This window comes from Bradysia coprophila, unplaced genomic scaffold (assembly GCF_014529535.1).
Source record: "Bradysia coprophila strain Holo2 unplaced genomic scaffold, BU_Bcop_v1 contig_232, whole genome shotgun sequence".
NCBI classification, from domain to species: domain Eukaryota; kingdom Metazoa; phylum Arthropoda; class Insecta; order Diptera; family Sciaridae; genus Bradysia; species Bradysia coprophila.
In genome coordinates, this window is record NW_023503493.1 from 16,756,548 (window position 1) to 16,878,242 (window position 121,695).

Below are 121,695 nucleotides of genomic sequence, written 5' to 3' on the forward strand. Positions count from 1 at the left end.
GTGGCTATAGCCATGTTAAAAGTACACAAAATCTAATATCCATATAAATGTGTCGTGTAGCCTCGGCTGGTAACATTATCACTAATTTTCTCATTTATACTGAACTTTATTTATGCATGTAAATAATTTGGAAAGGGCCAAAAAGGCCTATATTATATCTAAAAGTTAATTAACATTGTTCGTTGTCCTATTCCGTCCGACAACCATAGTTCGTCACTTTTATGCATACGTGCGCGAGAAAAATGATGAAATATAAATATTGATAAGCTTTTGTATTGTAGATAATAATTTAGTTGTATTTATCCGCACAAACAAAGACCGTATTTTTAGTTGCTTTATATGATCACATGCATCAACAACATAGGTAGATAAAAATCGTTGAGGGTTTTAATGCGACGATAAATACATTTTATTGTCTATTTAGTGTTAGCATATAGCAATAAATATTGCTTTTCAGTAGCTAACATTAGGGGTAAACTCAAGTCTCACGCGTTTTCGCAAATTCGTAAAATCCAACACACCATTCCATGCTTCGTAAATTTGTTTTACAAACTAAATGAAACAACTAAACTAAATGAAAAGTTTTACAAAATCGAGCAATCTTTGGGTTTACCCCTATTGTATCACCTAAATCTTCGATTTTACTTTACAAAAAATAATTTGATAAATAGTTGCTATGGTAACATGGAAACAAAATCAACAATCAAATATCTCATCCAAAAGCGATTTCTTACAGTTTCTTAACATAAATACTAAATGGCTCGTTTATCTGTTATTTTTGTGAACAAAGACCAATTGCACATTTCCGTAGTTTGAGACACATATTGAAATAAACGAATTTGTATGCAACGGTTTTGATCTAATGAGTTGTGAGAGTAAATTAGATCATTGGATTAAGTTTCCCAATAGGTTTCTACCAAAATACATCCGGGTTTTATCAAAAACATAAAACTACTGACAGCAACTATGTAACTGATCTTTTTTGATTGAATGTCGCTCAAGAAATTTGTGCCTCTGAGTTTAATTCATCTTTTCCGCTACGCATTTTTTTGAGATGGAACAAAAATACCTTAAAAAATGGCCTCACAATTTAAAAGGAGAAACACACACTGCTAATAGTTATTTGTTCACCGATTGAAAAATAAGTCGGAAATTGCTTTTCGAGGATGTTGTCACTAGAAAAAATGCAATTTCCACGACCTTTTCCCCAGGTAAACAAAACGCTTTTGGAGTTTCACTTGAGGGAAAAAATGATAATTGTTGAGAATGGTACTTATGGCAATTCTTCCACCGTAATCATTAGAAATTACGACAATCCCACTAATCAAATAACTCCTGAACTCCTGTCCAATTAATCATGTACTTAATTCGTTTTACTACCTGCCCCATGCGAAAGTTGACCATTACATAGCAATTTTCTCCCTGTCAAAATGATATCTTACATGTGGACTATTTTCGTTTAATTTTTTCATTTTCCTATGTGGAAATCAATTTTCTCATGAGACAGGTGCAAGGTGCTGCTACGTACTTCATTACTTCGGAAACAACTAAATAACTCATTTGTATGTTTCTGAAAAAACAGTTACCGAAGTTTGTTGCTGAAAAACACATTTGTTACTTTCACCGTATCCCATATGGGTATTATATTATTATTAAACATTTATTCTGCTATCAAAGACCACACTAACCGAAGTGAAGGCCACTTTTGGCGGTAATGATGATTGCAAATGATTATACGTTTCTCTAAGTTTACATCATTTGTATTGCATAGTTGCACGGAGGTCATGTAGAGCGCATTTACCCCAAAGTAAAGTGTTATTGTTTTGTTTAGGGTATAATAGGCAACACTTCCGAATGGAACTTGTTATGTCGTTGTTTTTATAACACAAAGTCGTAATTTTACATGGCTACATCAAAATTTATACATAAAAAAACGTACAACCCTTACTTAAATCTTTGAAGTATATAATTGGCAAAAGTGTCCTTGTGAAAGGTATACTTTGTAAGACGTTTTATGCGCTAGCCCCATAAATATTTAATTTATTTTTCAAACAATAGGTACGAAGTGAAAAAGGAACGTTTGTTATGTGTTAACAGACTTTTTTTACGTGAGTGTCTTCATGTGTTGTGATGTTTATTTTTTTCAGCGAAAATAATAAATGACCTGAGAAGAGTGTTGTACACGGTGAATGGGGTGAATGCCTTTTTAACAGCTTGCATAATCTTTATTAAATTGTACTATCTGAGTTATCTGAACGAGATGGTAATTCGAGATATTCTTTTCGGTGTTAGAAGGCTGTTGTAGTGTTGTATACACAAAGACTTATTGCCGTTTTAAAATGACGATAGTTGATTCACCAGTCGTGACACATTATAGCATGGATGTTGTGGAACAAAGTGAAAAAAAAAGAGAAAAATTTATCAATCGATGTTAAATCTTATAGTCGAAAAAAATGCCATTTATTAGATTTGAAGAAATGTGTAAGCCACAATAAGTTTTCCATTTTGCTCTTGTTTCATTCTAGAAGTTGTCCTCGATCGAAATTCTCTCAGCCCCGTCTCTCGACTTCTCTCGGAAACGAAAGAAAATTTAAAGATAGAAAATGGGAATAGCGCCACATATATCATGCTGTTCACACGTTTTACCATTTAATCAATACATTGATGAAGTTTCTTTTTGCATTTTGCACAGAATAAATTCAAATGGTGAGCTCAACAATATGGGACATGAAACATGCATCGATTGTTATAATACGCACCTTGACTCAGTTCAGGGAAATTTCGTTCAGAACCAAACACACACACACAAAAAAACGGAATTATTTAAATGATTCAGCTTAGACAAAAGAGGAAATTTTCATTACATAAATTATTTTCAATGTTTAAACAGACGAAAAAGTCGGAAATGTTGGAAATGTGTTTGGTTAATTTTTAATGTTTTTTGTGATTCATATTTTTTTATCAAATCCTAAGCTATGGTACATGAGTAGTAAATGTGCGGATGGTAGAAGGGGTTATATGTACAAATGAATGCTGGCTTCAATAAATAATTGCTTAATTAGCAAGAGAGAGTGATAGACGATTAAGGATAAAAATAGACTGCACAAATTTAATTTACTAATTTCCATCAAATACCGTTTTGAATTTACCTCGTCCGTTCACCTCCATATTCACAACAATTTTGCTGTGTAAAACATACGGATTCGGATTTTTCCATTGCAATGGTTTATATTTTCTTTGCCAATATTTTCCCTCACACATTTCGACACTCGCAGTCGATATAAATTCCATTCATTCATTTGGCATTGTAGATATGTACAAATTGATTAAGTCAATGTATGCAAAATGAAAATATATTTTTCATAGACGAGATATTGTTGTTCCATCCTGAGACGCCATCTATATTCGACTTGAATATTAAGAGCATTTCGGTTCATGATAAGAATATACCTTTGCCTTACCCTTTTAATACCTACTCGTACACACTACATTCACAATCCCGCAACAAAACAACCAGAAGAGTGTAATCTCGCTCCAGTTCCTTCATTTTAATAAAATTTTATACGAAAAATTGAGAAGATTTCTCATTAATTGATTTGGTGCGCGCGCAGAAAGTCCAGCTGAAACATGTGGAATATAGCTTCCCTTACTACACGTGCTGAATCAAATATGCATACAGACAGGGATGATGGTAGCACGAGTTTAGAACAAAGACGTCCTATATTCTTGCGTTTCGGGACATTCTATATGTACTTTTTGTGCAAAAATTTTTCGTTAACATTTTCTGTGCGTGCGCAGTGAGAACATAAATCATATTGAAATGAAGAAAAAAACAGCATTCAAGGCAGATGGAAATTGCAGAAATTATTTACTCTACCTAATACGTGATGGGAATTTAAATTGACTTCTTCTTTTGGTTTTTTTTTTTGAAGATGAAGATAAAAATGCTGTGAATATGCGATATTTTTTTTAATCCTTCAGGAAAGCAGATAATGAAGGGCGAAATTAACTACGAAGTGTAAAAATCAGAAACAATATTTCTAATGCAAAAAAGATCTTTGACAGACGATTTTTCATCTAAGGAAATTAATTTCTTCTTTTGCTTCTTTTGCCACATCTGAATTGAGTTTTATGGTTGATTCTCAATTAATTACAGATTTCTTAGGCAAAAGAGTACGATTTTTCGTCTTCGATTTAAAAGCCAAAGTTTATTTCTTCTTTTGCAAAAGGTAAATTTTCAATTGTCCACCATAGAGGTTCGCTACCTTTCACATAATTACGAATTATGTACCAAATGTGTCAATCACCACACTTCTAGTAAATTAAGATTTCACAGTTTGCATGAAAATAAATGTTTTTGAGAAAAAATCAGTTTGGTAACTTTTATGTAATTGCTGCCAACTACTTTCACCTTGTAGATTATAAGTATGACTTCTTCTAATTCAAATCATTGTTTTGCTATTTGAATTAGAAATGGATTTAGTTCTAATAGGACCGTTAAATAAACAAAAATGCAAAAATAAGTAATAAATGTAACGTTTCAAAGCTCTAATACACCTCAGAGTCCAAGAGATGAATCTCTTCGTTAAAAAAGAAAATGATCTCTCAACCGGAATCGATTAAGGCTCACTTAGAATGTATGAATGGACAAATTAGGGTTAAGATAGACACCTACTGTTCTTTCATTCGTAAAAAAGTGTAACCTTTAAAATTAACTTCCATTTGTGTTCCGATTTATAAAAGTCCTTATGGTGCAAACGTGTCATTAAAAAGTGTGAAACTCCCTCCAATCAATCTATTATAATCTATTGTCTCTCTCATTTAAAGGTTCGATGCAAAATCTATTACTTCATTAGTTTGGCATACGTTGTGGACAACAGGTGTGCCTTGAAGCGTGGCACAATGTGACTGATTTAACAATGAACATATCTTGACTCTTCTCGGTAAAAGTGCCAAAAAATCAAAATACCAAAACAATCGACTACAATTCCGATCAGAAACTTACGAAAACACTTTCCAAATCCAATCACCCACATCATGAACCATCGCAAAAGCGAATACACAAATTTTCACTTTATATACTCTTAGCTCTCCTCTGCCCTGGTTTTTAGCCAGCCAACAAATGATTCATTGAGAGATTCCGGGTAGTTGGTGTTCCGGTTTCGGGTCGTGCAAACGTAAATTGCAGACCATCGAAAGAAATGTCTGTAAAAAGTTTTAAGTTTGTGCTTTTAAGTTTAGTAAAATTTGTTAGCTTTAATACTTAATAAAATTAATACAAAAAAAAATTAAATAAAAAAAAAACCAAAAAGATAATACAATTCGTGTGAGTTGGTATAAATTCGTGTGTTTGTTTTCGGTAGCATATTTTCTATTTCAAAAAAAAGCAAGTTGGATGAATTTGAGAAAGGAGCATAGATCCTAGAATCGAATGTAATTTTTCCTTTTCTGCGAAAAAGTTTAGAAGAACATACAAAAAGTGGTTTGTGTTGAAGGGAAGAAGAAAAAAAGAACGGAGAAAAATGTGAACAAATGAAGTCAAGAAATTTATTAAAACGAAAAAGATGAGAAAACGCCTTTATGAGATTCAGTGTTGCAACCGTGTATTGTGCAAAATTATTTATCACAAACACAATATGTAAATAGATAAACTCAAGAAAATATGCACACGTAATTGAAGACCCTGGTTATTTATGAGACGTTTTTTTTTCTGTCGTCGTCGCAGTTATCTGTTTAATCTTATTTGTAGTGTGTTTTTTTTGCCTCGCACAATTTAATTGCTTCCCTTTTATTTCATTCAACAATTATTTTTTGGCATATTAATTTTATTTACGCATCTTTGTCTCTGTCCTCCATCACATTTATATTCTTATGTGGCATGGATGACAAAAAATACGAGAGAACTTTTTTTTTGTATATCCATTACTGTGTAGCTCTGTAACTGGTGGTGGGTTACCATTTTCTAAAGTGTGTCCACAACAGATTCATCGCACATGAATATTTCGGTATATATTCATTTTCCATATTAAATGTTTATTTCGAGCTTTTCAAGCATTGTTTTTGGTTAGCTCTCTTGGTGAAGCAGCCCTAAGGTGTATTTTAATATTTCCCGCCTACATGCATGTGATGTTACAGTTCGGAACAAAGAAGCTCCTTTATATGGGTATATTGTACCCCGAGCATACAAAATAAAAATGAAGTCTTATAATGTCAAAGGATGCTCACGGTAGTACATTTTGTACATATGTATATGTATAATAATGCTAGCAATGGCAAATTATACATTGCCAAACATGGAACGTTTCTCTTCATTCTGTAAATTATGGCCATTGTTGATCGGTGAAACCGAGTTGTTGGTGCTACAAGTATAACTCAATATGAAAATTAAAAAAAAGACGAAACGATGTAATGGCTTCAAAACAAATAAATTTTTCTTTCGAAATAAATACCCCGATTTATTTTCGACCTATTCCTGGTATAAAGTGAACAGATAAATAAAATCGATCAAATCCGAGAAGATTTTATTGAATATCGAACATGTCGTTTTTTTTACGGCCATGTATTTGAAACACAATATTATACTTTCTACGTAAAGCTGGGGTTTCGAGCTAAGAAAGAATGAAAAAAATCAGAAGAAGAAAAAAACGACGATTTTTATGAATGGGGGATAATGGTTATAAATAATGTAGGTCAACTAAACACGATGTTTAAATCTGGTCCTTTTCCTTTGTTTTATGAGTGATGATATGGTGTGTACCATGTATAAATAATACATTTTCGAATTAAATTCATACACTGAAGTTTGTATGGGGACGTTACAGATGGGGTACAATATATAAGCTGCACTACGCCATATGAGTATACACCGAGCAAAATGTGTCCTTACATTAGATGTGACTATATATGTGATGTTGTACAACAGAAAACACTATAGCCATATTGTACGTGTATAGATAAAAGTCCGTACAACCAAGAGCACAAGGCTATACACATTCTCTATCACACAGAAAAATCAATAAATTGGAGGCAATGAAGTTTTACCCCGTAAAAAGAGCTTGAGGATGATGTGGTGCATGATGGAAACTTTTTCGTATTTTTTTTCTACTTCTCCGTCTTCTTCTTCTTCTTCTTATATTAGTGTGTAAATGATGATCGTTAAATTGTTGAGATGTATTATTAGGATATTGTGTGATGAAGAAAAAAGAAAATAATAAAATAAAATGGAAATAATTCGTATTTTGATTTATGGTCGATGAAATTTCTGTTTGAAATAGAGATTTATCTTGCGCTTAAGTTTTAATAAAGAAAATTAAAGAAAGTTCGTTTCGATTATTGTAGAAATTTTGTTTTTGATGTGAATGGAAAATGTTTAGTATAGTTATGTATATGGCGTCGAATAAAAATAATATTTTTGTTTATTAAAGTTCACGCAAAATGTTTACGTTATCTAACAATCTCTCTGTTGTTTTGATAAGTTTCGCAATGAGGGTCTACACAAAGCAGATTGGATGATTAAAAGTGGATGTTAGTAGAAATGAGCTGATGACATATGGCTGGCGAATAGTAGAAACTTCTACACCCATTTTGATTGTGAATGGCACAACACCAAAAGTTGAGCTCATTCCATCCACAGATATTGAGGATGATCTTTTCGAAAGAGAAAAAAATTCAATGAAATTTTCTGTGTTGCGGAAATGTTTTCAATTTGCTTCACAGTAAGCTCTAAAAATATTTGTATCTAAAAAAAATTGATTGAATTTTCGCTATTGGAATTTAAATCGTTAGTTATAACATCGACACACCCTCTTCCGTCGATATGTTTAGGATTATATGACTTCAGTGCGCTAAGCTTCAATAGTACCTTCTTGCATTTAATACGTCGATTACTTCATCGACTGTTCGAAAGTTCTGTAATTTTTCGTTTCGTTTAATAAATTCCAAATACAAATTAGAACAACGGCACAGAAATTGACTGCATTATTGAACTAAGCTTTTGTGGAGGTAACATTTTAAGCCGAAAGTCTGGTGCATAGTTCGGAATTTATTAAATCAATAAAACCTCATTGCTATGAAATCGCATAATGCTGCAAAAATATGTATTACATTATACCTATGCCGTATCGTCACTTCTGGTTGGCTAATATAAAATGCATTCACTTGTTACTCATTCATGCTTAAAAGGGCATTGCACCTTCAGATACATAATATATGTAAAACCATAATGTCAGTATTGCTGTTTACGCATTGTGTGATTGTGACTGAATGTGTTTCGTTCGAACCAATTATCGGGTGGAATAGTTCGACATAAATTAGAACACAATGTAATTGTATCCAAGTTTGCACAAATGCAACCATGTGAACACACCTTTATCGCCTGTAGTCAAATTGTGATTTCGCTTCTTCTTCTTTTTTTTTGTGGCCTAAATGCCAGTTATACATTAACAAGCAGTGGGTAAAAGCGATTTGAATTGAGTCGAGGGAGGAATATAATATACGTATATCGCCCCACAAAGAAAATTGACCACAGCATACTTAATGAACCCAACTTAATAGGTGTTACGAGAGTCTATAAATATACATCTAGACAGAACACTGGATCGGTCGGGATGAATCGGAATTGTATGGAGTGGTGGTGTAATGACAACGGTGTCATACAGCATTCTATCTATATTTGGGTTATGTTTATTTAAAAAAAATTGTAGATGGGATGGATACAATCGTGTGAGTAATGGTGTTCGCTTCAACATCGATAGAACATTTTCAGAAAATGACTATTAAATAATGAATAAAATTATAACTTTTTGCCGGATTAAACGTATCTTTTAATCCCATTTCGGATGGTTGTTATAAGATAATAAGTCCGATTCGGTAATTTATACATCAACAAGAGTGTCAGAATTTTACGATTAATGTTTTAACTTGAAATCGTAATCTCCGACATGCTTACACGCTCATCCTGGCATGATTCTATCCACATTTTGTTTGAACGCAAAAACAGTTTGCTTTCAGTAGCCGTGTAGCGCACCACGAAAATGTTCTAATTAAATTCAAAAATTTTCAACGACGAGAACGTTGTGCATATGTGTATCCCACATCCCAATGGGAATTTGTTTGGGAAGTGCAAATGGAAAAGTAAAACCAAATCAATCACATAAGCTGACACGTATTCTTCCGTATTTAATGATTCTAGTACACACACATGTCGTCAAAATTTATTGCAAACAGTTGTTCGGTGTAAGAGCGTCTAGAGAATGGTGAATGAAAATTGGATTTCTATGGATGTGAGGGGACAGAAAATTGTAAATTGTTTTTATAGAAGTAATGGCTAAACAATTAATTGAAATGAAGATATTATTATGAAGGTCATGGGTATTTTGAGTAATGAAATTTACGAGCAGCTAATGCGCCGTCAATCCAACTGATCCATTTTGTTTTACCGAAATCGTTACCAATTTCGTATAGAAGATTTAGCTTCTGTTTCGAAATGTTTGAGAATTTAATTCCTTTTATTTGGAACAACTTTTATCTGCATCTTGTATCTGATCCAGCTCCAATATATTAACTGTTGGCAGTAAGTAGTACACTGCATGCATACATATTGAAAGTGGAATAGGTCATGGCGATTTTCTTTTATAAAATAACCGCATCTGCATAGTACAACCCAACCTATAAATATCCTTTAAAATAGTAACTTTAACCAAAGACTGCAACTTAAAAGCGAATAAACATTGATTTTATCGTCAAGTTAACTATAAAGTGGCCCAACTGTTAATATAGCTTTCATGTAGTTGACCATTACCCCGATACAATCGTGGTCAAACTTTGTTTTCAATTAAGATGACAAGAACACAGATTTTGCAAACATAAAATGAAGTTCGATTGTAAATAAGCTCGACTTCCACTGAAGTCTTTTCTGCAATAACGAACTGTCTTTATCGGTTAAGTTTACCATAGAAAATGGAAAATTATTTTTTATAGCTCTTTCGAAATAGGAGAGCACAGCACCATAGTATAACATCCGAACATTTTCCATCAAATAAAAGTTAACAAACTAGGAAAATTTTTATTCGAGTCACAATATCCATTTCGTTGAGGTTTAAATGGAATGTGTATAGTAGACGTTCATGCAATGTAAACTTTATAAAACAAAAACCGTTTTTCGTATAGAAGAATGTCATCCGTTTTTATATTCGAAATTTTTGTGTTATAACAACAAAATCTGCAATGCTACATTTTGTAGAATTATTACCATGAGGGATAACTTTAAAGTTAATTTATCTTGCAAAACCATTCTTTTTTTTCTGTTTTCTTTCGGTACAATATATTTTTCATCCGAACTGAATACCGGAATTATGTGCTGCCATCCAATTTAACTGGAAGAACAATATTCTCTCTTGCATAAATGATCGCCAGTTTTTTATCTTAATTTTTACCATCCATCCATTTAGAATACAGAAGGAAAAAAAACTATTTCCAAATGTCTTTATAATGTATGCTGTATCCAGTCAAAAAACACACACACCGAATTCTCTTAGCTGCAAACCATGTTGAACAGAAACGTTTTATAGTCCTTCACTTTATATAACTTACAGTCATAACATTTGAGCTTTAACTTATTCGTCTTTTTCAAACAATTTTCCGACATCCAACAAAACTTGGAATTTTCGTTTCGGAAGATAAATGGCACGAAACTTACGTCCACAATCTTTATATATGTATATTTTTGTGGAAGACAGTGGTGTACACACACAGAAGACATAACATGACAAGCGAATATCTTCCATCAAATATTCAATCTAATATGAATATGGGAATATATGGGTTATTATGATGATGTTTCCAGGGATCTGACTTTTACTACAGTTAAAGGTAGATGTAGTAATCATTTAAATTAGTTATCTCTGGGAAAACTGTTATATTTCATTTCCCGTAAACATAAACGAAATATTACCGTAGTTTCAGTAATCAGTAAGATATCGTTACTAATTTGGATTTATGGCTGAATGTTTTGTTGGCACACTTGGGTACGCACATACTCATCATCATTTGGTTATTAATAATTGAAGATAATTGGTCCGAAGGGAACGTTAAGGGAATTCTATATATCAAAGTTAAAAGATTTGCTCACATTCGTTAACAAGTCGTTTCGCCAGCCAATCCTATATGACTGCTTGGAAGTAATCTTACACGTGTTTCTTGATTGTAACACTTTTCGTATGTTTTGCAGTGTTTTGTAGTGTACAGCAATTAATTATGATCGTGCCGGTGACTATATCTGCAATAGAACACTTCTTTAATTGCAATAAGTGTAAGATTTGGAGATAGAGGTTTCCTCCTTAGGAAGATAACAGACATCAGCTCAAGCGAAAATTGCGGGATTCACATCTGTATACATCTCACACATTTGCAAGTACTCACCAGTTATAATACCAACCGAAATATTCCTTAATTTTTCCGATGCTTATTTACAAAGAATCAAGTAAAAGTTCGGATCTGCAGTAAAGTGCACTAAATTGGGTAGTAGGACTTATCACCTTGCATGTATCGGTTTGAATTTTTCGACTGTGTTTTAGCTAGAATTGATCAATTACTTCAAGTAAATTTTGACGGTCAATGACCGACAAAGATTGTTCTAATTATACGAAGTGCGAGAAATTTCTGCATTTTTTTGAAATTATAAAATTTTCATTAAAGATACCGTGAGCTTTACAACTAATCAGGAAGCTGCTTTCCACTCCGCTAATTAAATATTTTCTTTTTCACTTCTCAATGATTCACTCAAGTAGCACATATGTAAGTAGACAGACAGGTCTCTTTAAAAGTGCTTAGCATGTGTGTTTTATCATTAGAGTGCAGGAAGACCTGTTGGTGCATGGTGAAAATATATAAATTGTTTTTATCCAAACTCCTTGGATTTCAAATTGCAAAAGATAAATTGTAGTCATCGAAAATATACAACTGTGAGGTTTATGCCAGTATTTAGGAGGCTGATTGCAGCAATTATGTTGTTCTGACCGAAAATATTTGATTTATAAGTACTAAATACTCAGCTAGTAAAATCGCCAGTTTCGAACCTTGTTACGTAAATAACTTTCTTAATTTCTTTGGTAATTATAAACCAATTTTTCAACGCTAATCTACCTTCATTCAACACACCTTTTTTATTTAAAAAAAAAATCTTCATTTTTTATATTGTTGTTACTTCCTCGCATGTTGTGAACTTAACTAGAAAATAAATTGATATTAAAAACTGGAATGGGAAATACTATAACGATTTTCCTTTGATAATTGCGTCAAAGCACATTGGCTAATCATCATGAGGAGTGCTTCATAAAATACGATCAAAATTCAAAATAAAAAAATGATATTCAAATAAAATAGAAACATTCAAAAATGGGTGAAGTAAATTTTGGAGAGAAATAAAAAAACAAAACAAAAATATTTAAATGAAGTTCTTATGAAACTCGCACGATATTTGACACGAAATATGCTGAAAACAGGATTTAGTGTTGATGTGAATTTTATAAAAATTAGAGACAAAGGAAAATGGATACGACACTGCCTGTGGATGTACTTAGTAATAGGATTTTGCTTACCAAAATGTGAGTATGGTTTTCTTATATTTTACCTAAATCCACACACCAAAAAAAAAAACTCAAAGGTCAGCGAACTAATGCTATTCGAAAACGTGTACGGAAGGCGTATCTCCTTCCTTCCATTTGGAGTCTTTTGAGTGTATCTTTTTTAATAAAAGTTTTTGTTTGTTTTTCTGCAAAAAAAACACAGAAGTTGCTTTGCATATTATTAGCGGTATACATTTTATTCACACTGGGTGGATATATCACGACATACATTTTTTTTATTTGTGTGCACCTACACAATAAATATACCGCTAGCAGGCCATATTGCCTGAAAGCTATTAATATCAAGGCAACGACAAGCATATCATGTTTTTAACTGGAAAGTTGATTCATAGTGCAGCTTTAGTGTTTTGTGGGAAAGGAATAACTTATGTGCAACCACAGGGTTGTTGAACATTATGTATATGATATGCACTGGAAATGGTCGGTCTCTTCCCTATTTTTTTTTAATGCGATGTCAGACAATCTAACAAAGCTGACGGAGAAAACATTTTTGATTTGCTGAGTTATATTTTTGTGACATAAGTACCACGAAACCAAAACGGTCAACAATTTGATGATTTTAAAAATGTTTTTTTTTTAAATGTCTGTCGTTTTGTCATATCCTTCTGTGATCCTTCTTTTATTTTAAAATAATAAATGTATGTCAAAGACAAGCTTTTGTCCATTCTATTTCAACGTTGACCATTTCATAATTGCAATGAACTGCATTTTGAATGTAAAACGAAGTGGTTTAGTTCTATTTTGATTTGTGTTCTCTTTGAAGGGCTGTTAATATTAAAGAAAATAATCTGATTTGATCGTTTAAAATCTCACTAACAGCCTTTTACGGCAAAAAATAAGTGCATTCTGGACCTGCTTACCGTGGCTTTCGAGCTACGCCTCGAAGTATGCAAATACTCTCTATCAACAAATAATTTATTTCTCGCCTAAATGCAGGGTACATACATATGTACACAAACTAATCGAATTTGCGTTACGTCTACGAGTGTGTAGTACATCGTTGGCGCCGCCAAACACAATGTACTAGCACTACCCAAATTATAAATATTGAGTAAACCTCAGGACGCGACCAATGTGGTATGATCGGTAGTATGTAGCCACTGAGCCATCCCGTCCGTTCCAAGCGAAGACATTCAAGTTGTAATTATTAGCATTTGGTGGTTGTGTAACCAATGCACAAACGTTTTGCAGCCGTAGTTGCGATGACGACGTTGTAAGCTAGTATCATTTTCGTGATTAAAGTCGTAGCAACGTTGCAGGAAAATAAGATAAATAACGCTAAGCCCTTCTATGATATTATAAATATCATATATTGCTACGGTTAGTGCCAAACCATTTACATTCTAAAAGTTTTCAAAAGGTTGAACGTGCTGTAGGAAAAATTTAAAATCTGGAACAAAATACATTCTTAAAAAGCTGTTCGATGACTCCATTCAATTTAGAACCAACCCTGACAAATGTTTCCAGTGTCAGCGGATATAATTTAGCAATTACAATCGTCTGTGGATGCTTTAAGCATTCGCCGAGAATAATAATCATCATTTTGGTTGATTGTGGCTGATCGAACCAGTCCGATTTAAATAGACAGTACGAGAGGCGATTGCTATGAAGCATGATCTCGTTTCCAAAATTTGTGGTAATGAATATTCCGGTAACATTGTACAACAACGACGAAAAGTGAATCATACGTCCTACGTTGCTTTCACTAATGTCCTGAAATTTTTTTTTATCCAATGGATGACAATATGAAAAGTTTAAAATATTTTACAAAGGCCAAACAATAAATCGATCCGCAAATGCACAAGCCACTCGTACCAATTTCGATGAAAACTATAGTAGAACAAAATGATTCAAGGTCGCTTACCAATCTAATCAAAAAGGTATGTACATATGAAAGAATACTGATGTACGCTTGTCGTATACATACTTTCTTGTGAGTAGACATTCCTTAATTAAAGTCGATAAGTCATCACGACAAACATTTTCCTTGTCTAAGATTCCTTTTGACTCTTCGCCCAATCTGCTACCCATCTTTGTTATGTGTATTCCCAGAACTTGATATCTCAAAGAGCAATTGAACATTATGTACCATAATAGAATCGTATTTAAAACACAAAAACATGAGAGAATGATTGCACTGCAAATATATGCATTCGCTAACAAATAATTCAAATCATTTTTCCGCCAATCGAAAGGCAACGCAATTTTAAAAAATAAATTTTTCTCGCCCACAAATGGTGCGATTACTTCGAAAGTTGCTAGGACTGCAACGATCCAAATAAACAATTTTGTTACATTGCTAAATTGTTTCAACTTTTCATTGACAAACACAAATGCCTCTCGATCTCGAACAGTGAAAGTACAGATCTGTTCCAGTAACTCAAAAATTTGTCTTTGCTTCCACATCGTTAGCCAAAGTTTCGCTGTTAAAACTGCATTTACGACAGCAGTTTCAATTAACAAAATTCTATCGTCTTTGTTTTCATTGTGCAGAGATCCGGTCACTGCTGATACCACGACCATAAAGTGATAAATCAAATAAAACCACTTGATACGCAACTTTATGGGTGACTTTTCATCTTCTCGATTCCAAAAACCAATTCGATAAAATACGGAAAGTATTTGATTAATAATCGTATGAACTTGAATGTGATGCATTCTTAAGTCAATCAATTTTACTTGTTGCTTATCTCAAAGCAATAAACTAACTAAATTTACATGTTGGAAGTGTGCAATTAAATTGTAAAGAAAATCGTCCTTTGATGAATAAAATATCAGTTGAAAAACCCTTACAATAGTGACGCAAGTCATTGTGTCTTTTCCTACAAATTGTCTGATGGCATATTCTGCAAAAAAGAAAGAAAATTTAACCACAAAAAAAATGGCAAATGATTCGGAGGTTTTCTTCAAAGTCTATCTGTTTGTACTCAAGGACCCGCATCACCTTTACCCCTTAAGGTTATTTTTACCGATATCAGTTGGGAGCATTGTTCGATTCCCTATATTGAATGTTTGATAAATAAATTATTTCGTTATTTATTTGTTAACGTATAATAAAAAAAGTTAAACTGCTCCATCCTGCGATCGAATCCGCATCTGTTCTAACCAATAGTCCAACGAAGAACTCATTTGAAGTCTAATTTTGAATCGTTCCACACAACGTTCATGTTCATTGACATTCTAATCACCTGTTGACTCATGTATCCTCAATTGCACATTGAACTACACTGATTAGGTTAACTTTTTGTCGAAATAATTTCCTTCACAAACAAATTAGTCTGGATGCGTTTTGTTTCAGTTATTTTCCTAACGCATGCTAAAAGGCTACTTTAGCGAATGAGAGGTTCGCTGGAAGCGAGTTCTGGAATCGAATTCGCTAAACAAAATCCTTTTAGGAACAACGCTTTTCCTAAACGATGATGGAAGTACGCAATACACGAAGTCTTGATATTTCAACAATAGTTGGGGAAAAGTACATTAAATCGCTGGCTCTCACTTTCACATAGGAACTAACTAACTAATGAATTTTTCGTAGAATGATCGTTGAATAGAGTTATTAAAAATATGAAATTTTGCATTTTTCCTTAAAAATTTTGAGTCTTTTCAACTAAATCTTAGTCTGTTGTAACGTGAGATAGATAGTTGAATTTGTACGAATGCCTAAATTATGAAGAACGCAGTGGATCATTAGGTTATGTACTGTAACTGTAAATGTATTCTTAACTCTCAAAAATCTTGTTGCTTTGTTTGTGGTATAGAACTTGCGTCACGCCCGCTTACTAAAGTGCGGTAATGATTCTAAATTATAAGAAACGCATGCAGCTGTTTTCCAGTAAATAAATTGTAAAATCAATAGTTTGTGTGGCGGAGACACTTCTAAAACGACGTAGTACACTATGTACACTACTATGGAAATCTAGGGGGAAACTATGCGAGCAAATACTTTAATAGGCTCGTTAATAGGTGCTATTTGCTATTGGTTACCAATAGCAGAAAATGGTACGTCAATAGAAGGAAATATTGCGCTAAAAGATGGAAATAGTATTCCAATGAAAGTAGGTGGGACAGAGTGTAACAAGGAAGTTTTCGTTCAATTTTCATAATAGCCATAATAGCCAAGACACCTAGAAATTTTAGTGTAAGTTTATTATTTTTGTCGATGGTTTGTAGCGGTACTGAACCCTTTGTTTACAATACAATGTCATTTTTATTTAATTTCTGTATTGACACCTTAAGGCCAGGTTATGGTCGAATATATCGCACAGATGTAAGCGGGCATAGCCTGGTCCTAAGGTCACAACTGTCAAGTTACGAATTCTTTAATACACAAGAATCGACGCCTTGAGCATAATCGTCCCTATGTAAACTCCAGCCATTTGAGAAAAAAAAAACATGCAGAACCATCATTTGGTGCCAAAATATGCACATTACCAACGCACTTCAAGCATAAGTGGATACTCTAAAAAGAGTACACTGAAAGTGAACTTTATAAAAATACAGATTTGTGTTGCAATTGCGAAGTAGTCTCCGAAGAAACTCAAACAGCGAACTGAGAAAGTTTTCGTGAACAATTGAGCTTTCTCGGATTATGCTACTTTACCACACAAACCCACATTTTCAGTAAAAAACATCGCATTTCGGCATCAAAGGATGGTTTCCCCTTTAAGTTATCCTGGAATGTATATTTATCCTATAGCCTCCACACAGTCAAGAAACACCATGATCTGATGACAGACGTTTTTGACGCTACATACTCCCGATAAATGCTCCCATATTAGGCTACCATTAATTTATCAATTAATGTGGATCGGATGTACTTTAGGCATTACGAAATTTGTAACGTCCGAATGAATCGCACCATAGGTGCGATACTATTTTAAAATTTTTGTATATCATTAAAGTTAACATTTTTCATCTATTTAGAAAAATTTGGTTCGAAAACTTTCTCGAAAAATTTTCTCCTTAATCTGAACTTCATAATTCCTTATTTTCTCATTATTTTTGCTCAAAAACCTCGTAAATTCCTCAATTAGGAATTATGCGTGGGAGCGCTGAATTTACTTTGCCAAGGAAGAGCTGCTGAAGATTATTGATGTTGTCAAATCTTTTAAGTTTTTTCAAACCACTCAAGCATTATAATAATTGATTGAATTGTCTTCGGTATATTTATTTTATACTTTTAATCTGTCAAAAACACTCAAAGAGTAAACGTGACGCAAGTCCCTGGGCATACTTCCAAAACGGATTACGCTTGTACGAAAAAATTGTCAAAGCAAAAATGAGGCCAAAAAAATTCTAGAAGAAAAAATTTATCAAAAAACTTTTGCGTCACAAAGTGACACCTCATTTATATCGAAAATAAGCCAAATCCATCGAAAAATCCGATCTAAGTTAGGAAGTGCCGGAGGAATGATCTCTCATCCCGAAATTTAGGAACCAACCTTTGAACACCTCACTTATATCGAAAATTCCGATGGAAGTTAGGGAGTGCCAGTGGAATCATCTCTCATCCCAAAATTTAGGAACCAACCTCCAAACACCTCACCTATATCAAAAATAACCCAAATCCATCGAAAAATCCGATGGAAGTTAGGAATTGCCGAGAGGAATCATCTCTCATCCCAAAATTTAGGAATCCACCTTGGAACATATCACTCATGACGAAAATAACCCAAATCCATCAAAACACTTTTTCCAACATTTACCAAACATAATTCAAAATTACTAGCTGAAAAAAAATTACTTCTGACACACACACACACACTCACACACAAAACACGCTGTTATATGGCATTGTATGGAAACTTCCGGGAGTCCTAGCTCCCAAAAACGCTTGCAAATGTCATTTTTTACAATCTTATTTTGATCTAGGGAACGCTATTGACCTACTACCAAAATTTCAGTCAACGACATTTTCGTAAATGCTGTCAAACAGGCAGTCAGAAGGCAGTGAGCTGCTAACACAAATACATTTAAGCAAATACAAATACGTTTTTTTTAAAGAAGATAGTGTTGTGAGTTTTGATTTCAATTTTAAAAATGAAAAACTGCGTTTTTTTCAAATGTCGTCGAACAATTTTTATCTTAAAATCTTAAAATAAGTCAACGAATCAAAATAAATTAAAAAAAATTGAGTTATCTGAAAATACGAAATTTTGCTTATTTTCATACAAACATCAATATTTCGAAGTGCAATATCTCGGCCAATTTTGAAGCTGCAGTAACGTGTGATAGCTCGTTGAATTCGTATGGATGCCTAGATGCCTAAATATCTAAGTTTGAGGGTCGTTGGAGTTAAGGGGGAGAATTCAATAAGTTGTTGTAAATATGCTCCGCCATCCTCAACATTTTTTTCGTAAAACATATTTGGTAGTGGACTTGCGTCACGCCCGCTTACTAACCTGCGGGCTTGATTTTCGTAATAACACACCTCGATTGTAAGGCTTGTTAGGTTATTCAGTCCATTAGTTACTATGTCCATTTCGAAAAGCAACACATGTGTAGTTACAATCGTACAATAGAAATATTGGTTTTATTGAAATGAAATTAGGTGAATTATTTATGCAATTAATGTAGTTTAAGGTATTCACTGCGAAGTGTGGCTCGTTGTATGAATTAAATTGCCGCTTTTTTATTGTTTCTAATTATTTCCAATTTCGTTCGAAGTTGACATTCATTTATAAAAAAATTCTGCTCAATTGCTCATTAGGGTGGATGTATCGATTCTCGGACATGCATACTATATGAAAAAAAAAAGTTTCAAATAGCCAGAGAATTGGTAAACACTACCATCTCTCAGATTTAATTATTATTATTATGAAATATTCAATTTACACTTCTAAATTTGTCATTTGAAACCAGGAGCTACATATTATTACAAAGAATTATTAATGATAAAAATCAACAAAGTTGACAAAGCAACCAATCGTCCGAAGATCGGTACATCCGCCCTACGTCTAAGTGGTGAGAAAGAAGGCATTTTAAGATGCATTTTAGGTCCCGTCTAAATTTCAATCGTAGTCGGTGATATGCTGATTCAAGTTCAAATACCAATTTGATCAAAAGGGTATGTAACGAATACTGATGTACGCTTGTCGTATACATACTTTCTTGTGAGTAGACAATCCTTAATTAAAGTCGATAAGTCATCACGACAAACATTTTATTTGTCTAAGATTCCTTTTGACTCTTCGCCCAATCTGCTACCCATCTTTGTGATGTGTATTCCCAGAACTTGGTATCTCAGAGAGCAATTGAACATTATGTACCATAATAGAATCGTATTTAAAACACAAAAACATGAGAGAATGATTGCATTGCAAATATATGCATTCGCCAACAAATAATTGTAATCATTTTTCCGCCAATTGAAAGGCAACGAAATTTTAAAATAGTATGTTACATTGTAACATATACCAAGGATCAAAACATAGGGTCGAAAATGACATAAGCGGGAATGAAAATTGAGAGAAAAGAGTAAGGGAGAATGTTGCTCTTTTGGTACTAAATTTGGTCCCATTGGTGAGTGAATGTGACGTTTTTGGTACTCCTGGATGAAAAAAATAGTATGTTACATACCAAGGATCAAAAAGGTGTGTTTTAGACCCAGGTGGTGAAAACGTCCAGGGATGGAGCGACGCGAAGCGGAGCGGAGACTAAGGACGTTTTCACCACCGTGGTCTAAAACACACCTTTTTGATCCGTGGTTTGTATACTATTTTTCTTCCTGGAGTACCAAAGTCACATTCCGAACAAAACATAACAACAAAACTGAACAACATACCGGTGCAAAAGCATTCCATATTAATGCCGAAAGTAATCCGTATGAATGCCTAAAGAAGTCCGTTCCGTGTGCATGTATTCTCACAAATGTCGAAAAATAAGCAATCTGTAGGAATGCCGAAAGACATCCGAATGAATGCCGAAAGCAGTCCGTATGAATGCTGAAAGCAATCCTTATGAATGCATTGTCACAAAACACTAAAAACATTACATTCGCGTACATACAACAACTTGGGAACATACACATTTGGGAAAGAATAAAGATAGGATCGAAAATGACATAAGCGGGAATGAAAATTGAGAGAAAATAGTAGGGGAGAATGTTGCTCTTTCGGTACTAAATTTGGTGAGTGAATGTGACGGTTTTGGTACTACAGGAAGAAAAAAAATTTTCTCGCCCACAAGTGGTGCGGTTATTTCGAAAGTAACCAGAGCTGCAACGATCCAAATAAACAATTTTGTTAGCTTGATAAATTGTTTCAACTTCTCATTGACAAACACAAATGTCTCTCGATCTCGAACAGTGAAAGTACAAATCTGTTCCAGTAACTCAAAAATTTGTCTTTGCGTCCACATCGTTAGCCAAAGTTTCGCTGTTAAAACTGCATTTACGAGAGTTGTTTCAATTAACAAAATTCTATCGTCTTTGTTTTCATTGTGAAATTATCTGATTAATAAATGTATGAACTTCAATGTGATGCATTCGTAAGTCAACCAATTTAACGTGTTGCTTATCGCAGAACAAAAAAGTAACTAAATGTACGTGATGAAAGTGTGCAATTGAATTGTAAAGAAAATCGTCTTTTGATGAATAAAATATCAGATAACAAACCCTAAAAGGGTAAAGGTGACGCAAGTCCTAGTGTCTTCTCTTACAAATTGTATGATGGCACATTCTGCATAAAAAAAGAAAATTTTACCACCAAAATCTGTTTGTATGTACTCAAGGACTCGCGTCGCCATTTCCCCTTCAGGTTATTTTTACTGATATCAGTTGGGACCATTGTTCGATTCTCAATATTGAGATTATTTCGTAATTTGTTAACCTGTAATTCTATAACCTCGCATTATTTGAAAATAACTTTGAAAATAAAAAGTTAAACAGCTCATTTGGCGATCGAATTCGTCTCTGTTCTAACCACTAGACCAAAGTAAATTTAAATCGTTGCACACAACGTTCATGTTCATTGACACTCTGATCACATGTTAACACATACATGCTCATTTAAAACATTAAACTAGGCTGTTCGGTTGCAATTTTTTAGCCGCAACGAATCCTTTTAGGAGCAACACTTTTCCTAAACGACGGTGGAAATACGCGACAAAGTCTTGATATTTTAACACTAGTATAGTTAGGGAAAGTACATTTAACCACCATTGGACCATGTGATCCAAATAATCCAAATCTCCTCTACTAATAATCATTTTCATTTTAATAATCATCACGAAATATATAGTAACTGAATCCCTGAATCTCACTTTTCCATAAGAACTAACTTGAATTCTTCAAGAAGGTTCACCCCGTTTGATGTAGCTTAATGAACATAGAATCGAGTTACCAAAAAGTATGAAATTTTTGCGTTTTTCCAGACAAATTTCGATTCTTTACAACTAAAATTAATATCTCGGCTAAATCTTAGCCTATTTTGACGTGAGATAGATAGTTGAACTGATTGTATGCTTGAATTATGAACAACATAGTGGGTAATTTGGCCAAGAACAAATATGTTCTTAACTAAGGTAAGCGAGGTAGTAGCTGACCGTCTAAGCAATTTTTCAACTTTGGTCATCAGTATCTCAGGATGATTTCGATGAAGCTAAGTTTTTCCTTCGTCAGAATTTAATTTGATCTGTTCCCATTCCGTAGAATATCAGAAATATTTACAATTAATTAATTTTTATTGTAAAAAACTGATTTTACTGAAGCACTGTTTTTGATGCAGTAGCTGACCACTAAAAAACGGATGTTTTTATACCTGACCAGTCTTGTTGCAGTAGTTGACCGCTATAAAAATAAAACATTTTTCACATTTTTCGCAATAATTTCGCATTATTCGACACATTTTCACTCTTAATTCATTGATATTAACCAATTTCAATGATAAAACGCATAAAAACACAAAATATCAACGAATTTTAATCACATCATTTTGTACACAACAATGCACATGGAAGGTGAATTTGTCACATGAAGAAAAATGTACGGAATTTGGTGCGGTCAACTACACAAACATGGCATATTTTTGATGCAATGTTTTGACCACCATGTAATTAATCAAATATTAACTTTTAGACGCTATTTATGTTAATAATATTAATTGTCGAACTATTTACTACCTAAAAACACCAAAACTTTGTCCATTAATAATTCTTTTGTCAATAAAAACCTTAAATTAGACCACACCGATCTTACGATTTTCTTAAGAAATGTGCAACTTTGTACTGAGATGGTGCACTGGTTTCATTTTATGGTTTTATCAAATAAGTAAACATAATAATCGAATTATTTTCATGAAAAAATTAATCTTTAGGCTCTAAAGATTAATTATAACGTTAATTTGCGTATTTTCATTTGTAATTATTTTCCAAAACTGATAAATAATGTAGCTGGTCAGGTACACCTGCACGGTCAGCTATACCTCCGCTTGCCTTATATAAAATTTTGTTTACGTTTTTTATAGTGAAGAAAACGTTGCGTCACGCCCGCATACTAAAGTGCAGTAATGATTATTAAGAAACGCATGTAGCCGTTTTCAAATAAATAAATTATTAAATTAATAGCGTGTGTGGCTGATACATTTAAGCGAAGACCATTTGTAACAAGGAAGTTTTCGTTCAAATTTCTTAGTAGCCTTATACATGTGACAATGTGCTTATTGTCGCTTTAACTTCACTTGAGTTATGATAAAAATCATGTTGAAGATAAGTCCAAATAATTGGATTTGTAACTGAAAGATCTTTAACCTTTTACAAACAAATGAAGTAAAAGGTTTTGTTACACACATTCTACCAGGACCACATATTGTACTAGGATCAAACGTTCTACTAACACCACCCGTTCTGCTCGGTCCACTTATTCTATTCGTTCCAAACAAGTGAAGTAAAATATATTTTTTTCTCACGACAGAAAATATTGTAAAGAACTGAAGTAACAGAATTATTGATTAAACCAGTATAAGGTAGTTGTTTGTAAAAGGTTCTACATTTGCACTTCTTCTTTTTCAGCCTGTTTCTATCCACTGCTGGATGTAGGCCTCTCCAACTTCCTTCCATTTCGTACGATCCATTGCCATTTGCTGCCAGCCCGCACCTGCAATATTCTTAATTCCGTTTGTCCATCTCTCTGGTGGTCTACCTATAGCTCGTCTTTTATATGGTCGCCAGTTCATGATCTTTTTGGTCCAACGTTCGTCTGTCCTTCTTGCAATATGTCCCGCCCAGCTCCATTTCAGAGATGCTATTCTTTCCATGACATCAACGACCCTGGTTTGTTGTCGAATCCATTGATTCGTCATTCTGTCTCTGAGTGTTATTCCAAGCATACTCCGTTCCATGCATTTGCACTCCCGACTTAAAAGTATGTGTTGGAACTAAACAAATGCTTCAAAAAGACGAATTGTCTTTTTCATAATTTGTCTAAAATACAACTTAAAGTAACAAATCGTCTTACCTCTGTCGTCTGGGTCCAACTTCTCATTTTAAATCAATTTTGTTTTATCAACGTAATGATTTTTCAATTTTCTCTAAGTCCTTCAGTACGAGAAACAATTCTCACCATCCAAACTTGGTAACTGGACCGTTCCAAAAGAATTCTCCGTCTCTGGCTTGAAAAGTCTATTCGATCCGAAGTGTTATTCCCAATTTCTCAAAATCTGTATCTGTAAAAAATCTGTAAACATCGGTTCACAGACACGCATTCTCATGTTACAATACCCTCTCAGGTCACACATACACTTCGAATTTAAAAAAAAAAAACGTTTTCGCCTCTTGTGATTTAAATAACAATTAACTATTTTGAAACTTAAACCAAATTTCCCTAGGGAAAAAAGCATGTAAATTCATTTTAAATGCAACACATTCTACTTTTCATTTTTGTAATAACAGACCTCGCTTGTAGGGCTTGTTAGGTTATTCGGTCAACTAGTTACAATGTCCATTTCAAAAAATCACACCTGTGTAGTTACAATCGTACTATAGAATTATTGGTTCTAATGAAATGAAATTAGTTGAATTATTTATACGATTTATGTGTACAGTTAAGACATTAACTGCGAGTGTAGTTCGTTGTATGAATTAAATTGCTGTTTTTTTATTGCAAGAATTCAATTATTTCTAATTTCGTTCGTCGTTCACATTAATTTATAAAAACAATTCTGCTCTATTGCTCATTGTGGTGCGGATGTACCGATCCTCGGACATGTATAATGACTTTATGAAAAAACCAAAAAGTTTCATATAGTCCGTGGACACGACCATCTCTTAGAATTAATTAAATATTCAATTAGCGTCATAAACACAAGTATTGAAACACTAGATAAAATAATATCTGAAATTGATAGAAAAGGGACTGGTTGAATGTTGAACCGTATATTCAGCTATAGAAATACGTAGATGTCGCCACTAGAGGCGCACAAAGGTATATAACAATAGTATCACTCTTGTAAGGTTTAAATGTGTATGTTGAGAGATTAATTCTGAACTATAAAAACTGGAAATCTTTTATGAACGATGGCTGTTAAGACTCAGCCTTAACATAACATTTCACCGTTGGAAAAGCGTTTTTAAAGACAATTATAACAGACAGTCATTTTACGATGCTGTACTTGTTCGACTATAAAATTTGAAGTGTCACCGATTGATAATTTTTTTTCGTTCGACAATGGACCATTTTTCAACTTAATAACTTCGTGAGACTGCTTCTGAGCCATTTAAAAGAACATAATTTTAAAACGATTTTCTCTATTAACGAGAAGATTTCGTTGTACTGTACACATTATATTTATCGTTATACAAGCGATAAATACATATCATACTACACATGTCACATGTTTGACTCGAAAACTTGAAAACATAAAAAAACTTTTTCTTGATTTCTTGTATAAGAGATGTTTGTTTCGATACCAGAGGAAGACGACGAAGACGAAGAAAAAAACATAAAATTGGGGATGAAATGTATTCGATATGTTGTGTGCCTATGGTAAAGTACTTACTTATTTTTATATCAAAAAAATTGTTGCCATTTATAGATAGTATCGATTTCTCAATAATACAATTTTCTTCAGACGTATCAAATGTCTGCAGAATGTTACAAATTATTCATCTTTTTGTAGAAATATGGTTGGCTTATTTTGATGGAAAATATAAATAGAACAACTAGATAACAATTAACAGAAATTTACGACTTCACATACGTCACGTATAATATTTTCTTACTTACAAATACACTAAGATGACCTCATATCTATACCGCCGAGAAAACCCAAAATATAATTTAAATTTTGTAACAATCTCCGGAGGGAGCGAAAAACATTGCTACTTTGATAGATTCACTCTGGCTTATCGATTCATGTTTTGCGAGAAATTACAATATGGTATGTACTACCAAAATTTGTATAATGCAGACTGCTGACCTTTTCTATTTGAAGTTGTTAGCATAAGATAGTTTTGACATTAAAATATGGTGTTTGAAACGCCACGTCAATACCAGTGATTGATTTGAACACTCTCAGATGCTACAAATGTGAGCTTTTCGGTGTGCAGACTAACACAAAAGAGTAACTTCGTATCAACCAAAACGTGAAGTTTTTGATACGATTCAAAGAAAGGGCTCCTTTTGTTACAAGAATATATTTATAATGTCGTATCCTTACGTACACTCTACATATTGCGCACACAACTTTCTGATTACAAGATGATTCATAGCGACAGTAATCAAAAGATTTTATGAATGTATGACCGAAAGTGGTGTGTCATCAATAGAATTGATATGTATCAGCATAACCTCCTAATGTGTCGAATTTAACTAAACAGCGAAATTGGTTCAATTCACACATCCATACTTCTTGTCTAATAATGGGAAAACTAATTTAAAATTTTTTGTATTCTATTTTACAGTTTGCATAGCAGGACACCATGAAAAGCGACTGCTGCAGGATTTATTGGATCCATATAATACACTAGAGAGGCCTGTCGTTAACGAATCTGATCCATTGCAACTTAGCTTCGGCCTAACACTAATGCAAATAATTGATGTCGTAAGTAAATTGTAGCGTTTTCGATTTGTAGATTTAATTTGTATTTTTAGTGAATACGTTGCCAACTACATTCAGATGAGGTTAAATTCGACATAAATAGCTCCAGCGCCCAGTTTCAATATTCCGTGTATATTACACTAAAATGTTCATTTGTTACTGATGGATCAATAGAAATCCATTGAAAATCACAAGCATGGTTATCGTCGTGAATTTCAGAAATATTTCTATAGGAACGTTCAATTCAATTCATTCCACAAACAAACCAATCTTAAAACGATTTTCGAATTTTCAACCAGCAGCACAGCACTGCTGCTAGCGTGAACATATAAAATATTCGGATTCAATTTTCGGAGGCTGATGCAATCACATGCGTTTCTTTTGTGAGGATAGATGACTTATTTTCGTTGTATGAGTTAAAACATGCAATACAAACAATCCTAAGCGGTAGCTCTTATAAATAAAACCTCCAAATTTGACATGTGTCAATTCAGTGTTTATGCTAGGAGAAGAGCTGTGCCAGCAGCCAAACTGTATTCACTCGCTTCCGTGTTTCCAAATTTTGGTTTTGACGTGTTGAAATATTGTAACAAAAATGTTTCGCATTTTCTTAAAATGTAGAAGTTTTCTCATTTTGGATAAACTAAAAAAATTGTCATTTCCATCCACTCTGGCTAATAATCCACTGACGAAGAATACAAAGAAAAATAAAATAAAAAATTAAGTGAAAAGTGAGCTACAATTTTCTTTAATTTAAACCGAAAGAATCTTAATGGAAAAAAATTGTATTTCACCCAAGGACATTTACACATTGTAACGTTGTGGTACGATGTTGAAATTTGTCCCTTTGCTTTGTACAGAATGTTCATCTAAATTCTAAATTTAGGTCATATTGTTATTAGCCCATTTGCTTTCAACACATCGAATATACAGACCTGTGTATATATGTTCGGATAGTTTTTTTTTGCTATACTCCGCTATTAGGGGTGGTCGATTTTGTGGGATCGGAAATGGACCCCTCCAGAAAAAATGAAAATTTTCGAGTAGCCGATTTTTTCCCATTCTAAAAACCACCACGACCAGGTTGTACATTTTTTTCAACCTTCCCTTTCCAAAATATTTGTTTTGTATGGGCGGAAAACTGCAAACGTTCCGCCAGGCCAGAGTTTTGAAAATTACAAAAAAAATATAAAATGAAAAAGTTTAGCAAAAAGGCTGGCGGATCTTTAGCGCTTTCCGCCCGTTACACCTCCAGAACAAACTATATTTAAAAAAATAAAAATATTTTGTATGAAAGTCGGACCACGTCCGACAAAAGATTGGAAAGGAACAGCATTTTATCTTTCTATGAGGTCCACTCTAACATATGAAAAAGAAAAAAATTGAAAAAGTTTGCTGGCCGAGTTTTTGTGAGTCATCAAGTTTCGCCAAAACTTGTCTTGAGATAGCTCATTGGAAAGGTATTTCCATAACGGAAGCAGAAATAGAAACATTACCAGAAATAAATTTAAATTATTTTGAGTTATACCTGTTACAATACAATGCCTAAAAACAGGCTAAATTTATCAGCAAGGAGAAAATTGGATGTGCTAATGTACTAATGTACTATTTCATACATAGGACCAAAAAAGTGCGACTTCATGTGCATGCTTTGTTGTTGAAATATCTGTACGGCTGTTAGGAATTTCGCGCCGCGTAATTCACAATAATTGACAATATGACACATTTTGCATAAGGAAAATGTCACTTGTGGGTTATTGTGAATGACGTGGCGCGAAATTCCTCAACACCATTTCTTTATTAATTTTGTCGTGATTTCGTCTCAATTCAGTTTTCAAGCGCAAAAATCGTCGTTTGTGACTCGTGATGAAAGCTGAATTTTTCGGTACACGTCGTAAGCTTGTCCTAACGAGGCGGACCCGAGACTAGTGTCAAAAATTCAATTTTCCATTAGTTGTTACAAAATATAGTATTAGAAATTGGAAGAATTATCTGGAGATCCAAGATCGAAAAACTTCATCATCCAAAGATTCAGCATTGCTTTACAACGACACAATGCTGGTTGTATTATGGGCACGTTCCTGGATAATAAAGGTTTTGAAGAAATTTTCATTCTATAATTGTTATAAAAGCATCAATTATGTTATAAATAAATGATCGAGTATTATGTATTAGACTGCATGTGCAACAATATAATGAACAAATTAAAAGCGGTTATATACAATATCTATACGTTTATATACCCCGTCGAAAACAATCGAATGTTCGAATTTCTAACGACATTATTTAACTGAAATAGTGTCAACGGGTTTTGTATTCTTTCGGTCTAGATCGTCGAAATTGTGAAATTAAATTACTTCGTATCCAAATAATGCATTAAATTGTCGCCGTAAGAGTTACTGCATGAATAAAAGATTTTCGGACGACCTAAAATGACTGTATTGATTGAATTTCAAATCGTTAGTCGAAGTTTGAGCGATCTTTTACTCTCAGTGTTCGTATTCAATATATCTACGATTCCATATGCTAATTTTCACAATGTAATTGTCCCATTTATCTCAACACGATGCACCATCCATTTCGTATTGTCGACAACAGATCAAATAGACAGTTTTCGAACTTTGATTTGACAATAAAGAAAAACTCGGAAAAACTAAAAAAAACAACGATTACAGCCTGCGGAAGGTCTTTTTACGGGCATATAAGAACTTGCTTTATGCCACAAAGAACTTTATTTCTCATCCGAGAAGAGCGTTATTTACCTGGCTGGAGACTATTTTTACTGATATACAATTCTGAAGAATGAGTAATTGATGGACGTTTCGTAAAGCTTGTACATTCCCGTACTCCAGGCTTGAGTGGGCTGGGTACTGCCCAGTCCAAGATCTGCTAGGTACACGAGTAAATTTAATTTTGTTGGCTGATCGTGACTGTTGTAAAACGGTACGAAAGAATTTATTTTAAAATAATGTTTCGCTCAACTAATAGTAAAACAAACAAAAAATGAATAATTCAAATGAAATAAGTTTTCATCTTTGCATAGTATAATATACAATTTGCTGAGCTAAAACCATTGCGAATTATTTACCATGCACAGAAAACGAAATATTATCCCCAAGAATATCAACTATAGTTGAAACGTAGCTACCCATAGCTGCCATACTCTCATCTGTAAATTCATATGTTGCAAATGTTAATAAATGAAACTAAAACTCAAATGGAATTTCCTCGCATTCTGAAGTTAACACACACAGAATGGAAGTGCTGCTTATATACATTTTCATGGAAACAACGCAATTTTGGAATGGCAATTCATTTCAAATAATTCAAACATGGGGTTTGTTTTTTAAGTTGGTGAAATTCTATTTTTGAAATTCTACCAACTAATTTATTTGGCTGGAGGTGGAGCGGTTGCGCCAGCTAAAGAAGTAAAAATCAATTTTTCATTCAGAAATTTCATCACAAAAGAGTGATAACATGAGCAGATGGAGCAGTATTTGTGTTTGCACTTTTCACCAGATCACTTACATTTTTTAACCTTTAACAAACGACAGGCTATTAAGACAATTATCGAATCTATTATTAATATGACAACAGATTGAAATCTCTTGTTGTCATTTGTTGTCGTCGTTGTCGATAGCAGGTGATATAGCCTTAGCTACATCCTACATAATGGTGGATTTCCAATCCGTGGATAAAGTTTATGAAGATTTAAATTTTCGGACAATAAAACATTTATTTTGTATGTGCCTTATTGTGACGGCAATATTGTTTAACTAAGGAGTTTAAAATAGGTATTTATACAACAAAGTGACAATTCACATCGTATGCCTAAAAAAGCATTTATCATAGAGTTGTATACAACATTTTTCGCAATAAAGGCAACGGAAAGTCCTACTTTTCGTCACTTGTTGCGAAAAAGACATTTATTGTCTTTTTTGCATATGCTTCGCTTGGCAAGCCTCTATTGTTCCCCTCTCATTTATGTATGCATAATCTACTATTCCACTTACAAAGTTGATCCCGTAGAGCGCAAAATCGTACCAGCAGGTCTAATACAAGAAATTACACAGACGACGACGTTATGTTTTAAGGAGGCTCGGCTTAAATCTTGCGACAGCGATTATATTTACTTGCAATTGCTTCGCGCTGAAGCGTCTTAAAGAACGCCAAAGAGGTAAGAGGCGATCAGTGCAGTTAGAACAGTGTTCTCGAATTTTACCTCGCCAAGCATTTTACCACGGCAGCGTAAAATACACTAGGCATGATTTGACGTGGGACCTGATATTCATTTTGTGTGGGCTTCACAAACTAATTAGTTTTCCGGAGTCCTGAGATCACGCGCTACACACTGGCATTTTGTTTGATCAGAATCCGTCTAGTCGAAATTTAATTATTTTTGCATTTGCCTTTATCGTTTGACATTTGCCTTTATTGTCAGGATTTAGGGTTAGCGTTATGGTTCGGCATTTATGGACGAAAAATCTGACGTTACCTATTGATCAACAAGCAAACAGGACTTTCGTAGGCATAATTTTCGACGTTTTTAGTGGTGGACACAAATCACTGAGCGAGAAGTAACACTAAAATAATTTATTGTCGTCCATAAGAGTATAGCCTCAATATTACTAAGAAAGAAAATGTCAGTAGTAGCACAAAACAATATTTTTCATGCTTCGGGGCCGAAAATGAGGGCAATTTTTCGAATTTTCTTGGGTTTCCGGCCCTCTGCATGAAAACTTACATGTGCACCTGTTTGGGACGGTTGATTTAACTCTACACATACGGCTGGTTGCTGGTATCATCTATTTTTAGAACAAAAGAAGAAGAATAGATTTCCAAGAATTCTGTAAATTCGTTATCATTGAGTTAAGGCGCTTTCGCTTGTAAGCCTCACTTCGTTCGGCCTACAATCCGCGAAATTGCCTAAAATCAATCGTCCAAAACAGGTACACAAATAACCATAGGTTATGTTTCTATATAGATGACGGTAGTCGGTGATAGTTATAGTTGATGATAATAGTCGGGTCGTGCTTGGATCATTTTGTTCTGCGAAACCGTTGCTTGGAAAAAATCTATAATTTGTTTACGAAAATAGTTATTTATGTATAACTTGGTGCGTTAATAAAACTTCAGTTGCACATAATGCGTCTTCGTTACATAAAATCTAGTTTTTAGTCTTGATATTATGGAAGTTTCCACGACTTACATTCAATTTGAATTATTCAGACTGTCATTCGTTCAGCTATATTGTACATTTTACATCTCAATAGTACTTTGGATCTGTCACAAATCATGTACTGCTCTGCTGTACAAATTCGCGACAAGTACATTTCGTAACTTAACAGTGCAGTAGTACATCTTAGCTGTACATAAAACTATCATTCGGTTCAACATTCAGCAATTACGTAGAATATACAGATATGCTGAAAAATAATGGTCAGCAGTGTTGTAAAATGAACAGCACAGTTACCATACGCAAATATTTTTGTTATAGGTGTATTGGACAGAGGAGCATATGCTATTTTTCGCAATTCCGGTCCATAATCACCACCTTTCCATGCATCCATTTAATGTCTTTTTGAAGGTATTTATTTCACTGTATTCCCGGACACAGTGCAATATGAACTTTTTTTTCGCACGCTGAAGAACCTATTACCTTCAACGAAGGCTAAATTTTTATAAATAAAAGTCTTGCATTGACCAGAAATCGAACCCCGGACACCAAAAGGTTTTTGAACACAAAGCAGCGATTCGGCTATAGAGTCACACAATTATACCGAACGTATTGTTGAAGCGTATATACTAAGCATTGACTACTCGATTTCATTCAACACGTCTCTTTACATCACATTGCAATGTGTATTATAATGCAGCTTTCTTGATAGTTCAAATGAATTTCTGTATACACAAGAATTTTGGTACAAAATGTAGGACATGTTTTGCATTGGAAAGGTGATTATGATGATATCAAGAAACAGCTACGACGAATAAATGAAACACTTGTGCTTGTTACTGGTCTAAGCAGAGAATGACTTTTTATTCACGAACTGAGATGACATTAGACAGATAACAGTATGGACCAATGGTCCCATATGAACAGTGATGAATGGATACAATTCAATATTCAACAGTGATTATGGCCCGAAATAGCGAAAAATGTTGTATCTACCACGGTAGGTATGCCGGTATTTTTTCGCACACGACAATCGACATCTAGTGCGAAAAAGTACCTTCATACCTACCTTGGTAGATAAATAACTATTATCTGCTGAGAACAGATAAACAGTCTTAGCGGAGACGGATAAAATACGAGATTATCGTTCTAGGCAAATACAACATTGTGTTCTTTGTAACTTAAATTTAATTCCTTGATTATCGACCTAAGTTTTTGCCAACTGATTCAATTCCATTTTTGCCAAGTAAAACTTCCGTCATGTCAGCTGTAATGTTGTGCTCAAAAGTTGTGTTGTGGGGTACTTAAATACCTGCACCTAGATTCAGATTTTCTGAGGACGCTGAGCGTTGTTTGCAGTGGTTATATGTCGGCATCTGCCATGTGAAATTCACTTTGTTTATTTTCATAGTGTAATGCTGAAAACAAACGAGACATTGAAAACGTATTTTGGTCCTAGTTTTCATTGACAAATGCAACAATCGCAATTTTCGATAGAGAAATTTCTAACTTTAATTAACAGTTGCGACAATTTCGTCATGAAAACAAGGACCAAAACATGTTTTGAATGCCTCGTTTGTTTTCAGCATAAACTGGTCGTAGGTCCCTTATTTTGACTTGGCAAAAATCACTTGTGCCTGCCTGATTTATTTTACGCTGCCGTGGTCTTAAAATTTTCTTTTCTTTGAATTTCAGGTCAAAACCATATTTTGTATGAGGGAGGTCGCGGCGATCGATATTGAAACTTTTATATTTTCTACCTACCCTGTAGTTTAACCTAAAAAATTCTAGGCGCTTGAGAAATAACTAACCTTGAGATAACTTATTTTTCAAAATAATGTCAAAGTAAAATGGATGTAATAAAAATGTTGTTAAAATTTGACTTTCTTTCTTTTGCAGGATGAAAAAAATCAAATGCTTGTAACCAATATTTGGTTGAAATTGGTAAGTTATACGCGCTTGACATGTCATTCTTCATTTAAATCGCATTTTTCCCATCGAAAAGGAATGGAACGATATGAATTTACGATGGAACACGTCCGAATATGGCGGCGTTAAAGATCTCCGAATTCCACCACACAGAATTTGGAAACCAGATGTATTGATGTACAACAGTGCTGATGAAGGGTTCGATGGAACATATCCAACAAATGTTGTTGTACGGAGTAACGGCTCCTGTTTGTATGTTCCACCGGGTATTTTTAAATCAACGTGTAAAATTGATATTACCTGGTTTCCATTTGATGATCAAACGTGTGAAATGAAATTCGGTAGTTGGACGTATGATGGATTTCAGGTAAGAGACGAAACAGCTGCCTTTTTCTTCCACTTTGCGTTCTATTTATAGCTCAGCTATCGGAAAAACGTTGTATTGGCTGGTATAGACTAGATGCTCAGCATTTATTTTTCCTTATTTTCACATTCAATTAACTTAATTCCTCTTAGGCAGGAGCATGTTGTTATGTACGTGTTTTATGTCAAATTTAATTTCAAAAAACCGCGGCGACACTAACATTCATTAGCGTTGACTATACTTACATTAGCATAAAATTATCCATTAAAATAGATTCGTGTTACAAGACATTTGATATAACATTTTAAAAGTTTCGTTGTTGACATCCGATCAAATTTAGTTTATTAAATCATCATCATCAGGACGGTGTTTTGTTGTAATGTTTAGATAGACGAACCCAAATTTAGAATTAAAAAATTTTATATTTTGACGAAACACAAAATTATTATTTGTAAAAGGATGGTGGTAACAGTAAACCGACAGAACAAAACACAGGCGGCATGGCAGGAGCTTTTTGGAAATTACATTTTTAGAAAATTAAATGAAAAACATTTCAGTTTAATGAGTTTACGTCAGGACATTACGTTGTTGTATCATTTTAGTGAAGAGAGTAAATAAATGTTTGTGTGTCATGTGTTGAAGTGTACAAGCAATCATTCCCTTTGCACAGAAAAGCAGAAACAAAGCAACTTGCTTCCGGATATTTTTCTATTCATAATTTGTACGGCTTTAGACGGACTAAACTACCGATAACATTTCGGTCACCAATACCAAAATCCATTAAATTTTCCCACATGAAATTTCACTGAAAATATTATCATCCCTGGAAGATAGATGTGCCATCAATGTGTCCTGAAAGAACATACATACATCTCCAACATGTTCACAGCATGTCTAATTTTGTGATCAAAATCAAATCACGAATGGTGTCGCACAAATCTATTACTTTTCGTTCACTTGCTATATCTACATTGTGCTGCCACAATTTCCACCCCAATTCCCCAAAGTGTCACGCTTCCACTGCGCGTCTTTAGAATGCCACATCATTTTTTATGTCTCGCAGAAAGCAGGGGAGAGACAAAATCGTTTCAAAGTTAATATATTGCTAACGAGAATGCCAACGCATTCTGCATTTACTGAAACACACTTCCTTGCCATTACGTTCGGGGAAACGTTTATGTTTTTGTGTGTTCCCTTTCAATTTCTTTTTTTTCTTTCTTGTTTTATTCGTATTACTCTTCCATTTTATTTCGAATCCAATTCAAGTACATAACGTTTTCGCTGTCAATACTGATAACGTTTTTAACTTTACATATACTAGGTACTTCGGTTATATAATATATAATATTTAGTCAAATTGTATGAATTTTATGAAAATTCTTATTTTTTTACGGTAGCTTATAGCTGGTGTCTGCACACCTCAAGTGGAACGAAGATTTTTTGTTCGTTTTCTATCGGCAGAGTCTATTTTATACAGTCAACTAATAGTTATTTATGCAACTGAGGATGGATTTACCTTTTTAGGCACTAGAGTAAATTTATCATGAGAGTACACATAGTGTGTCCAAAAATGTTTAACATACGTTTTCACACGGCGCCGGCAGAAACTTTCATTTTCGTAACCAAGATTGTAAAGAGCAAACTCTCACATTTCACCATACACAAGCATCACCGCAACATGATTATCAAGTGTATTTCGTATCAACTAAGAAAAATAGAAAATCTTTTACTTCATTGGTTTTATCATTCATTATGCCAAATAAGGCAACAATCAACGATGTGGGAGACCTCACCTCTTTTAGCTTACGAGAGGAAAAACAAATGAGAAAAGAAAAGTCTGGCTAGTGTTCTGTTTTAATAGCAAAATTTATACGTAATGTTGCTGTGCTATACGCATGCCGTTTTTTAAGGTTAATTGGTCCTGAAATTTCAATTGTTTAACGACCATCAATTAAATTAAATTTTTATTGCTTAGCCTATTGTACATAATAAACATGTCTCGCGCTTCGATGTGTTGCTTTGTCTGCACTCTTGTCGATAGATCAATACGCTCGCCACTCTTCGTTTAAACGTATACCTTCGTCATCGCTCTTATTTAGAGAAGAAGAAAAAAACGAACAGAAAAGAAAATTCCTCCTTCACATTGTAATGCTATAACATCGACATCGTTAGTGTTTAAGTGTTTGTATTCAAAGCATTTTATTTCAACAAGTTTCATTGACTTTTTCTTTCTTGCTCATTTACAAAGACTTTCCACTCCATACGCTCAATAGAATAACTTGTATCTTGTTGCATTCTTTTATGGAATGTTAATCCGAATAATTTAAATTTTCATTTTAAATAAATTTATAATGAACAACAACAACAACGAAAACTGGTCGCAATTTTAAAAATCTATATCAATTACTTATGTCACCAAAGGCTTTGGTGGTGGAAAATTTGAAAACTTTTGCGAAACAAAGTTAGAAAATAAAGACGAAGTGAATAATAAAAAAAAAGTAAAAATAAAGTTCCGAAGCCACAAAACCGAAGACACCACTCGCTTCATGAAGATGATATTATGTTGAATTTTTAACCAAAAAATTTAACACACTTTCGTAACGAATATTTTTAAATAAATTGTCTGCGCGTTATATTTCATTTCAATTTTTTTTCCCGTAACACTTCTCTTGTCATATTCTCCATCTCTAACACTATCTCAAAAATAAAAACATTTTTGAATAATTTTGAAAACCAAAAAAGAAAAATATACAAAACACAACCACAAGAGTATGAATATTTTAAAGCTCCGCATTCAAGCTTTCGCAATAAATTTTCCATGTACGTATATAGTACACCTATATATACACGAGATGATTTGATGGTGCTTATAGGTTGTAGATGAATATGTATAAAACATGATTTTTGCATAAATATTTCTATATATGTGTGAGTAATTATGTGTATGTGTATGCTCACCAGCTTCAATATGTGCCCGTTGTACCCGTCGTACGACATGAACGACTAAGACGACTTTTCTTTTAGTTTCTTGAACGCTTTACTTCATATAGATATACACATGGGAAAGGCAACATTATATACCAACATTTTCCTTCGAACACAAACCCACACAGAGAAACGTATATTTAAACGGGTATCCACTTTATATATAAAATATAACCATTTTCGTCAAGTCGTTAAGTAAGCCGAAATTTATATTTTGAAATTCACTCTACATTGCTGAATGAATCTCAAAGCTAAACGGAATGATTTTAAAATTCATCCGAAATTCATTTCATCGACGTAGTACCGTAGCATTGAAACGTTATGTGTGTATATATAGATTATGTATATATACGTAAAATATATTGTGTATTAGGCAATGGATTCTCTCTTTCTTTTCGTATATTCGTTACATACTCCCCTAGGTCCTGTCGCTTACATTTATATCCTTTTCGTTTCCATTTAAGCTTTCATACATTTTCATTTTGTATTTTTTTTCTGTTATTGCTACATACTTAAATGTATATAATAGGTACAATATATATGTATCCCGTCCATTTTTATTCTCGTGTTGGTGTGTGATTGCAAAACAACTTTATTTTTGTTTTGTCGTGTTCGTGTATAATTGTGTGGGTATTTGATAAATGTTTATTTAAGTTCTAATAAGGGTTTTGTTGAATGGGATAAGAAAAAGTTTAATATATAATATAATGTGATTTGATTAAATAAAATAAAATACAGAAAAAAAGGAAGAAAAAGTAAATTCCCGATTATAATGTGGAGTGTTAATTCGTTTACAGTTAGATCTACAGCTGCAAGACGAGAACGGCGGTGATCTGAGCAGTTTCGTCACAAACGGTGAATGGTCGTTATTGGGTAAGACGTTCATTAATCAATTTGTAATTTTTCGAATTGTTAATAATACTTTAGTTGGGACAGTGTAACATTACAACTATATATATTATTCACCACACACATTTCAAAAGAAATAATTTTCAAAAGTTTTTGAAATCTAATTTTGAGTATAGTAGAGCGTTCCCAGAGTCAATGTAACCAAAACTTTTTATTTAATGAAAATCCGTATACGAAAGTTTTCTTTACATTGCATCTGTGCAATAGAGATACATTATTTACTAGAAATCTGCACTAGAAATGAAACTAGGGAAGAAAATATTTAGTTAAAATCTCATTTGATTTGAGGTTACAATTATATGTCGACTCAAAGGACGTTGAACATTCTTTCATTACATTCTATCCATCCTTGCAATTAGAGAAATTATTCAGACTAGAAAAAGTTATCTTCAGTTTGATGATGGCGAAATAAAATTTTTAATTTTGATTCGTTTACCATAAAAGAAAACTGCTATGCTAGGAAGATATATTCAGAAGACAGTGCCGTAGCTACTAATGAGTTCAGGTGGGTCTTTTCGGTTCAACTTAAGAACATTCGAATGATAATTCAATTGTGTTCAAACAATCGCATGTGACTATTAAAATGGTCTCGGTCAAGTAGTTGTAAATCGGCATACATTTCAGTAAACTTTTCGATAAAAAAAGAATTATAAAACTTACTGACATATTTCTGGCCAAGACATTCTTTAAATTGATTTTTCACTATGAAACCATGTTGGCTCATTTTTGGCCGAATGGAGAAAAATGTAGATCTGGTTGTGGTCTACATTTTTCTCCATTTGACCAAAAATGAGCCATCATGGCTTCATGGTGAAAAATTGATTTAAAGAATGTCTTGGCCAAAAATATGTCAGTAAGTTTTATGATTCTTTCACAAATCGTTGCAATAGTCAAAATTGTCTTGTAATCTCAAAGTGATTGCTGATTGTGATTAATGCTGAAGGTAAAATGTAATTGCCGATGATATATATTTTGTTGGAATAGTTCGGATATAGCGAACAATTTTAATGATTTCAATTAAGTAAGTGATACAGTGACATTCTCTTTGAACTATCATTTGGGACTACATTAATATATGTAATGTTTCACATCCTTCTAATCAATAATCATATGGGTCAGACCCACCCTGAATTTGATTTGTTGCTACGGCACTGAAAAGAAAAGACATAAAAGCTATGGTAACTGGTAACTAGCTTAAAGTATCGATCATTGTTCCAGCAACAAAAAAGTATGGCTTTAAATGAGAAGAGTTATGCACTAACCGTCTCAAAAAGATATTTTTCAAATGATTTTTTTTCGTTTCATGCATATCTATTCTCAAATAGTTGCAATCAATCATCGAATCATTTATAGACTGAAAAATAGTTTAATAACAGTAGTAAGATAGGTGTGCGTTAAGTTTTTAGAAGAAAATGAAACAAGAAAATTCGATATTTACCTTGCTTGTATTTACTGCTTAGGAATGCGAACACATTGAACCAAAAGAAGCCGTATGTGAATGAAGACATTGTTAGTATTTTATTACCAATACACGGGTTGAAGAGTTTCCCTTTTAAAAACAGAAAATTTTGTGACTTTTCCATGCTGCACGAATTGTCAACCGTTTCAATCGAAATTACGCGCAATTCCATGCACCGTCAATTTTACTCGACAGTCTATCTCCGTGCTAACTTTTAAAAATATTTATGCAGAAGTTGAATATTAATTATTGTGAAAGCATTTTACTTAAAGCTCTTAAAATACTACGTGAAAAATCATCTATCCTTTGTTACGTTTGTAACAGCAGAAGTAATGCGTTTTTTTCCCTTAAGTAATGGAATTCTGATTCTTACAGAAAACACTCGTAAAAATATTTTTGCCTGTGTACGTGCCGTGTACATATTTTGCATATTTAATTGAACACAAAGCACCCGAACAGCATTCTTATTTTACATGAATCAACACTTTCTTGCACTATAAAATATATAGTTTTTTGTTCAGAGATTTTCGTATTTCAAGAGATTCCGTTGATTTTCACTTCGATAAATTGTTACCATCGAAATAATAAATGTCCATGACTCCTCTGTTCAGTTCCAACTAACTTAACATTTTCATGGAAAAGTTAGTCCGTCGGGAAAATAGCAATGTTTTTCAAATCGTTATCCGATTTCCGTACTGTTGCTTTGTTTTAAGTCGATCTTTCGAGCTATATAGCACAGCAGCTCTCTAGCAACTGCATCCACCCCATACACCTTTAAGAGAATTCCGTGGCATAACATCGGACACTTCAAATATAGCGAAACAAGATGTATGCGGTTCGAAATGTCTTTTCAGACAAACACGTTATTTTCCAAGTGAGGAACTTAACGCAAACGGCTAGTTAGAACGGATGGGCTCTTATTAGAAAGATTAACAACATAACGCTCACTCAAATCATAGGGTTAATCACAGAGTATGTCGAAAATAACATCAGAGCCCATTTTTGATAATTTGTTTCCTAAAAATACCAAAATGTCCTAAATAATTCCTAAAATTCTTAAAAATTCCTAAAACTAAATAAAAAAAACAGATTCTTAAAAATAGGCTCCGGTGTGGACGTCATAAAATTACAGAGACAATTTGGTTAACAAGTAGTTCAAGCTTTGCATTTTGCCATGCTTTTAATCTAATTTTTTCGTTTTAATCTATCATTGACGGCAAGTCAATGTAATTATTGAATGTTTTACTTCGCTTGATCTAGGCATTTTAAACAGAATGATTCAAAGTCTTCTTTAGTTTTAACATTCATTTTGCTATTACAAATCAGTTTTAGCCCGAGCTTATTGCCTATCTTTGTCGTCTTTTCCGTTACCAAATCAAATATCTGTCCGAATTGTTGTGCAAGCTTAATGTTATCTCTTCTTAATGCAGATGCAATCATCCATGATTAATCGGCTGTGCTAAATTTACACAAGAAAATTAAAAGTTTGGATGGATTTCGCTTTAAATTTCCCTCAGTCATATTCAGACAGCATTCCTTTGAGGGCATGTGTCTGCGTCAAAAAATGCATTTAACTTTTTTATCCCTTCAACCACAGCAGTCCCGCAGGTGAAATTATGAACGGTAGTTATCTGCTTTACTATACAGATGTTTCGCCATACTGGATTTTTATAACAGTAATAACAAATAATTAAGAGCTTTCTGCTTTTCAAAAAAAAAAAATGCATTTTTTATCAGGCAAACTTTGCAAATTGCTTCACATATTACGATATATTTTTGTATGCATTATAATAGTCGTCAGAGGTTTATAGCCATCCACAACGTTTACTTTTCGTAGTAGTTTTTCTTCTTCTTTAATTCTTTTGCACTGCGTAAATATATATACAAAACTCTTCAACTGCATTATGTCATGGTATTATAGCGAATGAGGCGAATGGCACGATTTAATTGAAGAATTGCACCTGAAGCTATTTAATTGTTGACTAAAAAATAAAAAATTTCAGGAAATAACCCGTAAAAAGGAAAGCGATAATGAAGTATAGCGGTGGATTCGGTATAGCTATATATATAAATATATATATATAAAAGAGAACAACAGCTAGGGCATATATAATAAAAAAAAGCGAACAAAAAAATTGTATGAGAAATCAACAACGAAAAATGAACTCGTCTTTGAAATAATTTTTTTTTTATTAATTTCACAATTACAAGAAAAACTAGAACAATAAACTTTAATGAAATATTTTTTTATGCTACCCATACAGAACACCCAGACGATAAAGACGTAACTAATGAAAATTTTCTTTTCTCTTTTTATTTTCGTTTCATCAATCCATCTTTCAACGTTAAATAAATTTCGAAAAAAACAAAAAAAAATAACCAGCTGTGCCAGGAAAACGTAATGAAATTTATTACAATTGCTGCCCGGAACCGTACATAGATATAACATTTTCGATTATAATTCGTCGCCGAACACTGTACTACTTTTTTAATTTAATCGTTCCTTGCGTTTTAATTGCATCAATGGCGCTACTAGGATTTGCACTGCCACCGGACTCGGGGGAAAAATTATCACTCGGTAAAAATGGCATTGATTTCATTTTGTTTGAAAATATTTGATTTTTTGTTTCTTTTTTGTCTGTTTTGTTTTTATTGGTGTTTAATGTGTATTAATTGTGTAAAAGGTAAGCCATTTGTGTAGTTTAATGTTTAATATACGTTTAATTGTGTAAATATTATTCTGAAATGAAAACTGTGTGTGTAACGGTATGGTATAATTGTCGAAACGGATTGTAGATCATTTCACCAATTGAGTTTAGTTTTCGTCTTAGTATCGATTTTTTTCCCATGTGAGATGTGTATCCGGCAAGGAAATATTTCTAAGAATTGTTACATATTTATAATGAGAAAGAACATTTCGAACGAACGATTTTCTTGTACTGGAATACAAAATTGTTAAACATCGGAGATATGCTTTGTAATGCACAAACATAGGTATAATATACAATAAATAACAACGTAGTTAAGTGAATCCACTCAAATACGCGCACGTTTAAACCGTCTAATATTTAATTTAGTTGAAAATTTATGCTCATTTTGATGTCAGCTTTTATGTTTTAATCGATATATGGAAATGTAAGTTTTTTTTTTCGTTTTCATTAAATCATTATCTAATCAAGCTTGAAATAGAAGGTTTAACGGATAGTCATATGTGTGTGTGTAGAATTTGCAGGAAAATTAGTTAATCAATTTTAGATTTTCTTTACTCAAACGTCTTTTGAGGGGAAGAATTATTTCGTCGACTTGATAGACCCTCTATCGTTACGATAAAACACCAAGAAATGTATTAGATTAGAAGTGGTTAAGATTATAACCTGTGGATGAGTTTCATATTGGAAAAGCAACTCACATGTTCATTGGATTAATATTTCCGTGAGATGGGCGTTAGTCCTTAACGACTATACGACTTTTCTAAACAAATTTCTTAATGCCAACAAACGACACACCGACAATAAATTTAGCGCCAATCACGTTCTCGGCGTCCTATTTTTTTCCAGATTGAGGAAGGTACCTACTGAGTTAATTGTTTGCCACGTACATGTCTGTATATTTTCACTCGTAAGGAAAGTAGAATACTGCTGGAGAAATAAAGGAACCAACAATTTCAATCCAATTCTTCTTATTCAATCCATATGCGTTATCACACGATAACCTGTACAATGTTAAGACAACTTTACATATAATATATGTCGTATATGTGTCACAATGTTGATATCGTATGTGTAATACATTGCGGTATGAATAACATGAATTGGGTTGAATTTAAAAAAAATTCATCGATGTAAATATTCTTCAAAAGGGTTTTTGTTTTAGATTTTCTTTCGTTCGATCATTTCCTGTTTAGTTGTTTTCATTCGTTACAAAATGCATGGAAGTATCATCACGGCCAAATCAATGAGAACATTGGAATCTACGGAACAAGTCACTATTAAATAAATAGGAATGGTTTATATGTTGTTAATCTCGACGCATTTGTAGATGTGTAAGGATCTTCAGAACGAAAAATAAAAGGAGCCGCTTGTAATGAACATAAAAACTTTAGCATTCAGTAAACACCCATATTTCGCTTGTGATTGTATAAAACATTGACGAATAAATTATGTCTAAGACATGGATTCAACTACAGTTTTTCAGCTATTAAATCGGACTGAGACGAATAGAGACTTCTCTTCGCATTGAAAATTAAAACAAATTCGGATTATTTGATTTGCGTTTCACACAATGAAAACGACATAAATCTTTTCTTGTGTAAATTTTATAATTTAGGCAAAATTATTCTCTTCATGCACACCGATCAACCTAATTTTCCATTTTCAATGCCACGGAAATCGGATATATTCCGAATATAAAGACCTCATCGGAATTGTAAAAAAATAAATAAAATGAAATTCCCGTATACAATCGTCTAATACCATAGTAGGTATAATGTAATTAAACAATTGAATAAGTTACCAACCCTATCAACTTTTGTACGAAAAAAAAAGACAAAATAATAAGCTTTATGCGGTGAAGTCTCTCTCTTAGCATAAAAGAAGAGGAAAAAAGATTTAAATTTAAACATACATTATTCTATATTCAATATGAGTATGGTATGGTATACATACAACTATACAACATGCATAAATAACACCATTTCTTCTCTCGCCGTATATATTCTGTGGGAAATATATATTTTTTATCCCTAACAAACAATATAAACTTTTTTGTTTTTTCCCTTTTTTGTGTCATTGTAAGAAAAAGCAATCACGTTAAAGGGAAAATTTTTACATTCAAGCGCATATATGGGGCTTTTTTTTCCTCTATATTTTGATACAAGAATTTCTTACCAAGTTTCAAAATTATACAATACACTTTCCGATAATTTTGAAATATCAGAAATTTGAAAAATATAAAACTTTTTTTTAGTTACATATTTCCCCTTTCTACTCCAAATTTCATTTACTTTACTAGACTGGTATACTTTTCCTCTTTTCTCGTTGAGTTTGCACTTGTGAGGTCAGAAGATTGTGTTGTCCTATGAAAACTCTTATGTCGAAGTTCTAAACACATTCCAATTTATTATTAATAGTTATTGTTCTCATTGATAGACAGAGAGCGTACGTGCTTGTCCGTCCTTCACGTCACACGGGGGAAACCATTTGTTGTACAGCCAGTGGATTTTGAGCTCTAAAAGAACTCGAAGTGTACTTCAGTAGTTTCACATCACAGAAAATTTAAATTCATGTCAAAATAGTCCAATCGCATGAATGAAATTTTTCGCTAGAACGTCGAGAAAAAGTTCAAAGACACTCTTTATATTATTAAAAAATAGTATATTACTATACAAGGGAAGGAATTTGATGTTTTGTATCCAGCTAAAGCCCTCGTACACTTTTACTCATCGCGATACGAAATATCAAATTATTTCCCGAGTGTGGTATGACGTTTTCCTTTACGAAGGAGGGAACAGTTTTCCCCTAAGGATGGAAAGTCCATTTTCCCTCCCTATTAAAGGAAATACTTTTAAATTTCATACGTTATCATGGGATACTAATGCCCTCATTTTGACAATACTTTAGATCTTCCACGATATTAGACATCCGACTTATAAACATTTCCTGATTTTGGGTGTCTACATCTACAATAGTGCTCAAAAACAAAAGTTGTAGATTAGATGTCTCCCACTTCGCGAAATATTAAATGAGTAACAATCAAAGGACGAAGACGAACGTTAGCTTTGTGTCTATACAACGTTCGAATGGAACTTTAATTGTATAAAAATCGTATGCTTAGGAATTGACGCATGTATAACAGAATATATAGCCTGTGTAGAATATTGTGTAAATTTGTGTACGCAACATCAGAGCAGTTACTAGTATTTTCCAGTCTCGCATCATTTTAATGATCTCAAATTATTTTCCAGCTATGAACGGATATATATGAACGGATTGAAAATACAAAATTTGCCATTTTCGTCATAACACTTTGCATATAAAATGTAAATTACGTTTCATTTTCGCATATCACATCTCCCCTCAACTTGCGGAACATGAAACCGAAACCCAAACAAGGAAAAAAATATGAAAAATAACATTTGATAAATTAATGGACTGCGGTCCTTTTTCGAATTTTTTGTTGCTGTTTCTTTACATGATAAACAACGGAATTATAAAAACAGGTTTTTTTTTAAAGCAGAACTGAGCTGAGTAAGTCACTTTTTTCAAATCTAATTGAATTCGGAGGTTCTTATGCTAACTTGACAAAAAAAATCCTCAATGTTGTACATTCACCCTAGAAAACTGAACGCATAACAACATACTTCATTTATAACCTCTTAAAAATCACAGTATGATGCTAAGTGGTAACCTTTTACAAACTGTTACCATAAGAATTACTATTAGAAACTTTCATATGCTTTCCATGAGCAGTTTGACTGTCGGATCTATTACTTCATTTGATTTACGTATTTTCAAGAAATTGATTTCAGAATGCTTTTCCCGTATCTAGACCGTATTAATCAGAACTTGTCGTTTATTCCTGAAGTCCTTATCAATAAACTATACCGTTTAATTATTGAAGTAACACGAATAGATACAATATCGATATCAAATGATAAAACTTATTTTGTGTCCACTGTAGTTAGGCAAAAAAAAATTAGGACAATAGTTCACATAACTACCGTCCTGCTGTTCAAATTAGAAAATAATGCAAATGTGAAAATGGGTCAGACTGAAATATACTACATTGACTTTGATTAATATTGATACTGTTCGGACTGACATCAAAATGATTTAATTAATGCATGCTTGTTGTGTGTGTAATGCGAATCGGTGTTATTCAGTTTCAGCAAAATATACAAGATTTTCCGGACCACTAAATTTACGTTTATCAACATTTTGCAGGTGTGACAATTTTACTATCGTTGACTGTGTTTCTGAATATGGTTGCTGAAACGATGCCGGCGACATCGGATGCAGTACCACTGTTAGGTAAATTGAATTTAAAAAAAAACTTTTAATATATCGAAAATAAATAAAACGTTTGGAAATCGCTAATTTCCCAAATAAACCCTGGTACATAGAACTGAACCGCAAAAAAATCGATTCCATTTCCTGTGAATGGATTTTCGTTTTACAATTTTATGAATGGTGTAAACTAGCCCCAAAAGGTCCTTCGACATAAATCACAGCCCATCTCAATTACTGTGAAGAGAGAAAAAAAAATCGAATTATTTTCGATTCGCTTCAATTCCTCAATGCCCCAACTTATATCCATTCTTATTTCGACAGAAACAAAAGAAAAGAAATCTTATCCACCGTCATTCATTGATGGAAACTGACAAAATTTATAATAAATGAACTGGTGGTTATATGGTGAAAGACGAAAGAAACAAAAAAAAAAATAAAAAGAAAATTTAAACTTTGTCATACGAATAGCTGAGTCACTTTGAAACATTCTAACGAAATGTTTCAGCTCACTGACAAAATGGAGCTTTTTATTTATGTTTCTCATCTATCCTAAAGAGTACCTAAAGACCATTTACTGAAATGACTAAGCTTTTTATCGTTCACTGTATTTTTTCTTCTTCTTCTTCTTTTCCTCTCTCCTATTAGCTTTCCTGTATTGTGCAATGATATATGCCCCATAGAAATAAACTGTTCTGTAAAAAAAGCGGAATGTAAGCTAAATAATTGACCATTACGGACTGGTGTAGAATAATTTTCCGAATCTCTAAATTTAGCCAGGCATACTATAATATCGCCATGAAGTCATTGAACAATTAATAGAGCCGTGTTCGTTAGGGGTTTCGTTTTTTTATCGTACAATTATGGCGTAAACAGTAAACACCCCCTAAAAATTTCAAAAAAAATTAAATTAAAGAAATTTTCCCACCTTCTCTGACTGTGACTAAAAATAATGTCCATTTGTATGAGAGAAAAAATGTGACCTACTTGACATTTCAATTTTACGAAATGTCGGTAACCTTTCATTGATCGCATCAGTTTTCTATTTAAAACCCGAAAAGGGGTTTCTTTCGAATTATACCGAGCTAGTAATACTTTGTACCCGAACGTTGAGTACCTATCAATGAGACAAACGATGCTTCGTCTGTGGAATTTGTCGATACGATTCGTGTTTGGGTATAAACCAATAATTGCGCGGTATGTGAATTCTTTCGATGAGGAGTTTACTAGTTCTCAATATAATAAAATATGAGAAATTTGCACGATTCGTTTGGATGATTCGACAGATTATTTCGCACTAGTGCGATAAAATCGATAGTTTACCATTCAAAAGCGTGTCACTGCACAAAAACTATTCCCCTTTTTTTTGTGTCCCATATCGCTATCGGCATTTTTCAAAAACGTTAATGCAATTATTCTTTTCATTTTTTGTTCATGTTGTAAAAAACCAATATTACGCTGCACCAGGAACATATTTCAACAGCATAATGTTTATGGTTGCCTCATCCGTCGTATCAACGATATTAATTTTAAATTACCACCATCGAAATTCCGACACTCATGATATGTCTGATTGGGTAAGTTGGTTATTTTTTTATTCGTTTTAGCATATATATATATATATACAGAATATCGTACTTAGCGTTAAGGGAAACATTACGGAGACGTGGTGGAGAACTAGCAGCAGTATATATAACATAAAAAATTCAATCTCTTTTTTTTATAAATTTTTCGCATTAGAGTAGAATATTGCTGCTGTGCGCTATTTTATCAATTAAATGTAGTCATATATATGCGATACATATACGATGCAACTATATTGAAATTTATGTACAAATTAATGGAGTTTATTTAGTAGACTAACAGTTTTGATATGTAGGTTATATTTGTTATGCAGTCGACCCATTTTATTTTCGTGTAAAACTAATATTATTTTTCGGCAAACTAAATTTAGCATTTCTGGTCTACGGGCACATTATATGCATATATACCGTATAACGAGCAGCTTAATAATGTGTACATTGTGATCAAACTTATATAATCATGCTGGAGGGGGTTTCGGGTTGTCGACATTATATTGTGCCATCAACATTATGAGCACATGCATACTTTTATCATAATAAATTAAAAAACAATAAATGGGCAGACGACAAACTGAAAAATGTGTCTGCCAAAAAAAAAAGATGTGCCTAACATACCCGCAGTACGTAATGTCTGTGTGCAGTGAAAGGTTTTTACTTGTACGATACCATGCTGTGCCTTTTCACATTATTTGTACTGTAAGCTTTTAGGCCGGAGAGATGGAGATTAATCATCATATTGGATGAGACACAATTGGTGTATCCTTTCACGTAAACTAGCTGATTAGTGTTGCATACGGCATTATAACGGAACGAAAATAAATGCTTTGAAAATGGGTGTTCTGTTCTGTTTTCGGATATGATTTTCCGTAGATGAGGATAAACCCTTGGACCGTAAAACAGGCCCATAGCTAAAGAAACTTTGTTGACGGTAACAAAAACTAACGAAAACTAAGATACATTGTTTGGACGGAAAAGTGAACCAGTCGCTTAGATAAGTCCCCCAACGCTCGGTGCTCCAGTTTCCCAAGCGCCTGACTAACATGAAATTCTCATTTTTTCAAAATTGATTTTATCATTGTAAGCTTCAAATCGATACGCTTTTGAAAATTTCGTCTGCCTACCATATCTCAATTTTGCATGCATTTTTTATACAAAACGAATTGAGGGGCCCAGATTGTTTTAGAGAACAGGTATGCTGCAAGTAAAACAAATTAATTCATCAACGTGAACAATCCAGTCAATTGAACTTTATATAGTTAACCAGTGACCTCGCCAGTGACTAGTTCTTATTTCCTTGGCTGAACGCCAGACTTCTGTCTATAGTCAAAGTGTATATAAATATTCGTAAAATTAATAAGGAGAGGAAAAGTGCGGAACGACATTCCTTCTTTTGTGAACTTGAACCATCTCAATTCTTATTTTAAAAGTATTTTCAATTGTTTCAATTTTTGCAGCGTAGTACGTTAAATCGTTTTGTTGGAAGGACATTGTCGTAAATATCAACCTTCAATATAAGGAAATGTTCCATCGTAAACGCATTTTTAGTCAAGATTTTTTTGCTCATTACACCCACACATCTCTTTTGTTCTGAGCTTTTAGCCCTAACACCCAAAATACGAATATTTTCTTCTAAATTTTCCAAATTTTCGCCCTTTCGTACTAAATCCTCCAGTAGTAAAAAACCTTAAGTTTGACACTGGACAAATCTCCAGAATTATCTAACTACGACTGCAAATATGCGATTTAATCAAAAGAAAGGCGTACCTAACTCATGAACACATACGGCTGGTTCTCAATGTTTTGTAATCTAGGACACTGTACCTTGTGTAACATAGTTCTGAATAAGCCGACAAAAGTTTAGTGTAACAAGCGAGTCGGAGCCTCTAACTAACATAATACCACCAAACTTTAATCATTTCCTTCATAATTCAATTTGTAAACCAAATATTTGCAACAAAAAAGCTCTTGCATGTGCTCCGTTTCAATATCCTTCTAGATCTGTGTAATATTCCGTTCCATGAAATAACCCAAAACGTTCTTGTCGATACTCATATATGTAAATTCACAAATTAATTTTTTTTTATTGAATAACGAAGAAGGAATATTTCGATGAGATTGTTGAATATGTTCAGCGATTACCCCATAAAAAAAATTGTTACCCGTTCTTCCTCTTCAATTTTGTGCAGTTTATGTGGTTTCTGTGCAGTTATCTGTAACTAAAAACATAAAATCGACGAGATATTTTAATGACTCAATTCAGCCTTTGAATTGAATGTTGATAGTTATTTCCATTTCGTATATAGATTGACGCTTAACAACCCATCAAGTGATTTGAAATAAACTTTCTTTCAATTTCTACACCATCTGGTGTTAAGTGACATGGGTACTACTCGTTCAAGTGCAATGTTCTCAGCACCGTGAAAGCAGTTTTTAACAAGCATAAAACATCGATTTATATGCTTATATCGGTACAAATCAATTTGAAAACAGAAAATTTAATTTTAAGTAGGAAGATGTTGGCGGAGGTAGGGTTTCAACTAATAAAAAAATTCGATATTCGAACGTCTAGAAAGTTTGAAAAAGAAATGGGAAAATGGTTGGATATTTGCGATGCATCGGATAAATCAAACAGCTAGAATATTCATTTATGCATTATGTAATTTATGACCGGCTCACCAGTTCTATAATCATCTCTTGAATTGAATTAAATTTAAATTAACGTCCGACAGAAATTGTTCATTATTTTCTATTTTGAGTTCGACACACTATACCGTGACGGTAATAATTTTCAATTGTCATCACTGATTCGAACAATTGAAATTTTCTGTTTTTAATTTCCATAAGACTGAATAACTAGAATGGACGAATGCATAATCAAATATATCAACTTCATAAGGTTTAGCGAAATTATATACCAAAATCTAATGAACAAACCTTTCGTTTTCGCATAGGTCAAAGTGGTATTTCTGTATTGGCTACCGTGCATATTACGTATGAAACGACCCGGCCGAACTTATTCAATGGAATATCCACCAACGCCATGTTCAGATAATTCGGAACGAAAACAGCATATTTTAACTGACGTCGAATTAAAGGAACGGTCGTCCAAGTCATTATTAGCGAATGTACTTGATATTGACGACGATTTCCGACATAATTGTAGACCATTAACTCCTGGAGGTACACTGCCACCGAATCCAGCGTATTTTCGAACGGTTTTTGGGTAAATTAATTAATTTTATGATGTTGAGCAATTGCTCCCCCACCAGATATATAACACAATTTTATGTTTTGTCATTGCAGGCCAGGTGATGACGGCAATAGAATACCAGATGCAATAGCACCGCATGCGTGTATAAAGTCATCTGCTGACTATGAGTTATCTTTAATACTAAAAGAGATTCGATACATCACAGATCAGGTGAGACGAGACATTTTTTTTTGTCGGAAAAATATTTTCAGATATTCACATTATTCCCATCTGGACAATCGGACGTTCAATTATAATAAAAACGAACGTCGATTTATCTTCTCGACGCTTTTATATGGAAAACAAAAAAAAAATATCTCTCTAAATCCAAACGAATCACATCCGCAACGAAACTTTATACATCCGTACACTTTAACCCCCTTTGCATTATTCACGATTTCGCTCGAAGGTATAAATTTTTTAACATGCTGACCACCCATCAATTCGCTCTTCAAACTTTTTATTTTCCGAATTTCGTGGCTAACTTTTAAAGTTTTGTTATTCTCAATTCGAATTACATTTCCTTTTAATTTACTTTCCTGTTAAGATAAGGGGCGTGCATGAGCGATAAATTCATTTGTGTAACGAGAAAAGTGTCTTGATAATCAGATTGGGTCGTGTGCAACTGACTGAAAATTCAATTTATTCATTTTGGTTTTGTGGTTGCATTTATATTTTAAGCACCATAGTTCAAGTCGAATATATATTTTGCTAAATGTTCGTGTTGTTGTCGGCAACACAATGTAAATGGGTATGAAAACCACTGTAAAATGGTATGTTGAACAATAAGCACAACATTTTAATGTGCATTATGCAAAGATGAAAAATTAAACAAAATGCACACCCGTTGTTATGAACTATATTCCGAAAATTTATTGAAAAGTCGTGACAGAATTACAGGCGCTCACTTCATCAGGAAGTAGTTGCGGTGGAAAAATGAAAAGCTTTCTATGTGGTGGGTGCTACTTCAGCTAGGAAATTTAAATTTTCAAAATTCTTCTCGATTCACAGAGAAAAGAGTTAACATTTCGTTTTGCTTTATCTACATCTTCTCCCAATGAATGGTTTCCAGAGAACACATACACTAAGAAATAAGTCTACAGAGTGGATTATGAATCGAAACTAAAAAAATTCAAAAGCTTAAACCTCAAATAATCTATATCGACTGATAGAAAATCGAAAGGTTTATTCAATACGGTCACACAATCGGTGCAATCTTTCTTTGTTAATTTTCGTAGAAGTCTGCTGGAGGCGGCCGTCTCGGCAAGGCATGTCCATCGGGCCCAGTGCAATACTTTAATGTGCAAGCTACGTTTCCACCCGAACAAAAGCAGCTGTTACAGCCATCATAGTACTGTTTTCCACTAACACATTTTCGTTCTTGTTCTAAATCAAAATATCTTTAAAGTTAAGCTCTCTTGATTTTTATCATTTTTCCGCTTACCAGCACTCAACATTGAGACAAAACACAGCATCAAAATAAATACAGCGAAACACTTCTTCATGGTTGCAATTAACGTCGTACGATTGTAACGCCCAAAGTCAAACTAATTTCGAATTGGAGAATCGTGTGACTATTTGACTAATTGTGTTATCATTGCACACAGTCTTTAACAGGGCAAGGTTCATTTTGTGGATGTATAGTTTGTGCAATGGTTAGTTGATAACATCGACCTTCACTCGTAAACATTCGAAAAATGCCATCTCGAAACAAAATTTAATTTAGAAGCAAGATTTAATGGAAATTCAACTAAACAATTTCATGTTATCAGTGAATTACAGAGACAAAATACTTGCACGTCGCATTTGTGTAAAATGTTGATTTACGACGACCTGAAAAAGAGTATAGATGTATGATACTTGAAGCCATCTAGATTATGAAGGAACAAGTTTCTTACATTGTGGTATAATGTCCGAACGAATGCCTAATGATAACAATTAGTACTCAAGTCAGATTCTAAAAACTCGGTCTCACCGTCAAACATCAACTTCTTATCGGTTGTCTCCGGTAACTGTACCATTGCTCTCTTTATAATAAAACAATTTTTCTAGCTTCGCAAAGATGACGAGGATAATGACGTAGCACGTGATTGGAAATTTGCAGCAATGGTCGTCGACAGACTGTGCCTTATTATTTTCACATTGTTCACAATAATTGCAACAATAGCTGTACTGTTTTCGGCGCCGCATATTATTGTCTCGTAGCCATATGAGGGAGGTTATTGTTATTGGTTTTATCATAAAATCAATTTGTTATTAATTAAATTAATATCGAAAATTTTTAAATCAATTTATTATTACTAAAAGAAAAAAGAAAATAAAGACAAAAAAAAACATTAAAGAAATAAAAACAAATAGAAAAAATTATTTAAAATGGAAAACTAAAAAAAAAAATATTTAAATTGCAGCGCATACATGACATATATTTTGTATGTTTGAGTATGTTTGGAAATGATCCGGAAAAGAATATTACCGAAATTAAATTGTAAAAGTAGCAAAAATCTTTAACAAATTTCCCATTTATATTTCATCGTACTATACATGCATAATAACCTCGTATGTACGTTTGTATGTACACTTATGCAATCGTAAAGTATTTATATATTTTTCGAAGCGAAACCACTTACTTTATGTTCAACATTCAACCGATTAATTTTCCGAAAACATTATTCGGTTTCTCATTTATAATAAATAAAGGACTTTAAAGCGCTGCGGCAATTACAAAGTATTAACTTTGCAAATAGAACTTAACTTTATGTAGCTGTTGCACGAAAGAGATGATTAACGTGTGTAGAAGTGCTTTGAACAATATCTGTAGATATGAATACTGAACTTACATATATGGAATAAACAGTTTGTTTAGTGTTCAGGATTTAGTTGTCTTAATTACACAAGAGTCTAATTTTTGAGATATGCAAACCAGAGGTGGCATAACTTTATATGGTCACTTGGAGACAAATTACTTAACTATAAAGCGGTGAAAAGAGATTATTATAGTAAAGCTTTTTCCCTTTGCTAAACAAAGACCCATGTAATATCGAGTTATATATGTATAAGAAGCATAAAGGAATTAACGTTGAACGTCGAGTTTACCAATTTGTCGGCTTCAATCTCTGAGAATATTATGAGAAATATATTACCAGCAATGATAACATGTCTTAGTTTTTTAGTCGAACTCTCCCGACTAAAGTTCTTTATAAGTTCCATGAAAATATAATTAATGTTTTCATGTCATGCTATTTGGGAAGAATAAACTATTTCATGGGCTGATTAAAACGCAATTGAGTTAACTAAATTACATAAATTCACGCTAATATACTAACCGTCGAGTGTAAAATGATTAACGAAAATTATCTTAGGTAATGATATCGCTCGAGTAAAATGCATTGTGTTGAAAGACACGTAACTCAATTCTGTTCAAAGTTAGTGTTGTTAACTTAGTTTTTGGATGGCATCTTCGCGATAGTAATTAAGTCTCGCGAAACTTTATCTCACTAGAAGTTTGAGTTTAAATATTGTTATTGAACAATACAAAGTTTAAAACGGTTTTTTCATGGTCACCAAAGGTATTTTCTTTCGTAAGAGAGATCAATTGTGGTATTTAGAAAACTAATTAGCACAACAGGCCAAACGGCAGCTTTTTTGATCTTGATTCATTTTCTAATCGTCTATCGCTTTTATTGGCGACCCAATGAGTTTTTAATAGCGAGATTAATTCGTGGTGTATCGTACTCATCGATGTTCATTTCTTGTAACTGGAATTCTGATAAAATGTCGTATAGCACATGGGTCATATAGTTTGATATCTAGTATCACGATAGGGTCTAGATAGCAGATATCAAATTAAAGCCACTGTGGTACGCAACATTTGTCTTTTTATACTTTTTCTTTTACTGTTGCATATAAAAATCAATATTAGTTTAAAATACTTCTTAGTTTTAGAAACAGCAAGCGCGTCGCTGTATAATCATTGAATCGTTTACTGTGGTTGTTTAAAGAATCGCCTAGTGTTTGATACAAAATCTAGTACCTCGTTTGTTTTAACATTCACTTGGCTATAGTGAATGATTTTTCGAAACTACAGCTCAAACGTAATAGATTTTCGCACAATTCTAATACATTTATAGTACATTCGTCTTAAATTCTATTTTTTGTGAACTGACTTGACTGCTATGACATTTTTCATGTATGAAGTTATTTCACTTGAAAATATAGCGCAAAAAATGCAGTACTGAAAACAAATGTGGCGCCTCTACAGGTCAACCGAGGTTTCCTATAATAAGACTATGGCTTATAGACCGTAGAAACGTAGCTTATTTCTACTATCGTTGTCGGTAATAGATAAGTAGCTGTTTTTGAAAGATGATAATCGAAATGACGAAAGTGACTTTTGCAGTTGATGCCACAAAATAGTTATGACTTGGCAAGAGATTAGGGCTTAGGTGAGGTTAATAGTGCTAGTCAAGGGCTTCCGAAAACACTTTTTCCATCGTTACGAACATAACTTTGCTGAGAAATAAGTTAGATGGTTAACTAACAATTGGAAGCGTGGACGGGTTAGCAGCTCACGAAAAAGAGTGTGTTATGCGACCTGACTAATACATTCAAGTTCGTCTTAAGTTTTGGGACGTAACATTTTGTGTAAGATTTTTGCTACAACACATAGTCAAATTTGAGCAAAAACATGATTTGTAAGCAATATTTGTTAATAAATAAAAAAAAGAAGTGAAAAAAAAAACATTAAAAAAATTGACTTGAAAACAAAATGATTTAAAAATATCGATCGATTTAAAAAAAAGCAAAAACTTAAAACAAAAAAAAATATTACTCGGAAAATAGCACAATCATAATTAAGTGTGTAAATTACAATAAATTCGAAAAATATGTAAACGATACACAAATATGTCGTCGGCTAATTTATTTGAGTTATCAAAAATGAACAGAGGAGTAACTAAATAAAATTTAGTTGGTACCGTACTATTGTTGTGAGTTATTAAAACAATTATTATTATTTATTTATTTTTGTAACGATCCCAGAGTTGCAAATGATGGCAAAAAAAAAACAGTTAAACTACAAGCGAAAAACCGAAAAGCAAACAAACAAAAAGTGTAAATTACAAGAAACACACCTATATTTAATTGTAAGTGATTGATTGATTGATTGGGTACCTCGTAGCATTTCGAAAATTGTAAAATTGCAAAAAAAAATTAATTCAAAAAACGAAATCCAAACTAAAAACAATGGAAACCATAAATAGGACAATGTGTATTTCCAACGATATAATGGAACCTAAATGCCTAATTTTGATGGTACACAATGCAATTCATTTTCCATTCAAACCAATCGAGTAAAATGAACCAAAAATAAAGATTGAAATTGGTCGGATAATATTCTCAAGCATACACTGTTGGCCACAGTTTATTTTAGAACAATGTCGATTTTCTTGGATGAAAATGTTTCATTTTCAATTTCTAATTTGATACTTCCATCACAGTGTGTGAAATAAAAAAAGTTCCTCTCTCTCCATCCACTTGCTTAGCGGCGGATTAACTTTGTGTCCGAAAAGTTGTAGCGAATAAAATCTAAACCGACACGAAACGACGATTCTTGAGGTAACTTTACGGAATCTTATTCAAATCGCGTGATATTTTTAATGTTTTTGATTCTTAGGCGAAAGTTTGTTGCTCTTTTAGTGAAACAAAGTAAAAGCTGTCGCTTATGAATCAAAAACACAACAAAAATGTCGCGTCATTGAATGCAGGTGATACCAAAAATGTAAATTGTTGATTAAGCTTTTATTCACGCCAAGTTATCGAAATCAAGACTTTGTCGTATAAGCGACGTGGATTATGGTCACGGAAAATTTCTTTTCTTTTTCTTGGATAAGATGAAGATGACATGTAAACGAACTCTCATTGCTCCTATTTTACGCAAACATTTAAATCGAATCTATCAGATCTAACCTAAAATTCATAATCGTCTGAGCAATCATGCATTAAACTTGTTCTACCACGGTACCACTTGTGTTTTGCCACATTTTCTTAAAAAAAAAAATAATTAACACGGCGGACGTTTTATAGTAACACTCTCAAAGATCTGGGAAATATGTAATTCTTCTACGGGATTATCGATCTGTAACACAATTCAATAATTTCGCTTATATCCGATTGAACGAAATTTCCAAACTGGAACCTGTTAAACCATTTGTTCCAAATATTTTCATGAAAGATTTTTTACTTCATCAGTTTAAGACATATTTGGCTGTACGCAAAGCTAGGCGCTAATTCTGTCATAGTTGTTGATGGATGATCCAATTGAACATGGGTCGATGATAAATTTATCTTAGCAGTTTGTGAAAAATAAACGTAAAATTCGTCTCATCAAGCTTATACTTGACCTTATTTCAGGTTGATTTATTTTAACTGTCAAACATAAACGAGTAGATTCGCTATGCATTCAGAGATTTAAAAATGTTCCCAAATGTTGTTGCGTTGAACATTGTCAAAACATTGTCATCCACCTCCCCATTCTTAATCCAATGAGTAGTTTCACTGAAATTTTCTTAGTTCCAAATTAAACAGCAAAACTAAAAATAATTATCAACAGCACAACTGTGATATACATATTTATATCGTTAATCATTTAAAATGATGTAAAAAAAATTGTTAATGGTTTGGTATTTGCTTGATTTGATGTATTTAAATAAAAAAAAATAAAAAAAACGATAAATAAACACACAAAAAATGAAACTAAAATCTATCATTAAAGAAATATATACGAGATATAAATGAACATTGAGAAAATAAAGAAAAAAGAATAAAAAATAAACAAAAAAGAAAATCCATCGATGAATTATAAAAAAAAACTATAAATTGTATTAAAACTAAATTAATAAATATTTAAACAAAACACAACTATTTAAAATGGAAAAAGTCGATTTGGCGATAAACGTGATACAAAAAAATATAAAACTAAAAATTGAAAAACAATGAGGAAGATTTTTTTATTTAAATAAATGAAACTAAATAAAATATTTAAAAGAAGTCAATGTAATAGTTTCGTTTTTTTTTCTAAATAATGGAATTTAATAACAAAAAAATGATGACAAAATACATGAAAATTCTACAAATTAAAATAATTAAAAAAATTCTAGAGAAATCATTTTCTATTAAAAGAAAAGCTTAATAAATTTTACATTAAATTGAATTGTTTACATGAATGACGTATTTCTGGGTGTTATGAATTATATTATATATATTATATATGGAAATTACACAAATTGAGAAAAAAAAGAAGAAGAAAAGAAAGTAATTTTAGTTAAAAAGAAAATAAAGAAAAATTTAAAAGAAAAAGAAAAAAAATTTATGAATTTGTTATAAAATTCTATAATATTTAATCAAGCAATTATTCAAACTGATGGATCTAATATATCTATATTATACATAATGTATATTAATATAGTGTATAAGATTGTGCATTTATTAGACAAATTTGAAAAGAAAATAAAAATTTCAAAATTCTTGGAAAACCAAAATTACTTCAACTGAATTGTATGAAACAAAATGCAACACCGAAATTCTCATTCTTATAAATATAATTCAATAAATTGTCACAGACTCTTTATTTATTACAACTAAAAGCTGGTATCCATATCCATCAAACAAAACTTCATACATCGTCAAGTTAACTTGGGCTGCGTTAACATGTCGATGAATCATTTTTTTTCGATTTTTTTTTATTTTCTCGATTTTCACTAGAAATAGTTTTGAAATTTGTTTCGACTAGAGCTGGCTCTAGCGCAAGGAAATTATATTAAGAACAATATTGACAGTCCACGAATTATGATTAGAGCGTGTACAGTAAATGGTTTTCGTTATTCATGTCTGCTATATAGATAAACTTGTTACAAAAGTTTCATCAGCTAACGATAAATCGAGTTGTGCTCGCTCTATACGAAATTTGATTTGGTTCTTTCTTTTTCTGCAAATTTACAAATAAAAAAATTGCAGCAACGACTGATCGGAAATGTATACCACTCGTCCCAAAACTTATCACAATCCCAATATACACAGACCATTTTCGGTGGTTAGACGACAAACATACTGATACTGGTGGTTGTCAAAGGAGTGAAAAACGAAACTGATTGAGTTGCAATAATGGAAATATAACAAAAACCAATCCAAACACATTTTCAACTGCAGATCGCCTACGTTTAAAAGAAAAATATACAAAATATGAGACTTCAGCAACGATGCCTCGAAGATGCATCGTATCTATTCAAATCGCTAGAACGACACTATATTCTCAATCAAATGATTTGTGTTAAAACTTCGGTTTGCTTAAGGGGAATTTAATGAAAATAGTTTAATGAACTTTGGTTACTTATTTGCTTGATCTACAAAGGAATTTTAAGAGGCGTAGAAGTAGACCTATATGTTCGTTTTGGCGTTCTTACAAATAATGTTTTATTCTCAAACGAAACTCATTATCGTCTGATATAATTTCTGAGTAACCAAAAATGTTAAAAAAAAGAATTAGCCCTCAATTCATTTTCACTGTTGACCCAGTACTAGAATTCGAAATGTTTGTTCGTTTATTAATGCATGCGTTCATTACCATCGACATATTTTCCTACAAAGAGTCCACGTTTTGTTTTTGTTTATTTAATTTTACCCGAGGAAAAAATATTTGCAAATACCGAAAATGAAAGACAGTTGCACTTTTAACTGAGTGCTTAATTGGTAAAATCATTTTTGATTCTTAAGATTAAATAAAAAGATGAAGAAGAAAAATAATAAAAAAAACGAAATAATATTATTATTAAACAAAAGAAGCTAAAGATATAAATGAAAAAGCACAAAGACTTATACATAAAGAAAATGAAATAGAAGAAAACATTATTTTCCAATTTGTATTAAAAATATTTGAAAAAAGAAAAAAACTTGAAATTTCTATTTAAAAAAAAGGAAGAAGAAAGAAAGAAAGAAAATGATCAATCAGTAGAACGTAATTACTTCATTCAATTTATAATAAAACAAAAGTGAATTATAACGATGTGGTAATTCAAAAATAAATTTTTAATTTTTCAAAATTTTAACAAGTAAAATAAACAAAGAAATGATTTGGTTTTTGTAAAAAAAAATTATGATGGAAAATATCTTAAATTAAATTAAATTTAAAAAAAAAACTTTCAACATATCTTAAGAACATTTTTCTGTAAAAATAAATTATTTTATGAAACCCAAATTTAAAAAAAAACGTTAGCTCTTTATAAATAAATAAATTTCACTTTTCACTAAATGGTCATAAATTATTGAAAAAAGAAGAAGAAGAAGAAAGAAACGGAAGCCCAACTTTGTTAAATTACCACATCATTAAAAAAAAAGAAAAAAAAAACTTCATGTAGTTAATAAAAGTAAAAAAAAAGAAAAAAATTATAATTACTATTAAAAATATATTTAAGTCCCGTTTCACGATAAAACCTTCAATAGATCTAAATAATAAAAAAATAAATTTAAAATGAAAAGAAAGAAAATAATAAAATTAAATTATTACATTGAAAATTAAAAACTTTTTGTAATAACTTTGTTTATTTGTTAAAATAAAAAAGAAATGAAAATTTACAAAAAAAAACCAAAGAACGTTTTTCATCATCAAGTATATTGTTTGTTTGTTTTTTTTTTTTAATAAAAAGAAAAGAGATTATAGATTTAAATATATCACAATTTATATTATATTATAGCAAAACCCATAAAAGAAGGAAAGAATAAAAAAGATAGAATTCATAAATAAAATAAATTACATAAACAATAATTAAAACAAATAAAACGTAAATTTAAAAATCACCACACACACATACAAACACGTACGGTTTTTTATTTAACAAAAAGAAAATGGAAAGGACATTAGTTTTTTTTAAATGAATACCATAATTTTCATAACTGCATAACAAATATTACCGAAAATAAAAAGAAGCAAACAAACATGGATATAAAAGAAGAAAATTAAATAACATGAAAAATATAAATTGAATTTTGTATCAATTAATTTGTAAGTTTATATATTATTTTACAAAAATGATGTAAAAAAAATGATAAAAATAAATCAATACAAAATTTAAGCGAATTAACTTTCGAGTCACAAATGAATCAGATCGAATCTAGGTCCGAAATGCATCCAGATGTTGCAAACCACCATTTTTTCATTGATACAGTACAGTGCCTATTTTTGAGAATTGGAGTCGTACAAATTCTTAAAATTTTAAAAATTCTTAAAACTTTAAGTTTCTAGCTACAATAAACAACAGTAAACTAATTCTCAAAAAAAGCCGGGCAGTAAATCATTTCAAGCTGGTTTCCTTCGAAATCCGTAGTTGGAATGACGCAATGTGGTTCTACAATAGATTCTTAATTTTCACATCCCTAGTGTCAACGCTTCAGTTTTTACAAATGTGGAAAATGCATTATTAGCAGGATTATGATATTCTCAAACGTTGGTATTATACCAAAATTTTTGAAAAAACTTGGCACAACATTTTAGCGGTATTTACACCTTACCTCACACATTGTCGAATGTTTGCTTTGTCAGAATAAAGCAGATCATCCAATAACCAGTATTCCAAACGAAGTCAATAAACAATTGAACGGAAAAGCTCCTAAATACTCAGGGCAAAAACTACTAGGGACTATTTAGAGCAATAGAAGCCGGTACCGGAAGCAAATTACTGCACTACCTTTTTTAATTGACCAAAGTTTAAAACTATTCTTAATTTTCTATCGCAGTTAAATTGACATTGACTTGGGAACGCATAGTCCTTTCATAAAATGATATCGATCTAAAATAGATAAAATCAAAAACATTCGATATGTCCATCCGTTTACAAAGAAAACATCTAGTTAAAAATTAAACACAAGATTATACCCGTAGAGTTAGTTAAAATACCATAGGTGCTAAATATCTAAAAAAGAAATTTCGTGCCATAAAATCAATAAATAAAAACCAGACGAAAAACTTTTGCTTGCAATGGATTTTCTAATGCATGGCGTGACTTTCGAAGTAAGTATAACCGAAAAAAAATTGAGTGCCCAGAATAGTAAATAGAAGTTGTGTGTTTTTACATTTCTCGTTTCTAAAAATATATCAACACTTAAACATGAAATCGAGAAATAAACTACCGTCTTATGTTGTGACTGTTCACGGAAATATGTGTATACGTTTTTCATTCATCGTTTTCCATTTATAGGCCAATGTTAGACCTTTTACTATGTCATCAAAATTGCGATGGTCAACTCGAAAAATAGTTTTTGGTCGGTATATAACGGAATACATTTTTAATCATTTCCATTTCAGTAAGGAATTCAGTCAGTTGTGTTATGTTTGTCGTCTAGGACGTTTCAGACAAAATTACTTTGTTAGTGTTCTTGTACGAGAGATAGAGTTAAGCAAGTTAAGATTTGGTAAGTTTGATAAATCATTTTCTATTGTCTCTTTTATTCACGAAAATAATTTTCATTTTGGAATTTTTGATTCAATTAAAATTAAGAAAAAGGTCTGGAAACTGTTGAAACGATGGAAATATTTGTAAGATTTTTTTTACGTGTCTCCCTGCTATAGATCGGTGATGTTTTGAATCACTTGAGCAACTAGCTCCAAGAACTAAATTTATATAACGATAGATGTTGTACAATCCAGTTTTCGAGTGACCATTATCGTTCCGAGGCGAAGCCGATTTCAATTATTATTTAATTATATTAGAGACCCTTCTTCACTTTGATCCCGACATACTTATTTAAAAAATAATAAATAAGTTTGGAGGGCGTGAAAAACGAGGTAAGTCCTTGAATTGGGAAAATAACTGATATAAAGACAAATCATTGACTCCGATAATTCCACTAACGATATGCGTTAAAGGCACTGATTAATGGATAAACTCATCTGCAAAAAGTTTAGTGCGAATTAAATTATTACTCGCGGTTCATTTTTTAATGTTACATGAAACATTGTCTTTTCATATCGAGTGTAGTGTTTATAATATGACGGGAGATGAAGGCTACACATGGTAATATGTTATCGTCAAGTTTGGTAGATTTTTGTCTTTTCCCAATTTGTAGCATAATTTTTGTTGACCAATTTTATAAAACGATAAGTCTAAACTTGCAAGTTGAGTTATATCGGTACAACTTTCAATCAGGACTACATGTATCTATACTAACTCTGGAAAATTGAGAACTGCTTTCTGCAAGTGAAATACAGAACATTTGTTTTGGTAATTCTTGTGTAACAATATATTCGCGGAAATTCCTACATCATTTATAATTCCTCTTTTTAATATGTTGATTTAAGCCTGCAAAGAATGAGTTAGTAGTACGACCAGCCACTAAATTATTTTCATTTCTTTGTCATCCAACCTTGTACTTTTCTTACGATAATACATACTAACATAATCTCAACATACCAAGTCACGTGTTGATATAGTTAACATACGACTCAATTAATTAAGGACAAGGAAAATGCAAATATTGCGACATTACGAGGAAAAAAAATGTTGTGTTGAAGTGAGCGTATTTTGATTTGTAAAAAGAGCACACAAGTGGGGAGGTTTTTTTTTTTGCATTTTTCATGAAAGCCCTGTGTATACATTGTATACATAAACAAACAAGAAAGTTTTTTTTTTCGTCGTCAAATTGAAAAATATAAATTGGTTTCGAGTCAAGTTGTAGCGACATATATATTCGTCTTTAATGTCATTCAAGGGAACGGAAAAAATCGCATACATTTTTCGGTTACATAAATCTATTTTCATAAAATAGTTCCAGTTATTAAAAGTTGTGTTTTCATAATGAGAGACTCTTGGAATTATTTTTAAAGCTGCAATTTACTTCCGACTTACAAACCTTGAGAACTCTTGCTGAATGAGGAGTTTTTTTTCGGTAAAAATGGAATTAAATAATTAATGACTAAGTATTCCCAGGCCATTAAATGTAAATGCGAACGGTAGCGGATGTGCTGGTGAGTTTGTGGAAATCCTTCTAAAAGCCAAAGTTGTAATTCAATACATTCCAATGTAACGGAGAAACTTAAACATAAAAGTATTGCTTTGGGCACTATTTCTGCATTCAATTCACATTCTGTATAATACACAACTCACGTAATATATTCATAGATGCACGCCATATCAACGAAAATTAATAACTAACTTTATGGGGTCTTATCTTTAGCATTTCCTTTTGAACAAATTTGTACTTACTCCACTATATTATACGATCATGTCTACACACTTATACAAGCTCTGAACTTTCATGCTTTCCTATGCCATGCCAAAGAAAAACCCGAAACGCAATGACTTGCAGAAATTCTATTTTCTTCCCTACTGGTATTCGTATCCAGTAATTATATCGCATCCGGACATTTAGTCTCGCATATATATAAGCTATGAAATAGATAAGAATGGTAATACAGTTAAAAAAAAGACGTCAATGGTAATTGCTTTTCCATAGTATAAGCTATTGCGCGCTCCTTCTAAACATTAACATTTTTCTTACTGTAATTCTCAATCTCCATAATGTGATAAAAATCAAAGAAAGAAAGACACTGAAGAAAAAGTCGATAAAAATGAAGATATAGTTTACCACCATGGATTACATAATAGTTATTTATACAATCGAGATGCAAAGTACTTTATTACTGCACATCGTGAGCCTAATAAAGTACTTTGCATCGAGTTGCATACGACGTTTTATGCCACAAAGGCATCTAAAGTTTGCAAATTTTGCATATTATGATGCTGAGTGGCGAGAGTAATAATCACATGACAAGCAATTTTGATCGTTTGACATGAGTGTAAATAACATTAAATTTCGCTCCTTGTAACAAATACTATCATCTGATTGTCTCAAGCTCTCTGTGCTGGTACTGTTTAAATGGCTTGTTTATTCTCCTTCTCCTTATAAAAATGCAGTTTTTGTGACTACTTGTTAAAAGCCCTTTTAAACTTCTAGCCTGTTAACGAAAATGACGACTGAAATAAACTGTGATCTCTTGTTGTCTTAAATAGCAACGCGTGTGTTAAAGTTAATGAAGTCAAAGACTTTGTATCAAACGACAGATCTAATTATTATACCGTACATGATGTACAGGTCGTTTGAGGAAGTTGATGGCATGACACGAAATTAACCATAGTAAATAAATGCAAATTCGGACACAAATTGATTCCATATTTTCATTATTTCCATATTAAATTCCATTTGCCAATTGTATTTCATCAAAAGTGACATCCACTTCAGCGTCCTGTCCTGATCAGAATGCATTTCCAAACAATTTCGTTTGTCATAAAACATTTGTTTGATTTCCGAACCACCATACCAACCACAACACCAACCATAAATTTAAATATCTCCACAGAGGACAGTGTACCGGTTCCGCATATAGAGCAAATTATTTATTGAAACGAATTTATAGCCTTCACTCTGGTGAAGGACACACGTACCCCTGCGAAACGATAAACTGATGGTAAATTGATGGACTTTTAAAATGTAGAAATTATTTAGCATTTTGTCGACAAGACACTTTTTAAGATGTTCAAGAGTACACGATTAGGCAATATTTGATTACTTTAGGGTAGGCAAAAAGGATGGGGCGCCAAACAAAGTTCTGATGATTAAAGATAAACATATTTCATATGAAAATCTGTTGTCGAGAGAGTGATTCGTACGAAATCGATCCAGAAAACTTTTTTTTTGTGTGCTACACATTCAAGTGGATATTCTTGTAAAATCGAAGAGTGTGTGAGCGTTTGTTGAAAACTCAATTAATCTTCTGAATCTTGCACCTGTAAAAAATGTTTACGTAACAGGCTTCACACACCCAAAAATGTAGTTATCATGTGCATACTATCATTGCCACCGAAATTATTATTAATAATACTCACTCATTGATACAATTTAAGTAATTAAACGTGACGCGAAGCAAATATTAATTTCGAGCCAAGTAATATAATTAGCAAGAAGCAAGCAAACATTTTTTTAGTAAACAGATTAATCTCTGACTATGTAAATTTTATCTGATCCCGAGTCTTTTAGGTCACGTAATCCATTTTTTTTTTCAAAAGTATAGAACTGAATAGCATTATTGTACTTTGTCAGCAGATTTTTATGGACGGCTAGGCTGTGGTATCTTTTATTGACAAAAAGAACGATGTGGCCTGATTAATGTTTTTTCACAACGCAGGCGAGAAAAAAATCATTTCTCACCTCAGCTGTTATGAAAAAAATTGTGTTGACCTAGGGAAAAATTGGGAAATTTCACTCGCTACGCTCTGGTCACAAACAACACCCTCAAAATGAATTTACAATTCTTTTGCCTCTGTGAACAAATAACTATTTTAACTATTTCTTATAGCAAAATGTATGTTTCAGCAAATGAAATAATACATTTTGTTATTGAGGATGTTGCAGGTTACAATTTTAATATTTATATGTTCGCAGAATTTCTGAACATTCTCAAAAGCTAACAGGGTTTTTTTTTAAAGTGGACGAGGCTCCGTCGGAGCTACTTTTTGGCGACACTCTGTTTACATAACCAGATAGCCCTTGGCCCCAATAGTACAAAACCGCAGTCGTTTAATTTTAATAATCTGTTATTGGCCCGGGGAACTTAAACCAAAAGTCGAAAATTGGTGTTTTTTGTACGTGATTTACTGCCGCTACAGGCTATTCAGGGGGTTCATTGGATAGTTATTGTCCAGGAGATACGGGGCAAGCACAGATATCTTCCATGTCCTGTTCCATTGTTCGAAAATAACAAACATAATGTTTCAGTCAAAGGCTGGAAATTTTGATGAACTTCAAAAGTTGATATCTCGCACCTGGCGAATGTTTATTTTTAGATCAGTGGATGCCCTGATACAGACTTAACCTAGCTTCACAATGATTCCCCATTTCCCTTAGTAGTGACAGGTTTAGGATACTTTTTTGGGTACAAAGTGAATGGCGTTCCTATACACGAAAACAAAATATTAATTTTAGAAAAATACTCGAATTATTCTGTTTTTGATGTCTGCGTCCACTGATCGAAAGATAAATATTCACCAGGCACGATATATCACCTTTTGAAGCTCACCAAAATTTCCGGCCTTTGACTGAAACATTATTTTTGTTATTTTCGAACAATGGTACAGGACATGGAAGACATCTGTGCTTTCCCCGTATCTCCTGGACAATACCTATCTAATGAAACCCCAAACATGTATGTCCATAGCCTGTAGCAGCAGTAAATCACGTACAAAAAACATCAACTTTCGACTTTTGGTGGAAGTTCCCCAGCCAATAAAAGAATATTTAAACTAAACGACTGCTTTTTTAGACTATTGGGGCCAAGGGCTATCTGGGCATGTAAACAAAGTGTCGCCAAAAAATAGCTCCGACTGAGCCTGGTCCACTTTAAAAAAAAAACCACGCTAAGTAGATTTGCAATTTCCAGATAGGACAATCCGTCGTAAAAGTTGAAAAGAAAAATCAGTGACCTTGATCTACCATCAACGATTCCTACATTACTCACAATGTAATAGTTAGTTCAACCGGATACTCTAACAAACCAGTTACAGTACATAACACGCAAATGTGTTACCTAACGCAATTAGGTCAAACTTCATATCCACTAAATTCTGTTTTCGTCAGTGTGTTCTGTTCTTTTCGAAAAACAAACGCATACCATCCATCAACATTCTGACGCTGGTGCCTCTATGGCTCGTCAAAACAAAAAACCAAATATTCCATTCCCGCTTGGTAACTGATAAAGTTCGTCGAATATTTTACCGCTTCAATATGACATGTTTTCTTGCGTAAAAATATATTTATGCGAACGAGCTCCGTACCATACCTAATGCTGTTGGGTTACTATTACAAAAAATGTGAAACTTAGTCATATATTTTGCTTCAGATTTTATTATTTCATAACAAAATTTATCGTCGTAGAAAACACTTCGACCTGCTAGACGTTCATGGTATACATACATGACATGTATAGCTTTGTTATTTATTATGCTTCCCATATTAAATCAACGAGTTTTAAAGTAATATCTTAATAGAGCTCTTCTTCACATATGCTCTTCGTCTATGCATATGTACGAGACGAAATGTACATTTACCTCCAAGAATTAAATCGGAGATGGAAAACGCTTTTCCGTTTTGTTTTAAATTGCAATCAAGAAACAGAAGCTCATACAAACATTCAAATTGCAAGTTTAACAATATTACGTTGTTCGTTTGTAAATAACTTAAATTGAGTCACATGTTTTTATTATGCATAGCAAAGCATTATCGTAAAACATTCCTTGTTTGGGATGGACGTAAAGTTTACCCGTTGGAAAATTCGTTCGAAAATTAAAAGCGAAGAAAATGTTAAATATGCGGCACCAATATCGGATTTCGAGTGACTTTAAACTGCCACTGGTATAATAACAAGCTTTCATTTCATTAAGAGTGATATCGCCAAAACTTGAACCAATTTTGGGGAAAATCAATACTAAGGTTCGGCGATCCGGGCGAGCTATAGCGCGTTGGATTCGTCTTTCAATTCTAGACAATACGTATCTTTTCCTTTTTTTATTAATTGTGTACTCTTGGTGTAAATTGGTAAAATGCAGGCACATGTCATAGGGTAGGGAAAACACTTTTTTAGTATTGACTCGATGAGACGATTTTTTAAAAGTTGAAATGTTGCGCGAGTGTGCGCCTCTAAAAGACCTATCATTAGAGTATAGGCACGAGTCGGTACCACTGTACGTTGGCGAGTAAACAATGAAAGTATGGTCGATTTTTGCACAGTACTGCTGGCCTGCAACAGAACGTTTCCGTGAAACCGACTATGGGGTGTTGTAGCTGGACACACTCACTATCATCCCACGTAAACTAAACCTCAGAAAAATTGTGTTGCAGGCCAGGAAGTTGCACGAAGTAAAAAGTTGCCCAAATTTAACAAATTTTTTCATAATTTCGAGTTCAACGAACGGCGTTAAAGTCTGATTGTGATCAAAAATTATCCTAAAGTTATGCTATTTGCATTTAGTGATCATATCATGAGTCCAGGAACGAACAATGCCATTATTCTTTGTGTATACTCACTAGAGTGGTTTTTTTCCGTTTGTCTGAAAATTTCAATTTCAAACCGCCTCAAAATGTGGTGTTAACTAGCTTATTTCAAATTTTTTTTTTTTGATTTTTGGAAAAATCATCAAAGTTTGTATGGAAAACAAACTCGTGCCTATACTCTAATGATAGGTCTTTTAGAGGCGCACACTCGCACAACATTTCAACTTTTAAAAAATCGTCTACCTCGAGTTAATACTAAAAAAGTGTTTTCCCCACCCTATGACATGTGCCTGCATTTTACCAATTTACACCAAGAGTACACAATTAATAAAAAAAGGAAAAGATACGTATTGTCTAGAATTAAAAGACGAATCCAACGCGCTATAGCTCGCCCGGATCGCCGAACCCTTGTCTTCAAATTGGTTCAAGTTTTGGCGATATCACTCTTAAGCAACAAAGCTAGGAGTCCGTTGAAAAAAACTTTGGTAGAAAAGCGTTTGTGCGTTAAGTGTCGTACTGCAAGCGGCAATAGCCGAATGTAAAAGGACCTAATCTGTTATCTGACAAAGTCTTATTCTTCAGAAAGAGGTGACAACTTCAAAGGCCATAACACCGTACCTTTGACATAATACCGATCCGAACGGATCAAGACTAGTGGTACATACAATGTTTTACATGTGAAAGGAAACGTGAACAAGTCAAGATCAGCTCTTCGCATCCGCAAATCACGGTCAATTACCTTAGTTTAGTGGATGTGATATGATTTTAACAGAATCGAAAGCCGCAACCAACAGTACCGTACGCAATGAAATAGGTAAACCGCATGCATAAAGCATTTAATTTGAATTTAAGATAAAGTTGAGCGTTATCATTCGTATGACGAAAACGTAAACATACAGCACAAAGCCGCAATTTTATTCATCACGTATTACTATGTATACGGAAAACACCGTTTATACGTACACTTTTTCATATTATTACCATATGACTTAGCTAATACACCAACAACAACAACAAAAATCAGCAAATTTACTTTTTTTTTCTTCATCATGTTCAGTAACGTGTGCTATACGGTGTGGAAACGATCTTGTTTTCATTCAATTTTTTTTTGTTGATTATGATATATAGTGAAGCGAAAGTTTCATGATAAAAAAATTTCCTTAATTTTCGGTTCGTTTGTGATTTTTCCGCATTTACAGAAATATTAAACTTAAACTGGACATTGGTGGCATAGTGAACGATTAGTGAACAAGATTTTATAGTCATTTACAACTGGTTTTTGTTAATCAGCTAGTTTGTGAATTCTTATTATTTTTATTTAAATTTTCCACTTAAGGGAGCTCAATAATTTGTAAAAATTTTCATTCTTCATAATACAAAACAATTGCCTGAAAACATAAACTGTTTACATAACGATTTTGTGTTTAGTGAGAAATATTGTCATTATAAATAGTTACTGTAAATTGACTGAGGAAAGTGGTGTATACTGAACGTTGGTTTCTGTTCCGAATTCAAAATTTTCATCCAATTTTTTTTATATAAAAAGAATCACGGTTCATCAGTGTTACATGGTACATCACACCGTAAAAGTGTTAATGATCACATGCTTTTCGGTACATTCGTTAATAGCAGCGTCAAAGAACGTGGTCTATTGAACAAATAATAACTTAAATGTACCACAACCAACAAGAGGTGATTATGACTAGTGTAAACAACAATAATTTTTAGTTGACCCCAGACAATAATTATTTATTGAAATAAATTGAAGTTATGGTCAGTGGTTAAATATTTGCCTGGAAAGAGGTTTCGGTTGATAATGATTCTTTGTATATGTGATTAGTAAAGTGATCCCATTATCATGGACATAGTTTACTTTAATCTGGTTGAGTAACGAAATCACTTAGTTTCAGTGCACTGCATAGCGAAGTCAGTTGTTTCCAGCGCAATGTGGATATTTGTAGATTTGGTTCTTAATTTACTATTCGCTTGTCACATGTACTGATATATGACGAAAAACATCTTTTAGATTTTTCAATAAAGGGTTAGAAAATTGGGCACCCCTACCTCGGTCATTATTAACTTAATCCGAAGCTTAAATCCATTTCTCCCACACTCTCCAAACGTATAAATTTTATCAGCCAATTTTCATTTTATTAGACGCGAGACGCGACTAGTGTCTGTCATAAATTTTACTAAAATTTAGACCAATAAATGCGATATCAGCTCGTAATAATAATTAACCACTAAACTCCAATTGCTGACATTTTATTTATTGGAACATTCGATTCAAGATAATATTCTTTTTCAACAAATATCTACATATGTTACTGTTACCATACCGATATACCATATAAGTATATATGTGTATCTTACGTGATTACCTTACCATATATTTCAGTTAAATCAGATAACATTTTATGTATGTTAATTACACTCAGATAAGAGAAGGAACATAAATTTTAAGAGATCCATATTGTGGAATATATTTTTAAATTAAAACGGAAACAAATAAACTCAGCACAATTTTCGCGACTGGTAGACTGGTTGTGTATGTGCCGCTTTTCAAATATTAAATGCGGAATGAACGCAATACAGGAATTTGATTCTTATCAATTGAGCGATCATTTGATTTGTTAAATAGTCTTTTGCTCATTTAACAAGACAAGACGACGATGTTCATCTAGCAATCAAATTTCTTTTTACAAAACAATTTCAATCACAGTCATAGCCGGATATGCTTCGCCATTTAACTAATTTAAGTTCAAATTTGATTTTTATATATAATGTGATCTGTCCGCTTCTGTAGAACCATAAGATGTGATTTAGCGAATTTAATATCCACAACGATATCCATACCGAAGGAAATGTGCACTTGCTGGGATTTATATTATAAATTAATATAAATTGTATGCTGCAGTGGAGAGAAGATGAAATCTGATTGAATTTTGTGAAATAGAAATGATTATGCATTGAATTGATTGAATGATGGCCAATTTTACGGAGATGAGGTTATTACACAATTTTTATGCAATTCAGTGATGATATTTGCAACTTACGCCGCCTGTGTGCAATGTCGTATGAACGTATTTTATCGCACTAGTGCGATAAAGGATTTGCAAGGATTTGCACTAGTGCGATAAAGGCCACGTGTTCATGGAATCACACTAAGATTATCTTCGGTATTTATTTCATTTTCTTCATTACACAAAACGTTGTATGCAGCACGAATCGTATTTTGGTATATTATCGCACACGATGTCTTGCCAACTTCGGCTTCGCCTCGGATTGACAATCTGACATATAGTACGATAATATACCTCCATACAATTCTTGAAACATAAATAACTATTATCAATTCTACTTTGTCATTTTTTAACTGTGTTCAATAGAACAGATTTTCTGTGTGTCTTCTTCTTCTTCTTCTTTTTCAGCCTTTTTCTATCCACTGCTGGACGTAGGCCTCCCCAATTCTCTTCCATTGCGAACGATCCGTTGCCACTTGCTGCCAATTTGTGCCTGCAATTCTCTCTACACTATTATTCCATCTCTCTGGTGGTCTACCTCTAGGTCTTGTTTTAGGTGGTCTCCAATTCATGATATTTTTGGTCCAACGATCGTCCGTCCTTCTTACAATATGTCCCGCCCAGCTCCACTTTAAAGACGCTAGTCTTTCCATGACATCAACGACTTTTGTTTGTTGTCGAATCCATTGATTTATCCTTCTTACAATATGTCCCGCCCAGCTCCACTTTAAAGACGCTAGTCTTTCCATGACATCAACGACTTTTGTTTGTTGTCGAATCCATTGATTTATCATTCTATCTCTGAGCGTAATTCCAAGCATATTCCGTTCCATGGTTCTTTGTGCCACTCTTAGTTTATTTTCGAAAGCTTTTGTTGACGTTAACGTTTCCGCTCCATTTGTGAGCATAGGAAGGACACACGAATCGAACACTTTACATTTCAGACTACTGTTTTTGAAAATTAGCCTGAGTTTTCCGAACGCTGCCCAGGCAAGACCAATTCTGCGTTTTATTTCTGCAGTTTGGTTGTCCAGACCCAACTTCAATTTGTGATCTAGGTACGCGTAACTGTCGACTCGTTCAATTTTAATGTCTCTGTCATGTTTGTCATGATTTTCGTTTTCGACAAATTCATCTTGAGACCGACTTTGTTTGACTCCTCATTCAACTGTTGTAACATAATTTGCGCCTGATCTGGTTGAGCTGCCATCAGGTAGATGTCGTCTGCGAAACGGAGATTATCCAGGTATTCCTGGGCAATCTCCATTTATGTCGATAACCATTTCACTCCAGTCTTATTTTTTCAATACTCTCCAGAATCGATGTGAATAACTTAGGTGATATGGTGTCACCGTGTCCCTGTCGTACACCTCTGCCAATTCTGAATTTTTCCGTGCTTTTATGGAGTTTTATACACGACATAGCGTTTTTATAGACGTATCGAATTGTGTTGAAGTACCTTGAGTCTACTCTGCACTCGCTTTTTCAAAGTTTATGAATATCAAGACCACAGCAATCTTATATTCATTTCATTTCTCGATTAACGTTCTCATTACATGTAAGTGGTCGTTTGTACTGAATCCTGATCAAAAAGCAGCTTGTATGGAGAAATGGAATTGGATTCTCGTCCTTTAGTTAGACTGCTTATAGGTTGAATTAATATCTTTTACTGATTACAGAAATAATATTGGAAAAATATCTCAAGCTAATCCATCGAAGCATTTCGAAAAATCAGATTATATAGGATTCGTCCATGGTATCGCGTCGTAATATAACCATTAAATCTGCAGTACTGCCTTGTCCAGCTAGAATGTCACATGAGAAATAAAGATCGTAAGAAGTTGGCTCTGTTTATATTTCAACTTTTGTGCTTTAACATTTTAAATTCTAGATTCTTGTTTCCGAATATTTAAATTTAAATTATTGGCATTGTCGATAATATATGACTAGCCGTATGTAAAGGGTTTCTGCTACTCAAGAAATATTAGTTTTGTTCCGAGGCCGTGATTGACCTAAAGTTAGCAAAAACCTCTACAAAAACACGTTGTAGATCTAAAATGGATGTACTCAATCAGCGACGAACACAAAACCCGTGTTGAATGTTCGTATGTTAATTATTTTCACATTTGGATCGGATAATGAGCCCATACATACTTTTATGACACTCAATTATTAATGAAACAATACTTACAAAACCTCATCAAACATTTCTTCGTTAATTATTTTGCGACCTTGTCGACGAATAATTTTGTCATTATTGGCTTAATGTGGACAAACATTACTCATCTTTCCGAATCGTAAACGACTTGTGTAAATGAAGCTGCAAGCTCGATAAAATGCAGAGGAAAAACCAATATTCGACTAAATATTTGGGCAAGTATTCTCTCTATTGTCGTTTTCCCCACACATGTTCCATACGGCGACATTGATTAGAAAGAAAAGTAGGATCTTACAGGTAGTGCCGATAGAACGGAAAATGATCTGATGAAAGAGACGTTTTTCAAAATTTGATGTATGACCTTCCTAGCATTTAACTTTTAGTCAGACGTTTAAGCGAACACTTTTCATTTTGTTTAAAATTGATTTTTGAAGTCTTGATTGAAAAAAAAATTAAAATAAGGAAATACAGAAGAACCAACCGTATTGGCTTTACAATGCTATATATCGACAAGGTCACAACATATTTAACGAAGAAATGTTTCAAGAGGTCTGTAACGCTGTTTCATTAATAATTCAGCATCATTAAGTGAGTATTATTCGATCCGAATGTGAAAAGAATTAACATACTGAAGATTCAATGCGAACGAATAGAACAGTTAAGTGAGCGATGAAAATCATTATATATAGTCAAGAAATGAAAACAGAAACAGTAAAATCTTAATTAGTGAGTGTTGGTTTTCCCGCCGGCCAAAGTCATTAGTGATTATTTATTGAATGTTTCTTGTTATATTCGGAAAATATTCGAATTTTGATGAGTTATTTTCGTTTACAAAAAAAACCTTTCCAAAGTAGAAGTGTGACGCAAGCCATTGCATGCACTTTTAAAACAAGTTCCATTCACCCAAAAAACAGTTGAGATCTAAGGAAATTAGATTTTCACATCAGTATTAACTGATTCTTTCGCCTGAACTCACATGCTCCAAAAGCGTTTAGAAGAAAAACGTAAATTATTAAACATTGTTTATTAAACAAACGGCGTGTAAAAATAGACACTTTTTATCTTCACACCATCTCAGAATCACATAAATCATTTTAATTGCTACAGCAGATAATGGCTATCAGTCACAGTGATTTCAAATCTAAATACAAGTTTTAGCTTGTCTTGAACAAGGCGGTTCACATCAGCATTTAGTAATCAGATGGAGTTTCAATGCCAGTGGCGTAGGCTAAAAGCGACATAATTTTGAAGGAGATTACTAGAAACTGTTATCAGAATTTGATAACTGAACATAGGTCACCGGCAGACAGTACTAATACAAAAAATATTAATCTTTGCGGTCGGCATCAATGTGTCGAAAATTGTTGATTGGAAAGAAGTAATAGATCCGATAATTACAATGCTGTTATATGATTGATGTCTGTTAAATAAGTGTACAGAACAGTTTGTATCCTAAGGAGTATGTTTTGTGGATGCGGTTCTGTACGTCGTTGTAAGTTTTTGTGAGAAGACATTCAATAATTTTGCATATACGAATTTTGGTTTCCGATACTGAAAATGGAACAATTAACATAAAATAGCCTGTTTAATGGCACGAAATGGAATGTGTTGAGTAAACTTATTTTCCGCCTTTAATAAAACTTTGTACGTAAACAACAATTACATGAGTCATCATGTTAGTGCACAGATAGAATTGTTTACGCTTTACATGCTTAATCTAACAATTTTGTTTTTTCACTATCAGATTATCTTAATCTTATCAAATTGTGAATCACATGATCTGTGGAAAGACGGGTACGAAATTGTATAAATCAAAACAGAGACAATTTTTTCATCGGCACCAGAACGACTCGAAATCAATCTTCTTATCACTTACACAATTAGGATCATTAAATCTCTAAGCGAGGTCGTCGTTAAAACGGTTTGTGTTAAAAGCTCAAAGAATGTAAATAACTGAGGTTCTAATTATCTATTCCATTTTCGTGGAAGTGAACTGAGAATGGCATTTTAGAGGGATCGGATGTCAGAAGAGATTTTGTTTACATCAGTACAAGATAATTGAGATAATTTTGTGGAGACACACTGGAAATTTTTGCATTTTTTTTATCGTCTTGTCATCTTGTTTTGGCTGGTTATATTACGTCTTAAACATTCGTGTAAAAGCGATCCATTTATAGTCTAAATATAATTCCGAAAAGAATTCAGCGTTCGAAAATATACTTTTAAAAAAAGATAAATTTAAAGCAAACGAGTGTCGGTCGATACATAAAGATTTATGATTCGTGCATGCCGAACTAAAATATTTACACAAAAAATTCAACTTTGGCAGATTACCGTCGAGTACACACACTAAAGAAGATAAAAAAAAGTTAAACTAACGATCGGCGTAAACAAATCATTTGTTTGATTGGAAAATGAGTACATACGAAGAATTGATTTACGTTTCCAAATTCAAAAAGTTTATTTGAAATGCAAAAAATGTTTATTAACGCCAAGGAAGTAAATACTTACAAAATTTATGGAAAAGAGATCGGTCTTGAGTCTTGATCGATTTTTATTTAAGACTAATTTAGAACAATGTAAACGTGTGTTTGAAGAAGCCAAATATTGATTTCGGTTCGAGTCAGGCATGATTCGAATTTATTTTCAGCAAAATTTATTTTTTTAAATAAACTTGCTAATTGAGAATGACAACACCATACTGGCATACCATATCGAAATAGTCTTTCGTAAGTGAAAAATCTTAATGAAAAGAGAATAGAATATATAGTCAGTTATGAGATGAACTGAGAGCAGAGTTTAAAGACAACCAATGAACGCGATATGTGGAATTTTTTGTACAAAAATAGCGTCTACAAGATTTGGCCTTCATGTTTTTGAAGTATATCGGTTCGTAATCATGAAATCTGTTCCTTCTTTTTTTAAATATATATAATTAATATATGAGAACAGAATAACTAGACTAGTTGTTCTTTAGGGATAAATAATTCTTAATAATATGAAAGCTAAGGGAAACTCTTATGCCTGTTTTTAGTTTTGAATGTTCATCAAAATCAATCAGAGTCTATGAAAAATCTCGTGTAGCTTTTCGAACTCCTCTTCTATAAACATACCCATAACACGAGCTGAATTCGAACGTTTTAAAGCTATAAAAAAAATCTTAGATTTCGTTTAAACAGTTATGTCAGAAATGAAATTGCCTATAGCTTCGTCACACACACCAAGGACCTAGTAAGTGTATCTATTGCGAATGGGACAATGAAAAAACCTTTATCTGACATCACTAACCATCGATCAACCATTACAGCATGGTATTTAAATGACTTGACTACGTCCTCTCTTTTCTTATCGTCTCTGAACATTCCAGGAGGTTCCTCTCATCGATAGGAGGGATTCTTTTGAAAAACAGCCTTTCGAAATCGGACGCATTTTCTAGTGGATTTTTTGATATGTGCATAGGGCAATCGGTCGAAATAACTAATTTTAAATAACTAACTGCCAAAATAAATAACACCAAAAAAACTAACTACAAAAATAACTACTGGACTAAATGACTAATGGTCAAATAAACTAAGCTAGAAAAAACTAATACCAAAATATCTAAAATGTTGATTAGAGAAAGTACTCGATTTTATCATCTCACTGGTTTTTATTTTTCGGTAAAATGTGAACACTGCACCGGAATAAGCAAATGTTCTTTTGTATGAAAAAAAAAACTCTCCCAACATTGTTACGACTATTGTTGCTGTTAGTATTACAATTATCATCGCGCATTGAAGAACAAAAACTGTGTCATTTATTTTAAAGTGTGATAATGTCTACGTTAGAAATTGTGCGTAATCAAAAAGGTGGTGAGGTTGCTCTCCACAAAGGATATGAATACACTAAAAACGGGAAATCTACTGAGACCCAATACTGGAGATGTACACAGTAATTAAATTAGAAATATTTTCACATCAAAAGCCATTTTTAACGATTTGAACTCTTTTGTTATTTTTATCAAAAGATATTCCATGACTCGCTGTCCTGGGCGCATGAATAGTGTCGGTATCAATGTGAAAAAAGTTCTCGATCACTCGCACGCACCTGATGTTCGTAAAGGAAATGTTCGAAAAGTACTTGAAAATATTCGCAATCGAGCACTTTCCACAACTGAACCACCAAGAAAAATTCTACGCAACATCACATGTTCGATTGGCAGAGTGTCCTCGGTAGAGCTGCCCAGTAATATCAATATGACACGTGGTATACGCAGGATTCGTAACAAAACGGGAGTTCATCCGAAAAATCCGAAAACATTGGCTGAATTAGTAATTGATGGAGACAATGCATTGACCTTGAAGGGCGATCTTTTTGTTTTGTACGACAATCAATCGGATACGAAGCGAATAGTCATATTCTCAACAAATACAAATCTTTCGTTCTTATCATATTGCGATGAATGGTACATGGATGGTACGTTCGATGTGGTTCCAACAATATTCAAACAATTGTATACGATTCATGGTAAGAACTAGAAACGTTAAAAAATTGAGGCCATTTTTCTGTATCTATCTGTGTGATTGATAATTAGGCAGACGAAATAAAACTTATGTTCCGTGCGTGTACGTCTTGGCTAGTGGTAAGGATTTCTTCACCTACGCTGAAATCTTTCGCAAACTTAAGGAATTACAACCAAGACTGAAACCGAAAACCGTTATGGTAGACTTTGAACAGGCTGCCATGAAAGCCATTCAACAAACATTTCCTGGAGTGGAGGTCTACGGATGTTTTTTTCATATGTGCCAGTGCATATACCGCCATATACAAGCACAAGGTCTACAAAGTATTTACGGTGAAGATGAGAATTTTGCCCAATACATGAGATGCTTAGCTGCATTAGCATTCGTTCCACCCGAAGAAGTGGTTAAACGATATGAAGAATTGAAAGGATTAGATTTTTTTAAAGCGAAGTTAAGCGGTAAATCAGCTGTTGATGTTGGAGTACAAAATTTGTTGTCATACTTTGAAAAAACTTGGATCGGCCACTTCGCGCGTAATAGATTTGTTGAGCCCCTATTTTCAATTGATTTGTGGAATGTTTACCACCAAACTCTTGCTTTCTTCCCAAGAACCAATAACGCAGTTGAGGCTTGGCATAATGCCATTACGATATTGTTCGGTGTGCATCATCCTTGTATTTATAATTTTATTGAAGGCATTAAAAAGGAGCAAGATGCCGCAGAGATTTTAATTGCTAAGATGATGTCTGGCATACCAACAGACAATAAACAAAGTAAGAAACAAATAGAACTCGGTGAGCGATTGGTCGCAGTGGTAAAAATGTATAAAATTGATGATGCTACTTTCGACATAAAAGATTATTTATTCGGAATTAGCAGCGCAATTTCGTATCCATCTACTAAGAAGTGATGCACATCTAGCAATATTGTAAGTGCTTTCAATTAATTGGATGTGGAATTTTAAAATATTTAATTTTTTTTGTGATAATGAAGTAATTTATAGTTTTTAAGTCTTTTCATGAATTTTGTTGGTCGTTTAGAAGTGGAAATTGAAAATTGGATATTTTCTATTTGATAATGATGTTAGTCATACTTTGCTTTTTTCGGGCGTTTCGATGTAAGGACTAAATTTAGTGCTTGTTTCACACTTTAATAAATATTTGAAATGTATTGTTTTTGTTTCCATTGACTAGTTAACATAATTTAGTAAGAAGATTGAAGTTTGCCGTAAGGCCGCCTGCTGTAAGGCAGTTTAAATTTAGGTTTTATAACTGTAATTTCGTAAGTACGTAAAACTAGAAGGTGCTAGATCTTGAAAGTTGAAAAAAAAAAAAAAAAAAAAAGCGGGGTCAAGGGGCGGCAGCCCCTGCATAGGGGGTCAAGGGGGGAGTATCCCCCCTTGCGAGGTTTAAGGGGTGGAACGGGGTTTGGGGCAGAGCCCCATGAACGTCTGCAAGGCGGTAAACGAAAGCTCGCCGCAGGCGCGGGGGTTTGGGGGCGGAGCCCCCGTATTTTAAACTAATTCATCTCATAAAATAATTGTGCTAGTTAATTACGCTACATGAACGTCTGCAAGGCGGTAAACGAAAGCTCGCCGCAGGCGCGGGGGTTTGGGGGCGGAGCCCCCGTATTTCAAACTAATTCATCTCATAAAATAATTTTGCTAGTTAATTACTCTACTAATTATTTTGGTCATTCGTTTTTTTAGTTTTAGTTATTTGCTTATTAGTTATTGACGTATTAGTTATTTAAGTATTAGTTAATTTGGTAATTAGTTATTTAAAATTAGTTATTTCGACACCAAGCCGTGCATAGATAGGTATTGGTCCCTAGATGCCAAAACCTTTTTCAAAAAAAAAAAATTCGTCTAAGCTTGTGTGGCTAGTGAGAGGTGACCAAAAAATGAAAAAATGCACTTTTCTTATGGAAATTTCTCGTAGGCCACGAAACCTACAAAGTCGTGTGGGTCAAAAAATCCACTAGAAAATGCGTCCGATTTCGACAGGCTGTTTACCGATGCATTTTGTTATTAAGTTAGAAAGACACACACATTTCATAATTTAATCAAATGTTAATGGCAGAGATTCAGAGACTGAGACATGGAGGATTGCAAAGCACTAGAAGGGGCCGTGCTTTGAGGATTTTCAATTTTTTGAAACGGTAGTGTATCCATGAGATCTTTTGTTTCGAAGTTTTAAGTCTCATAAAGGAGACGGTGTAGGTCAGTTTTTGAAGTTGAAACAGATACTTCACATTTTCACAATCTTACACTCACGGAACTTTGAAAACCGACACATTTTCTGTTTCTGTGTTTTACTTGAGTTTCTGGTTTCTCCATATAAAAACACATACAGAGTTCACAAAAAACCAGTAAACCACGAAACAAAAAATGTGTCGGTTTTCAAAATTCCGAGAGTGTATGTTTCACTCATTTGGAATCACGGTCATGTTTTTGTTTGTAGTCATTTTCCACGATGAAATAGAATGAAACGTTTTTTAGATCGTACTACGCGTAGTAATGAAGATTCGATGAAAAATGAAAATGCTATACTTTCAACGGGCTCAACAACAATTTCAATCTTTGTAAACTGATTGATTGATTTTGTGATTTCACACCTCAGAATTTGGCAAATAGTAAGTAAAAAGCAAACTTTTAGTGAATTTGTTTTTTACCACACACTCGAAGTATATCAGACTGACTCCACGGCAGCATAAAGTTAACTATTTTACTCTGCCATGAACTGATTCAAATAAAATCAATTATTTTCTCTTGGTTCGCTTCGACGACATTACTTTTTATTTATCACTCAACAGCACCTCACGGCTAAGAAATTTTGCGTCCAATTTTCGAGCAATGTTAACAACATTTGTATATGGGGCAAATCAAAGAGCTCGCTACTTGTGTAATTACTTATTGACCTCGCCACACAAAAAACCTAATTCCCATTATTCATGCCGTAGATAGGTAACGTACTATAAAGTTGGAAATGGGTTTCTCGTTACGTAAACCATATAATTTACATGACCATTCCGTGTGTCTATCGTCCCATTTACAATGCGTATATTGGTTTAGATACTTAACATCTGAGTAGGTTCTTGATAATAAAACCGAGTACTAGTTTCATATACCTGAACATAAAAGAAACTCCATTAATTACGATTTGAATGATAAACTAAATACTTCTGACAAATTAACTACCCAAATAGCAATAATTTCGTAGGATTAAACCCATGACAAAAACCATAAAAATAATACATTTTATTGCATTCTATTACAGCACAATCAACCGCCCCCTACCACCAAATCACATAATATGCTATCGAAGCCGTTGTGTCGTCATTAGATTTCCTCTATTCCACGGCCGTTTCAGTGTTGTACTACTGTCTTATCATGTGAAATCGTTTAAGCCAGCATAAGACACCAACTACAAAACCAACGACAAAACAGAAAACAAAACACCACTAGACAATCGTATTACTATGTTTTGGGTGAATATATTTTCCGAAGTCACGATACCACGTTTGTAGTTACATAGCTGTAGCTATATATACATATGTATCTCGTCTGTGATAAAAAATATATTTTATCAACGAAACAATATAAGTAACAACAGAGCGCCTACAAACTATCAACTGTCATATACGACACAATATATATTCACTTATGTGGCGTTTGTTTCAACAGAGAACTTTATCATATACAACGCCAGTAATTTACATTTTAGTTCTGTTTATGTTACACTACACAGTTTTACCATAAGATGGAAAAAGTGATAAGCGAAAGTAGTATAACATCGTCAGCAGGTGAAGGTTTAATTGATAAAGCAACATGAATTGAATTTTGTTTGAATTAATTATTTTTGTTTTCCCAAATTTAATTTCACCAGCAATACAGAGTGGCCTACCAACTGCTCCGACTAGTCTTCTGTCGCGTCAGAATTACAAGAAATCTCACAACTGTGTCAGCCTATTCGCCAAATGTAATTGCAAAGATGATCGGCGAAAAAAAGTTTTACAGTCGTACGTTCATCCGGACACGGCGTTCGTTTTTACCGATGAAAATAAAAATGCGGCGGTGTCCAGAGAACGGAAGTACACAATGAAAAATCGATCCTCACAGCTGCCCCGAAGTAAACGCTTGTCAACGCCGAATATCGGCAATTATACGATACTCGATGTGGCTGGTAAGTGTTATCGAAAAGTGTGAAAAGTGGTGCGCGATAAGCAAAGTGAACAAAATCCATTTTCCTTTGTAGTTCATCCGGAAGTTGTGTTGGCTGTGTCCCATACAAACGGAATGATAGAGCCGATGTATGCCGAAAATACAATGCACAGCAAGCCGAGACCAATTTTGAAGAAAAGTTTTTCTGCAATACGCAGTGACTCATTAAACAATTCGTTAGATTGCCTGGAACAATTCAAATCGAAATCGAACGGAAATAGTCGAGACGGAAACTTAAACAATTCGTCGTATGACGCGCGGGTATCGATTCGAAACGCATTCTTTCGAAGCGAATTGGAACGGAAATTTTCCAATCTATCGTCGGAAGATTTCTCGTCCACACAAACTGATAATTTGGAATATCTCAAGTATAATGCATTGAGCTATCAGCAGAATAATGTGATAAACGATTATGAGAAAGAGATTTATAGACAGATTAGTGATTCATCGTCGCCCCGATATTATGAGAACGTTTCTCGATCAAATTCATGTGAGGACAAAGTTGAGGTAAGTACAGAGTTTTGTGATTTGTTAGTTCTATTTAAATTGCTCTATGCAGTCTGTCGGATTATCGTTGGCAATATGACTAAAGGGTGTATCTCCGATATCTCAGGAACTACTGAACCGATTTTGAAAAACTTTTTTTCCGTGAAAGGTAGTACCAAGTTATGAATTTTGAGCATAAAAAAAATTTCAGTGAAATCAGCACTTTTCGTCGTATTCTCTAGAGGCTTTTCAGTTTTTCCACAATAACTTCTGAGCCTTATGGCCAATTGACTTCATGTCGAGCTCAAAATTCATTACTTTTTACTACCTTTCAGGAAAAATTAAATTTAATCAATTTTTTTTTTGCTCATAGTGCGTCCGCTAAGGCTGGGAAATACACTAGGATCGTACAAATTGAGGTAAAATTGATTTTATGATCTGTATGGAATGCTGATTCCAAAATCATCAGGGATAACTCCGGCAGTCAACTGGTTCCGACGGGAGCGGCCGTTATGTAACTTTGGCTTCACTGAATTTTAATGCCCATTTCCAAACAGATATCGATGTGGAATAAGCTGTAAAATATTCTTAAATGTTCAAAGTTTTTGACACTTTTGAAATAGCCTATGAAAAAGTGCACTCTAGCCGGGATATCTCTTGAAGTTTTTGACCGATTTAAATTTTTTTAAAGCATAAAGTATAGGATTTTGAATTGGCTATAAACTTCCCGAAGAAGGCTTTCACGATTTTTTAGTATTTCGATTGAATTTCAAGGCTTTAAGCAGAAAAAAAATGAACCTCCAACTTCCGCCATTTTTTTCGGCCATTTTGGATTTTTTTTGTCAACAAAAAAATTACTCTAAAAAAACTTTGAACATTTAAGAATATTTTACAGCTTATTACACATCGATATCTGTTTCGAAATGGGCATGAAAATTCAGTTAAGCCAAAGTGACATAACGGTCGCTCCCGTCGGAACGAGTGAGCTGCCGGAGTTGCCCCTGATGATTTTGGAATCAGCATTCCATACAGATCATAAAATCAATTTTACCTCAATTTGCACAATCTTTTGCTTTAGCGGACACACTATCAAATGTCTTACAAATTTTGTTTAAAATAAGCTGTTTTTCGACAATATCTTCCGAACCATACGGCCGATTGACTTTACGTCGGGCTCAAAATTCAAAACTTCTCACTGCCTTTCAAGGAAAAAAAAAGTTTATCAAAATCGTTTCGGTAGTTTCTGAGATAGGGATTACAGCAATTATCGTAGATACGCCCTTTAGTTTTGTTGCCGACGTTATGTTTGTTAAGGTTTTCATTCGTTTCTTAAAAAAAAAAAAAAACAGTGACGATGACAGAGCTGCCCCTTATAGTAGTCGTTCAAAGTCAAATCTTGTGCTACAACTTTTCTTTCTAGTACATTTCGTCATAAAGTTACTACTGTGAGCGATATATTATTCGTGAACCAACGTCACTGCTATGACATTTCATGGATTTTTTTGCATGCGTCGAAAACCGTACTTTTCATGTTTCAAGCACTTCTTTCGACGCTCTCAGCATGTAAAATCCATTACGTAACTCGGGATAAAAGTATCGTTTTCATGTGTTTATTGACCTCGGCTTCGCCTCGGCTCAACAAAATTCACACGAAAACTCTACTTTTCATCTTTTTATCCCTAGTTATGTAAAATACTATTGTTTGTTGTGTATCTTTGCCGATTATTATTGCCGATTCAAACCAAGAAAAACAACCCAAAATTTCATGGATATTGACGTGAGTCCAGTTATTCCACGAGAAAATAATACTCAAAAAAACTTGTGGCGCCTATAAAATTATTCCAGTTTTCCCGCAACTCTGACTATTTATTGCATTATCATTGCCAATGCACATGTGACTTCATTGCAAATTTGAAAAATGAGATTAAATATTTGTTTTTAAGACAATATTGCTAATCACGTCTTGTCACAGTCAATTGAACAAAAATAACTTACGATCAACGTAATTAAAGAAGCATCCTACATTTCCACACTAAAACGAAAATAATTTCTTTGTTTTTACGATGGTCGTAACTTAAAAACGATGAGAAACACTTAATCAAAATTAATTTTCAATTCGAAAAAAAATATGAAAATATTGGAATCTGCCCAAATTGTCAGTTCCAGTTGTCTCTGAAACAACAAAAAATTTTATTTATAGATTCGCAACGAAGGCAATTTCTTACGTCCAAATCAAAAAATGGATGTCAAATCGTCCGAACGAGAGTATTTGCGGACAATTAGCCAACATTATGAAAATGAATTGAAATTGGAAGAAGAGGTGATAAGACTGAAAGAAATGCTGGCCGATCGCGACTCAGAAATCGATAATCTGAAAAGGGAAATACACAAACTCAAGGTTAGTTGCAACGAATGCGGCGATCTCAATATTTAGAATAAAATTTATTTTTATCTGATTTTTCTGCTGTGTTATATTCAATTTGCTATTCCATTTCTCTTCTTTGTTGAGCTGCTTTGTGGAAAACCGAATGAGCGTAAGCGGAATTTATTCTATTTATTTTGTAAGCGAATGTTATCTATTGAGTGTAACGAGTGATATACCTTTACCTACTTTGCAAAAATTATTTGAGAATACCATTCTGTTTACTTACTCCGAAAATAATCACCAGCTTAACAATAAAAAATTATCATCACGAACAAATATTAATCTTGCATATAGTTACGTGATGCCGTACATACTCTACGAAATAATAGCAACAATACGCAACAAAGTCAAGAAGAAAGGAAAAAAAAACTTAAGTTAAAAATATGAATTCGTTTTAATTTGTTTAAACGACCATAAAGTTTTCGCAGCACGTGTGCGGTATACATTGTTATGAACGTGGAAATTTTAGTCGAACATCATTTTTGATATTATGCCGAAACGAAATTTCATCTTTACTTTTCTTTTCTTCTTCTTATTATTATTACATCGTTTATAGATTATGGATCGCTTATTTTTATTGCTGCGTTGTTATTGTTTGTCGTTGTGTTTATTTTATACCATAAAAAGTTATGCAATAATTTCGCCCTCGCTCTTGTTACAACATGCGCTAATAATAAAAAGATTTCCACATAAGTCATTCCACTCTTACTGGTGGGATAATGTTTTCTATGATTTTTGTGCCTACCGAAACCAACTTTTTATCCGCTTGGTAATGCGATTTAGACGAAGAAGTACTAAATTTGGCATTTACCTAAAACAACGAACATTGGTATCCCACATTGACCAAAATCTAGTACTTCCATCACAATAAATCACCAGGCAAACGTTTTTAAGTTTATTTACGAGTGTGAGAAAATCTTCGCCGTCCAATGTAACACGGACACATTCTTTTCCATGGTGAACACACTTCAAGCATGTACTACTCAAGAGTACTAAATTTGTATTACCCAAAATTCTGGTAATTCTTCTTGATCGTGTTAGTAAATAATGAGGATTGGGTGTTGTTTGTTTCTATTGATGGATCGAAAAATTAAGCGACACCCAATCCTCATTAGAGTACTAAAAAATTTGGAATCTTCTTTCATACAAAAAAGTATTCTATTTGGCAGCTGTCATTAAAAACACTTTTGCTTGAAGTGCATTGCTGTGGCTTGTATTTTCCGACATTTCTTCGTAAATAAAAAAAATGAAAGTTTTTGTCTTGGTTTACTTTTGCGTGGAATGTCCCTACAAATAGTTTGTGTGGAATTTTTGAAAGCATCTTATGGTTCGTAAAATACAATTTGTCGTTCAGAAGCTACTACTGATCTGTTATTGACAGCAACGACAAAAAAAGCTTTGAAGTCTTGCTAATAAGGTTCTATATAGCAAAACACATTTAAAAACTAGTGAAGCCGACTTTAAACAGGAGAATTCACCGATTTGATGATTATTACAAAATAGGCAACTTACGCAAAATATGCTGCCTTGGCCTACAAAATAGTCATTGTCCGTAGTTCATTGCCATATTTTTGCCCTGCTCTCTGCAGCTTATGATTAGTCACTACTGAGCCTGACAGATGTAGGTGCTTTAATAGAAGCATGATGGGGCAGCATAAAATGAACTAAGATTATCTTCCTTTCTATATTGCAGGGTTACAGTCTCTCGCGACTTCATGTCTTATATTTAACTGAACTAAACATTTTCAAAGATGAAACACACTCCTTTGAGTGAAAACCATTTATTGAAGTGAAAGAACGTCAATTGATGAGTCAGTTATTTCAGGTCACCGAAAGTTTCTACACGTGCTAGACATTGTGACGTTCTAACGATGTCTAGCACATGTAGAAACTTTCGGTGACCTGAAATAACTTACTCATCAATTGTCGTTCACAAAAGCAACATCGAAATTCACAACCAATTAAAAAAACGATTTTAGAGCTTTCCTTACTGGCAGTTATAAGACAGCAGAACGTTTCACTCAGTTTTCGGAAAGTGTTTCATAGTTTTTCATGTCGTTTCATTAGTAATAATGGTGCTGTTACATCAATTGATTTAATAACAAGCAGAGCATAGAGAGAAAAATTCAATCGGACGTTTCTCGTCAACGGAATTAAGGAGTTTTTTATTCGGAAAATTACACTATGCACATTTCACATTTCAATAAAAAATATTAATATCGAGAAGCGCTCGCTAAAAATTGGTTTTTGTAGCGTCATTTAACTTTACGACCCAGTTTGTACAGCTCATAAAGCCACTACATATTCTCCATAAGCCATTGATCATTTTGTACGCATTTTATTTAAATTTTATTGATTTTACATCTGTACTGAAACAAGAGAGCATTAAAAATAGAAATGGATTATGGAAATCCAACAACAGCTATTCATATACGAAAAATGATACTGCCAAATCGAGACCATCTTTGACTTATTTTATTAATTTGTAACAGACAAGTTTTCAGTACAAACACAGACATTTTTAAAAGTTCCAATAAAACAGGTTGAGACACTCACGAAGACGGCTGCCATCGAAACGTGAAGAGTTAAGTCGATGTTTTATTATAGCACACAAAACGTTCTCTTCTGGCGAAGCCACGAGAAGATTCCAGGACCTTAAACTTTTCACGTAATTCCTCCAGTATACACTGAACACGAACACCTATTATCCATAATATTACCGTATTTCTGAGCCTGTGCCTGTTACACTTGAGTCTCTTTAAAATAAAGTTCTTTATATTCTCCAATATGTCCACAGAGTGTACTCCAACAAACAACTAGCAACAATTCCATTCATCGTGGCGATGGAGACCTATTATCTAGGTAAACATTTGTGTATATTACAGGTACTATTTTTGGGAATAACATTTACTGAATTTACTGAAAATTATTCTTAAAATTACCGAAATTGATAGACCCAAAAAAGACAAACCACAAGTAGGATAGCTTTCGGTAATTTTAAAAATTTTCGATAATTTACAGTAATTGTCAATAATTTTCCGTTATTTCCAGCCAATCGAATTCCCACAAGTAGTCCCTGACATTGTGATACACCAACAGATATTCATCATACGTCGTTCTACGGTCTTTCATTGATTTTCTTTTGTAGCTTACATTCAGATCATCGAATGGCTGGTCAACTGTTGGCATCACCACAATTGAATCACAGCAATTCCAATAGCAATGTAAATGCATGTACACAAAGCCAGCAACAAAGCGGTAGAAGCGATGCCGGCGATACTGTAAATAATACCAAAATACCATCATTATCCATTTCGACTGTTGCTGTTAAAAAGCAAGGTGTTTCGGGAGAGAGTTGTGATGCAACTGGTCAATCGTCACGGGACATATTAATTAGAAAATTCGAGAAGGATTTCAGGTAGGCGAAAAGTTAATTGTGATTTATGCGGGTGCGATTTTTGCTGAAGTTCATAAAATTTGGTTAACGTATGTTGGGTGTCGTTATAAAACGTTATTTATAGCGGAAAATGAATTTCTGTAAAATATTGGGTGAACCCAGGCAATAACTCCTCGAGACTGTGTCATGTATCAACAATGGCTTCAGTTTTTACCGACAAAGTTTTGCATTTCATTTCTCTTTCAATTTATTGCTTTAATTATTTTCAAGCCTTTTTTTCATTACAATTCCCACGGTTGTTGCTCTGAGAACGGTCTAGGATGTTGGTGCTTCCTAGTAAACAAAATTGAATTTTATTTAAAGGTCGAAGCAACAAATCAAAGATGCTATTATGGGCAATGATTTCTTAAAACATATCGACTCATCCCAAGTTCGAGAATTGGTTGACTCTATGTACAGCCGTGATGTCGTCCAGGGAGAGTATGTTATACGTGAGGGTGAAGGTGGCGCTCATTTGTTTGTTGCAGCTGAGGGAGAATTTGAAGTTATCAAGGATGGTAAAGTGCTCGGTAAAATGGGTCCGGGGAAGGCATTCGGTGAACTGGCCATATTATACAACTGCACGAGAACAGCGTCTGTTAAAGGTAGCATCTGGTTAAAATTTCCGCTAAATGAATGGGATTTGAAATGAAATTCTTCCTAGTTCTATGTGATTCACGGGTTTGGGTACTAGATCGGAGAGTTTTCCAACAAATAATGATGAGAACGGGCATGCAGAAAATTGAGGAAAATGTAAACTTTCTGAGATCCGTACCATTGCTGAAACATTTGAGCAACAACCTTCTGGCTAAGATAGCTGATGTACTGGAAGTGGTAATATATCGATAAATTTGCAACATCAACTGACCAATTTAGTAAGAATCTTATTGCATAGGAATTCTATCCAGCTGGTGCGTACATTATTCGGCAAGGTGCCAGTGGTGACACATTTTTCTTAATAAGTCAAGGAAGCGTAAAGGTTACTCAACGTATTCCCGGGAACCAAGTCGAGGAAGAGATTCGTTCACTGGGTCGAGGTGATTATTTCGGCGAACAGGCTTTAATCAAGGAGGACAAGCGAACAGCCAACATTGTTGCTATGCCACCTGGAGTAGAGTGCCTAACATTGGATAGAGAATCGTTTACACAACTGATCGGCGATCTATGTGAATTGCGTGAAAAGGATTATGGAGACGATACTCGAGTACTGTCAATGAAAAAGAGTGATTCAAAGGCGGTGATATTTGGTTCGGACACAATGCAAGGTATGTAGCGATTTCAGCAACGGATCTCAGGATATCAAAAATTTGATTTTCCTATTTCGTTGAACTAGAATTGCTTCACGTCGAATTAGATGACTTAGACATCATTGCAACTCTGGGTATTGGTGGATTCGGTAGAGTCGAGTTGGTCAAGTACGAAAAAAATAATGAAGTGCAGACGTACGCCTTGAAGTGCCTGCGTAAGCGACACATAATCGATACTAGGCAGGAGGAGCATGTTTTCAGCGAACGCACTATAATGCTCTCCTGCAACAATCCGTTTATCTGTCGACTGTATCGAACGTATCGAGACTCTAAGTATGTGTATATGTTGTTGGAGGCTTGCTTGGGCGGTGAAGTCTGGACGATTCTGCGTGACCGAGGTCATTTCGATGACTTCACAACGCAATTTATTATCGGATGTGTTCTGCAGGCATTTGAGTATTTGCATGCACGAGGCATTGTTTACCGAGATTTGAAGCCAGAGAATCTAAGTACGGTTTCTAATTCCTTACAACTCGATTTCGACTCTAAATTGTTTGTTCTTTTCAGTGTTGGACTCATCAGGCTACATAAAATTGGTAAGGCCGTGTCTATTTTCCCTCAATGCCAACAATGAATTAATCAATTTCCTATTCCTCCAATAACAGGTCGACTTTGGTTTCGCTAAATACATAGGATACAGCAGCAAGACGTGGACGTTCTGCGGCACACCCGAATATGTTTCGCCAGAGATAATACTCAATAAGGGACATGATCGCGCGGTTGATTACTGGGCTTTAGGCATTCTCATTCACGAGCTGCTAACTGGAACTCCGCCATTCACCGGCAGTGATCCAATGAAAACATACAACATCATTTTGAAGGGCATCGATATGGTCGATTTTCCGAATCATATGTCAAGATCTGCAATACAATTGGTGAAACGGCTCTGCCGAGACACTCCAGCCGAACGACTTGGATATCAACGAGGTGGGACTCAGGACATTAAGAAGCATAAGTAAGTGCTCCGAAGTGAGAATCGACAAATTTAATCTAAATTTCATTTCAACATTTTTCACGATCAACAGATGGTTCGCAGGGTTTGATTGGGATGGGTTAGCCAATTTGACGCTCACGCCGCCAATTTTACAGCCTGTAGCAGGTCCACTGGATTTCAGCAATTTCGATCATTTTCCCATGGAAACTGATTTCCCCGATGACGAGATGTCTGGATGGGATGAAGGATTTTGATGACAAACAAAACTAATGTGCCTTGCGTCGTTGTACACGACTTGTACGATAAATAATAAATTTTTGTTAAAATAGGGTCGAGATTCTCCCTTTTATATCACACAATATTGACAATTACGTTAAACAAATGCGCTTATGGCCTCCACTCCAATGTTACGATAAAAGTTCGGATTTCCATTGGCTGCAAAATTATATTCCACGTATTTCTGCCTGCGTCAACATCTCTGCTGCGATTGCGAGTATTTTGCTCATCATCTTTGAGCAAAACTCTAATTCTGTCAAGATCGGCCAATTCTTGTGACGGATTGGACATGCTCTCATTGCTTGAGCTGTTAGGATTCTGAATGTCATCATTTTTGAATTTCATTCTTGTTGCTTCGTCCTTCCACTGATTCGCTGATAATGTCGTTTCACGAATCTCCGAAATGTCGAAATTGTGGAAAACATCTTTCAGATTAAACATCGCCGGTTTCGAGTATTCGGGATCGTCGTGTCCTTCGAGGATGTGTTCAAATCGCAATAGAAAGCTGTTCTCTTTCCACGGTTCGAGCGTCATCAAATTAACGTTTTGCGGTAGAGATAGCGAAAGGGCCGAGTACTGAAAAGAAGACAAATTATTTTCATATTTTGCACACGTACGAAGAAGAGGTGAAACTTTGAATGATTTTTGTATAATATTTGAATCAAAGAGAAGGCAGAAATAACATTAAAAGTGCATTGGAAAACTTTTTCGTGCATCTGATTTAGTTTTGCCATTTTAGGTCCATTTTATGTTGTAAAGTTATGTAAGCAAAAGTTTTAAATGTGAAATATGACCATCGACAACATCATTGAGGTACAGGTACACGTACACTTCTTAATCAACAATATTTTGGAAAGCTTTGATGAACTTTGTTAAAGTTTCACAAATCAACATCAAAACTAGGCGATTGTTAAAGGTAGGTTGAGTATCGTATGAAATCATGCCACTTACAATGTGTGTATAGGTTTTCTGCCAAACATCAAACGTATACTTGGTGGCATCGCTGAAGAATATCCAACTCGGCAATAATTTTTTCAATTGAATGAAACGCTCTTGAGCGGCCATCGTCGGTCGAGATTCTGTTGTAGATCCAAATGTGAGGTAATGAATACCTCTAACTACCAACCCACGTCCAAATGCCGTTTCATTCAATGCTTCATCCACCCCGAATGCATCGTCATGAAGCAAGCGTCGGTGAATCTACGAGCGGATAATTTCAATGATTTCAATAGCATGAAAAAGACACTGATTTACCATTAAGTCTACGGATCCATCCATCAAGCTTGTGCCGCCTTGTGAGCGATCCGTTAAAATTGCTAGTCTCTCATTTCTGTCCTCGATAGCAATTTTCGTTGTGACAGGATAGTAGTTTCCGGCGATTTGTTCGAGTAAATTCACTTTCCAGGTGTCTCGATGGTTGCGGACTCGTTTCAACATTTCGCGACCATTCGAATCGGTGAAAAATTCGCCTAAAATTGCAAAAAGGACAAACGTTAGGTCACCTTTTTTGCAGTGTCGATGAGACTGTTGCTACAATACCAGCAGAATTAATGTCCGTCTGGAATCTTGCAACGATTTCTTTTCCCATGCCGTCTGTAATCGGAATTTCTCCAACGAGCCATTCGAATTCGGCGAAATTGTCGTCTTTGTATATGCGAACAACTTGACTAAGCCACTCGTTGAAAACCTATTTCGATTAAAAACTTAGACGGTCGTCTTTGAGTTAATTTAGTAATAGAATGCCTCACCTGATGTACCTCCTCAACAACAGGTCCCTTAATTACCGTTGTCATGACCTGTATGTCAGAGCAAAGTAGAAATGGTCGATAAATGTAAGAATTGGAAGGAAAACTTTCGGATCTACCTTATCAGATACAATTCGCTCGGTACTGTTAGGACGAAAGATGTAAGCACCCGATGATCGGTTGAGAAATTCTCTGTTGTTTCCGACTGCACCTTCATAGTAGAAAAATGTTTGTTTAAGTCTGCTGGTGGCACCATTCGAAGTAACCGATGCCAGTTGTCCATTTCCATCGAAAGTTAGATTGATGTACTTGTTGCCTATCGACACTGTCCCATCTTCGGCAAAATAACCATGTCCATTATGCGGTTGGTCCATTAAAAGCGCTTCTGGTTGCTGATCATTCGAAGATGAAGATATGAAATATGACTTAAAGCCAAGCGGTGGAAGCTCATTAGCCAAAAATACCATCTCTGGAATGAAATGTGTTAGCTTTCTCGAACGATTTTCAACCGTTGCATTATTTTACCGTTTGTGGCGTTGCTTAGTCGATAATGCAAATTTTTAACCGATGTCGGAATGGCAATCATTTGGAATGGTGTTGGAACTCCGCGGTAGTCAAGAATTGAATAATCTGCACCGCTTACAGGTATTCGGACGTATTGAAACGTTGAATGTGGCAATGGATTGTAGAGAGTTACGATGAAAGTTTGAGCTCCCTCAGTCTTTTCACACACGCTAATGTTCAACGATGGGCAGCTGTCGAAATCGAACTCATATTTGCTATCCATCACATTATCGTCATGGTTCCATGGACTCCTCACTGGATTTTTACCAGTTGTTATTTGATTCAGTACGTCACGAGTGTTGGCACTACATGCTTCCATGGCTTGATTTAATAAGCGAGCATAATCTTCGGCAACATGCTGCTTTTCAGTTCCAGTAACCGCATCTGTTACAATGCAAGCAATGAGTTGTTTGAAGTAAAAAGATTTTCTTTTACTATACTAACCGTGGTGCTGCATCACACCCATCGCTTCACGGAGTAGTCTTAAATGCGGTTCAAAACCTGCGTTCGTAGCTGGCGTTAAGGCGGTGAGTTGTTTGCAGATCTAGCAGAATCGAACATGAGTTAATACATCTGACGGAACTATTTCCGTTACCGTACCTGCAAAAAGTGATTTCCCACCCGTTCGAAACGTTTTATTGCCGGGCGAGATGTAAAGTATCCGGTCCAAAAAGCGTGTGGGTCAGACGAATACGGAAAGAAGTCGTCGCTTTTCGTTGACCATGTTATGTTCGCTTCGTGAAGTGACTTGAGGTAGCACGATGGTGTTGAATAAAATAGGTTGAAATTTGAACCGTTCTTCTGTCGTTCATTTGAGTATCTATTTGATGAAATGGATTTTAAAATTTCTTCCAACGGAGGGCTAACCATTAATTTCTGACGAATTGAATATTGTGATTGTGTGATTGATGTGCCACAGTCTTTTAAGGAAGAATCATGCTTCGAGTGTGAAAATGGGTAAAGCTAGTCCGGCAAATATTCATGAATATACCAAAGTGACGATAACCATTCTCGGTGAATGCTTAGCTTACAGAAACCACACCACATGAGATGATACTTGCTAAACTGTAGCAGTGTAGTCATTGATATTGGAAACCTTTGCGGTAAATCAAATCGAGCGGTCGACATTTTTAATAAATGAATTTTGAGTCAATAGAAACTTTCATATAAGGCAGGGCAATAAAACGAGCACATGCGATGGCCAATGTAATCCACTTACAATATCAATTTGTCAAGGTTTTTGTACCACATTCGAGCGTCTTGATAATTGAAATCTTCTCCCATTGTAATCAGAACATTGTTTGTGCGATAGCCTTTTGTCATTTCATTTACATAAGACATGAAGTCGTCAACCTTTAATGAAAGCAATTCAGTATTTATTATAGGTCAGATAACAATTTTCAGTGCTGAATTTTGCTTCTGTAAAAACACATCAATAACATTGTGCCTCAGTAAAAGTAACATTTTTGTAGAAATAAAATCTGTGTATAATGATGACGCTTATCCCGTACACAATATACACTACCGTTCAAAAGTATTCGATCATTGATTGTTTTCAGTGTAAATTGACAAACTTTGCGAGGGCGCCAAAAATCGAAATGGTACCGGATTTTCACGAAAGATGGCGCATTGGATAGCTTGATCCTTAATCTTTAAAGGAAAAATATAAAAAATGTTTTCACCAAATGAGAAATCCTAATTTTTGCAAAGGTCTGCGAAGTCGGGGAACAAAGTTGTTCCCAGGCCATGCAGACCTTCGGGAAAATTGAAAATTAAAGATTAAGGATCAAGCCATCGAATGCGCCAACTTTCGTGAAAATCCGGTACCATTTCGATTTTTGGCGCCCTCTTAACGTTTGTCAATTTACACTGAAAACACTCAATGATCGAATACTTTTGAACGGTAGTGTAGGTTCGATCGAGCACATAGAAAAACATTACAAATCTAATGTGGACTTAAATGGAGCTAAATTTGAGATAATTTCGACTGTGTTAAACTGTAGTCTACCTTTATGTGATCAACGGAAATTTTCCTCAGTAGGTTCTGGCTTACGAAATATTAAGCTTGAATACGTCTAAAGGTAGTGAAGCAGGAGATCCTTCACAGGTTAAATAGACAATCTTCCCGATGGAAAATGGGAATACGTTTCCACCTAATCAAATGAATCGTTGTGCACAGCTCAAAACATTCAATTCAATCAGAAACTCCGAGCCGACTGACCGTCTTACCTAATTAGCTTGTCCATGTTCTTATAATATAGATTGGCATCCATATAGGTGAAATCGCCTCCCATGGTCAAAATGATATTATTTGAACTGTAAAACAGCACCTGTTCCTTGACATATGCGAGAAACTCGTCGACCTTTTGGCAATTTTACCATTTCGATACTTATTTCGATTGACTTATTCCAACGCAACGTTTCGTAAACTTACCCGTCTATTCACGTTGTTGTCTGGACTCCATTTGTCATCGATAATTGGTTCATCCGCACACAAGACATCGAAACAAAATCCAGGTGGCGGTCCATAGTTATTGAATAATACTCCGGTGAACAGATCGGCATTCTCTCCTAGTCAGAACAAAATTTAGGAATTGAATTGAAATTTTGTCTCTGAACCCTACCTAAGTTGGCACTTCCATGCCAAACAAATTCAGGTTTTCGCGTTACCAAGCGGTTTCGTTTATCTTCGTGATCCAAACGACCGAAGAATAATCCATCGTAGCCCATTTGAGCGAAAATGGAGGCCATCTCGCGACTATGACCGAACGGATCGATTTGCCAGCCAATTTTTGGTCGGCCGCACTCACCGAATGTGTCGTTTAACTTTCTACACAAATTTTCTTCTCAAACTCTCATTCTGAATGGATATGGGAAAGCTATTACCTTAAACCCCACGTAAACTGATCGATAATACTTTGATAATGTGTCGTTGCTTCGTCGTTCATGCTGAGCAAATGAATTTTTATTTAACTGATTCTGTGAATTCGTAAATACTAGCAATTCTAAGTTACCTCCATGCTCCGCCAATAAATTCCAAGCGACCCTCCTGAACTAACTGATTCACTTGACTCTTCATTGCATCTGTTTGCTCGTGCCACCATTTAAAGAAGAATGCAGATTCAACATAAATGAACCTTTTTTCCGGGTCCGAAATCAACTGTTGAACGACCGAATCGAGAATGTACTGTACACCAGCTTTTTGTATTGTGGTTTTACCTATTCGCGACATTATTTTGTTTCCCATTGTAAAAAATGAAAATTTAAATATTTTCATAGGGAAAAAACTTACTTCCGTAATAGTATTGGTCCACGGTTTTTAACCATCCCACATCATCGTCTATCGAATTCATAAAAAATTTAAGTTAAAAATGCAATATTTAGCCCGAGGTTTAAAGATTATAGTAGAAAACTTACGCGTATGTGGTACAAGGTGCACATTTATCATGTTAGGTTGTGGCTTGGGACATCCCTATAAAAAATAGAGTGAAAAATTCTAGTGATTCAAATGGTGTGGTAAGTGTTTTGAAACGGAAAACATAAAAGTGAGTCAAAGTCTGTCATTTGTTCAGAAACGGCAAACGTATCGTGACATGACTAGAGGTGTGCGCCGACCATTTTTAGTTTTAATGAGGCGGCGCGATGCAAAGTTAAAAGATTTAACGGTTACGCCAACAAATTTCGAGATTTTCCTTAAAAAGCTCAAAAATTGTATTAAAAAAATTGATTTGTTGGTTTATTGTCTAAAATTATTCTGAAGATAGAGCGGTGTCACGTCGATCGAAGAAGAAATGGTCGGCGCACACCTCTAGACATGTCACTACTTTTGTTGAAAGTATTGCTCAAAGTTTGATATCAAGTCTTTTACTTCATTTGTTAAATCCATACATTTTGCTATATAAAAGAGGACACTTCTCAGAACACATCGTTTACTTTTGTCATTTTTTGTCGATACCAGATGACTAATCGTTCTTGAAAGGAACACTGTTCGTTCTCGGTGAAACATCTATCTATTTAACTTTTAGTACTTAACCTGAAATAACCATTCAAGATATATTGAACGTTGTTGCATTTATGATCACTACCTCTAAATAGTCGTAGTTTTTGATCGAAGAGCATTAATATTGCCAATAAGGTGTAAGAACGGAATCATAGATGAGCTTAAACAATATAAGGATTCGTTTGAAACAGCAATAATATCCTCTTAAGATCTCGTTAGTTCATGCTTCAAAATCAGGAGCATAATATGCAGCATTAAATGCAAAGTTGGCGATCATTTAGTGATAATATATCTTCTCGCTGGATATAATTTCGAATCTAGCGTATTACAGTGAGTAAAGGTATCTGAGTATTTTGATTTGATTTTGGTTTTTGAACCCTAATCTGAGGTTTCGTAAACCTGAATACAAGTTATCAACTTACAATCCGTATGTCATAAATATACAATTATAAATCAGACAAATTGAAATAGAGGAGAGATTAAAAAAATCGATGAGTCAAAGCTCGCAGCTGTTCAATATACTGAAATTGAATATTACTAATTATGCGTATGCGAAGTGTTGATTTATAAATTTTCGCGAATTACATCTGATTCATAGGAAAGTACTTTTTGCTGCGAGGGCTTTTTTTGAGATAGGAATAAATATTGTTTATTTTTTTCTTGTTGCCTCTTGATAAACTGGCAACGATTTTTTTTAATAATCTGTCATATGCTTATTTAAATTGGCTATTATGTATACACAAACGGTCAATTTAGAATGTTGTTATCTTCAATTTATTCTACTTTAATACTAAGTCGACTCGCCGTTTCGATTTCCAAGTTAGATTTTCTTGGCGAACAATGTATCGCCAGTAGTTTTAATGAATTCTGTTATAAATCTTTTGTTCTAAGTATTTTTATATGAAATCTTTTACTTCACTAGCTTTAACATTTTGATTCTACTATTGATCTTTTCTTATTTTTGTTCAAATTATATTCCTAAAGACGACATATTACACATACAAAATTCAACCAAATAAAATCATTTCAAATTGTACCTCATAGCCACATTTGGCGATATTCGAATAGAGATAACGATCCCGCTGACTTGACATATATTTCTTTCTACGATTTTTACGTCGATCATACTTGCTAGCAGCACATAATTCACAAATCAATAACAGAATGCAAAACTTTACGAAATTCATTTTTCCACAATTTCCGATTAAAATAACGACATTAAAATCAGTAAAAATTCGTAGCTCAAAGCAAATGTTATATGCGTACTATAATTAGTCCGTACTCATTTAGAGAAAATCAAAGACTAACTGACAATGTTGTCATTTAAATAAGCGATCGTACGAAAACGATGAGTACAAAAATGTTGATAAACAATTGATTTGGAATGTAAATTTGGAGATTTGTTAGTATCGTAAATTAAATAAAAGAACGACCAAATATTTGGACGCCGCGGGATTCAATCTTCTTAGTTCACATATTTTGGGTACTGTGTAAAAAAGGCATAGTTAGATTTAGATACAAAATTCCCGCTTAGTCTGATACTGATAATATGGCACAAATTTCCGTTGAACGTTAAAAAATTTAAAGAGTTTTGTTTTCAGATTGGAGTGTTCCGACCCCGGAAAGAATATGGTGTTCTGCCGTAATTTGCACAAGAAACATTTTTTTGAGAACAATACAGAGTCTTTTGTTCTAAAAAGTTACGTTTCTTATGCAAACCACGGCAGTGTTGGTCTATTAACTGTGTCCTTAACTATTTACCGTTTAAATTCACTACATTTCTTCAAAATAAAAGAACGTCGAAACTCCATCATTTTATACATACTCTCTCATCTTACCTCGTATCCACATCTTCTCGCCTTAAATCCATCATCTCGATAATGTCTAGACAATTTCTGCGAACTTTCTATGTCTTGAGGAAAATGTTTGAAACGATTTTCCATCAAATGAACACTATATGGTGTACATATTGTAACGACACTCAGTACGACCACAATGTGAACGTTAACTTTAAAGATCATCTCGACAACGTATTTAACTACCGTTTGCTGTCGCGAACAGTGCACAACTGATTGCAATTGAGCATCATCTTGACTGGAGCAATTTAGGTTTGCTTTTAGTAAATCGATCGGTATGTAGCATTACAAAAAGAAATATGTATGCAATCGGTGTTCGTGGTGAACATAACAAAAACGAAGATCACTTTTATGACAGTTTTTTTTGTTGTTAAAGAACATACCATAAAAGTACTACCGGCATTTCAGACAAAAACAAAACTCATCACCAAGTCGCTGATTGAAAGAATGAGTTAATGAATAAGAAGAAGGTTACAATTTTTTATCATTTCTTTCACTCTGTGGTACTACGCTCTGTTATATTATGACCTTAAAAATGGTATATCGTAGCCTGTAGCATCTACCTACAAATTTGAATTACATTTTCATTTCGTTCGTTGTTTCTCTTGACACCTATTTTGAATCGGTATTGTAGAACGTTTTGATGTCTTAAAGGACACTAGTAAGAGTATTCCTGTAAACACTTCAACTTCAACTGAAAAGAAACAGTGAAAAATACTGAGAAAAGTTTTAAGAATTGACCCTTCTGTAAATAATGATACGCTTGCCAAATGCGAAATCTGCATAAACTGAAGTTGATGAATTGGGAAAGTAAAAAGCCCTTAGATGATTAAGAGACAACTCGCCAAAACTTCGAACAGTAGGGATTCAAGCCGACAGCGATCCAAACGAGCTATGGCTCAAATGAATCGTCGTTCAATTCGTGGAACAACTTTTTTGCTGGAAAAATTTTGTTGGGCTGACATGGCCCTTAGAAAAATTTTCTCTGGAGTTGTCGTGAAAATCGTTTTTTATCAATAGCTCCAATATGCAAAATGTGAATAATGTCAAATTGTGTACGTTTATGAAGGTCGATGAGCTGAATATTATTGACGAACAAACGCCGAAGTTCGACCCACCCAGCCGCCACAACAAGTGAAAAACGTCGAAAAAACCGAAATTGTTAAAGGGCTCTGGGCGGTTGGGAAAGTTAGTAGCAGGAAGCTCTAACCCGGAGTTTTGTAGCTTACTTCTCGCCCTATCCATTGACACCCCACTCGACCATACTCACCGTCCCAGATAGAAATGGAGTTGATTTTTCACAATGTATCTCAACCAATCAAATTTTGGAAAATCTTCGAACTTTAAAGTTCCCCAAATAACGTTTTTACGAGCGAATGTTATTAATTATAGTTTTACGAGATAATAGTCAGTAATGGTTATTTGTGTACCTGTTTTGGACGATTGATTTTAGGCAATTTCGTGGACGAAGTCAGGCTTACAAGCGAAAGTGCCTTAAATCAGCCGTCCCAAACAGGTGCACATGTAAGTTTTCATGCAGAGGGCCGGAAACCCGAGAAAATTCGAAAAATTGCCCTCATTTTCGGCCCCGAAGCTCACTTCGTTCGGCCTACAATCCGCGAAATTGGCTAAAATCAATCGTCCAAAACAGGTACACAAATAACCAATTTATAGATCAAGCTAAAAACTTTCGACACAAAAAATTACAACAAAGATATCAACCGATCCCGCAAGTTCGAGATCAGATTCATATGTTCAGCAATTTACGGTTCGTTTTGCCATGATATTTTGCAATGAGACTACCTTCGCCTTATTGACAAAATCGCGAATGCGCACGTTGTTAGGCCACGCATTGGAATTCATTATCAAATCATATTTGTCGACAGGAACGATCACCTTGTATTGTAAGAAATTCATGTCATCAACAGACCGGATCTTCAATTCGTCCGCCAAGTAATTTGCTTAATAGATAGTCAATGGAGATGCTTTTGCCAATATTTGAAACAACGACCATTTTCACGGGATCAACGACAGGGTTATACTGTTAATTATGTGTTATCGACAGTATCGAGAAACTAGGGGATGATCTTTACTTAGTGTATTGTTATTATAGAAAATGGTGCACACATGTGTCGAAACAAATGAAGTAACAGATTTTCTATCAAACATTACGGAATGCATTAATTAAATGAAGTAATAGTTAGATCGATTACATCGCGAAACGTCTGCTGTTTCTATAAGGTTACAAATTCAGACGTGGAACAAGAAGTCAGTTTAGCTCATATCAAATATGGATATAAAATCAACAGATAATTTCTAAAACTTGTGGAGAATCATATACATGAAACTTTTCATGAACAAAAAATAATAAAAAATGAAGTCAAGTCTACGAACAGCCTAAAATTTCCAACTACAAACGTTAAAAGCATGAGCAAATTTCAAATTTCAGTTCTAAAATTCTACTACTTCATACTTATACCACATTATCTTCAAAACATAGATTGACGACCATTAAAAATTTTCATCGAAACAACGTCATGTGTGTGATGAGTAATTTTTGCTTTAGTAACTGGTTCTGTTCAACGTTTTTTTACAAGCCTTTTAACACATCCATAAAAGCAAATTTAATAGAACCTTCAGCATTCTATTTTCTTACTTTTTTCTATATCATTTACACACACTCAAAATGTCTTATCAAGACAATGTGTAACACTACCAATCGGATGTAGACTTAAACCTCCTCGCACACATTTTACTCGTTATCACACTTTAATTGTATTAATTTTCTATGTCTATAAACTCTTCGAAAACGAAGAATATGTGAACAAAATCCAATGTATTTTCATGTTTTACGCGCATCGCTAAAAAGATAACACTCACTCAGCTCCGAAATGAAATAAATTTATTAATTGTGTATTTTTTCACATCAGCCAGCGGTGATAAAGACAACAAGCGCAATTTTATTGTATATCCAACTCATTGGTAATAAATATTTTGATTTCAAATTATTTTGTCGTTCATAAGAGTTCTAAGTGTTGAATAACGCGAGCCGCGGCTAATTTTTGTTTACTTTCATTTTTGTTGAGCAGACAGTAGAAGTGATCTAACTCTTCCGGACATAAAGGTTAGTGACTAATACTATAAATAGTAAATTAGCCGCAAAATTCTTTCAAAATGAGCCTCAAATTGATAAGTGGTGCTTCAAAGCAATATCAAATCAGATCATTTATCTATGAGACAATTAGGATCATCCCATTGATAGCACACTGCTTACGAACAACACACCTGCTGCCGTATGTGCACTTCACAACCAAATTGATATTTTTTTTTTATTAACATTTTATACATTTCTAACATTTTTCATTTTTTTGAGGTGTCCTAAATTGACAAGTCTCCACTTTTATCTTAAATTTCTCCTCGATTTTGGAACTATGTATTAAGAAATCACTTTTTTTAAGAATAAAAACGCAGAGTTGACCCACGTGAACCGTGAGGTGCTGAACTCCGACTAACGAGAAGCGGGGCTCTTGGCCCCTCGGTAAACAAATAACTCCTTCATGTCGGTACGCTTATCACCCAAATATTGATCAAGTGAACCGATTCGAGCTTGCTACCCCTATATCCTAAGTTTTGTGAATAGATTCATAGATTGTCTAGCACATTTGAACAGTTTTTTAGGAAAAGAGACCTTCCGTCTTCTGTGACAACATATTGGTGGTAACTGTAGCGACCGACATGCATTGTGTTTAGTTCCTTGTACTACGTATTTGAAAATGTATTCGTGATGACAATTTTCTTTTTCTTTTTATATTTTCTAGCACGTCAGAGTAAAATAAACCAGGCAGTAGCGGTTTCATTTTCGAAACGTCAAATAAGGGACCTAATACACTGTATGAAAATGAGGTTAACTTTGCTCTGTCGTGTTTCTAGGCTCACGTTCTAAATATTTCCAGACCCTGCATTGAATTATATCTGTTTTACCATGCAATTTGTACCCATTGCCGTGGCCTCGGCCGTGGCATTTCATCTGATTTATTACGTCAGTAACAATGATTTCATGTTGTTCATAAAATAAATTACGTCATCAATTTCAAAGTAGCCATTTAATTCAACCTCTTGTAATAATGGCAAAATTTTCATCAATCTACGCAAACTCAATGGTCCTGGCACGCAGGTTACACTTAAGTTTAACATACTTCGATGCCTCAAAATGTAATCGTAAAACATTTCGGGGGATTCTGTTAAAGTAAATGTGTTATTAGCTTAGAATTGTAGGTTAAATAACTTATTTTTAATTGATATAAATTATTATTCTGTAGAATGAAAGTGTAAACAGAATATCCCAAAATGTCTGCTTGATTTTATATCTCACTTTAGCTAAAAGCTGTAATTTGAATGAGACTAAAAGAATATCCCGATCCATTCTAATTCATTCTAATTCATTGGATTCTTACTAAGATTCTAATAAGTGGGATGGCAAGAATATTTTTCAATAAATTGTATAAATTAAATAAAATATTTTTTTCAATGATAAATCTTCTTTTTATTAAAACATGATACTTTTTTCTCAAAATTGCACACGGTCTATTCCTTTAAGTTATCAAATGAAAATGGTATACTAGGCCACGAAAATATATAACATGAAGGATATAAAATTTCTAACTTATTTACAATTTTCAAATGAAAATGTGTAACGAAATCCGTATCTATCGAGAGCATTCTATTCAACTTTATTTCATTTAAATTAATAAAAGAGTCGAACATAGATACGCTGTGAAATATTGCGTTGTACCACGACAGAGTAAAGTTTATTTTACTCTGCCGTGGTTGTACGGAACGGCAAAACTGCAATTGTTGAATGGATTGTTGAAGTGGTGCATCGGTATACGGACACTCAATCAATTATAATTTCTAAATGATCAAGGATCGGAACATCTCTTTCTATAGCTGCAAGTTCATCCATTTTTGTACAATGATATGTTAGACGCCGCATTTTCGGACATAATGCAATTAATGAAACGTTTTTACAATCAGATGATTGAAGACAGACGCTATGAATATTTGGAAATGGTTTGACAAAGTGATCTCATGATCCCCCCGGCAAATCCTTTCCTAAAAGTGTGATTTCAGTCAACGAATCAACACAGTATTCTTTAACACAGAATATTAGATGATTAAAGTTAGACATTAAAATTAGTTAAACAACTCACATAGTCAATCAATCTGTGAAACAATTCAATTTCTAATCGGGATACCAAATGATCAAAACAGCGTAATAGCTGAAACATAGTTTTTAAGTTTGCTGTTGTAATGTGATGCTCTCCCTTACGACCATTGTAATCCGGATGAGAAGTGAAGCCAAAGATTCTTAAGAATCTTTTTCTACATGGAATCTTCAATTTAACTGCCGAGAAATGTCAAACAACTTACAACACACGAAAATTTTCCAATCATTTCAATCTCCTTTAAATGTAGACTTAGCTAGCATAGTATACATAATAATTTAAACGGGATAACCAATGGCACTCGTTCGAAACAATAAAACCTTCCCCGAAACACACATAACATCTGTCTTAGGTAGACATGGGGAAGCGATGTCATGCACACAGGGCGTGGGGTAATTTGGCACACGATGTTAAAACAACGTATTTTTCAACTACGTAAAAGGTGAACTCGCACACGATTTTTCGATACCAAAATTTTGTGAAAGGAGTCATTAAGTCGATGACATGGCTAAAAAGCATTTGCAGCAATAAACTTGCGTGTACGAGTTCACCTATGACTTAGTTCTTTTGGCACCGTGTGCCAGATTCCCCGATACCGCACACATACATGTGCTTTGACACAGAGTTATACTCGGCTTGTCATGACGTAAATCTCAAAAAAGTTCTGTGAAATTCTGCTAAAAATGTTATTTACGATGGCCCACGATTATCATCCTATAATATTGGTCTGTAGAGTACTTTACCTTAGCTTAACAATAAACCGACACGTTTCGGAATTAGTATTTGATAATTTTACATGCTTTTACATTTTACATCCCTTCTGGGCTTGAAAATTCTCCAAAGTTCCTACCAACTGCCCTGTTGCAAACTTCAGTCACTTTGCCAATTTATTATTTTTTGTAATAAATTAATTCTCTTTATTCTGACGGCGCATTAAATTGTCATAATGAAATTTCAAGTAAATAAATAAGAAATGATTCACCCATTTCCCTGATAATTTCAACGACTTGTTGTTAGACCGTTAGAAATAAAACGACATGATAATATCACATGCGAATATGTATATAACTATAACATTCAATACCTCAAAAAGATAATTATCGCACAATTGCGATAAAAGTGAGCTACGACATCCGAAATTCTTGCTGAATAAAAATATATGCCAACTCATCTCAAATGGCCCATAACCCCTCGATATGATGAGTTGAAAATATGAAAAATGTTGAGTCAGTTCGCGGACATATAATTGTTAGATAAAAAACAGCACAGACTCGTCAATCATACTAAGTAAAAGTTTAAAAATTCTCTTAAATTTCCAGCATTTCAGCGATAAACGATAATGAATTATGACAATATAGTGCTCACCTCCAGCCATAATCATACTTGCACAGAGTACTAACCTTAATTTCCTCCGAAATGGAAAAGTTGAACGTCAACAAGAATCCCACACTCGAAGTTATATCCGAAATAGAGCCTCACTCGTACAATGCTGGACGAACGAGTTACAGCCGGCAAGCACAAATGACTACTGCGAACGGTTATAGAACTTCAACCAATCCATTGCCATTGCAAGCACACGGTGGCCGCACCAATCAAGGATACACTGGTAGTTCACAAAGTAGCATTAATCGGGATTCACAAAATAGCATTAATCGGGATGGCAGTTCGCCGAGCGTTGGAGGGTATGTTATACGTTTTCGATAACATTATCGCTTCGATAGGATGGCTTACATATTAATTGATTGTAGAGTTTACCGCGAACAATATTGGATATGCTCCGAGCCTTTGCGATGTAGAAATTGGACGAAACGAGAACGAATTTTATTTATCGTTTTATTTGCTCTGTCCACGATTGTTTTGGGATTAGTTGCTGCTATTTCATTGATCACACGGAGTCATGAAGACAATCAACAGTCGCCGCCCGGTTGGTTTCCGTGGTTATAGGGATAGATGGTAATTTCTATAAAAATATTTTTTAACGTTTGACTTGACTAAGTGTTGTGTTGTATTAGATTTTGATAGATCGTAGAGATAGTTAGTCGTTAGCTTTGATGTTAGTAAATAATGGAGAGAGTCGATCAGTAAAATATGTTTTGTTCATTTCTATATTGGTGGTCCGTCTTTTCGTTGATGTCATCTCTGATATACTATCTGATAGAGTAAGGTTCAGGTTCTATCCGACTGACTATTCTATGTATCTTGCTCAAATGCATAAGGTAAGGTAGACAGATCTTTGATTCTAAATTCATCCATTTAAATCATACTCGTTTATTCCCTTGACTGTAAGTCATGGGTTTTACAAAAGAAAATACAACGTACGTAACACGTTCACTATGATTAAAAATGTATGGGAATGTGATGAAAAAACGTTAAATGTTAAAATTTTGTGCCCTTTGTTAACACGATAACGTAAATCTCAACCGATTTTCAAAAACTTTTTTTTTATCGACGATGTATTGAAATCCTCAGGTCAAGTTCGAAAATGGGCGGTATCGGTTCAACCATCTGGTGGTAGTTCTCGAAAGAAGCTTTTTCTGCTCTTTGTTAACACGATATAACTGGAGCAAAGTTCAACAGATTCTCAAAAACATTTTTTTATTCGACGAAGTATTGAAATCCTCAGGTCACGTTCGAAAATGGGTATGGTATCGGTTCAACCATCTGGTGGTAGTTCTCGAAAGAAGCCTTTTCTGCTCTTTGTTAACATAACAACTAGACTAATTCTCAACCGATTTTTAAAAAAAATGTTTGGTGGAGAATGGAATTAATTCCTAAGGTTAGGTTCCAAGATAGATTATGTTGCTAACAGAATTGTTGTATCTATTTCAATAGTATTTTTTTCTTGTTATGTGACTTTGTCTTGTTAACAAAACCGAATAAATATAGAACAACAATTAACGAGTGTAAAGTTTGTGGCGAGCGAAGCGAGGGCCGAAAATCACACGAGTTTAAGTTTCATTAGTGTATAGACAACGTTTCGAAGATTTTCAATGAAACTAACCAGAATTAAATCTTCAATGAGAGAATTATTAGACCGTTCTAAAAGTTCTTCTCCTAAATATGTTTTGTGAGTAATTCTCAATAGAAGCCTTTTCTACTCTTGGTTAACACGATAACTGGAGTAATCTCAACGGATTGGTTCAACAATCTGGGAGTAGTTCTCAAAAGAAGCCTTTTCTACTCTTTATTAAAACGATCTAGAGTCTTGTTATTTGATTTTTCCTTGTAAACAAAGCCGAATAAACAGAACCAACATTAATGAGTGTGAAGTTTGCGGCCAGAGCGAAGCAAGGGCCGCAATTCACACGACTCGTTTATTGTAAATTTTATTGTAAACATACGCCATTAATTACCGGGCATTTTATAATATACAAAATTGAATTTCAATGAAATAAATCAATAAATCATTGTCAATAAAATTACTGTTGAGAAGCTCAGACAAACAGTCAAGGGATCTGACCCAACCAACAGGTGGGACCTAGTTTTTCAACAATAACGGATACAATGTGTTACCAATATACCGTGATTACAAATGAGACACTCGGTCAATAAGACACATATTGTCCTACTATGATATCAATTTACCTTAATTGGTTTGATGTTGTTGTTTAATTGTGCTATTCTATTAAGTCGTGTGATTTAAGCCAAAAAAAACGTATGTAACGTTCGTTGCACAAGCTTATCATCGTTAGACAATTAGCGAGACCCGTACAAATCGGACGCACATTTCGAAACGAAACTCACAGAAGCCTTTGCCTTGCCACATTCTTTTCTTTTTTATGTTGCTCTAATTAAATTGTTGAACTCAAACTAGAAAACTCATGCACGTCGTACAGGCTTTTTGGAAGAGTATATGCAGCATCTCTAGCAGACAGACATATAAAAATAATGATTGTCGCAATAAAATGTAATTCAATAAAAAGATGTTTGAATGTCGATTACTGGAGAACCTGTATTGTCGTCATAATTATGTATTTGTTATGATACGGAGACAGATGCGGTCTGGCAGATGCGTATAAAAAAGACCACGAGCACAATATTAACGAACTTGTTTTGAATATGAACTTGATGACACGCGATGTTCATTTGGAAATTATGTTCTAAATTCTCCCTTTTTGTTTTGTTGAATTACGGTTAATCATTCTGCTATCGACAGGAACGACAAAAATAAGCGATGTCCTACGTTTCATGTGATCTTAACTTTATTGTTAAACAAATGAATTAAAAGATTTTGCATCAGACATTAAGCGATTTGAACAGCAGAACAGTCATTTTTGAAAATTTAAAATTTTGCAGTGCCATACGTTGTGTTACATACATGTGTGTTAATCAATGGAACACATGTTGCATGCGTAGCTTGAAATATTTTCAATTTGATCATGACCTTAACGTGGTGTCATATCGAAAATTGAACCAATGAATATGCCAATACAACGTAGAATTAGAACTGTGCGCCGGCCGGCTCAGCCGGTAGCCGCCGCCGATACATTCTCAGCCGCCATTAGCCGACGTTTGGTCGGCGGCTATATCGGCTGAAATCCTCATCAAAGTTTGTTGAAGAAATGGTCGAAAAACATTCAGGTCATTCAGCCAGACAGACGTAGATCAGAAAATGAGGGCGACCGTGAGATTCACTATATACTACTATAACTTGCTGGTAATTTAAAGGTCGACAATATCCGATTTTTTGGAAGAACTATACGGTTCATTTACTTTTGTACAAATCGATTGACTTTTGTACAAATTAAATTCTTTTTTGTACACAAAAAATGACATTTTGTACTTAAAATTTCCATTTTATACCATCCATTTTGTACTAAAAAAAAACCATTTCGTACTTACAAATTACTTTATGAACACAAAATGTAATTGTTTGTACACTGAAAAATTGGCGGAAATGTGCCACAGTGTACATAAAAAAAAAACATTGTACCCAAGTTGCATTCATCAACCACTTTTTTAGCGACGCTATCGCTACCGCTAATTCATTGGATTCGCTTAGTAAAATTAAATGAGAGCGCTAATCCCCCGAACATTCAAGGGGGGATGCTCCCCCCTTGACCCCCCTCTGCGGGGGCTGCCGCCCCTCGACCCCGCTTTTTTATTTTTTCAATTTCTTCACGGCCTGCGGTGCTGACTCTTCCATAAAAATAATAACATTAATAACATTTGCGATGGTGTACGTTCTTATATGGATCAAGTGATTTATAATTACAACCAGTTACAATTTCTATATCTTCCAGTTACAATAAAACTTGATATATGATCTAACCTACTCGATATAGTTGAATATACTCGGTCGGATATAGTCGAAGATACTTGGATACAGATGAATAGTCTCAGATATGGTCGAATAGTCGAATATATTCGGATAAGTCCAAATAGTCGAATATACTCGGATACAATCGAATAGTCGAATATACTCGGATACAATCGAACAGTCGAATATACTCGGATAAAGTCAAATAGTCGAATATCTCGGATACAATCGAATAGTCGGATACAGTCAAATAGTCGAATACACTCGGATACAATCGAATAGTCGAATATACTCGGATACAATCGAATATACTCGGATACAGTCGAATAGTCTCGGGTATAGTCGAACAGTTGAAAATACTCGGATATAGTCGAATATACTCGGATACAATTGAATAGTCGAATTTACTCGGATACAATCGAATAGTCGAATATACTCGGATACAATCGAATAGTCGAATATACTCGGATACAATCGAATAGTCGAATATACTCGGATACAATCGAATAGTCGAATATACTCAGATACAATCGAATAGTCGGAACCATTCAAATAGTCTAATACACTCGGATACAATCGAATAGTCGAATATACTCGGATACAATCGAATAGTCGGATACAGTCGAATAGTCTCGGGTATAGTCGAAGAGTTGATAATACTCGGATATAGTCGAATATTTTCGGATACAATCGAATAGTCGAATATACTTGGATATAGTCGAATATACTCGGATACGGTCAAATAGTCGAATATACTCGGATACAATCGAATAGTCGAATAGTTAGATGCAATCGGATGCAATCGAATAGTCGAATATACTTGGATACAATCGAATATACTCGGATACAGTCGAATAGTCAGATACAGTCGAATACACTCGGATACAATCGAATAGTCGAATATACTCGGATACAGTCGAATAGTCGGATACAGTCGAATAGTCGGATACAGTCGAATAGTCTCGGGTATAGTCGAACAGTTGAAAATACTCGGATATAGTCGAATATACTCGGATACAATTGAATAGTCGAATTTATTCGGATACAATCGAATAGTCGAATAGTTGGATGCAGTCGAAAAGTCTCGGATATAGTCGAATATTTGAAAATACTCGGATGTAGTCGAAAATACTCGGATTAGTCGAACATACTAGGATTTAGTCGAATATACGCGATGTACTCGACTGTACTCGGACATACTTAAATATAGTTGGATATAGAATTTGTTTTCTGATGTTTTCAGCTGTGGCCAATTTTGCTCATACAGATACAATGTTTTTTTTATGTACACTGTGGCACTTTTCAGCCAATTTTTCAGTGTACAAACAATTACATTTTGTGTTCATAAAGTAATGTTTACGTACGAAATGGTTTTGTTTTAGTACAAAATGGATGGTACAAAATGGAAATTTTAAGTACAAAATGTCATTTTTTGTGTACAAAAAAGAATTTAATTTGTACAAAGGTCATTCGATTTGTACAAATAAAATTAAACCGAACTATACTAAGGAAATGCCGACACTTTTTATGTTGGCAAAAAGAATACTGTCTAATCCGATGACTAGTATCATTGCTGGATTAGTAGAAAGTCGAGCCTTTTGCTAAGCAATGTAAAAAAATCGCTTAAAAAAATCCGTTATACGTGCCGGTACCACATCAGTGAACTTATCCGCTGTGAAATAGTGAAATCTCCAAACAGGTCAAGTTCAGGTTCGAAACTGAATTCAATTTAGGTCTGAACATTCTCTTCTACATCACTAAGATGTACAACAAAGAGCAACCTTCTTCTACAAACTACACTTTCTTTGAAATTTCTTTCGACGAACTTCAATAAATTGAGTTTTTGAAAATTTTTGGATCTTTAATTCAGTTATATTGATTTAGCCGCCGCCGCCGACGACGAATTTTTTGACGTAGCCGGCCGCCGATATCCACCGGCCTCAAATTAGCCGCCGATCTCATCGGCTGAGACCGGCGCACAGTTCTACGTAGAATGAATATAATGTGAAGTAGATGTTGTTCTACATACTCATACTCAATTTTATGAGAAGCGGTAAAAGTGATACAAGTAACACAGCAGCAAGTACTGCCATATAAGATTTGTAGTCCGAATAAAGGATTAAAGTTTCAGCTGCGACATAAGTATACAACAAGAGTTCCGTGCAGAATCCAAGAGAAGGTCAAGCTTGATATTCCTTGCAAAAAATGAAAATAATTTTTCGATTTTTTTCTTCCTGTTTTATTGTTTTCCATTTTGTATTTTTAGTTTCAGCTACAGCTAGGGAATCAATTTGAACTTTTCAATATAAAAATATCAGTCACTTAGTTAATAAAGCTGCTTCAGATAAACTCAATTCATTTCACTTGAAGTGCGGAACTCAATTCCACTTTCCTGAATATAGAAAAATAGTTTCTCAGTGTGTTGTGTTTTCGTTTGTTAATTCCATAAACTAAAACAACTTCGATTAAAAACTAAAAACAATGGCAAACAGACTGCTGAACATAACACTTTTTTTTGTGACTTTCAATAAAAGCTCACTCGCTTTGCCTATAAGTTATTAAATCCATGGGATAAATACGAACTAGAAACTGGGGTTAAAAGTCGATTCGATGCATCATACTGTTTATGAATGGTTATACTACGTATTCCATGCATAGAAGGAAGACATCGCAACACGAAACTTCTATTTACACATTTTTACATTTTCTTAAAATCTCAAACAGACAAAAATCCATTATGTATGTCAGGTAAGACGTTCGTCAGAATAAATCCGTCTCTAAAACCATATCTCGTACCGATCGTGCAGAAACGATTAGTATCATGTAATGAATTCTTCTGACGACGGGCTATCTAATTCCTCCTGCACCGTAGCAATAATCTCGCCCCGGCACATTGGACAATACTGTAATTGGCTGGCACAGTTCGTACAGAATCCTCTGCAAAAACAAATAAATGATCTAGATGCAACTACTTCCAACAACAACCATTAAATCTGGACTCACCGATGTTTGCATGGTTCTATTCTGATTGTGCCTTTCATGTCGAAACACAGCGTGCACGAATCTTCTCGGACGCTGAGCTTACGAAGCTGTTCCAAAAACAGGTGCCTGGGAAGAACGATCTTATCTTGCGGTTTCAATACAGCATGCCCATTAAAACTGTCAAAGGCTCGATTTTTCGGTGGATATCTAAATGGTTCGGAGCCAAAATTGAAACGGCATTGTTGGAACGACATGAAGGATGCCGCAGCAAAGAAACCGTCACTGGATGGGTGAAAAATAGTCGAACAATGCAGTTTTATCATTTCATATTTGTTGAATGCTAAAATGCTCACCGTGCACTTCCAAACACTTGCTTCAACACACCACCTTCGATGCCATTCAAACTGAATATCACTTCTCGGGCATCCAAATCCAACAAACAGCCTAGTATTGATCCACCAGTCCACATGGGTAGATCATGAGACAGTGATTTAGCATTGTGCCATATTAGGCGCCGACATCCGTCAAACGAAATGGAGTATTGATCGTCACCAATTCCATAGCCCTCCTATTTATCATGCGATTATCACAGTCATTATTTACTACAACAAATTTAGTGAACTTACATGGCTCAAGAAATTTGAGTCTTTTGTCGCCCATCCAATTTGCATAACTCCTGGCGTTATTATTAAGCACTCAAAGTACCAGCACCCCAAATTCACCTGATAAGTACACCTTACACTCTCGAACGAATAGGCGTCACAGCGAGCTTCAAGGCCATCTGGAGAGATTTTCAAGTATTCCGATACGTCTTTCGTATTCAACATAACATTTACGTTGCTAACATCGACCGTTTCATAAGAATACTTTCGTCCTTCGATTACAACTGAACGAGAATCGGAAACAAAAATTATGAAAATCAAGTTTCAGTTCTGGTCAGAAAATTAAGAGTTCAACAACTTACAGTAGTTGTCCAAACACCATTTTGCACAATATCCAACTTGTCTCAACACATAATCTTCGCTATTCGAATGCCGTTCAAGTCTAACTAGGGGATTCTCCGGAAACATGGATAATTTACGCTAGAATTGCACAGTTTTCTTTGGTTAATTTGCTCAGTGCATTGATTCTGCGTGGTTTACCTTAATTGTCGCCTTATTTTCACTTTTTTGTGCAAATTTCTCCAATGCTATCAAAGAGAATAGCATAACGTCCGGGTAGATTCCTTCGTCCTGTAAGCAGAATTTTCGTTTTAGTTAAACAAGGGTATAGGGGTGATGATTTTCCAAAGGGACTTATTGAAGAATATATTTAAGTGAAAGAAGTTCTGGCAATCTGCCACGATCTTTTTCGATCTCAAATTCAGCTAGCATTTTCGGTACAATATGAAAGTCTGTGTTTCAAATGATTCGCGATAGTTTAGAAGAATACAAGATTTTTAGATTTACGATGCGAATTGTTTAATGTCTAACAAGTGCATCATGCATCATACATTGAGTTGAAGCCAAAACAGATGTAAATTGCAAAATTTTCGTTAATTTGCAAAAGAAATTTCAAGGATGAATTGAGTTGAGTGTGTCGTTAAAAAAAAACGTCAGAAATTAGCGTATAAATAGCTTGCGTCTAACTTTTGATAAGATAAAACACTTCCATTGTTTAATTAGTTAAATTAGTGTTTTCCATAAAACTGGTAAAACAAATAATCTACGACAATTCGTACTACAAACACTAAACGTTAGATCAGGCATTCGTCGTATGGAACTGTAGCATCAATATTTTTACTGCTTATTACTGCGTCGTGTGTTTGTTGTATGCGATTACACACACAAAAATGTTGTTACTGTTTGTTATCTGGATGTATACAATAGCAGGAAATGTATGGTCTAGAAAATGTCTTCGAAAAAGCGAAATACTATTATGACTAAGGAGATCAATATGTTTCAAGCTGGTGATTTAGACGACCCCTCACAGAAACTTGATTGATCGACATAATAGTTTTATTTAACCACAGTTTGAGAAGAACGGACTAATCGGGTTAAAAACAAAAGCAAGGAAAGAAAGGAATAGGAACAGTTGATTGATGGTTGAAATACTCTCTTTGAAAAAATCTAACTTCCCCAGCATCTACCAGAAATTATAAGTCGAAAATCGAGGTCATTCAACTCTTGTTAAGAGTCTGCTAATACAAAGCTCAATATTCATTCGATTTGCCAATTTTGAATTCTCCAATTTTTTACTTCACTAGGTCGGGCATACAGACAATGTTTTCTTTCCGGTGACTGAGTCAAAACTTTCCGGTAACCAAAAAACGTAAAACTGACTTCCCGGTCCATACATCTTCTGGAGGTTTGTTCGGCGAAGGTTTGATTTCCTGGTAGGCAAATGTTTGTCAAAAATATTTGCCTGTAACGAGGCTACTTTTGTTACTTGTTACATTCCACATTCTTCTCCTCTCATCCTTCTTTGCTTTATTATTTATGGCTGGGTCCGATAGATAGGCCTGACGAATGTTTGTAACAATTTTTTACGTATAGCAGAAGCAATGGAATCAACGGAAATTGAGAACTTTTACAGTTCCATCAATAATGTGACCAATGTAGAGCGGTAAACAACCGATAAAATACTTTTTCAATTTAGTTACAAGAAAACCAAACAAATTACGGAAATATTTCAGTCTCACACCCGCTAAAATTCTTTGAAACAAAGTTTTGACTACTCGTTCTTTACTAAGAAACAATAAATATTTTTGCACAATATGTGTTCCCTTTCCTCCGCACCTCAATTCAGTTAAAGACGGAGAAGTGATTTCTCAATTTCCAAGTCCAAGTGTAAATATACAAAAAAAAAATCGAACGATCGAAATCCCACGCAATAATATCGAAATTACCCAACAACAGTCGGTTATTGTGATGCAGTGAACTCATTTGTTATGCTCAGACAATTATACGAAGCAAAAAAAAAAAGAATCATTAAAAATAACTCTGAATGCACTGCTGGATGATACAAACAAAGAAACTGTGTTAATTCGGATCGAATGTCGAACGATGTTCATTCAAAACAAGTACGCGTTAAAATCTGAGTGTGCGAAAAATTGCATAAAGTGAAGGTCGATTTTGACATGTTAATCGATTTCCATAGGGGGAAAAAACCTACCAAATTTCCAAGCAAATATCCTAGTGTCGTCTCCGACAATACCGCAACACTACTGGGTCCAGCTAATTTTTCTGCCAAACAGCCTAAAATTACACACAAATTTCGTTCCTTTCTCGGCGTTCGTCTCAGCGAATGTGTTATCATATCTGCCACTTCTAACACAGAGTCTTTGGTGGGTAACGGACTATCGTCCAACAATAATGTAATGACACTCGGCCCCATTGGATGTTCGATGGGAACGACACGAACTAGTGATTTGACCAATTGGATCCATCCGGTAGGTTTGTCGGTGATCTCGTGCAGTTGAATCATCGAAGTCGGTGGATCCGGCTCACTAAAAATGAACGAAAACACAATAAGGGTGTTGTTACGAATTTTACATTTAAAAAATGAAACGCTGGGATAAAGTTCGGAATGCGCGCTTACTTGTCGACTATTGTTCCGATCACTTCTAGTGTTTCTTTGACTAATCGGTCAACTGTTTCTGATAACGAAATCATTCTGTCTCCACGATTAATTTGACGATTATTGTCGCTGTTCGTACCAGTACCATTTTCATATGGCGCTTCCTCCACCTTGTCCTTGCACAAACACATACCCATTTTGTATAAGAATTTTATATTCTATTTCCGTCTACGTATTTCGTCACAATCATAACCACCAGTAACTTAAAATTGTTGTTTTTGATTATTTTATAAACGTAAACTATTACAACAGACCAATTAATGCGTTCTAACCACTTTGATTACACGAAACTTTTTTTTCTCTATTTATTTTCAAAAACAAAAATTGTTTCAATTTGATGCGTTTATCAACAATACATTCGCGGTATTTGCGTGTGTGGAAGAATCGTCTTTTAATTTATTCTAATCAAATAAAACTACTCATCGTCGATAGATTTTCTGATTCACCTTTGATTGTCCGTTTACACGCATTTTCTTGATTATTTTCTTAGAATTTTCGTTCTCATTCAATCAATTATTCCAGTCGAATGGTTCAATCGAATTTACATAGACCAGCAAATTGCACTGACTCACTTTCTATTAAATTGTTCGGTAAAATGCTAAAGTGGCCCTGGCAATTAATGAAATTCAATAAACACAGATTCGATCTGCGCGACCGATTGATTGACTAGTGACTTTATAAATAAAATAAATAAATTCCTTATTGCACCATTCGAATTGTCAAAAATAATATCGTGTTCAGTGCACTAAATTTTTTTTGTTGTGACTACAGCAAGACAGTGTTGCGAGCTTCATTGTCGGTAAGTGTTGTTAGCACTTTATCAATGTTAAGTCTGCTGTAATTGTAGTTGTGTTGATAAACATGATTAGTTAATAAAAGTATCAAACAGATATGGACATTGAGCTTTTATTTTGACATAAATTGTGAGTGCATTGAAGATACCTGTTTTATACTTCTTTTGTACTTATACTTATTCACAGACAAGCCAACACTTTGCAGTTTTATAGGTAGGATTTGTGTAAGTTGCGGTTATATGCTCTTCTGTGGATGACAGTAGGTTGTTTTTGGCCTGTCAAAATTCGTTTTTACAGTACGATGGGACAGACATACTCTGCCAGAGCCTATTTTTGGTAATTTTTTTTGGAAATTTTTACCAAACTTTCCAAAAAATTGCCAAAAATTTCCAAAAACTGAGATCGTCAAAAAACCGAATTTTTCTACAATTTCGAACAGTTTCGGCAACTCATGAGCTCAGCCTTGTGTTTTACCCGGCCCTCAATGATTTTGGTTGATTCTTGACACTATCAGCTTTCAAATGAAGTCGAGTATGGTTCATTTGATAGATGAGAGCGTCAGTAAGCAAACAAAATCATTTAGAGACGGCTAAGACACAAGGCTGAGCTCAGGAGTTGCCGAAACTGTTCGAAATTGTGGAAAAATTCGGTTTTTAGACGATTTCAGTTTTTGGAAATTTTTGGCAATTACCAAAAATAGACCCTGTACTCTGCTTTTAGTATTACGTATCTGTGGTGGACGGTAGGTATTAGGAAATTCCGCGAGTTGTAGCCCGAACGGAGTGAAGGCAAAAAGCGAAAGTGCCTAAAATGTGCCGTCCAGAACAGATGCGTATACGACGTTTCATGCTGAGGCATGCAAAAAATTGACGTCACAACATAATATTTACAGTGTTCATGGCTTCATGAGATCAATGAGCAGTTCAAGTATTCGACAGCTGTCAGAATATTTATAAGACGTCTTCGATGAAGGTCACCAATGAAAGTAAATAGATAGGTATGGCCAAACGTTCAAATTTGTTCTAGCCGGAGCACATACGGATTTGCATGGCGCCACCTCAAACGAACTCATTTCTAGTGGAAATTTTCGTTTGAGGTGGCGCCATGCAAATTCGTATGTGTCCCGACTTGTATGGAGTGGCCATACCTACTTATCTACTTTCATTGAAGGTCACGCCCAAGGCTGTGGTGAAATTTTTGTATGAAACGTGTTGTGATGAAAAAGAAGAAGTAATTTTGACAAGTACCCTAAGGCAAGTTAAAATAAACTGGTCCTGTGTCCTCTCGCTCTCAACGTCCCACGTTGAAAGAGAAGCAAATACTTTGACAAGTACCCCAAGGCAAGTTATAATAACTAGTTTTCGGTTTTCTCGCTCTGATCATAACAGTCTATAAGTGCGTTAAAATTTTAAATATTTTCAATTGATAGTTGGACAAAATATTGCTGACGTCATATAATAAATGTCAAAAACTAAGCGTTAAAGGGACCCGCTATGGGGTATTTTTTTAAATAAAGGCGAACTTACGGCGTGATGAGTTGTAATATTTTTACATTCCTAAGGATAGAAAGATGAAAAGTGGAGTTTTCGTAGGAATTTTGTTGATCCGAGGAGTAGCCGAGGTCAATAAACACACGAAAACGAGACTTTTAATTTTATTTATCCCGAGATATGGTTTTCGACGCATGTAAATAGCATGTAAAGTAAATTTTATCATGAAATACACTGGCGTGCAATGCATCAACTAAATTGTTGAAAGAAAATATTAGATAGATGACGTGGAAATGATTCGACCAAAAATCTTGATAGCGGAACGATTGTGTTGATGTAATAATTTTCGATTCAACGCTGAGTGTGAGTTCAACTGAAGAATACTATTTCTTTTGTTGCAGTAGATACGTTCATATTACCCCGCTACAAGAGGAAGCGTTATGAAACGCATATGGGTTGAAACCTATCAGTTTTGCGAGGAAGAGAAGAATCTTGAAAATAGCCAGAGGTAATATGACAAACAATGTTTTGCCATGAAGCAAAAGCTAGACTTACAGTGAATAATTGCTTTTATGCAACTCGAACTTTAGATCGCTCTGTTGCCACATTCAAAATAATTGCGGCTTGTCAACTTTCGGCACCCTGGACTTTACTTAAATAGTCGTGGAATACCTCCAAATAAATTTCTAAAAATCGAGAATTCAGTTTTGGATGTTTAGAAATTTATTAGGAGGCATTCCTCGACTATTTAAGTAAAGTCCAGGGTGCCGAAAGTTGGAAAGCCGCAATTAATTTCAATGTGATAAAACGTTGTATGAATCTCGGCGCGAAGTACTTTATTAGGCTCACGATGTGTATTATACTTATGGCCTCGTGTCATAAATACACATCTAGGGCCTCATAAAGTACTTCGCACTCGATGTCATAAATAACTATTATATGTCTCTGTGTGGTAAGGGTAACATTGTAGCATCAGCTCTAAAAAAAGTGTAGGTTTATCTTTGCATCGATACAGAAAAAATGATATGCTTTTGTGTCCAAATGTTTATTTTGACGAGTTAGATTATGATCAGTGCATTCGGCTTAGGATCACAATCACCAACTCGTCAAAATAAACATTTGGACACAGGTGCATATCACTTATAATACTTTAAATCAAATGTCGACCTAAAATGTTCTTAATTGAACATGTCCGAGAATATACCGTTGACGTTAATGCCAGTCTTGACGTTGGCTGTTTTCCAAAAGGCTACAAAAGAGTGTTCTAGTTAACCGACAGCTAAGTTGCACGGTGTTTGGAACCGAAGAGAACAAGCAAGATCCATAAGCTGACACGCAATTTGGCATCCCTATGCGTATCAAAAACAGTAGAGGGATGAGAAATGGAGTTTATCTGGTGATCTCGTTAAAATGAATAAGGAAAAAAATTCAAATCCAAATATGGACGTGGTTTTTGTGTCGATAAAGTCGATGCCATTGATGGAACGGAATCTCTAATTATCTCTAATTTCTGAAAGGCTGAAATTTTCAAGAAATTGGTAAAACCCCTATTTTTGATACAGTTGCCGTTTCACGGTGGTAAGGAAGAAAATTAATCTGCCTTTATCATATCATCTGGGCTAAGGACACGAGGACTGTTTGCGTTTGCACCATATAGTTACACTCGAGAGGTGGTCTCGATAAAATGAATAAGGAAAAAAATTCAAATCCAAATATGGACGTGGTTTTTGTGTCGATAAAGTCTCGAGCGATACATTGTGACGCTGATGCTAATCGGCACCCAATGTAACTCTATGGTTTGCACTGTTTGCTACAATATCAGGTGGATTTCGAATCACCTAGCACAGTAATAGAATATTATGGTCAATGCTTTCAAGGACTAAATCTTGATTAAGGTTACGCCCATGACATGACATGGATCATTTGTACCATCCTGTACTTGAATAGTGATACATTTTATCGCATCTCT

General features: G+C 34.2%; 7 protein-coding genes and 1 long non-coding RNA gene across 18 annotated transcripts; 4 read left to right on the forward strand and 4 right to left on the reverse strand.

Annotated features, from left to right (window-relative positions):
- Positions 1 to 5,138: 5,138 nt before the first annotated feature.
- On the forward strand, positions 5,139 to 58,041 carry LOC119077027 (neuronal acetylcholine receptor subunit alpha-7-like). 6 transcript variants are annotated; one of them, XR_005087733.1, is made up of 13 exons: positions 5,139 to 5,670; positions 12,300 to 12,602; positions 26,541 to 26,680; positions 33,753 to 33,797; positions 33,859 to 34,149; positions 37,929 to 38,004; positions 41,883 to 42,077; positions 46,441 to 46,527; positions 47,971 to 48,080; positions 51,038 to 51,309; positions 51,390 to 51,507; positions 53,389 to 57,098; positions 57,130 to 58,041. XR_005087733.1 is itself a non-coding variant. In XM_037184142.1 (12 exons), exons 2-12 carry the CDS (start codon positions 12,458 to 12,460, stop codon positions 53,539 to 53,541), a joined length of 1,632 nt encoding a protein of 543 aa, XP_037040037.1. In that variant the 5' UTR covers positions 5,139 to 5,686; positions 12,300 to 12,457; the 3' UTR covers positions 53,542 to 58,041. The 6 variants fall into 6 exon arrangements, 5 of the variants coding, with proteins under 5 accessions (XP_037040037.1, XP_037040036.1, XP_037040040.1 ...); XM_037184142.1 differs by having other exon boundaries at positions 5,139 to 5,686; positions 53,389 to 58,041; XM_037184141.1 differs by having other exon boundaries at positions 53,389 to 58,041.
- LOC119077028 (odorant receptor 94b-like) lies at positions 13,981 to 15,342 on the reverse strand. Its single transcript, XM_037184147.1, has 4 exons — positions 14,572 to 15,342; positions 14,413 to 14,512; positions 14,094 to 14,357; positions 13,981 to 14,034 (listed from the first exon to the last, which is right to left on the reverse strand). Exons 1-4 carry the CDS (start codon positions 15,300 to 15,302, stop codon positions 13,981 to 13,983), a joined length of 1,149 nt encoding a protein of 382 aa, XP_037040042.1. The 5' UTR covers positions 15,303 to 15,342.
- LOC119077029 lies at positions 16,873 to 37,238 on the reverse strand. The gene is made up of 3 exons (XR_005087734.1): positions 37,228 to 37,238; positions 35,935 to 35,941; positions 16,873 to 16,926 (listed from the first exon to the last, which is right to left on the reverse strand). It is a non-coding gene; the product is annotated as an uncharacterized LOC119077029 (long non-coding RNA).
- A 4,492-nt stretch (positions 58,042 to 62,533) lies between the features above and the next one.
- LOC119077031 (cGMP-dependent protein kinase, isozyme 1) lies at positions 62,534 to 92,243 on the forward strand. Of its 3 annotated transcripts, none has more exons than XM_037184154.1 (14): positions 62,534 to 62,793; positions 82,385 to 82,916; positions 82,994 to 83,290; positions 83,363 to 83,835; positions 86,015 to 86,212; positions 89,037 to 89,101; positions 89,388 to 89,657; positions 90,000 to 90,280; positions 90,340 to 90,509; positions 90,571 to 90,940; positions 91,009 to 91,431; positions 91,490 to 91,518; positions 91,588 to 91,937; positions 92,008 to 92,243. In XM_037184154.1, exons 2-14 carry the CDS (start codon positions 82,868 to 82,870, stop codon positions 92,168 to 92,170), a joined length of 3,138 nt encoding a protein of 1,045 aa, XP_037040049.1. In that variant the 5' UTR covers positions 62,534 to 62,793; positions 82,385 to 82,867; the 3' UTR covers positions 92,171 to 92,243. The 3 variants fall into 3 exon arrangements, with proteins under 3 accessions (XP_037040049.1, XP_037040050.1, XP_037040051.1); XM_037184155.1 differs by having other exon boundaries at positions 82,385 to 82,910; XM_037184156.1 differs by lacking the exons at positions 62,534 to 62,793; positions 82,385 to 82,916; positions 82,994 to 83,290; positions 83,363 to 83,835 and adding an exon at positions 86,324 to 86,348 and having other exon boundaries at positions 86,120 to 86,212.
- LOC119077032 lies at positions 78,378 to 80,035 on the forward strand. Its single transcript, XM_037184157.1, has 3 exons — positions 78,378 to 78,534; positions 78,611 to 79,110; positions 79,178 to 80,035. The coding sequence occupies exons 1-3, from the start codon at positions 78,419 to 78,421 to the stop codon at positions 80,014 to 80,016; spliced, it is 1,455 nt and encodes a 484-aa protein (XP_037040052.1). The 5' UTR covers positions 78,378 to 78,418; the 3' UTR covers positions 80,017 to 80,035.
- LOC119077030 (lysosomal alpha-mannosidase) lies at positions 92,237 to 100,575 on the reverse strand. Of its 4 annotated transcripts, none has more exons than XM_037184148.1 (17): positions 100,340 to 100,575; positions 97,919 to 97,973; positions 97,794 to 97,841; positions 97,516 to 97,720; positions 97,388 to 97,450; positions 97,126 to 97,331; positions 96,936 to 97,072; positions 95,721 to 95,854; positions 95,102 to 95,321; positions 94,946 to 95,045; positions 94,463 to 94,885; positions 94,057 to 94,406; positions 93,941 to 93,988; positions 93,732 to 93,879; positions 93,447 to 93,661; positions 93,144 to 93,392; positions 92,237 to 92,768 (listed from the first exon to the last, which is right to left on the reverse strand). In XM_037184148.1, the coding sequence occupies exons 1-17, from the start codon at positions 100,520 to 100,522 to the stop codon at positions 92,304 to 92,306; spliced, it is 3,249 nt and encodes a 1,082-aa protein (XP_037040043.1). In that variant the 5' UTR covers positions 100,523 to 100,575; the 3' UTR covers positions 92,237 to 92,303. The 4 variants fall into 4 exon arrangements, with proteins under 4 accessions (XP_037040043.1, XP_037040044.1, XP_037040045.1 ...); XM_037184149.1 differs by lacking the exon at positions 95,721 to 95,854 and adding an exon at positions 96,731 to 96,864; XM_037184150.1 differs by lacking the exon at positions 100,340 to 100,575 and adding an exon at positions 99,539 to 99,808.
- Positions 100,576 to 103,220: 2,645 nt separating this feature from the next.
- LOC119077033 lies at positions 103,221 to 107,688 on the forward strand. Its single transcript, XM_037184158.1, has 3 exons — positions 103,221 to 103,481; positions 106,902 to 107,264; positions 107,331 to 107,688. Exons 2-3 carry the CDS (start codon positions 106,999 to 107,001, stop codon positions 107,524 to 107,526), a joined length of 462 nt encoding a protein of 153 aa, XP_037040053.1. The 5' UTR covers positions 103,221 to 103,481; positions 106,902 to 106,998; the 3' UTR covers positions 107,527 to 107,688.
- A 5,378-nt stretch (positions 107,689 to 113,066) lies between these two features.
- Positions 113,067 to 118,204, reverse strand: LOC119077035 (RING finger and SPRY domain-containing protein 1-like). Its single transcript, XM_037184160.1, has 8 exons — positions 117,404 to 118,204; positions 116,978 to 117,311; positions 114,967 to 115,056; positions 114,789 to 114,906; positions 114,451 to 114,710; positions 114,178 to 114,392; positions 113,846 to 114,106; positions 113,067 to 113,779 (listed from the first exon to the last, which is right to left on the reverse strand). Exons 1-8 carry the CDS (start codon positions 117,577 to 117,579, stop codon positions 113,662 to 113,664), a joined length of 1,572 nt encoding a protein of 523 aa, XP_037040055.1. The 5' UTR covers positions 117,580 to 118,204; the 3' UTR covers positions 113,067 to 113,661.
- Between the last annotated feature and the right edge of the window lie 3,491 nt (positions 118,205 to 121,695).

Excerpts from the sequence above, each read along its gene's own strand:
- LOC119077032 (XM_037184157.1), top strand. The coding sequence starts at position 78,419 with ATGTCTACGTTAGAAATTGTGCGTAATCAAAAAGGTGGTGAGGTTGCT. Across the intron at positions 78,535-78,610 it reads CAATACTGGAGATGTACACA|ATATTCCATGACTCGCTGTC; the intron begins GTAATTAAATTA and ends TTTTATCAAAAG. Across the intron at positions 79,111-79,177 it reads ACAATTGTATACGATTCATG|GCAGACGAAATAAAACTTAT; the intron begins GTAAGAACTAGA and ends ATTGATAATTAG.
- LOC119077028 (XM_037184147.1), bottom strand. The coding sequence starts at position 15,302 with ATGCATCACATTCAAGTTCATACGATTATTAATCAAATACTTTCCGTA. Across the intron at positions 14,513-14,571 it reads GAATGTCTACTCACAAGAAA|ATTGGTAAGCGACCTTGAAT; the intron begins GTATGTATACGA and ends CTTTTTGATTAG. Across the intron at positions 14,035-14,093 it reads CACTGGAAACATTTGTCAGG|ATTTTAAATTTTTCCTACAG; the intron begins GTTGGTTCTAAA and ends ATTTTGTTCCAG.
- LOC119077035 (XM_037184160.1), bottom strand. The coding sequence starts at position 117,579 with ATGGGTATGTGTTTGTGCAAGGACAAGGTGGAGGAAGCGCCATATGAA. Across the intron at positions 114,907-114,966 it reads AAAATAAGGCGACAATTAAG|CGTAAATTATCCATGTTTCC; the intron begins GTAAACCACGCA and ends GTGCAATTCTAG. Across the intron at positions 114,711-114,788 it reads ATGGTGTTTGGACAACTACT|TTGTAATCGAAGGACGAAAG; the intron begins GTAAGTTGTTGA and ends ATTCTCGTTCAG.
- LOC119077033 (XM_037184158.1), top strand. The coding sequence starts at position 106,999 with ATGGAAAAGTTGAACGTCAACAAGAATCCCACACTCGAAGTTATATCC. Across the intron at positions 107,265-107,330 it reads AGTTCGCCGAGCGTTGGAGG|AGTTTACCGCGAACAATATT; the intron begins GTATGTTATACG and ends AATTGATTGTAG.
- LOC119077031 (XM_037184154.1), top strand. The coding sequence starts at position 82,868 with ATGGAAAAAGTGATAAGCGAAAGTAGTATAACATCGTCAGCAGGTGAA. Across the intron at positions 89,658-89,999 it reads AAATTCGAGAAGGATTTCAG|GTCGAAGCAACAAATCAAAG; the intron begins GTAGGCGAAAAG and ends TTTTATTTAAAG. Across the intron at positions 90,510-90,570 it reads TAGCTGATGTACTGGAAGTG|GAATTCTATCCAGCTGGTGC; the intron begins GTAATATATCGA and ends CTTATTGCATAG.
- LOC119077027 (XM_037184142.1), top strand. The coding sequence starts at position 12,458 with ATGAAACTCGCACGATATTTGACACGAAATATGCTGAAAACAGGATTT. Across the intron at positions 42,078-46,440 it reads GGGGGAAAAATTATCACTCG|GTGTGACAATTTTACTATCG; the intron begins GTAAAAATGGCA and ends AACATTTTGCAG. Across the intron at positions 46,528-47,970 it reads GGATGCAGTACCACTGTTAG|GAACATATTTCAACAGCATA; the intron begins GTAAATTGAATT and ends ACGCTGCACCAG.
- LOC119077030 (XM_037184148.1), bottom strand. The coding sequence starts at position 100,522 with ATGATCTTTAAAGTTAACGTTCACATTGTGGTCGTACTGAGTGTCGTT. Across the intron at positions 97,974-100,339 it reads CGAGAAGATGTGGATACGAG|GGATGTCCCAAGCCACAACC; the intron begins GTAAGATGAGAG and ends TATTTTTTATAG. Across the intron at positions 93,880-93,940 it reads TTGTTGAGGAGGTACATCAG|GTTTTCAACGAGTGGCTTAG; the intron begins GTGAGGCATTCT and ends TAATCGAAATAG.